General features: G+C 43.2%; 2 protein-coding genes, 1 long non-coding RNA gene and 1 pseudogene across 7 annotated transcripts; 2 read left to right on the top strand and 2 right to left on the bottom strand.

Moving 5' to 3' along the window:
• Positions 1-16,637: 16,637 nt before the first annotated feature.
• Positions 16,638-57,072, top strand: Il31ra (interleukin 31 receptor A). 4 transcript variants are annotated; one of them, XM_050152751.1, is made up of 18 exons: positions 16,638-16,697; positions 16,803-16,884; positions 20,748-20,878; positions 21,457-21,690; positions 24,000-24,151; positions 25,892-26,009; positions 28,459-28,622; positions 33,296-33,438; positions 34,134-34,287; positions 36,623-36,702; positions 39,246-39,462; positions 45,421-45,606; positions 47,066-47,167; positions 48,341-48,487; positions 49,846-49,986; positions 52,640-52,733; positions 54,428-54,509; positions 55,646-57,072. In XM_050152751.1, exons 5-18 carry the CDS (start codon positions 24,097-24,099, stop codon positions 56,111-56,113), a joined length of 2,151 nt encoding a protein of 716 aa, XP_050008708.1. In that variant the 5' UTR covers positions 16,638-16,697; positions 16,803-16,884; positions 20,748-20,878; positions 21,457-21,690; positions 24,000-24,096; the 3' UTR covers positions 56,114-57,072. The 4 variants fall into 4 exon arrangements, with proteins under 4 accessions (XP_050008708.1, XP_050008709.1, XP_050008707.1 ...); XM_050152752.1 differs by lacking the exon at positions 20,748-20,878; XM_050152750.1 differs by lacking the exon at positions 16,638-16,697 and having other exon boundaries at positions 16,763-16,884.
• Positions 57,073-66,743: 9,671 nt separating this feature from the next.
• On the top strand, positions 66,744-71,856 carry LOC126507926 (uncharacterized). The gene is made up of 2 exons (XR_007593663.1): positions 66,744-67,163; positions 67,217-71,856. It is a non-coding gene; the product is annotated as an uncharacterized lncRNA (long non-coding RNA).
• Positions 71,466-106,196, bottom strand: Il6st (interleukin 6 cytokine family signal transducer). Of its 2 annotated transcripts, XM_050152777.1 has the most exons (17): positions 106,033-106,196; positions 98,319-98,405; positions 95,183-95,261; positions 92,318-92,623; positions 91,264-91,384; positions 88,860-89,020; positions 88,071-88,225; positions 85,989-86,148; positions 84,524-84,606; positions 83,425-83,635; positions 82,830-83,012; positions 81,120-81,221; positions 80,805-80,951; positions 79,953-80,093; positions 77,086-77,182; positions 75,225-75,306; positions 71,466-74,530 (listed from the first exon to the last, which is right to left on the bottom strand). In XM_050152777.1, exons 3-17 carry the CDS (start codon positions 95,244-95,246, stop codon positions 73,793-73,795), a joined length of 2,751 nt encoding a protein of 916 aa, XP_050008734.1. In that variant the 5' UTR covers positions 95,247-95,261; positions 98,319-98,405; positions 106,033-106,196; the 3' UTR covers positions 71,466-73,792. The 2 variants fall into 2 exon arrangements, with proteins under 2 accessions (XP_050008734.1, XP_050008735.1); XM_050152778.1 differs by lacking the exons at positions 84,524-84,606; positions 88,071-88,225; positions 88,860-89,020; ... (3 more) ...; positions 98,319-98,405; positions 106,033-106,196 and having other exon boundaries at positions 85,989-86,048.
• A 10,195-nt stretch (positions 106,197-116,391) lies between these two features.
• LOC126507948 (elongation factor 1-beta-like) lies at positions 116,392-118,278 on the bottom strand (annotated as a pseudogene).
• Positions 118,279-137,747: the final 19,469 nt, after the last annotated feature.

Raw genomic sequence — 137,747 nt, 5'->3', positions numbered from 1 at the left:
GTGCTCCAGTGTGGGTCTCTGTCTCTATCTCCATCCATCTCCAGATGAAGGTTCTATGGTGATATGCAAGATATTCATCAGTATGGCTATAGGATAGGGTCATTTCAGGTTCTCTGTCCTCAGCTGCCCCAGGAACTAACTGGGGACATCGCCCTGGGCACCTGGGAGCACCAAATCTCTTGCCAATAGAACTATTCTTAACATAATTTTGGGTGTGGGGTTCCCTGCAGACTCCCCAGGGTGATGGTTCCTGTAATGATTTTTAGGGGGGAAATGGCTCCTCACAATTCAGTGCTCTGTTTGTTCCTATGTTTTGGTAGTTTGTTTTTTTCTATAGCAGTTGTTTTAATATCCAGGGATTTCTTTAATACCTTCCCCAAATTGTTGCTTGATCAAGTTTTCTGTTTCATTAATAGTACTTTCTTAGAATTTAACTTACGAAATCAGTTTTACATTGACTATCTGTTGTTCTGCAGCTCGATATCAGAAATCTTAAGCTGCTGTCACTTTGTAAATTGTATATTTTATTAAAACTAAAATTCAGTATTTTTTTTTATGTATCACACCCCGCCCAGAGTTTCATGCTCCTTTATGCCTACTGATCAAAGTCTTCTCTAAGAGAAGGCAGAGGTGATGGTATGTCTAATAAGGGTTAGTTTTTCTTCCTGGGATCCTTCGTATTTTAACTAGCATTGAATAGCTGTCCCAAGACAGCTCAACTGTTGGATAACAAGCAGCTGCACATGTCAGGGGTTGGGAGGAATGGAGACATAGTTGGGGACAAAAGTGAGGGGTGCTCTTAGCATTGGTAACCACCCATGGAGCGGAAATGGTTTTTCTGATAAGCACTGAAAAGACCTGGGTTGAGAGGGACTGGTATGAGGTGAGCTTACAGAACCTCCGTTCTCAGGTCCATATTTGAATGTTTTCTGCAGCTATTATTCTGTTGCCTCTTACTGAAAGTATATTTCTTATTTTGCTTTGTTTATTGGTGTATATTTCTTTGCTGAGGATCTAATCAGAGCCTGAAAAATGCCAGGTAAGTACCACTAAACTACACACTCAGAGTTACCTTGATAAATTTTTACATACATTCATTGAAAATCGGGGTTCCACATTTAGTGTATAGAGAAGCATTGCCCAGGGACTGTATTTAAAACTTTAGCAGTCTGTCCCATAGTAATACCTTTCTCTTCACTCCTTAAAGGCTGATATTGTTCTTTTTATCTGATTGTGTTAAATGTACACTTAAGACATACACTGAGAATTTTGCAACATGACTAGGAAGACTTAATTTTCTTTCTTGAGCCCTTTAGCTTCTCCCATCCTACACTGAATCACTTTCTTGGTTTGTATTTTGCAAAAATAAATTCCATGTTTCCTGGGGCTTTGGCTGTGAGCCTCCAGCCAGGAAAGTCTAGCCCTGGCGCCTGGCAGCTGGCTACCTGTGCTGGAGTCATTGCAGAGACATAGCTGGTCCTGACAAGCTGCTGCTGTTCTGATTCTGAGAACACAGCACTCAGAGCTACGGCTGGTCCCAAGGCAGCCCTGTTCCGGGTCTCCTTCCACTCTGTACCTGGTGGCCCTGGCCTTCTTGGAACGAGAGGCTGGCCAGGTGGGACTGCGGTAGCAAGCCAGAAGGGGTCCTGCAGCTGGGAGCCAAGGGTAGCCATATACAGGTGAGAGTCGCTGTGAATCCTACAGTTATGTGGATTATAGACGAATGCCTTATCTAAAATGTCAGGCAATTTATCAACTTCACAAACACAATCTGTTGGAAGAGTTGAGAGCTGCGAATTAAGACATCTGTTGTTGAGATAATGATGCCCAAGAAGTAAACCTGGTAAGAGGACATGGTATAACAACAGGCTTTGCCTATGGAGATATTATGAATGCTGGCAATTTAAGGGAGCAAATGAGATCCTCACTATGGTAAATTCCTTAGTCCTTTGCATAAGAGATTATTTTGCTATGATGTAGAGAGTGACTATCAAATCATTCAAGCAGGGCACCAGTAAATTATGATTTCTTTAATTGGGGGATTCCATGAAGAATTTTTGTTTCCACAGTTTTTTCTATATTTCCGTGAAATTCCTTTTTAGTGTTCAGGAATGAAACCTTTATCTTTATGAACATACACATTTACCTTACAATCTTGGGCTTTTACCTATTTCAACTTGATTTCCATGTAGGAGGCTGAAAAAGTCAACAGATAGCACAGAACATAGTTTTTGTTTGGTTTGGTTTTTTTGAGATACGGTTTCTCTGTAGCTTTGGAGCCTGTCGTGAAAACTAAAACTCTCTTTGTAGACCAGGCTCACCTCAAACTCACAGAGATCTGCCTGCCTCTACCTCCCTTGTGCTGGGATTAAAGGCAAGCACCACCACAGCCCAGCAGAACATAGTTTTTAACATTAAGAACTTTTAAGAATAACAAAAGATGCCAAACAATGAGGTGAGCATGAAGCTTCATAAGTAGCTAGTTGGAGTAATCTTAACATTGACTTTATCGTGTGTGTGTGTGTGTGTGTGTGTGTGTGTGTGTGTGTGTGTGTCAGAGAGAGAGCACATCCAGTTACCACCTTTGGACCTCAGTTAACTTTTGAAAAAGGAAGATAGTAAATTAAATCAGACAATCCATGTAATCTCATAAAAGTTTTGAGAGGCAGACTTGTGTAGGAATGAAGACCATCATAGCTGAGTGCTGATACACTTGTGTCATGTTCAGATCTTATTCTGCTAATGTATTAACTGTCTATCAGTTGGCTCTTGAGAAGTCAGGGACCACATTTCCAACTGTATTGTTTGTATTATAAGTGTAAATTGTCCTTGTGCTATCACACAACTTGTTCAATTGGCTATCTTGGTGTCCTACTACATACCTAATCGATTGTTCATCAGTGTTCCATCATTGGCGATTTGTTCATGATAATTCAGGAGTTCTAATATGTTCAGGCTATTCATTATTGTGTTCTTGCCAGCAAATGTTTTATGTCAGCTCTGATACCTAACATACTCTTCTGCTGAGTTATTGGGTTGGGTTAGCAGTCATCTGAAAAGGAAAATTTGGTTCTGGCAATTGGCTTTAAATTTATAAACAGAGTTAGTTACCTGTGTAATGCTCTAAAGTTAATGTTCCTGTTTGTAATTTAGAGTGTTTCTTCCTTGGTGAGTGCAGTTTATCATAGGATAGTATGAATAAAACATGTTGAGTGATGCTATCATTTTTGACTAGTTACAGATTTCAGTTGTCTCATCCGTGTGTAGAATTCAGTAGGAAAAGAACCCTATAGCAAGAAAATAACTCCCATTGACCATTTCTAATTACATGATCCTCTGTCATTAATTTATTGTTAATTTTATATTTTGTTCTTTGTGTGTACATGTCTTCTAAAGTCTTTATGCTTTTCTTTTGCCAGAAAAAGTGAAGGAGTAGGAATAGGGCTCATTGATGTGAGTGTAAGATTGTTATGACTTAGACATCTTATAACATTCCATGTTGAGAACTCAGCCTTATCTGGATTTCCAGGAAGTTGAGATTTAACTGGAAATCTCAGCCAATAATGATTAAATAGAATGTGTTCTAGGACAGTCAATAAATTTCTGTACTAAATTGAGTCAGAACTAAGATGCATGACATGTCCCATCACTTTTGCTGTGTTCTCTTTGTTAAATGTGAGCCAATAGTTCAACTATAGTAAAGAGAGATTGAGGACACAGTAAGGCAAATTCACTGGGAGACATTTTAGGAGCTTCCCAGGTTATTTTATTCCTTATCTCTTTAGGGTAACACTATAATAACTTTAAACATCTAACAGTTGTCTTACTGAGATATCTAGAAGTTTAATCACAACTTATTGCTTGTATTATAATTGATAAGGTCTGTCTTAGCTTCTTGCTTATAATAGGGAAGAGTAGAAAAAAATAAAACACTAATTAAGCACTCAGAATTACTTCAGTGGACAAGGTATCAAGAGGAAAACATCTTAAAACATCATTTAAAAATGATTATTGTGCCAAGCTATTAATAATATCTTTAAAATTTTTGTTTTCTTTGGCATTCAGACTTTATGAAGGGTTGATTTATCAGCATATTCTGTCTTCTGCCCAGACTTGTCAGTCTTTATTGTCAGCTTGCATTGCTCTTAATTATTACTCCGTGTTCCTGAGGTAATGCTCTTCAAGCAAAGGATAGTCTGCCCTGCAGAGCTTCAAATTCTTGGCTGTAGTTTATAAAAACATTCAGTTACTAGCAGCTTGCTTTAGTGACACGGCAGTGTTTATCATCAAGAACTAGAAAAACTTAGTTGCCCATTTCCCACTTTATTTTTCTTTCTGAGAAATCCAAATTTTAATGGGTGATGTTTATAGTAACATGTTTTTATGAAATGCATTTATTATAGGTAAATAAGAGTTGAAATAGTTATAAATTTAAAATGTAAACAATCTAAAGCATTATGTGATTGAAGCAATTTTTGTAACTAGTGAGATGACAAAAATTTTTGCTTTTGCTCATTTTTGAAACACTGGTCTCTGTCAGATTTTATTTTGTGAGCTGGAATGGTTTCCTTCATATATGTTAACTGGTGATAGGAAGTTTCTTTTTACATTTGATTGTATTTGGTACAGAGTTATGGAACACAGTTCCAATGGATACATATACCAAGCATTACTACACCTAAGGCTCAGGGAACATTTTGGGCGGGTGTAGAAAGATTGTAAGAGCCAGGAAATCAAGGAGTTTGCTGTGAGATTGTGTCACCTAGTAGTGTCAGAAGCTATACCTACAAAGTCTCACCAGCATGACTGCCTAAACATGAGCTGAACAAGGGCAACATCTATAGACAGAGAAAGCTGGCGAGGCCTCCAACCTACACAGAGAACTACAAGCAACTAAGGAATAGTAGTACAAATAATCTCCAGGAAGGAGCACACCAAGAAGTTACCTAGTACTGAATGATCACCCCTAACAGCATACATATAGACTCTGAGCAGGCAGTAGGTAGGAATATCTATATCTATATCTATATCTATATCTATATCTATATCTATATCTATATCTATATCTATATCTATATCTATATCTATATCATCTATATCTATATCATCTATATCTATATCCATCCATCCATCCATACATACATACATGCATATGCATATAGCAACAATAAAAAGATGCCATAAATTTGAAAGAGCAAGAAGGGGTAGGTATATGGGAGGGTTTGGAGGAAGAAAAGGAGGAAGAGGGAATTGATATAATTACATTATCTCAAAATTAAAAGAAAAAAATGAGTGTATTTGCTGTTGTGTGCCTATAAATTTGCTCTATGGAAATTGAGGCAGTAGGTCGAGAATTTGAGACCAGAGGTTGAAAAGATGGCTCAGTGGTTGGGAATACTTGGCTGCTCCATTTGGTTTCTAGCACCTATGTGGAGTCTCACAACCATCTGTTAACTCCATTCCCATGGGTTCTGATGCTGTTTTCTGGCCTCTGTAGGTACTGCATATACATGGTGCATGTACATAAATGCAGGCAAATAAAAGCACTGATATATGTAAGATTAAATTTAAAAACCAGCAACCCTTGAGATCAACTTGGACTACATTTCAAGTTTCAGGCCAGTCTGACATACACAATGAGACCCTGTCACAGATGAAAAAGTTTAGCTTCATTTTTATCTTTAAAGATGCAAGCTATGCACCGTGGCCTATACCTGAAATCCCAGTACTTAGGGATCTTAAACTGAAAGATCATGGATTTAAGACTAGCCTTAGCTACTTATTAGACTTTTTCTCAAAGAAAGTGAAAAACTAGAGCTGGGGCTATAGCTCAGTAGGTAGAGCATCTGTCTTGCAATTAGCACTTTGAAGGTGGAGGTTGGAGGATCAAAAGTTCACGATCACTTTCAGCTCCAGAGAAAGTTTAAGGTCAGTCTGGGCTACATTAGATACTGTCCCATGCCTCCCTCCCCACCAAAAACCAAAATAAAGTTATCATCACCCAAAATATCTACATGTAACTCATTGGAAGAGTCATAGTTTGAGATTTGTTAACACAAAACGTTACCGCACTAATGCTAATCCAGGGGGCTAGGGAGGTGATTTGGTTGGTAAAGAGCTTGCTGCGCTAGCATGAGGACCTGAGGGAGTGGATGCAGGATCCCTGAGGCTTGCTGGCTAGCCAGTGTAGCTGGATTGGAGAGTTGCAGCAAGAGACCTTTTATCTTAATAAGGTGGAGCGCAGAGGAGGAAGATAACACCATCCACCTTTGTCTCTGCATGCACACGTGTATGCATATGCGTATCCTCCCACTTCTGCAGTTGTCTGGGTCAGCTTTCCATCACTGCAATATCTGAGGCACTAACAAAAGGAAAAGTTTATTAGCACACATGCTTTTGGAGGCTTTGGTTCATTATCAGTTGGCATTTTTACTTTTAGGCTTGTGGTGAGACAGTGCATTGTGGCATTATGTGGCAAAACAAAGCAATTCACCTCATGGGTGGTGAGAGAGAGGGAGCCAGAATCCCAAAATCAGCTTCAAGGACATGCCTGAAATCATCCCATACTTTTCTAGCCCCATCTCCTAAAAACCAGGCCTTTATCACAGGCACCTTTGTGGGAGATACTGTGGCACTTGTTTTAGAGCCAGTACTCTGTGAAGGGTCCCCTACCACCCAATAAGATCAGACCATGGATACATATTACATCTGCTGAGACTGTGAGCCTTTGATAAGAAGGGCTGGGTAGTGCTACTGCACAAATTTAATGCATGCACGCACAGTAAATAGTTGTGGGTTGATTCTGCCCAAATTGCAAAAGGAATTTTAAGTAAAAATGGCAAGTGTATTTGGGGGAAGAACTTAAGATGTTTCTAATTGTCTTCAATAAGAACCAGAACTGTGGATGGGAACTTCATGCAAAATGAAAATATGGGGCCTTTTGTCCAGAAAAATAAAGAAGATTAAGAATTTCAAGGCAGCTGGGTTTAGTGGTGCTTGCCTTTAATCTCAGTACTTCTGGAGCAAGGGCAGGATCTCTGTGGATTCTAGGCTAACCTGATCATAATACTGAGACTCTGTCTCAAAAAACTAAACCAATATCAGATTTTCAAGGCAGTAATATCAAGAATTTAAAATAAAGACCTAAAAAAGCTAGATGACAATTCCAAGAGTCAAATCATGCAGCCTGTGTGAAGAGAATTAATAAGGAGGAACGGAAGGTTGGAAAGTCACTTGAAGCATTTTAATATTCTATTATTAATAAAAATAATATTCCATTATTAATAAAAACTTGAGAGTCAGAGGTTAGGTGGACTGCTTAATGGTATGCTATGTGAACTGGATATGCAGAACCCACAGAATAGTGACCGCTGAACATTCCAAAAGACAGGAGGTCCTTCAGGGTTTCTGCTTCACAGAAGAAGCTGCCAGACATTCTGCAGAATACAGAAGAAAGTGAATGACAAACTGCCAAGATAGGCGGAACAGCCTTTCAAATTTCCTGCTATATAGAAAATTCCATTCAAAAATAAGAGCCCTTGAGAATAAAAAATGATCAGGCCATAAAAGAAAAAAATGGCTTTTAAAAGTTGAGAAACACAGCTATACAAATGCATAAATTTGAATATGAAAGAGTGCCATGCAGTTTGCTGGGATACAACTGAGCCAATTCAATGTGTTTGCTGAGAACCTGAAAGATGCGGTAGACCCCCACTTCAAGGTGGGAATTACTTGTGCTTGCTTTACCTTAGGACATAGCATGCTTATTAGTGCCTGTGAGGCAGGGGGGGGGGGCACGGGGGGGGGTAGACAGCAGAACTGACAGGTCAACAGCCTGAGAAGCAGAACTGAGAGGCAGGTCCAGCAAAGTCCAAGAATCATTGGTAGGCAAGCTCCTAATGACTCTGTGCTGACCGTGACTCATACTAGGAATAAAACCTGAAAGACAGGAGGGGCACAGAGTTAGCTGCTCTTTTTCTCCATAGTTCCTTTCCAGTCATAATAATGTGGGAAAAAACATTTTGTATTAGTGAGATATGCATAATTATGAAAAAGAGCCGATAACCCTGCCGCTCACTATTTTTAAGGAAACATGTTTTAGAATAATTAACGAGTCAAAGGCGTAAAAAGCCTGAAGAGTTTCCAGGAAATTGTGATAATACATAATAGTTGGCGTGAAGAGGTAATGATCCATTTGTACTTCCTGGCAAGGGGGTATGTCTATGTCATTTGTTTTACTTAAGAAAAGGAAGTTTCAGAAACCCTACAAAGTGCATGATTTCCATTGTTTTTGAGTGGAATTGCATCTTGCTGAAGCTTTCCTGTTCTGAGGTAGTGGAGCCACAATTGCAATCAGCCTGATAAGCTCCTGAGGCCAGCAATGGGATAGTTGCCTCTTGATAGTATACAGTTGGAGGTCATAGCTAGAGGAGGCATACTTAGGTAGGTTAAAGATTTATGTTTGGAAACAGATCAATATTTATTGAGCTAAGGAAATATTGACCATCAAATGTCATGAGATTGCAAATATATTCCCAGAGTATAACTGTTCAACATTTAGTTCCAAAACCCTTTATGGATAATTCTTCAGCTGACTTTTCTAGAATGTTATTAGTGAGAAATTAGTTTTTCGAGAATTCTCCACATTGACTTCTATAGTGGCTGCACGGGGATGCAGTCCTTCTCACAGTGAACGAGGGCTCTCTTTCCCCCAGGCCTCTCCTACATTTGTTGTCGGTTATCTTGTGGATCATTGCCATGCTGACTGGGGTAAAACAAAATCTCAAAATTGTTTTGGTTTACATTTCCTAATTTCTAGGAATGAATTATTTCTTAGCCTTTCCCCCGCCCCCCTTTTGAGAACTATTGGTTCAGTTCCCAGGCTCTTTTTTCTCTCTCTCTCTCTTTTCATTACTGTATAAATGATACCAATCAAAATTCTCACTTCCTCCCCTCCTCCCACTTCCTTCCCGTTCCCCCTTCCTTTCCCCCACCCCCTCCAGTTTTAAGAGAGGGCAAGGCACCCTGCCCTGTGGGAAGTCCAGGGTCCTAACCCCTACATCCAGGCTTAGAAAGGTATGCATCTAAAGAGACTAGGATCCCAAAAAGCCAGTACATGCAGTAAAGACAAATCCCAGTGCCATTATCATTGGTCCCTCAGTCTGCCCCAGTTGTCAACCACATTCAGAGGGTCCAGTTTGATCCCATGCTCATTCATTCCCAGTCCAGCTGGAGTTGGTGAGCTCCCATTAGCTCTGGCACACTGTCTCAGTGGGTGAACCAACGCCTCGTAGTCCTGACTTCCTTGCTCATATTCTCCCTCCTTCTGCTCTTCAACTGGACCTTGGGAGCTCAGTCCAGTGCCCTGATGCGAGCGTCTCTGTCTCTGTCTCCATCTGTCACTGGACGAAGTTTTATGCTTATATTCAAGATAGTCATCAGTATAACTATGGGAGAAGGCCAGTCCCATCACCCTCTTCTACATTGCCTAGCTGGGGTCATCCCCGTGGACTCCTAAAAACACCAATGATAGCTTATGCTGGAGAGAATGTGGAGAAGGGGAACACTCATCCATTACTGGTGGGAATGCAAACTTGTGCAGCCACTTTGGAAATCAGTGTGGTGATTTCTCAGAAAATTAGGAGTCAACCTACCTCGGAATCCAGCAATACTACCACTCTTGGGAGCAGAGGGAAGGGGAGAGGGAGAGAGAGAGAAGGGGAGGGTTGGGGAGAGCTTGGGGGAGTGGGATAGTTGAGATGGAGGAAGGACGGATATGGGAGTAGGGAAAAAGATATCTTAACTGAGGGACCCAGGCTCTTTTTTAAATGGGTCATTTTTTTTTACTCTTTGGGCATTTTTTATTTATTATTTTAGTTTATTGTTTTGTTTTGCTTTTGTATTTTGAGACAAGATTTTTCTGTTGTCCTAGAAGTCTCTCACTGTGGACCAGACTGGCCTTGCATTCAGAGATCTGTCTTTCTCTGCCTCCTAAGCACTGAGGCATATTTATACATTATGTATATGAATCTGACATGTCTAGCGGGAAACATAATCTCCCATTCTGTAGACTTCCTTTTCACCCAATTCTTCTTTAGCTGGGCAGAAGCCTTTTCAGTTTTATGAAGTCCTATTTGTTAATCATTGGCCTTACTTCTTGGGCAAATCAAACCCTGTTCAGAAAGTCCTCTCCTGCACCCGCATCAGGCAGGGCACCACCTACACTTGTCCCGGCAGTGCCACACCTAGGGCAAAGTGAGAGCTACAAGTCTGATGTTTTCTCTTCCTGTAGGCATCCAGTTTTCCCAGCACCATTGGTCGAGGATGTTTTCTTTTTACCAGTGTGTTGGATTTTAGCATCCTGTCGAATATTATAAATGGCTGAAGTTATGAGTCCTCATGTTTGGGTCTTCAATTTTGTTCCATTGGTCTGCATATCTGTTTTGTGCTAGTATCATGTTTTTATTACTCTGACTTTGTAATATATCTTAAGATCTGGAGTGGCAATTTCTCCAGCATTGTTCTTTTTTTTTTTTATCAGTATTGTTTTTGCTAAGTGGGGTCTTTTGTGATTTTGTTTTAATTTTAGGGCATTTTTTTTCTCTTTCTGGGATGGGATGGTGATTTTGATTGGAACTGCATTAAATCAGTAAATGGCTTTTAGTGAAACGGTTATTTTCACAATATTCTGACAATCCATTAGCATGGGATGTCTTTCCATTGTCTGATGTCTTTATCTCTCTCTTCGGAGGTTTAGAGTTTTCATTGTAGCAGTTCTTCACTGCCTTGGCTGGATTTATTCCTGGGTATTTTATTTTCTTTGAGGCTATTGCAAATGGGAGTGTGTCTATGATCTCTTTTCCTTCTCTTGCCTTATTATTCCGACTAGTATGTCACGCACAATATTGAAAAGAAGGGAGAATAGGGGAAACTCTTGTCTTGTTGCTGATTTCAGTGGAACTGCTTCCGGCTTTTCTCAATTGAGATGATGGTAGGCTGTGGGTTTCTCATATATAGCTTTTATTATGTTGAGGTATATTCTCAGGATTTTTTTTATCATGAAGTCATGTTGGATTTTGTCACTGGCTTTTTAATTTTTGCTTCTGTTGAAATGATTATGTGTTTGTTTTTCTTAAGTCCATTTATGTGGTTTATTACATTTATTGACCTGTGTATGTTGAAACAACCCTACATTTCATGGATAAGGCTAACTTGGTAATAGAGGATAATGTTGTGGATGTAGGCCAGTATTCTGTTGGCAAGTGTCTTATTGAGCATATTTGAATCTATGTTAATCGGTGATGTTGGCCTATGGTTTTCTTTTTTGTCCTGTCTTAACCTGGTGTTGGTAGTAGAAGGATACTGTCCTCATAGGAGTTTTGGAGTGTTCCTTTGTTCTTTTAAATTTTGTTAAGTTAGGTTTTTTAATAGTTTAAAAAGTGTTTACTGTAGGTCTTCTTTGAAACAGAAAGTAGAATTCTGCTGATCCATCAGGGCCTGGGTCATTTGTAGCTAGAAGTCTTTTTATTACTATTTTAAACTCATTTATTTTGTGTCTATTTAGGCTGTTGACTTCTTTTTGGTTTTGATGGTTTGAATCTCAAAATTCATCTATTTATTTTAGGTTTTTCAACTTAATAGAGTAAAGCTTTTCAATTATTTGCTTAAAATATCCTGAATTTATTTGGGATCTGTGTATTATTTTATTGTCCATTTCTGGTTCTGTTAATTTGGCTCCTATTCTTTTTGGTTAGTTGGGATCTGTCAGTCCTACTCATCTTCTCAAAGAACCAGGCTCTTTGCTTTGCTGATTCTTTCTATTGTTTCTATTTCATCAATTTATGCTCTTATTTTTCTTATTTCTTGATTTCTGTGGATTTGATTTGTTCTTGCCTTTGTAAAATTTTGGGTCATATCATTAAGTCTTTTATTTGTGCTTTCTGATTTTTTAATGTAGTCACTTAGGACTATTAATTTTTCTTGTAGAACTGTGTTTGGTGTGTCCTAGAAGTTTTGTTGTAGTGTGTTTTCATTTTCATGTAGTTCTAGGAAATTTTTTGTTTCTTGATTATTTTTTGATCCATTCAGTAATGAGCTGCTTAGTTTCTGTAAGTTTGTGTATTTACTAGAGATTTATTTTGCTATTGATCTAAAGTTTTATTGCATTGCAGTCAAAAAGGATGCGCAGTTATTTTAGTCCTTTTGAATCTGTAATGATTTGTTTTGTATCCCAGGATGTGGTGTTGTTTAGAGAAGCTTCAGTGTGTTGCTGAGTAGTCTTTGGGTGGAATATCTGTAGATATCTGTTAAATACATTTTATGTATGATGTCAATGAATTCTGATGCTTATTTTTTGTCCTGATAGACTTTATATTGGTGAAGGTGGGGTATTAATCTGTTTCTTTAAATCCATAATAAATTTTATTTATTTATTTATTTATTTATTATTTATTTTGGATTTTCGAGACAGCTCCGTAGCTTTTGGTTCCTGTCCTGGAACTAGCTCTTATAGACCAGGCTGGCCTCGAACTCACAGAGATCCGCCTGCCTCTGCCTCCCGAGTGCTGGGATTAAAGGCGTGCGCCACCACCGCCCGGCTTCCAGTAGTACATTTTAAATGAAATTGGTTGTACCGGAGTTTGGTGCATGTGTATTTAAGACAGTGATCTCTTCTTAGTTAACTGTTCCCTTGTTCAGGATGAAATGTCCCTCTTATTTCTGCTGATGAGTTTTTGTTTACTTTGTCATGTATTCAGATAGGTATGACTGCTTGCTTTCTGATCCCATTTGGTTGGAGTGCTTTTGTCTTTTCTTTTACTACAAGGCAATGCCTATCTTTAGAGTTAAAATTGTGGCTGTAGATATTAAAGTTATTGTTGAAATATTTGTGTGTTAATTGCAGTAATCATGTTGCTGATTTGGGGTGGTATTGTTTGTGCATTCAGTCTCTTGGCTGTGATCCTTCCTCTCTTCAGTCCAAAATTTTGCTTCCTATATATCCTTTGGGTTTGATTTGTTGGATGTAATTCTTATTTAAGGCTGTTTATATAATGGAAAATTTTTCTTTCTCCTTCAATTATGGCAAATAGTTTTGCTGGATGTATTAGTCTAGGCTGGTCTTCATGGTCTTTTAGGACTTAGAATGCATTGCTCCAGGCTCTTCTGGCTCTCACAGTTTTCACTGAGAGATCAGCTGTTATTCTGATGGATTTTCTTTTATATGAGACTTGTGCTTTTTCTCTTGCAGCTTTCAATGCGCTTTCTTTGTTTTATATATTCCGTGTTTTAACTCTGGTATGCTGTGGAGATTTTTCTTTTCTGATCTCGCCTATTTAGTGCTTTGTACACATCTTGTTTCTGTATGTGTTTCCTTAGTTTGGGGAGGTTTTCTTCTGTGATTTTGTTTAAAATCTTGGAATTCTTCTCTCTCATCTATATACCTATAATTAGAAAGTTTGGCCTTTTCATAGAGTCCCACATTTCCTGAATGTCCCTTTCTTGTATTTTTAAAATTTATTATTTTCTAGTTTATTTGGTCTTTATACTCTGTCTTTGAGTTGTGGTATTCTGTCTTTTGCTTGATACATGCTACTTGTAAGGGTTCTCTTTGAGTTTTCTAGTTGAGTCATTGGGCTTTTCAATTCCATTTTCATTTCGGTGTAAGTCCTTTTCAGTGTTCTATCTCCTATTGAATTTTATTAGAAAGTTCTGGATTCTCTTCATCATGTCCATCAGTCTATCTTTTGTGTTTTCTTGTGTATCACATGGGTGCTTATTCTTCTTAAATTCCTTATTTCATTGAGCTGTTTCTTTGTGTCTTCTTTAAATTATTTGTATTCCTGGATGAAGTTTGTGTTCTTTTAAATTCTGTATCCTGGGGTTCGCCCAGTAATTGTCATTTGCAAACATTTCCACAGGACTGGTAGATTATGGAGAGGAGAGGTTGGTTTGTTTTTTCATATTGTTTGTATTTTTTTAATGATCTCTGGGCCTATGGACTTCTTTTGTTCTGTGTCTGATGTGGATGTTGGGGCGGAAGAGAGGTTGTATGGGCAGGTTGGGCCTAGAAGATGGGAATGGCTTAGGTGGCTTGAAGTCTGATAGACAGAGGAGACTGGGTTGGTATGCAGGATGTACATGCTGGTCCAAGCCTGCAGTATAGGGGCAGCTCCAGCGGATTAGACCCTAGAGAAGAATGTACAGGATCTGGCTGATTGGTTTTTTGTTTTGTTTTGTTTTGTTTTGTTTTTTTGTTTTTTTTTTTGTTATTTTTTTAGGTGACCTAACAGAGTTTGGGGTCTGTCATAGTATCTTCATACATATGTGTCTTTAGACCTTTTTCTCATTTGCTCCCCCTCACCACCACCCTTCTATCTAGAAACAAGTGCTCTTCAATTAAAGGAATTCTATCAATTCTCATGCTATTTCCATCACCTAAATAATGCATAACCTAGTTTTGAGTGTGTTTCCCTTAAAAAAATACCTTGTTTGTAGTGTACTGTTAATTCATCAATATTGAACTTAAGGCTAAACACTAATTTATGCCTCGATGAAGCTTTGTCTAACTTTTATTTGCTTCATAAGGCACTCAAAACTATATATGTGGCCATTGATATATACTTTGCATTCTCATCAGAAGTCCTGTTTGACTTCAATTGGAAATTGCAGCATCAAGTAACTTATTTTTTCTGATACTAGATGCACATTTACAAATAACCAAAATACTATACTAATTAGAGAGTTTACAAATAAATGTTAATAAGTAGGCAAATTTAGAAATAAAAGCCATGAAAAATGAAGGTCAGTTGTGTCTACTGGTGTCTTAAATTTCTGAACCATATGTGATTCTTTTTCTTTGTTCTGTTTGTTTGTTTATTTGTTTTTGAGACAGGTTTTCTCTGTGTAGCTCTGGCTCTCTGGTTGTTCTAGAACTAACTCTGTAGACCAGGCCGGCCTCAAACTCACTGCCTCTCTGAGTGCAGGGATTAAAGGCGTACTCCACTGCTACCAAGAGAGACCGTCTCTCACAGCAATCAGTAGTTGCCTATAGTTCTTGGTCTGGGGGCAGGTCCTGTGGAATTTTCTCCTTCCCTGTTAATATGTCCATTGATATTATCATTTTTTTCAGGCCTTATTTCATCAACCATAATGTTAATGTATCATGGGAGTAGCTTCCCTGTCGTTTCTAGGAGACAAAAATCTCAATACAAACTCCCTGGTTTTCTGGCTCTTATGATCTTTCTGCCTTCAACCCTCTCCCATGGTCCCAATTTTCTCAGGACATCTTGTCTTTTTCTACTTCCCATGCAGATTAGATCCATGTATGTTTCTGTTAGGACCCTCATTGTTGTCTAGGTTCTCTGGGATTGTGATTTGTGGACTTGTTTTCTTTGCTTTATGTCTAAAAATCACTTATGAGTGAGTACATGTGATAATTGTCTTTCTGGGTCTGGATTACCTCACTCAATATGATGTTTTTTAGCTCCATCCATTTGCTTGCAAATTTCAAGATGCCATTAATTTTTTTTTCTGCTGAGTACCTTATCTTAAAACATAGGCTGTGTTTCTCCCTTGTTACGGCACAACCTCATCTCTGGCTTTCATTTCTCCATGTTGACTTTATCAGCCAAAAGGCTGCAGGATTGTGGTACTCAAAGAGATCCCCCAAATCATCTAAGGTGACCTTGGTGTCTAGGAGACAACGTCCGCTGGCCTTGGTTTAGTTCTTGGCTCCTATATTAGTTACTTTTCTACTGCTGTGGTTGAACACTGTGACCAGAAGCAATTTGTAGAAGAAACGTTTTATTTGTTTTACATATCCTGAATCACAGTCCATTGAAGGAAGTCAGGGCAGGAGCTCAAGCAGGTCAGGAACCTGGAGGCAGGGGCCGATGCATAGGCCATCAAACTGTGCAGCCTACTGGCTTGTTCCTCCACATGGCTCGGTCAGCCTGCTTTCTTACTGAATCTGGGACCACCAGCCCAGGAATGGCACCACTCACAATAGGCTGGGCCTTCTCCTGTCAATCACTAATTAAGAAAATGCCCGCCAGTCTTGCCTCCAGCCGGATCTTACAGAGGCGTCTTCTCAACCGAGGTTCCCTCTGCTCAGATCGTTACAGCTTGTGTCAACTGGACAGAAAAGGAACCAACACAGCTCCCCATTTTGTCCAGTTTCTCAACTAATTTGAATTTCTTCACCTGTGCCGTAGGATTTCTGTTCATCTCACAGGATTGTTGTGAGGATCAGTTTAGAAGACCAAAGCTCTTAGCACTGATCCCAGCACATAGCAAGGGATTCATATACTGTTAGGATTCAGCATTAATGTTGGTAACAAAGCCGGGTTTCTGCTCGAGTCAAATGTAGAGACACAGCTCAGTTTGGACAGGAGCAAGAATTATAAACCTCTCTTCAGAGTTATCTACCGTCATCTCTTCCTTCTAGCTCCTTCCCGGTTGACACATGTCATGATTGCAAATTGCTTTCTTCAAGTGGAGAACAAGCAAAACGTTTCATACCCGCTGCCACATTTGTCGAGACTTCCCGAATCCAAACTTGAAAGTTGAGTAATTTCCTTGAGTTGTTTATGGCGTCTTAGAGGACACTTCCTTTTAAGTTGAGTGGTCTAACAGAAGCCTACAATTATTCATTTAACTGTGCAGTTACAGTAATGCAACCCATTTCCCAGCACAAGTGGGTAAGTGCCACCCTGGGCTGGGCTGGATTTAAAAGCAAAAGGGAAGCCCTCGGCGAAACAGGAAGCACACATCTCCCCGAGGATAAAGTGCACATCACCTTCTAGGTCCTGGGTTGTTCATTGCATTGACTTCCACAAGGATCCTTGGGACCAGTCGGACAAGATGGGGTACCACCTAATCGTGAAGGTGAGCGTGAGGACTCAGCTGTTGATAATCAGACTCCCTTCTTCCTACTATATACGAATTTGCTCGCTTAAAATGATGGGTCAGAGCCCATTCATGGGTCACTCCTGAGACAGCTGTTGGTAGACTTTTTTATAGTCATGTTCTCAAAAGCTGCGGTGAGGAGTCATGGGGGTCGGGAATGAGAGGCTAGGAAAATTTTCTTAACGAAAGGGAGGATGGGAGGAGGAGTGGGAGGGAGAACTGTGGTCAGAATGTAAAATGAAATTTTAAATAATTAAATTGTTAAAAAAATGTAAAAAAATTAAAAACAGAATTAAACTGCAGAGTAACGAAAATTACAGCTAGGTGAGTTGGAGCCAGAGCCTTGTGGCCAGTACAGTTCTGGAGCAGGAGAGCCAGGGGAGAATAAAGCACTGAGTGGTATCATACAGTTTAGTTGAGGGCTATACTGAAGAGCTTGGGTTTATGTTTGTCCTTCACAAACTGTATTTTTCTTCTGTAAACATTAGTGAAATGTTTACAGACTCTCTGATGTCCAATTTGCTTGTCTATGAAGTGGAGACAGCGCCAGGTCTACAGGAGTTTGTGGATGAGGGTCTAATTGATACAATGTAATTAACACCTAGTGGGCTCTAATGTGGTTGTGGTCTTGTTAGGCTAATTGCTGGCCATTTCGAGCATTCTCCCTTGGAACAGCTACTTCCCAAATGGGCTTCCTGACTTTAGGACTGGAGGCAGACATCTGACGTCTCTTCATTTCATCCTGGGAAAACACTTAATGCCCTCATATAGAAGTAAGGGGACCATCACTTCTTACATTTAAATTGCTAATATTTGGCTGAGTTTGACTTATGAAAAAATAGCAATCTTATATAACTTATAAAATGTAATAGATAAAATATATTTCACACAATTTTAAATAATGTAAATAAATATGAAACGTAAGTTATCTACCTTATTTACTTCAGGGACCTAAGTAAAAACACCCGTGTAAGTGCTGTAGAAAGCTGAGATCATTATCATTTTAGGATCCAAATCAGCATTTTAGAGAATGAGGGGCTAGAGAGGGCTTGCAACACAAGCATAAGGACCCGCGTTCAATCCCCTGGAGCCCACGTTAGAGCTGCGCACAACAGTACACAGCCTGTAATCCCACAGACAGGAGGGTCGCAGCCGAGGCTCAGCCATCTCTGATCTAGCACTCAGTCCCAGAGACCCTTCTGTCTGCGGGATTACAGGCTGTGTGGGACTGAGTTCTAGACCAGAGAGAGATGGCTGAGCCTCGGCTGTTCTTCCAGAGGGCATGCGTTTGGTTCCAGTTCCCAGCACCCACAAGGCCACGCACAGCTGTCTGTAACTCCAGGGCACCTGATGCCACTTGCGGCCTCTGCAGGCAGCAGGCACATAGGTGATGTATAGACATACATTTAGGCAAAATACTCAAACTTACACATTCTTTAAAAGGTGGAGATGTCTGTTGAGCTCTGACCTCTGTGTACACGTTGAGCTCTGACCTCTGTGTACATGTTGAGCTCTGACCTCTGCATACATGTTGAGCTCTGACCTCTGCATACATGTTGAGCTCTGACCTGTGCATACATGTTGAGCTCTGACCTGTGCATACATGTTGAGCTCTGACCTGTGCATACATGTTGAGTTCTGACCTCTGCGTACATGTTGAGCTCTGACCTCGGCATACATGCTCACACATTAACCCGCATACAGCACAGCAACAAGAGAATGAGAAGATAGGACCCTTCTATTTCAACAAAAGAAGAAAAACTATACAGATTCTGTGGGGAACCCCGAGGTACTGAACTCAGTACTGTGACTCAGTACCCTCCTGGCAGGGCAGCTTGGTGTTTGTAAAGACTGGGAAAACAACTGGGAGTGGCCATAAGGTCCAGTACCTTAGACTTAACACTGGGGGGTGCCGACATTGTCAAGCAAGCTGCCCTGCCTCACTCAGCCCCTCAGAATTTCCCAGACTAATAAGACTTGGTTGACAGTTTTACTCCACTGTGCCCGGCCCAGGACGGTTGTCAACAAATAGTTGAAAGGATTATAAATGACTGACTGAATGAAAGGAAGTTAAAAAAAAAAATGGAATCAGACAAAGTTGAAGATCTAAGAGCCCACCTTGAGAGACAACTGAAATGGCAAGGGTGTCACGTGGTGTGAAGGATTGCTGGGGGTGGGACGGCCACCTCTCTCGCTCCTTAGTGCTGTAGCGTGTGATAGGATGTGAGGGATAGAGACAACATTCTCAGAGGCAGGAGACTCCCACTTCCCCTCTCCCTCCTGGCAGCTGCTTGTGGCCAGCAGTAACTGCTTGGGGGGTTTCCTCATCCCTGACGGCAGCTGCCCTGGTGTTGTGACTGGTAAGTGTAAGATGGAGAAACGGCATCACTGAGGGCAGTAAGAGTCCAGGGTGGCATGTTTGTTGTACTGTTCAGGAATTCTGGGGCTTTACCAACTTCTCCGTTCAAATGCATTTCCTCTGAGCAGGCCAGTTCCTAGAAAGGGGTCTCTCTTTGAAGAGCAGTTACCCATCGCATAGTGCTCCATTTCAAGTAAAGACTGACGAGGCCGGATCGGGAGGAAGTGGTTGTAGCTCTCCGTGGGAGCACAGAAGAATGCTTGTGAATCCCCTAGTATTCCTTTACAGAGAATGAGCCACCTCACCCCTCTAAGAGACAGTTGAGGGATGGCAGGGGTATTGTCTTTCTAACACAGGAAGTCCTACAACCCTTCCCTTGGGCTTCCCCTTCTGCTAACCCTGTAATCAGAAAAGCCTTTCCTGGTTCTGGGCAACCTGGAAAGGAAACTTTTGGGTTTTGAGGTATCTTTCACAAGGCTGTGGTCTTGTGGCTGCCCTGTTAAAATCTGTCACTCTGGTTGCAGAATGTTTTATTATTTCCCTCAATAAATAGTACTGGATAAAAACCGTTGTGTGCCCGTCGTGTGTGTGTGTGTGTACACATACAAGTGTTCCTGCCCGTTGTGTGTCCGGTGTGTGTGTGTATGCACACATACAAGTGTTCCTGTCCACAAGTGCATGTGAAGTCCAGAGGAGGACCTTGGCATCCCATTCTAATGCTGGCTGCCTCATTCCCTTGAGAAATGGTTTCTCATTTAACCTGGAGCTGGGCTGGCAGCCCCAAACCTTAGTAATCATCCGGCTAGGACAGAGCTGGGGTTACAGGCATGGGTGTGACTAGGTGTGTTTTTTTCCCATGGGTTCTGGGGATTTGAATTGAGGCGCTGGTGCTTGTGCAGCAAGTACTCTTACTCAGTGAGTCACTTCTGTCTTTTCAATCATCAATGAAGCCTCCCTGCCGGGGATGGGGGTGGGCAGCAGGGATGATCCAGAGAGCGCGAAGGCTGAAACGAGACAGTGCCATCTCTGCCAGCAATGGGTCGGGGTCTTCCAGAGACTGGCCTCGTGCTTTACTTTTCTTCCACACTTAAACTTGTGACCTGGTGACCTTTACAATAAGAATCAATTCTATCAGCTGAGAAAGAGGGTCCAGGGCCAGGGCCTAGAGGAAGGGTTTGTGATGAGCAGAAGGACAGAGTCTATTAGTGAAGGACATGGGGCCGCTTTCGTAGGGATCTGTTCTGTTCGCTGCAGGACTAGGGCCCAAATGGTGCTCAGGGCAGTAGGGGGATTCAGATGGAGGCTGGTTCTTAATAGAATAACACGTGCTTTTCCTAGGCCTTAGTCTGAACTTGGTCAGCTGCCTAGAGGACTCAGTATGCTCTCTGTTGACTTAAAAAAGCATGGTGATCCATAACTTTCTTATGTGGGTTGTCTCACCTGCAATCCAACTATGAAGATTCTCCATTTCTCCTTCTCGCAGATGAGATACAGGTCCTTGACTGAAGTTCTTCAATTGTACAGGGACCTACCACCCATACTACACAGATTTTACTGACTGAAGTCCCTAAGTCTGTTTTTGAACTAGTGGGAGAGCCTGCTCATCTATCAACGGTTAGAGCCAACAGGCAATTCTTTCTTTTTTTTTAATTTATTTATTTTTTTATTAATTAATTAAAGATTTCTGTCTCTTCCCCACCGCCGCCTCCCCTTTCCCTCTCCCTCCCCCAATCAAGTCCCCCTCCCTCATCAGCTCCTACTGCACCTATTGGTTTTGTGGGAGCCTAGGCAGTTTGGATGCTCACCTTACTAGACCTGGACGGAGGTGGGTGGTCCTTGGACTTCCCACAGGGCAGGCAATTCTTTCAATTGTGGTGCTTTACGGTAAAAAAAGACAAGCAGAAAAGTCCCTGTGACAAACGCACATTAGAATGAGGGCCCTCGTCCTGAGGGCTATGCTGGTTGCTTAGTTACTCTGAGTCTTCCTTGTATAATTATGATCGACATGGAATATTTAGATCACAGTCGTTCTCCAACTCTAGAAGGAAACCCAAGCCTTTATCTGCTTTGTGCTCAAAGTCCCCGGAGGAATTACAGCACCACAGCCCTCAGTGAGAGCAGCTCACTCTGGCGTTGGTAGCTTGAAAAAGTAACTACTCTGGCTGTCCTCTCTGTCTCTGCCCCTTGTGAAGAAGCCACGACCCAGCTCTTGGAAGTGAGAGCTGAGCTCTTCTCCCTGTGTGCAACGCTGAAGGAATCCAAGAAATTCAACTGCCAGCGCTGAATCCAAGAAATTCAACTGCCAGCGCGTCTCTAGTTTCTAGAAAGTCACACTTTCTTCAGATGCAAGTTCTCCAGCTTTGTCCCTGGCTGTCATAGCGCTGTGAGCTGTTTAAAGCTTCTTTCTAAACTCTCAGAGATAACAGGTAAGTGTTCTCATGATAAAGGGATGAAGTGATGATTGATATTAATTAAAAAACATCATATGTTACATTGTATTTGGCATGAAACAGTCATAGATTTAAAAATGAAAAATAATTTATTGGTAACAGTTTTAGCTTTATTATAGAGATAATTATACATTAATTCAATTATTGAGCTGGTAGCGTGTGTTTTTATGGAATTTCCACATTGGGAACTCCCTCCCTTTCTAATAATATTTTTGAGCACATAAACAAAGTAGGAGCGAAGACTAAAAGACAGGTTTTCTCCTAAAACTAGAAACAGATTAACATAAATTTCAATAATGAGAAACAGAAGGATGTTATTGTACAATGATAAATTTTTGTTTCTTTTTAAGTTTTTTATTTTTATCTTGATAAAAATTTTTATCACATTTGTGTGTGTGCAAAGGAGGTGAGAGGAGAGCGTGCAGGGTTTAATTCTCTTCTACTATGTGAAGTCTGGGGATTGAACTTGCAGAGCTGTGCTAGGCCCAGATATCTTTACCCGCCAAGCCATCTTGCCAGTCCACATGATAAAATTTTTCAAAACTTATCTGTTCTTCATTGGGAAATGAAAAGTTTGCTTGGTGTCCTATACTCACTTGTATCCAAGCAGCCACCTCCTGAGTGAAGACATTCTCTGGAGTAGCGTCAGGCATTGGCCGCGGCTGCCCGACAACCAGCAGTCCACCCTTTCACTGATGACAGTTTTATTTACTTCCTACTGTGTTCTCGGTTTTATGAATGGAGCTTATTTGTGTCTTAAGCTGTCCTCAGACTTGCTAAGGCGAGTACGATGGTGTGGAACTCACAATTGAACCTGGGCCTCGGCCTCCTGAGGTCTAAGCTCACGTTCTGATTGGTGAAGTATTTTCACTTAGTAGGCATTGAGGTTGTTGTATGCATAAGAGACTCTGATCCCTGTAGCTTTCTCCAGAAGTTTGCTTGTTTGTTTTCTTTAGCACCGTCCCCATGCCAACGTCCCATCATCAGTCACAGGAAAATGTAGCATCCCTCATTTCTCCCTGGGATGAGTTATGCTCTCACATTTGCTTCATCTTTAGATTTTCCTGGCCCTGAGCTGGTTCTTATTTTATTCCTTACTATCAACTACATGAGGAGTACCGAGTGTCTACCACACACCATATGCTGCATAGCAGGCTTTGAGCTCACAAAACTACCAGCGGTTAAGTCAGAAAGTCTGTTGCTGAGAACCATCCATGCAGCTAGCTCAGTGGGCGAGGCTCAAAGGAAGGTTCCGGGTGTTCAGGGATGCGTCCTAGCATAGATTGGCCTTTATGTAAGTCTAGGGAAGTGGTTAAATCGCCAGGAATGAGGAGTGGTAGGGGAAACAGAACGTCTTGATTTCTTCTGCTGCTGCCGTGCAATCGCCACAGAAAGTTCTACCAGCAGACGGGTGGGGACTTTTCACATAGCAAACAATTGATTCTGTGGCACCCGGTGCCAGAGAAATGTCCTCCAATCTGATTCAGTTCTGATATCATCTTCCCGGAGATAACATCAGACCCCCCAGGTTGGAGACACCAACTCCCCGAAAATGCAGCTCCTACTTCCAAGCCTTGGGCGGTTTTGCTTGTGCTTTTGGACCAACTGACTATAAATCATCGTTGCTAGGACTTCCTCCTTGAATTCAGCTGATCTGTCTGAACGACTCACTGAACTCAGAGGAGCAGGCTTACCAGGTTATTATGAAAGAGAAAGGGAAGAAAGGGGAAATTAGATTTTCTGTTTCTATGATTCATCTCAGGAAAGAGAAATTTTAGTTTCTATAGTCTGCCTTGAGGAAGGAGTTCTAAGCTAAGAACCAGGTACAAAACCAAGTATACTTCATAATCTTACAAGGGGAAAGGCCAGCACGCACAGTTGGGAGGCAAGAAATAGAGTTTCTGGGAAGCTCCCGGTTGTTTTGTTTGGTCCAGAGCTCAGTAACTGAGACAAAGGCTAGAAGTGGCCTTAATCTGTACAGAGTCATGGTGCCTTCTGTCTGCCTCAGTCCTGTTCTCGGTGGTCGTTTGCTTTGGGTCTTGCAGAGCAGTGTGCATTGTGGACCAAAGGAAAACCTGCTGCCAGTACACATCTTTAAAATGGAGACTGGGGTTGATGTAGTAATTATGACAAGATCTGTGTTGTGACAGACAGCTGATGGGATAGGATGGGGGATGGATGGAGGATGGATGGATGGGGTGGGGAATGGAATGGGGGACGGGATGGAGGATGGATGAGATAGGGTGGTGTGGAAATAAAACTCTCCTTCCTGCTCAAATGCCTAGAATCTGTCACTGGAATAGAGAGACAGAGAAGCAACCTCTCACTTGACTGATGAGATTTTGAGCTCTGGCCAAGCCTCTGGGTGTGAATTCCGGAACAATGTGGACCTTGGCACTGTGGGTGTTCCCTCTACTTTGCAAATTCAGCCTGGCAGGTAGGTCAGCTTTCGTGGGTCATGCAGTTCATATGTTTTTGGATGAGAAATTTTAACTTCAGAACAAAGAAATTATGAACATTTGCAGATGAGCAACATAGAATCTGTGAGATTTTGAGTGAGTGTGTGTGTGCGTGTGCATGCAAGCTTGCATGCGTGTGCTGACAACAGAAAGTGCATGTTCTTACATTAAGTTTGGAGAGATGATTTGTCATGTTCTTAAATGAAGAGATGCCCTTAAGATCAAGATCATTTAGACATGTAGTCCACAGGCTACATAGCAGGTTAGCTGTGAATGAGACCCAACACATTTATTGATCACAACATCTTGCCACAGTATCAGAGGGCTAGACAACCTAAGGGATAGCTATAAGTATAGTCCAGCATAAAATTGCAAGCTTACTTTATGAGAAAGCTTTTGCAATCTTTGCTTGTAACTCAGTTTCATGGTTCTCAAGACTGAAGCTTATAGATGAGTTTCTCAAGCCGATGTCAAAAGTTTGATCACACCTAGACCATGCTAACCTAAGAGGCGATTCATTTTATCACAACTTACTTTTAAAAAATTAAGATAGAAAGAATCACCCAGGTCTGGATATTAAAAGGCAAGGGAAGTGCCATTTACTAGCAATTGTATGTTTCTTGCATGTCAGATGGTCAAGGCATTGCCCCATGACCATTTCTAATCTTAAAGGGCCAAGGGTAAAGTTCTCTGGTGTGTTCAAGAAGAGATAATGATACTGAAGAACATTTACTCTTCCTTAGGTTTCTTCTGTGATATCCATATCAAATGTCTTGGTTTCTCTTGTATGGCAAGCAGAAAGCTCTGAACAAAGGCAGCCTGATGTGGGATTCCCCTCTGTATGCTGTGAAAACCATTGGTTACTAAAGAAGCTGTTTTGGGCCTGAAATAGGGTGGAGCAGAGCTAGGCAGGGAAAACTAAACTGAATGCTGGGAGAAAGAAGGAAGAGTTGAGGAGAAGCCATGTAGCCCCACAAGAGACATACTGGGGGTGGAACTTTACTGGGTAAGCCACAGCCACATGGCAATACACAGATTAATGGAGATGGGCTAGTTTAAGATGTAAACACACTTCCATGAAAGAACAATTCCATGTCTTGAAGAAACTGAGGTCATAAGACTCTTGTCTTGTTTTCTTAGAGTTATCTCACAAGCACTCGGAATTCTCCTCACACAACTCTGTTCTTGGATTATGTTCTGACACTGTAATTTATTCTCAATACTGTTTATGAATATGTAAATTGTACTACTTAGGGACGCCTTATGGCTCTAGACCCCCGTTCTGAATTAAACACTGCATCCGTTTTCTGTTCAATAGGAACATCGGCTCTAAGATGTGTTTTCTTTAGGGAAAAATGGTTGGTGCATAAAGGTATAGCATAAACCAGCATTTTTGAGCTTTTCTTAAGTCCATATCATAATCACTTATTCGGAGGCATTCATTTGATGCCTGGCTTAGTAATTCACCTGCAGTTAATATTCACTTACAGTAGGTTTTGCTTCTAAGTATTTTTATTAGGAATGAATGTAAAAGTTTGTTATAATTTTTTTAAGTAGAAATCAGTTCTTCAAAGGGAATAACTGAAATGACAAATATTTCCTGAGTCTGATTAGGAGACTGCACCTAGCAAATGCCACTTGGACAGTGTTGATTAAACTATGGTGTGCCAGCAATGGTTTCTGTGCACTGATGCTATGTTTCTCTGACTTTTCCCTAGTTCTGCCAGCTAAGCCCGAGAACATTTCCTGCATTTTCTACTTTGACAGAAGTATGAATTGTACTTGGAGTCCAGAGGAAGAAATTGGTGACACCAATTATACCGTGAGGCTGACTTAGTAAGTGTGGGGAACTGTGTGTGCTCTCAGCAGGAGGCAGAGACGTGTGTGGTGTGTGTGTGTGTGTGCTCTCAGAGGGAGGCAGAGACGTGTGGTGTGTGTGTGTGTGTGTGTGTGTGTGCGCTCTCAGAGGGAGGCAGAGACTGTGTATGTGTTTGTGTGTGTGTGTGTGTGTACTCTCAGCAGGAGGCAGAGGTTCACCCAGGAGTCAAGTCACTTAGAAGGAAGACGTTTCTCAGTGACAACTTGTGTGACAGCTATCTCTATAGAGTGGCTAGGTGGCATCTCAGTTCCTTACTGATATGCTGACAGGATTGAAGCTGCAGAGGGACGACTGTAGATCACATGGTGATCTGCCCTTAGAGGTGCCAGAGTGGCCAAGAGTGGTCCCCAGTTTGGAGCAGAGTGGGAAGGTCTTGGTCATACTCCTTTCTAGAAGGAGCTGTTTTTCTGCATGGATCCAGATACGGTGTAATGGCAGCCTAGAGCTAAGAGGATTCGCCTCAGTCCGCCACTGCTTTTTAAGGTCCTGCTGTCCGTTCAGTGGCCACTGCTTTTTCTTCACTGCCTCAAGCATCCATTTTGATTTCATTTCCATAAGAATAGAAATTTTTATCATTTAAAATTGCAATTCTAGCAAATAGTCAAGTGTTTTAGTATTGCAAGTGTTTGTTTGCTTGTTTATTGTAAAAAAGCTAATAAAACTATTATTTCTTGTTCCCTTAAAAACAAAAGTATTCAGGTTGGAGATTATTGTGAGATGGATTGCTTTTTCTGTTTCAAATAGAGAACCAGTTGTTGCAAGTCTGTTTGTGTGTGTGTGTGCTCTCAGCAGGAGGCAGAGACTCTGTGTATGTGTGTGTGTATTCACAAGTATGTGCACTGAAAGAGAAGTCTACTTAATGTTCCCAATAGAAGAAACAAGAAAGGAAGAAAAACAGAATAAATCCTCCCCCTAGGGAAGAGAGAGGGCACAGGGACATCCCCATGGCTGGTAGTTTTTAATCAGGACTTTAAAGAGATCTGGAAGTGTGCAAAAGGAAAGAAAGGGTGCCCGCCACTCAAAGTTATGACCTGCAAACCTTAGCTATAGAACTAGCAACCATCACAGTCCACACTTGGGATTTACTCCGTTCGTAGAGTACTGTCTGTGGCTTCACCTTGTTCACCCTATACAGACCCCTATGTGGTACAAACATCACCTCCCTCGCTTTACAGAAAACCTAAGGAACTGGCTCGAAGGCAAAGCTAGGATCAAACCCAGCTCTTCCTAGAGCCTGTGCCGGTGACACAACACTACCCCAACCTCCAGGTTCTCTCTGATCCTCAGATTCCACATGTCTAAGCTCTGTTCCTCCCCAGTACACACTCACAACTTGCAAACTGAGCCTCTTATTCAGTTCTGCTCCATCTCTGCTCCATCTGATCAACCTCAGGACCACGTAGGTTATGTTCATGCCCACCTGTCACCACTCTGGAGGCGTTGGCACCTCTTAATCCTTTCTAAATAGTTCATCAACTAAGCATGTAAATATCTGATCTTACAGGGGCCATTTTCATTCAAATCACCACGTCTACCTGTCCTCTATCTATTATCTATGTGTTTATTATCTCTTTATCAATCTTTTATTTATCTGTATGTAGAGCTATCTATCTTAATGACTTTTTAAAGAACAATATACAAATGATAAAAATTCAGCATGAAACACAGAAATGTTTTCAATTGCATCCTCGAAAGAGTAATTTAAACATCTTTATGAAGAGCTTTCCAAGCGTCTCTGACAAATCACATAAATGTATGTTTTTATAAAACTGATCAATCTGTACATGTATGTATCCTATTAGAAGGTGGTGTATCTTTCCACATAAGTAACCCTGAGTATAATAATAGCTATAATTTTAAATATTATTTATATTTATAATAATTTATTTAGCAAACCATCTGATGGTTTCCCTATGTCGCCCTAGCTATCCTGGAACTCACTCTGTAGACCAGGCTAGCCTCGAACTCAGAGATTCATCTGCCTCTACGTCCTGAGTGCTGGGATTGAAGTCATGCACCACCACTGCCTGGCTTGAAAGGATAAATTCTTAAGGCTCTAGCTTTAATATTCTAATTCTAGTCTGCATTTGAACAATCTGTTCTTTATTTCTTAAAGTAGGGATGCATTATCACACAGTCTATGGGGTTGATTGTAATCTGTTTGTTGTTTCTGATGGTAAGAATACACAGTCATATACAAAGTCTGCTTGTCTCCAGGTCTGTGTGGCTCATGGCATCTCAGGCAGGCAGGATGCAGGGACCCTTGGCAGAGAGATACAAATCCTGGACCAGACACTTCTGAGAAACCCATTGCAAAATTAACAAATACTATTTAGAACCTTTAAGTGTGATTTTGTTTTCAGCAGTCTGTACTGAACTCATGGTGAATTTCCTTTTCTCTCGAAGCTCCTTTGGGAAAAAGAGTTGCATCAAGCAGGTCACAAATGCTTCGTGTTCCTTTCCCAGTTCGTATATAATATACCCAGATATCTGCACTGTTGAAGTAGAAGCTCAGAACGGAGACGGGAGCACGAAATCTGACATCACAAGCTGGAACCTCGACCACATACGTGAGTGGCTGATGACATCAGTGTCGTTACATTGATAATTACTCTCCCGCTTCCTTCTCAAAATAGACTCGGAGTTTGAGGGAGTAATAGGTATGTGCTGTGAGCCTAGAAAAGATGCCTATTGAAGAAGGAAGGGGAGGAGAGGGAAGGAGAAGATGGAAGAAATTAATTAAATGAGGAAAAAGAGTGATAAACAGGAGGGTTCTGGCTGACCATTGATCTCTTTTGCAGTATGAGACATGAATGGCTCTCAGAGAAATAACCAGGGTCTCCCCAGCATGTCATCGTTGCTCGTGAAGGAAAAGAGGAACTCTTATTTTTAAAAAAACTGTCTCCAATTGTTGTCTTTCAAACTTTAAAAATTTTTTTAACCATAAATTTAAAGTGACTGCTTTATTTAAATATAATTAATATACTATAGATTCAAAGTGTTAAAGTATACAATTCAGTGGATTTATTATGTGCATAAAATTCTTTAAATATTGCCACTAATTCAATAATAGGATTAAGTTCAATATAATTAAAAAAAAACTTCATACTTAACAGTAGCAAGTTCCTAATCATTTATTTGCCTTTTCCTCCAACTTCTAGCAACTTCAAGCATGTTTTTTTATCCCTATAGATTTACCTACTAGGACCATTTCATATGAATAGAATTGTATAATATGTGGCTTTTTTATCTGGCTTCTGTAATGACTTCAAGGTCTGTCATTTGTTAAGACTCTGCTCCATTTTGATGGTTGACTTGCATTCCATGAAATGGGTGTGTCATCTTACGGCGATCCATTTGTCAGCTGGGGTACATTTAGGTTGTTTCTATTTTCTGGTTAGTATGAATAGTGCTTCTGTGAGCATCGGTATAAACGTTTGCTTGAAAAATCTCTTAAATGATCTTAGATCTATACCTACTGCAATTGCTGTGCCCCATGGCAACTCAGTTTAACTTCTTGAGGATTTGCCAAACTTGGTCAAAGTAGCTGTAGCAGTTACCATTCTCATTGACTGTGTATGAAGGCTCCGGTTTCTTCACAGTCGTCCTGGTGGGTCAGTGTGACTTGTACCCCACTGGGGTCCTGATTCATATTTGTGGCATCTGCAGTGACTGTTTCATTTAAAAATTTTGCCCATTTTTACTTTCTTTGAAAAGTATTTCATAGCCGGGCAGTGGTGGCGCACGCCTTTAATCCCAGCAGAGACAGGCAGATCTCTGTGAGTTCGAGGCCAGCCTGGTCTACAAGAGCGAGTTCCAGGACAGGAACCAAAAGCTACAGAGAAACCCTGTCTCAAAAATAAAAAAAAGAAAAAAAGAAAAAAAAAAAAGAAAAGGATTTCATTGGCTATACTAATACCAGCAATGGCTTTCATCATGGCCTTTCCACACACATATAAAACATATTTTGATAATATTCCTCCCATGACTTTTCTTGTCCCGCTCCTACCCCACTGATCCCTCCCCAGCTCTGTTGTGTCTTAATGTTTCTTTCTATTTGGAATAGGCGATTAACAAATATTTTCTCCCTTTGTTTGGATGATCTTTAACATTATTTTGATCTTTTAAATTTTTTGATAGTGTCTTTTTTAGACAGCAAAATAAATTTGATGAACTCAGTGCACCGGTTTCTCTTTTATTGCTTGTGCTTCAGAGATTGTCTCTAAGAAAGAAATCATCACCAACTTTAATTAATTTTTTGCTGTGTTTTCTTCTAAGGTTTTTAAATGACTGCACTTTGCGCATTTGTTCCAAGTAATTTTGATTGTTTGACTTTAGTGTTTGGGGGCAGGTTTGCCTCACATTATACAGCTAAGATGAAATTTGATTCTCATGTCCTCGGCCTCTCAGGTGCTAGGGTTATAAGCGTGGACTACCATGCCTGGTCCATTGAGCTCACTTTTTAAAAGGTGTCTTTTTATTTAATTTTAATTTTGTGTGTGGGTGTGGGTGCATGCACATACATGGGCCCAGGACCTTATAAAGGCCAAGGGAGTCGAACCTCCTGGAGCTGGACCTGAAAGGTGATTGTGAGCTACCTGACGTGGGTGCTGGGACCTGAACTTGGGTCCTCTGTGGTAGCACTACACACTCTGAGCCATGTCTCTAGCCTCCTGGAGTAGTTTTTAAACATAGTGCTAACAGCATTGGTCAGCTTTTTGTTGCTATACCACGTATCTAGACTGTTTATTAAAGAGAAAAGACTTATTTTAGAGGGTTCAGTCTGTGCCGGTCAGCCCCATTGTTGCAAAGCCCTTTACTTCCTGGCTGGAGAAGAAAACAGAAGAGAGAAAGTCATCACGCTCCATTGTCCTCTTCAAAAGTAAACGCCTAGTGCCCCCCCAAAACTGCCTACTAGGCTCCACCCCTTAAAAGTGCCATGACCTTCCAGTAGCCACAGGTGAGAACCAGACTTCTAATACAGGGACCTAAAGATTAACAGTGTGACATTCTTTTTAGAAACTAAACATTTTTTTTAACTTTAGGTTGTTTCTGTTGAGCTATATATTTTTCTCCACTCCTCTCCCTTCAGATGTTCATAGGTGTGTGGAATGATATCCGGGTCTTAGATTCGGTTCTGTTGGTCCTCCTGTCTGTTTTTATGCCAATACCAGGCTGTTTTCAGTACTGTAACTCTGTAGTAGAGTTTGAAGTCAGAGAAGTATTTAAAGTTCCTTTATTGTACAGGATTGTCTTGGCTATCCTGGGTTTTTTGCTTTTCCATATGAAGTTGAGTATTTTTCTTTTGAGGTCTGTGAAGAATTTTGCTGGGATTTTGATGGGCATTGTATTGAATCTGTAGATTGCTTTTGGTAAGATTGACATTTTTATTATGTTAATTCTACCTATTCAAGAGCATGGGAGCTCTTTCCACTTTTTGGTTTCTTCTTCAATTTCTTTCTTCAAAGATTTAAAGTTCTTATCATACACTTGTTTGGTTAGAGTTACTCTGAGTTATTTTATGCTATTTGTGGCTATTGTGAAGGGTGATGTTTCTCTGATTTCTTCCTCAGCCCATTTATCATCTGTGTACAGGAGAGCTTTTTTGAGTTAATCTTGCTACATTACTGAAGGTGTCTATGAGTTGTAGTAGTTCCTTGGTAGAATTTTTGTGGTCACTTATGTAAACTATCATATATCATCAGCACATAGTGAGAGTTTGACTTCTTCTTTTCTGAGTCATAGCCCCTTGACCTCCTTTTGTGGTCTTTATTGCGTTAGCTAGGACCTCAAGTATGATATTGAATAGATATGGAGAGAGTGGACAACTTTGTCTTGTTCCTGATTTCAGTGAGATTGTTTTGAGTTTCTCTCCATTTAGTTTGATGTTGGCTGTTGGCTTGCTGTATGTTGCCATTATTATGTTTAGATATGTTCCTGCTCTCTCCAACACCTTTATCATGAAGGAATGTTGTATTTTGTTGAAAGCTTTTTCGGCATCTAACGAGATGATTATGTGGATTTTTTTTTATTTTTCAGTTTGTTTATATGATGGATTACATTGACAGATTTTTATATGTTGAACCATCCCTGTATCTCTGGGATGAAGCTGACTTGGTCATGGTGGATGATTTTTCTAATATGTTCTTGAGTTTAGTTTGCCAGTATTTTATTGAGTATTTTTGTGTCAATGTTCATGAGTGAGATTGGTCTGTAATTCTCTTTCTTAGTAATATCTTCCTATGGTTTTGGTATCAGGGTAATTGTAGCCTCATAAAAAGAGTTTGGCATTGTTCCTTCTGTTTTTATTGTGTGAAACAATTTGAGGAGTATTGGTATTAGTTCTTCTTTGAAAATCTTGTAGAATTCTGTGCTGAAACCATCTGGTCCTGGGCTTTTTTTGGTTGGGAGACTTTCGATGACTGTTTCTATTTCCTTAGCAGTTATAAGTCTATTTAATTTGCTTAGTTGGTCTTTATTTAATTTTGGTGATATTTATCCAGAAAATTGTCCATTTCCTTTAAGTTTTCCAATTTTGTGGAGCACAGATTTTCAAAGTATGACCTGATGATTCTCTGGGTTTCCTTCATGTCTGTTGTTATGTCCCCCTACTTCAGGATTTTTCAAGAAAATTGTTTTTATTTCTTTAAGCCAGGGCTTTGGTCTGTATCAACCAGCCTTACTCGTTCTAGGACTATAAATGTGAGTCACCATGCTTGACTGAAATACATATTTTCAAGAAAGGAAATTGGGGCCCATGATGTTGGCAGTGTGCAAGGAAAATGAGTGGCATTTTCTGGTGGCCATTCTCTGTCATGGGGGCCAAGGACACAGGCCTGCTAGATGCTCCTGCCAACTCTTCATAAATAATTCAGTTGTAGGTTATTCCATGAGCCATATTTTGCCTATGACTGCATTCTTGTCATCACTGAATATATTCTTTTGTTTTGCCATCATTTTGCCTGGTGTTGAGTAAAGGACTTATTTGCGCAGGACTCATGGGAGCAATCCTCTTCTGCCTGGGCATGCTCTTTCCTTTGGTACAGGGCTTTGGGAGAGTGATGTTCTCTTCCCACTGCCCTGCTGGTGGATCTGCGTATAGCAAGCCACAGATTATGGGCTGTAATTGGCTCTCTGGGATGTCTGTGCACTCAACTCTAGATTGATGTTGTTAGTATCTTCTGTCAGTCTGTAATTATGAGGGTTTATTTATTTATTTATTTATTTATTTATTTATTTTTAGTGAAAACTGAACCACCTATAATTTTAAGCGTGAATCCAGTTTCGCGTCAGATGTTCCAGATATGGTGGAAACCCCGTGAGAATATTCTTATCGATCCTCTAAGGTGCACCCTTCGGTTCAGGGCTGTGAACAGTACCCACTGGGTAAGTTCCGCCATTACGGTATTTCTGCTAGAGCCCCAAGGAAAGACTTCACTGACAGCTTTGCTCATCTGGAATTGTGTTTTTTTTTCTTTTTACATGGAAAGCAGGAAAAAAATAATAGTGACTATTGTACTATTCTACTTCTCCATCTTCCGTTTGTGATTTTAGCTTGGAAGCATATTCTACCATATGCATTTTGTATTCTGAGCACAGTAACACCCTAAATACTTAGAAATTTGCTTTTATAGTATACCCTGGTTTGTGTACGGCAGTGTTGGCCACCAGAAATTTAACGAAATTTCAAGTGTTTTTTAATTACCATTGGATTTCTTCATGGAAGTCTCATCCATCATTTCAGCCTATTTAGACTCTTTATTCTGCTACCCCAAACTTACCATTAACATTTTGCTTTCTGATGTTTAAGACCTTCAGATTTGATAACTTCTATAGCTTTATCATTCATAAAAGTGGTGACTGATTCAGAGCCCTGTGGCAAACCAGCAGACCCTCAGGGACAGTGACTCTTATTTCTTTGGTTGTCATTTATTTTCCAGACCTTTGTGATTATATCTAGTCACATGACATTCAGCCTATGTTTTAAACATGTCTAGACAGCTGTCATGGGCCTTTTCCCACCCACAGTAAAATAGTCCATGCTGTCTCTGTTTCTGCTTAGCGTCCATTCTGTCTTTCAGAAAGAGGTCAGTTTCGAGGATCATAACAAGGTCTACAACCTCACGGGGCTTCAGGTTTTCACGGAATATGTCATAGCTCTACGATTCAAGACCAATGAGTCAAGATTTTGGAGCAACTGGAGCCAAGAAATAAATGGAGTGACTATGGAGGAAGGCAAGCCACTCTCTGCTATTCCTCGTCTGCTTATCCTGGCTCTAGTCTTGCTGGCTTTTGACACATGCCATGCTTGGGATTCATCTTGAGAAAAGCAAGTCCTAGCCTATCTGTGGGCCCCCTCTTCATAAGCACTAATAGTATCTGCTGAGCCCCTGGGAGAGAGCCGTGTTCCTCAGATGACTAGTTACTATAGCAATCTATGTTCCCAGAGAAATAGGATCTTATCTGTCATACTCTTTAGGAGATTTTTTTTAAAAAAATATTTATTTGCTTGCTTTATGTATATGCATGCTTACCTTTATGCCAGAAGAGGACATCAGATCCCACTATAGATGATTGTGAACCACCATGTAGTTGCTGGGAATTGAACTCAAGACCTCTGGAAGCAGCCAATGCTCTTAACCACTGAGCCATCTCTCCAACCCCCTCTTAGGAGATTCTTACACACTAGAAGTGATATGATTTCCTATGAAGACATCCTATGATAAGTTGAAGCTATACATCTTAAACCTTTAAAATAGTCACTAAGTATATGACTGTAGTGATAATACAAGAAAATAGGCCACATTTTTAATGACAGCAAGAGAAAGAGTCAGTTCACACACTGGCCGCTGGAACAACTTCTGTACTCGTGACCCAGGATTTGTTTTTCTTCCCGAGCCTGCTTAAATTTCTGTGAGACCAGCTTGGAGCTATCACATATTTGCCATATTCAGCCTTTTGGTTGGATTCTGGAACCCACACGATACCTTCTGAATTTGCATTCCTCATGGGAGGGGTTCAGGCTTAGTCTGTAACCTTCTCTTCATGGATGTAGCTTCAGGCATGGGGAACTGTGCCTGTCTCGTCTGAGATTCAGTTCTTGCATGCCATGCTCTGGTAATGTGGGAAAGGTACCACAGAAAATTCAAAACCACATGCTTGGGTGATAGGACCAGGTCTAGCACATAAATTTTTTGATTAAAATTGTATGCGTTTGTCATATATTTTATAGACATCATCTCTGAATGCCCAAGCAATACAAATAACTATAGGTATAAAACATCACATAAAATGCATGCTAAAAAACAGCCAGGTGTGCTGAATAGTCAGGGCTGAGCTGCGCTCTTCCTGTGAAAACATCAGAATAAACCTCACGTTCATGGCCCAAACTGTCCTCTTCCCAGCTACACCCTTCACCGGGCAGTTCGGTGATGAAATAGCACCTGGAGTGTGGTTGTGGCTTGTCCAAATCTCCTTGCTGTTGCCATCATTTTTCTTTCATGGTGCTATCATGGCTCATTCTAACAATTTAAAAAAAAAAAAAAGCCGAGCCTGCTTCTCGGTCCAGTATGTCCTCATGTCATGTCCTCAACTTATTCTGCTGTCAGCATGACAAGTTATTATTTCTTCTGTTTATTAGTTCAGCTGGGTGTCATTTGCTGACTAACCCAGATCAGCACTTACAAACCGCCCCCAGAGAACTCTGGCTCTGAGAAGAGCATTTTTTTTTTTGGCTTTTGTTTTTCTTCATTCTTTTTCAGGATGAGAGGGCTAGATGATTGTATGACCTAAACTCCAGAAGTTCCTAAGTTCTTGTTTTCCAATTTATAAATCATCTATTCCCTATTTCATAATAGAATTCTAGTTGTCTAATTCATATCTCCTCAAACCCTATAATTATTTGAAAAGTTCTAAGCCAAATTGAGGTGCTACCTTTTTCTTTTAACCTATTCATTATTAGGACTATCTGTCTATTGATCTGAAAAGTTCTGTTTAAATATCTATTCATATGGTGCATAGCCAGGATTTAAATCCTGGCTGTGTTACATAAAAGCTTGTATAAGTTGGCAATTCCTTCATTTCTCTATGAGGATGGTAATGTCAAGTCCCCACAGTGATGGGCTGTAGGGATTATATGTGCTCATCCAGATAAGACACTTAGTGCAGTGGTACTTGCTAGAAGTTAGCCACTGTCATTGTTGGTCATTGGTAGGTCTACTAGTATGTGATTGATTGCAGATGGAAGGGCTAGTGTATTAATGTACACAGGTGTCAAGTTTCAGAGGACAAAGTGCGTTTCCGCCCAGCTTTAGGGGACCAGGTGAATCCCAATGGAGCATATTTTACTCTTCTTCCTTTACATTGTTATTAAGTTATCAGACGAAGAGCAGATTTATTTGGAGATGTGTTTGATTCCAGCCCTTCAGCCCCAGAATAAAGACCTTGTTGGGCATTACAAGGCTGACTCCCTTCTCTCTGCCTTGTTTGTCCCCTCCTTGCCAAGGGCAGGGTGCCCGGTGGTCCGGGGAATATCTACTGTCAGTTACGCAGTCCTTCTTGTTCTTTCCAGTTCCGCACATCCTGGACCTGTGGAGAATTGTGGGCCCAGCCGGCATGGACGGAGTGAGGAAGGTGGTGCTGCTGTGGAAGGTGATCTTTTTTTGCCGTACTTAACTCCCTGGTTAGAAGCCTTTGGTGGCAGTGCACACCTTTAACCCCAGCACTCAGGAGGCAGAGGCAGGTGGATCTCTGTGAGTTCAAGGCCAACCTGGTCTACAAAGCAAGTTCCAGGATAGTCAGGGCTACAAAGAGAAACACTTTCTCAAAAAACCTGAAAACAAAACAAAAAGCCTTTAGTCTCCTCCCCTTAAAACCCCGTGATGCTCGATGTTTTACCCTAACATCCTGTTCTATAGGTCCTTGTGCTGCCTCAGAGCTCACAGCTGTGCAGGTCAGAAGCTCCCCATCAGCTACCCTGTAGAGAGCCCAAGTACACATCACAGACATGGGATACTTTCTCCGATCTGAATCATTATAATTGGGGCAATTACAAAGTGCAACTTCAGGATGCACTGTGGTCTTCCTGAGGAAGCTACCCCGGGGCTGCCATCCCCTAGAATATAGTGCAGGGTTTTGCAACCTCATCCTTACACCCAAGAAGAGCATCGACGGGGGTCAGGTCATCTGATATTGCCGACATATTTGAGACGTGTGTTCTTGTAAGTACTAAAGTAGTGTGGTGTGCAAAGGCAGAAGAGCGGTCACATGATCCTTTCTAGGATGAAAACCTGGACCTGAGGGGAAAAAGATGGTGGGTGATACAGGGAAGATGGGGAGGGAGGAACTAAGAAGAAAAGAGGAGGGGAAGGGACAGAAAGGAAAACAAAGAGGGAAACAGGAAAGGAAGGGGCAGGTAGAAGACAAGCGGCAGGAAGCAGGAAAGAAAGAAAGGAGAGGTTGAAGGGAAGAAGAGATGGTGAAGAGGGAAAATCTGTTAGAGCTCGATCTCACATGTCTCCAGGGCCACTAGGAAGTGATCCATTTGCTGAAGCTTGGCAGCTTAGAGCTTTTTAAATGGAGACATCACCCTAGCTGGCTGAGTGACATCCAAAACCAATTGCTGCAGGCTTGACAGTGCTTTTGTCTATGCCCTTGGGACACCCTTAGGTGGCAGAGGCAGGGGCATAGGAGAGCACAGCCAAAGTTGGGAAGTCATTGCTATGAACCCCAGATGCGGTGAGGTGTGGAAAGAGATGGCTCTGTTCACACTCTTGTCTTTGGGCAGGAAAGTGAAGGATGAACCTTGCGAGGTCTTAGCTATACTGTGGAAGGTAGGAGGCAAGAGGCCAGCCTGGGAAGTAAGTGACCAGACTTTCCCACCCGCCTCCTCCTCCTTGCAAGGGGACTGTATTCTTTATGCCTCAGTAGGAGAGGGTTTTCTAAGAATTCAACTTACTTAGCAAGGCATTCACTAAAAGACTCGAAAGTCTGATAGTGGTATAGGTGGTGAGATTCTAGGATTGTCCTGAAAATCGCTGATCTGGACACACTAAAAGTAGTGACTAAGATGGGCTCAGTGGTGGGGTGTTTGGCTAGTGTGGGTAAGACTGAAAATGAACAGAAAATAAAACCCAGCAAAATTTATAAGATATGAGTGCCATATCGGCAAAGGCTAAAGGGGAAAGAAAAATAAGGCATTGTCTTGGGAGACAGGGGGACCCTCGTCCTTAGAGGTTCTAGCTGATCTTTCATTGCTGTGGTCAATGAAAGGGAATTCCTGGGCTGTGATGATGCTGGGTTAAAGTGAATTAAAACTCTGTCTGACCGCAGGTCCTCTCATTTTGCTCCATGATGTTTGCAATCAGTAGCGATTACCGGAAAACTTGGAATCCCTATAATTCCCGGGAAATATTCCATATGTTTACTCGCAGTCAAAACATCTGTTCAAGCCGGGCAGTGGTGGCACACGCCTTTAATCCCAGCACTCGGGAGGCAGAGGCAGGCGGATCTCTGTGAGTTCGAGACCAGCCTGGTCTACAAGAGCTAGTTCCAGGACAGGCTTCAAAACCACTGAGAAACCCTGTCTCGAAAAACAAAACAAAACAAACAAACAAACAAACAAACAAAAACAAACATCTGGTCAGTGGCTCCAAGTTTAAGACTACAAATAGGAATCTGAGTCACAGTTTATGGGCTTGCACTTCAGGCTTCCTGCTGAGGGGACTGGCAGGGAAGCCCTGAGTGTTTTGGCGGGATTACCTAGCTGGATGTCTGGTCCAGGACAGCTGTCTTCCCTCTTTAGAGCAGGGAGCTGTGGGAGTAAAAGATAAAGACACAGCTACCCACCCACCTTTGATGACTTCTGAACTTGATTTTGGCCCAGAAGGGAGAGCCTTGACTTTTTAGCTTTTATACCTCTGCCTGCGCATGACAGAATAAAGGACGCATAAGGAAGTGGACGTGGCTTGCTAGTCCCAGTTTGAACTCATGAAACTGGACTCCTGTTGAGAGTTTATATGCAGGTACCATTTGGTAAATCATCTCTTCTGGCCCTTGAGGGGTTAACATCACCACAGGGCAAATGTTACAACTTAGCATCTGATGGCTAACAAGACATTGCTCCATTTTATCACTGTTCCCGTGCCTTTCTCTTTCTGGTTTCCGACAATCTTCTTTCTTTTCTTTGGATACAGAAGGCAAAAGGAGCCCCAGTCCAGGAGAGAACACTTGGCTACAACATACAGTACTTTGCAGAAAACAGCACCAACCTCACAGAGATAAACAATGTTACCAGCCAGCAGTATGAACTGCTTCTGACTGGCCAGACACACCACGTGTCTGTGATTTCTTTTAATTTTCTTGGGCAGTCTCAAGAGGCTGTCCTGAGGATCCCAGCTGCTCATGAGGAGAGTAAGTACCCCTTCCTCGAGCATCTAGTTCCATCTGGTTGAAGAAAGAGCAGTCCGTGTCCTCGGGATAGTTGTTCCTCCTGAATCAAATAGAAAGGTCGGAACAAGGGCTCTTTAAGTTGTTGTGGGGGAACAGAACCTGCTGATACCCAATAAGACCTTCCACCCCAAGATACAGTTCCTTCAGAGCAAAGCCTGGGCTACATATTTAGAGCCTGAATCACATCACAGTCAGCGCCTGGAAGCTCTGCACGCTACTTTTGTTGGTTCTGTTTCAAGTGGCTGGGTGATGGGTTGAGCCACAGAAAAGAAAACAGTCGTGTTTGAGGCCTATGTCCTCAATGACTGTGTGCTCTCCTGAACCCTCTTCTTCCCAGATGGCTCTGCCCCAGCTGTGGTTTAGTGCTCACTGTCCTGTTTTTTCTCCTTCCCCTTCTATTTGATGGCCCAGCTAGGAAAACTGCTTATATGTGTATGTAAACTTGCCAGTTAGTTGTTGGTTAAATTCTTTTGAGACAAGACCTCACTCTGTAGCTGGCCTCTAACTTACAGACCATTCTGCTTCAGCCTCATGAGGGATGGTATTGCTGACACTAGCCACCATGTCTGGCAGTTACACTGTTGCTGAAGTAGTTCTGATCATTTTACCAAACCCAGGCAAAGCAGCAAAGCCTTATTTTCTATGTCTTGGAATAAAAAGCCTAGGTGGATTGTGTGTGAGGAAGTGAGCGCTGAACTGCACGTTTGCATGGGTGCGTGTGTGTACGTGTGCACCAGCGAGCGTGAGTGAACAAGCACACACCACTGTGGAGGCCAGGGGTCGATACCTTCCTCCACTCTCCCCGATACTGTTTGGAACATGATCCCTCACCTAGTGACCTGACAGGAAACTCCCTCCTGGCTTCCTCCCATGCTGCGACTGCAGACATGCTCTGCCATGCCTGGCTTTTAAGTGGGTACTCAGGGCCCAAACCCAGCCCCTCATGCTTGTCTAGAAAACACCTACTGAGCTTTCTCCTCAGCCTCCTCATTTTGGGATTGGTATTTCAACCTTTCCCTCCTCCTCAGGTTTCTAAGTACAATCTCTTTCTATCTTCCTCTCTATCTCTTTCCCTCCCTCTTTTCTTCCCTCCCTCCCTCCCTCCCTCCCTCTCTCCCTCCCTCCCTCCCAACATTTTCTCTTTCAAGAGAATACATACTCCACGAGGGCAGTAAATCTTTTAAAATAATATTTTTATTAATTCTTGAGAATGTCATATATGTATTTTGACCACATTCGTCTCCTTCTCCTACCTCCTCCTAGATCCACCCTCTTCCCTCAGCCTCCTCACCTCCCCCATTAGAGTTTTCTTCTTCTGTTTCTCCCTCCCCCCATGAGTCCAATTTGTGTTGCCCCACTACTCTTGAGAGTGGACCCGGAGGGCAGGGTTTTGTCTGTTCATTTGCCAGGTTTTGTTTGTTTGTTTGTTTTTTAAAAATATAATTTCTGACCACCAAACAACATAGCAGCTGACATTTGTACAACTCAGCCTGGCTCAGACATTTGTACAACTAGCTCTAGACTTCTCTGCCTTCCCTTCCCCCTTCTCTTCTTAAACCCTCTTCTGCCTTCACTTCAGGATTCTGGGAAACTCATACTTTTGTGTTTTGAGTCAATGTTTATGGTATTGAGGCAGGGTTTCTCTGTGTAACAGCACTGGCTATCCTGGAACTCCCTCTGTAGACCAGGCTGGTCTTGAACTCCGAGATCCCTCAGCCTCTGTTTGCTGAGTGCTGGGATTAAAGATCTGCACCACCATGCCCAGCTGGTCCTTAACACCTTTGTTCCAGTGTCTGGGATTCTAGTGGTATTTTCAACAAATGATACGTGATTGGAATATGTGTTTTTTATTAAATGGCGGTACTGGCGGTTCCCACCATGGCTCCGCCATGGGAAGCAATAGAGAACAGGGGATGGATACATTGTCCTTGGAGTCCAGCAGCTCTGGGATTTTTGGTCTTCCACAAGGCACCATTCCATTGGGAAAGCTAGCTAACCTCTTTAGGATGGGTGTAACCTGGAACGCTTTCATAATACAACCACATCACAAACTTTTGCGAGGAGGGAGTGAGATCCTCTCTGGAAATGTCCCACGCAGATCACTACCATCTTTGTTTTGAGGCAGGGTCTCATGTAACTGGGTTTTCCTCAGTCCACAAAACAGCAGATGACCTTGAGTTTGTGACTCCCATGTTCCTTCTTCCCAAGTGTACTACCAAGCCAGGTACATGCTGTGCCGAGGATTGAACCAGGGTCTCAAGCACGCTACCAGTTGAGTTTATCTCTGGTCTCATTGTCGTCGTTCTCTCTTGTCTCCGTGTCTCTGTCTCATTTCCTCCCTCTGCAGCACTGGGGGTGCAATACAGCGAAGCTGTCTACCACTGATATCCCTACCCACTACCATCGTTCTTAAGAAATGCATTTCTGCTAGATATGGGTTGCAACTTAAAAATACTATAAAATGCACTTTAGCTAAAGTTATGCTAAATTCACCGAGGGCTTTTTAAAAATTTTTGTATTGAAACTATTGCCTACAATGGTCCTAGACAAAGTATTGGCAATCTGGCCTGGTACATTTTTATTTTCTGCAAATGAAGTTTTTGAAATATTGCCATATGCGTCTTTACATGTGCTCTGTGGCCTCTTTGTACAACCGTTGTGTACTAGGTGGCTGTGTTATGTAGCCTGTGAACACTAAAATGTTTGCTGTCTGGCTCTTACAGAGGAAGTTTGCAGAACGTTGTCATAGACAACTAGGAAAGCATAAGTCATCCTTTTCCAGTATCGGTGACCACTGACAACAGCAGCTATTTGGTGCGGCGCCCATGTGTGTCAAAGGCTTTATCCGTGTCCGTGCATGTTAATGGAGACACAGGAAAAGATAATGTCCGTTATGCCTCTGACTGCTCTTTCAGTGTTTATCATAATTTACCACAGAAAACTAAGACTCTACAAAATTCTGTTTAATAAAATAAAATCAGCTGGGAAGAGTCAGGTAATAATATTTTTGATGCTTAACTACCACTGCATTAATATGATCAGTTGTGTATTAGGCTGTGTCAGGTGTTGTGGTAAGATGGCACAGGCTATCTCAGCCGTGAAATGCCCCACGATGCAGATGCTGTTAGATCTGTCTTCCACATGATGAAAAGATCCGGGACAGTTTTGCAGTTTGTGCACGATTTTCCCAGTGCAATTCCAGCCTGTCTCCATGAACTAAACCGCTGAAATTCGTGTTCATAAGGTGACTTTGGGATTCTGGTCACAGATGCTGTACAAGCCAAGATGGTTATGTGCCTCTGTGGGCCTCATGTTCTCATCTTTAGAATAAAGGTTTGGCAGAGATAACCCTTCAGGGTCCCTCTACTTGAACTTCCTGGATTTTGTGTGTCTTTGGTCACGGGCAGCAGTGGTCTGGTACAGGATATGGGAAAGATAAGCCACTTGTGGTGAGTCAGCCTGCGGGACAGTGGGGACAGCATCAGGGAGAGTTGGTGATGAGTCTCAGCTGGCAAAGGGGACGTGGTCCTGAGAATGGTATTTGCTAGATCCAGGGTGATCTCTCATAAGACACCAATGATGCTCGCAGTCCAACCTCTTCCCTGCTTTCAGGGCTAATCTTGTTTTCCTCTTACTCTTGAGAATGTTTTATATCGGGAGCGGGTTCCTCTTGAGGAACGGATGGAGCCAGCAATTAGTCTTTATTCTGTAGGGTGATTTAGTAACTTGTCTCTTAGTGCTCCTTAACGAGGCCAGGCCTCCCCTCTTGCATGACTGACTCATAGTTTCTGGACTCCTTTCCAACCTCCTCATGATCTTTTCCTAGCCTCATACCTGGCACGGTAGACCTAGCTCTCCGGCTCTTTCTGAGCTCCAGGATTGGTGGGCAGGAAGAGTGTGAGGTTTGGAAGCCACGCTCACTCATCTGCAGGGCAGGATTCCTTGCCAAGGCATTTGTTACCAAAGTGCCTCCAGGAGACCAGAGGAGGAAGTGGAAGACATAGGCAGGCAGGGAGGAGGCTAATTAAGCCAAGGTACCACCTTATTGTCCTACTGCCAACTGGGCAGCTTAAAATAACAGGAACACATTGGTTAGCGAGGCTAGAGGTATAAAAGCAAGCTGTGGACTGGACCATGCTCCCCGCCCCCTCCCCCAGAGTCCCTAAATGAGGACCCTCCTTAATCTTTCCATGCTTCTTGGGGCCGTAGGCTCTGCTTGGGGCAGCTCCAATAGCTCCTATTTCCCTTCCTCCTTCTCTTTCTTTTCCTTCTTTCCTTCCTTTCCTTTTCTATTGAATGTGCTTCTGTGCATATTAATTTGTAGACATGTGTGGAGGCTAGAGGCAGACATCAATTGTCTTCTTTAATAGCTCTCCACTTTATTTTTTATTTTCTAACTTTTTAGTCTAATTGGTGTTTGACTTGCATGTCTTTGTGAGGGAATCAGATCTACTGGAACTTGAGTACAGACAGTTGTGAGCTGCCAGATGGGTGCTGGGAATTGAACCCAGGTCCTCTGGAAGAACAGCCATTGCTCTTAACCACTGAGCCATCTCTCCAGCCCCAATATCTCCACTTTATTTTTTAAGATCCCGTGTGTGTGTGTGTGTGTGTGTGTGTGTGTGTGTGTGTGTAGACAGGATCTCTCTGTGTCACCCTAGCTATATTGAAGCTTGTTATGTAGGCAAACTGGCCTTGAAGAAGATCCTCATGCCTCTGGCTCCAAAGTGCTGGGATTAAAGTCATGCACCACCACCTCCTCCTAGATGTACTATTTTTAATCACGTGTATATGTGTGTGCCTGTATGTAGGTGTGTGCATGTGAGTGTAGATGCCCTGGGAGACCATAGGCATTGGATCCCCCTGACCTGACAGCGCTTGTGAACATCCAATGTGGGTGCTGGGAACCCAGTTCTAGCCTTCTGCAAGAAAAAGTTCTCTTTACTGCTAGGTCATCCCAGCAATGAAGAGACACGGTTCAATCACCGATTCCGGAGGTCACCAGTTTAGGTAGACTGAGTAGTTTCAGGGATTCTCCTGTCTCTCTCTCCCCAGTCTACTGAACTCAGTGTTTTATGTGGGTGTTGGAGATCAAATTCAGTTCCTCATGCTTGTGTCTTAAGCACTTTACTGACTGAGCCATCTTCCTGGCCTTGCCCTCCCTAATCATCCCTTTCTCATAAGGACATCAGTTACATTGAACGCAGGGCCCCATCCGCACCACATCTATGGTGGTCCCATCTTCTCATAAGGTCATTTTCTGTAGCACTGGGGATATTATTTTGGAGGATATTCATCGACTCATAAGAGATGTGCGCAGGGGGAGGAAGGGGTGGCAGGTGGAGGCGGGGGAAGTAGAGGGAGGCAGGGAGAGGCAAGAGGGGGCAGAGGAGAAGAGTCAGGAATCCTGAGGAAGAGGGGGCAATGATGTCCGGGCGTTGCGCTTCTCTCCCAGGCTCTGCCCCTGCCTCATCTTAACATCTTCAATCCTTACTTTTCTCAGTGCCACCTTTTCAAGTGGACAAATTACCTGGCTTACGTGCAGGAGTAGCCATTGGAATCTCAAGTCCAGAGCCAGTTTGGGAACCCATGAGCTTTTAGAGATGAGACTAGGTTCCCACTCCTGCTGGGAGACGTTTTGACTGGCAGAGAAGGCATGGAACATATGTCCCTTCAGGTTCTAGCTCACTAGTGAGGTCTGTTTCTGGAAAGCAGTTAGTTTGAGGGGAGAGAAGAGCAGATCAAGAAGTCATTTCATCATCAGAGATATTGGGTAAAGAAAGGGGCAAAGGATGAGAATAAAGTGGCAAGAGATGATACAGTGGAGATCTTACCGTCTGGCAGTGAGGGATGCCGGTGGGGCTGGTACGTTTGGGCCGAGTGTGGCAGCTGGGAATTTGCCCTTTCCTCTCTCTTCAGCCATCCGGTGCATCAGAGACATGCACGCCCGCCTTGCTGAGCCTCTGCTGGTGGTGGAGTGGGAGAGCTCCACTCCCGAGGTGGACTCTTGGATGGTGGAGTGGCTCCCAGAAACGGCGGAGTCGGAGTTCTCTGCCCTTTCCTGGGAGTCCGTGTCTCACGTCACAAACTGGACCATCGAGCAAGGTAGCTGGCACAGACCCTGCAGGCTCCCTTGATATGGGATTCGGTTTCACTGAAATCAACTTTTGAATTCTCTTTAAAGCTGTAATGTGAGGGACAGCACTGGAGAAGTTTAGCAATTGTCATAGTTTTCAGCATGTCCCTGGCGAAGCTGGCACAGAAAGCCTGTCCCCAGGTGGGAAGTAAACACAACCTTCTCCATACATGTCAATAGAGACACCGGGAATAATGGTCTTTACTAGATACCCTGTCAGGGCTAATCATAATTTAACACAGAAAAGGGAGTCTTTTAAAATAATGTGAACTCACAATGCATTTTGCCCATATCTATGCTAACTCCTCCCCCTGACTTCTCCCAGATCCACTCCCCATTTTCTCCATACCCCTCACAACTTTCTGTTCCTCCCTTTTTTCCTTTTGTTTTTTAATGACCCACTGAATCTAATTAGTGCTGCCCATATAGGCATAGGCGTGTGGCCATCCACTGGAGAGTGGTTGACCTACCGCAGAGTGGGGTACACACACTTAAGAGAGCTGACTCTCCCCCCACTATCCATCATCAACTGTCCATAATCGTGCCTCAGCTGGGGTGGGGCTCATGAGCTCCTGCCCACTTCATGCTGGAATGTTGACTGGTTTGAACACTTGCACAGTGACCACAGCCGCTGTGAGCTCAACAATGTTGTGCACCTGCCATGCCCAAAAACCCCACAATCTTCACCTTTACCTGAGGAGAGTCCCAGTTATCCTGGGGTGAAACCAGACTTTGGGTACCATTTGTCCTACCTCAGAAGCTCCTTTCTGTCTCAGTGGCCCATTTAAGAGTTAGGCCCCTTCCTCAGCGTCAGACAGAATAAACAGACTTTATTTAAAGAAAGTCCATTCCTCATGTGAGACTTAAGTTAGCTTCACCTGGGATGTCTCAGCACTCTGGCTGTGTCCAGGTACTTCATGGCATCTATATTAAGAACACGCTAGCCAGGCATGGTGGCATGTATTTATAGCCCCGGCCCTCTGGAGGAGGCTGGGTAGAGTGGAGAATCTTGAGTTTAAGACTATCCTGGGCTATATCATGAGACTTTGTCTCCAAAAACAAACCAAAAGCCATATAAAGTAACACTAGCAGATAGAGGAGCTAGAATTCAAGGTATTTTCGTATATACTGTTGTCAGAAGGGTTATATTTTATTCAGCAAGTGCCCAAATCATATGATACAATCAGCAATGGAGGAGGAAGGACTGGCTTCTCTCCCTGTTCATGATGGGGCTGTAAATTTTATTAGAACTGTCCTCAGTTTAGTTCTGGGAGTTAGACCATTTTAGAACAGAAGAGATGGTAGAGACCATCTTACCTAGAAACAGAATGTCTTCTGCGGGGCGTAGTCCTTCGTTTCCTCTGTTCTCCATTATGTGTACTTATGCAGTTTTTTTTCTCTCTCTCTCCATCCCCCTCTTACCTCAAGATAAATTAAAGCCTTTTTTGTGCTATAATATATCAGTGTATCCAGTGCTGGGACAAGAAGTGGGCCAGCCATATACCATCCAAGCTTACGCCAAAGAAGGAGGTACGTGTTGCTCAACCTTGGCGGAAGCCCACTTTTGTGAATTCAGATGCTGGGTTGTCATCAGGTCCAATTCTACCACAGCTTAATCTTCCCTTTCAAACGTGTTTGGCACACCTGGACCCAGTTACAGCATCATTAGATTTCAAAGGTGGGCAGATATAAATAAAGAGTTCAACAGACCTGGTCACTTCCCCCTTTACAAAGGGGAAATCGAGGTTCACAGAGGCGAAACTCCTTGCCTGACGGCACAACACAGCAGCAACTAGCGCTGGAACCAAAGTTAGCGTTAATGAAGATCAATCCAGGAAGCCCATCAAGTTCATCAGATACTCGTTGAAAGTGATTCTCTGTGAGTGTGTGCATGCTGGCCGTGTGTGTTTTGGTGCACATGTGTGGAGGCCAGATGTCAAATCTCGCTTGTCATTTCTTGGGAGCCATCCACCTTCTTGATTTTTTGAGACTGTCTCCCTGGGACCTGGGGCTTCCCCACCAGTCTAGGCTGGTTTGCCAGCAATCCCCAGAGATCTGCCTGTCTCTATCGCTTCAGCTCTGATATTACAAGCCAAGTCACCATGGCCAGCTTAACTGGACCTCAGGATTGCATGGCAAACGCTTTAGCCACTGGGCTGATGTCTTGCAGCCTCCGGGATATCTTTTAAGTGCTGGGTGGTGGTGGCACACGCCTTTAATCCCAGCACTCGGGAGGCAGAGACAGGTGGATCTCTGTGAGTTCGAGACCAGCCTGGTCTACAAGAGCTAGTTCCTGCACATTGCTCAGATTGTTTTTCATCTTTTTGAAAGTTAGCATCTTCTAGCTTCAACGCTGGCAACTGTCTCCTGATGTATACAGTTCGGCCAGGGAGGTTAGCCTTCAGCTGATCATAGCTGTGCTTTACATATAGAAATGAAAGCTGGGTGATCATTGGAATGGGGGACCTATAAGAAAGCACATTTTCTTGGTGCTTTGAAATTCCTTGTGGTCATATATGATAGGCCTGACTGAAAACAAAAGAAACAACCTGTACAAACTAGTTGATGCATCCACCTTATTTCACCCCCAGCATTTCAGGTCTTACTTGAACAATGGTAGCAACTCTGGGGTAGGTGCGGATCTTCCTGGGTGGGATTCAATCTTTGTGGTTTTTTTTTTTTTCATCTCCCTGTCCTCTGAAGCTCCATCCGAAGGTCCTAGGACCAGGGTGGAGAACATCGGTCTGAAGACAGCCACAGTCGTATGGGAAGAGATTCCCAAGAATAGAAGAATGGGATTTATCAATAACTACACCATATTTTGCCAAGCTGAAGGTGAAAAAGAATTCTGTAAGTGTTCTCAAGCTGAGCAAACTCAATCGGCCCCTCTCCCCAGATGATGTGACTTAGACCTGACACAGGAGGGGACTTCCAGGGCTATGATCTGTACCTTACACACATACCTAGCCTCTTTGTACCTCTCTGCATGTAGAGTCAAGAGCACCACCTCATGAAATAGTTGAAAGAGTTTAAAGAAGAATGTAGGCAAGCCCCCTAAAGAGGAATGGGGGTCGCTGAAGTGATTTCTCCTGCTCAGTCACGGAATGGTTTGACCCACCCCCTCAGACTCCCACGACCATTATTCCTAGCGGGATCCACCCAGCTTAAGGAGTGGGTTCATGTGCGGGGACAGACTTTGTCTGGTGGCACTGCCTGGCTGCAGAGCTCTACCACCCACTACCCTGGGTGCTTCATTTTAAGTCCACAGTATCTCCTGGCACCGTAAACTCTGGGCTATGTTTGGATTCTCATTTAGGTTAAATTTGATTTTGTTATGGTAGGGTATACATAATGTAAAAATTAGCACTAAACATTTTTAGATCTTAAGAACGTTTATCGTATTGCGTAGCCATCACCTTTCTCTGTTTCTTCTCCCTATGAGAGCTCTGTATTCTTTAATCAGTGGCTCCCATTTCCCTCCCCCCACAGCCTCTGGAAACTACCAGACTGTCTACTCATTGCGTGCTCAGATTATTTCAAAGACATAATCGGGGCTGCGGGGGCAGCTCAGAGTCCAAGCACTTACCCAACATGCACGAGGCTCTGAGTTCACTGCAAAATAAGATAAATAAATCTTACAGTGTATATCTCATTTAGAAAACTATTTTTCTCTAGTCACTAAGGATATGAAGCAGCCCTCTGTATAGTCATTAGCCGCTTGTCCATCTTCTTCAGAGAAATATCCTCTTAACTTCTTCACCCATTTTAACATTGGGTTGTCTTTGTGGTTTTGAGTTATGAGTTCTTTATATTGTGGGTACAAGCTCCTTATTAAATATATAACTTACAAATATTTTCTTAATTTTGTAGATAGTTGTTCCAGTCTTACACTGTCTTTTGATGGACAAAGGCATTTTAATTTTAATGAAGTTCAGATTACTATTGTTTTATATAGTTGCTCATGCTTGGGTATCATATTTTTAAAAACCATTCACAATTTAAAGTTGTGACTTATTTATTTTGGCTTTTGAAGAGTTTTATACTTTTAGCTCTTATATTTAGGTCTTTGTTCCATCTCGATGGACTTGAATTAAGCAAAAGTTGAGAGAGGGCTGGCTAGAATTTCAGGCCAGGGCTCTGAGGGTCAGCACTAATGCGCACTTTCAGTTTGGCTTGCTGAACTGTTCAGCTTCTGTCTCTCCCTCCAGCCAAGACAGTTAACTCACAAGTCCTGCAGTATGACCTGGAGTCTTTGACACGAAGGACCTCTTATACCGTATGGGTTGTGGCCAACACTGGAGCTGGGGGGACCAATGGGGAAACTATAAACTTCAGGACCTCGTCAATCAGTGAGTACCAGCTTCAGGCCTCCGCGTGGAGTTTCCCTTGGGTGGGAGATGCCATTTGGCAAGAGCCGGAAAGCCAGCAGAATGCAGCAGAGCATGAAGCCTTGTGCTCTCTCTGGGTCGGCCACCTCCCTGAAAGAGGAACACCAAGGAGCTGCAGAGGAGCAGGCGCACTGAGGGCTGAGTAAGACAGACTGCTCACTTTGCTTCTCCTTCCTGATAGGCAGCCCCCCAATAGCCTTTGGGAAAGCAATCAACTTCAGCCTCAGCCATGAATAGTTCCAGGGCAGGCTGTCATCCCCTCACGCTCGCTAGTTCCTAAATGTCAGGGGTTGTGCAACAGAACCTCGGAAGAAAAAACTGGCCGATCAGAGGTCACCGGTGAACAGGAAGAGAGACTCAGTGTCACCATCGGTGGGGTTTTTGAGCAAAAAGATGTGTGTGTGTGTGTGTGTGTGTGTGTGTGTGTGTGTGTGTGTATTCAGCTTACCAGCTTTTACTTTGAAAACACGGAGAGCAAGAAGACCTTGATAGATTAACAAGCATGTAAAATGTAGTGGTTCATATGGTTGTTGGCTAAGGGAGATAGGTAGTAGGAAGGCAGTGGATGTGTTCTAGATGAAGGAAAAAGAAGGGAAAAGCCTGCTCTACAGAGCGTGTTCCAGGATGGCAGGGGCTACCCAGGAGGACCCTGTTTCAGAAAACTGGAAAAACAAAACACACGGAACACGGTTAGGTTTTGCAATAACGAGTACAAGCCAAGAAAAGAGTCTTCTTGTGCGTCTCAAAATCCTTTTGTGATTCATACTCCCCAAAAGCATAAAACAGACGGTGCCTCTGGGAACCACGAGCAGAGCATCTGCCTTTGCACAGAAAGCATGTTCTCCTCCATGGACGAGCAATGTCATCTTGGCATTCTCTTTGATGCTGCCTTTGAAAAATTCTTTTAAAAAAAATCATGCTGTGTTTTCAGAGCACTGGATACAAGTTGGGCAGATCATGGTATTTTCTCTCAGGATCAAGCTGAGAACAAGATCCTGTGTCGGAGCCTAGGATTTCCCTCTTTGGTTTGTAGATTAGATTACAGACCACTCAACTTCCGTTCACCCCACCTTTTTTTTTTTTCTTTTGAAAATGTGTGTAGCTGAGTGAACTTACGTGGACCACATACAGAAGAGGGTTCGCATCACCGGGAACTGGAGTTATAGGCAGTTGTGAGCAGCCATGTGGGTGTTGAGAGCTGGACCTGGGTCTTCTGCAAGAGCAGCTAGTGTTCTTACCTGTCTCTCAGCCCTCTACAAGACACTCAGACACAGAGGTCACAGTTTCAAGTTCTACATTCCCTGTAGAAAACCCACCGGTCACTGCCCGCCCCTTGCCTCCTTTCACTCCCTGCCTCTGTTTCTCTCACTTGCTCCTTCTCCAAGGCTTGTGCATCTCCTGGAGTGCTTTTCTCTGTAGTGGTGCAGGGCAGCTCTTTCTCGTGAGCATACCTAACCATGGTGCTATATGCCAGCCTCGGCACGCAAGAGGTAGAGGCAGGAACATGGGAGGTGTAAGGCTAGATCAGTCTACATGGTGAGTTCAGGCCAGTGTGGGCTACACAATGAGGCAGACCCTATCTAAAAAATTAAATAAATGATACATAAATGCAAAATTAAGTTGTTAACCTCCCTCCACCTTACCCTCTATTCTGTTTTAGATTCTGTAGAAGAACAAAATGGATATGGTTTATGTAGGTGGAGTCTAGGTTTTCCAACAGTGGTCATCAGCATGCTGTCCAAACAGAGACCCTGGGAGCCACTCAGTTTTAGAATAAGATCTGGGTTAATTATACAGTCCCTGTCTAAAGCTGGAGGCCTGGAAGCTCTCTGGAGAGTTGTTAGAGTGAGTCCATGTCCAAAGCCTAGCTAAGCTGAAGTCTGAAATCCATGGGTAATGCCTCTAGCAATCAACATTCAGGCTTAGGAAGAAGGGAACTTGCCCTTGCTGACTGGCTTTCTCTTTTTCCACTTTTATCCTATTCGGGTCCCTGAATGTTGGTACTGCTGACATTCATGGTGGGTCTTCCCCTAAGCTGCTCTCCAGTTCAGTCTCTCTGAACACACCCTCACAGAGACACAGAAGCACACTTTTACTGTTCTGTAGGCATCCCTCCATCCAGGCAAATCAATAGTTAGATTAAGTGTCAGAGTTTTACTGTGTGTGTCTTTCTACCCCAGCATATAAGAACCAGTGAGTAAGGATCTGGTATTTCTTGCTTTCTTATTTGTTTTATTTCTCAGAATGATGTCTGGCCAATAGCTATGCTCAGTAAGTCCTGACTGAATGAATGAAGTTGAAAGATGACCCTGGTGAACACATCTATCAGTATATAATGTGTAATGCTTGAAGATGTCATGACGAAGCCCGTTGTTCTGTATAAGTGATATATACTTATACAAAAGAAAAATATCAACATTTATCATATCACATGGGGGAAAGACAGCTAGATGGGGAACCAAAATTCCAATGGTTTTAATAGAAAGAAATTGAATTCAAGTAGAAGAAAACTAATGAGAGATGTTGCTGAGGCTAAAAGAAAACGTTATTTGATTTTTGTCAATGAATCGGGGAAGTATATTGACAATGGTATTTTGTTCTCTTTGTTGCAAAGGTGTCTTTGAAATTATCCTCCTGACATCTCTGGTTGGAGGAGGCCTTCTCCTCCTTAGCATCTTCACGGTGACGTCTGGTCTCAAAAAGCCAAAGTGAGTTTCTAATCGAAAGTGATTATCTTTAAAATGAGCAGCAGAGGGGCTGGCGAGATGGCTCAGCGGTTAAGAGCACTGACTGCTCTTCCAGAGGACCTGGGTTCAATTCCCAGCACCCACAAGGCAGCTCACAACTGTCTGAAAATGCAGTTCCACGAGATCTGACACCTTCACACCAATGCACATAAAATAAAGTTAAATCAATCATTAAAGAATTTAAAATAAAATAAAATAAAATGAGCAGCAGAAAGCAGTGGAAGGCGCCGTGGCCCTGGTATCAGAGGGCGTTCCTTCCTGAGGGGGTGGCATTCATTCATTCCTTTGGCTCATCTTTGTGGAAATGATTACAGGGCACACCCTCGGACTCATCAGAACTCTAACAAACAAGAAGACGTATTTGTTCAGGTCTGTACACCAAGTCTAGATTCCTCTGAGACCAGGGAGTACCAGCTGCCCCATAGGCTCTTTCTGTCAGTGTCTGTTTATTACCTGACGCTGGTGTGGAGAGGAGACTGAGCCCTGGGATCAGGGCGTTAGCCAGCTGGGTGGGAACAGAGACCTGTTCTTTGTGGTGCAGAGTTGGAAGGCTGGCTGCAGGCACATTTGTCCTGCTTGCTCTTGCCAGTGTGGGGGAAATGTTTGTCTTTAGCATCTTGTATTACTCCCTGCAGTGAGCCTTATGCTGCCCCAGTTTCTCCCTGGTAGAGCACTCTAGAGTGGCCCTTGAGCTTCCTCTGCCCAGCAGCTGTGATTCATTCGTGATTAAGCACACGTCAACGTCAACACATCAATTACCAACAGTGTGGTGAGGCCAAGTCACAGCCCAGGTTTTTGTACACCGTGCTCTTGAGTAACCAGCTTTAATCTTGGCACATGTCAAAATCAGGTCCTGCCCCAAGGGCGTCTGACTCAGAGTTCTGGGATAAGACTAGGGATCTGGATTTTGATTACTTGGTGATACTGGTGCTGAAGTTGGGAACATGCTTTGGGGACCACTATGTAGAAGCGTGGGTGGTTAGTATATTAACTGCTCCCAAGAATATATTTGCCAAGAGTGGCTGTAATTCAGTTTCCATCATCAGGACAGGGGTAGGGATGCAGGGGTGATGGAAAAAGGAAGGTAAGGACATAATTACATGGGGGAAGCATGCATCTCCTGTGGTATCCCATAGACAACTGCTTCATATTTCCTGCCAGGCTAGAGTGTGGAAGTTTACACTTATTGAATAGGGAGCTATGCAGTTACCTTCTGTCATTCCTTTTCTATTGCTAAGATAAGACACTGTGCCAAGGCAGCTTATAAACGTTTTATTTGAGACTTCCAGTTTCAGAGGGTTAGAGTCCATGATGGTTACAGCAGGGAGCGTGCCAGGAGGCTGAATGGGCTCTGGAGCAGGATCTGAGCGCTCACATCTCGAGGCACAGCCGTATGAGACCGATATGGGTGGGCTTCTGAAACCTCAAGGCCTGCCCCCAGTGACACACCTCTTCTTACAAGGTCACAGTTCTACCAACTGGGGTCCAGGTATTCGAACATATGAGCCTGTGGGGGACATTCTAATTCAAATAACCATGCTCTTCTTGAACAGGGAGTCACACAGTTGCCTTTAGAAAGCCTTGCCCTTAGCTCAGCCACACACTACACATGGACTCGAGCTTACCTCCTTTTCTAAAATCTCATCTTTTAATAGCTGGTTGACTCGTCTGTGTTGTCCTGATGTTCCCAACCCTGCTGAAAGTAGTTTAGCCACATGGATCGGAGATGATTTCAAGGTACACGCTGCTGGGTTTTGTCTAGGAAACTGTAGGCTGGCTGGGGGAGGTGGAGCGGGTGGATGGGCATGGGAGAGGCTTTCCTCGGGGTTCATCGAGAAAGAACTGAAGTCTGAAAGGCCCAAGAAACAGCTGAAAGGGCAACTGGAATCAGCCTTCCTGCCATGACTTTCACCCTTCCCTCGGGGCTAGAGGAAAGAGCATCATCAGGGCCTGAGGTGTTCCCAACATAAAACCAGTCCTGAAGGTTTAACAGACTTGGCTCTGTGATGGGGAACATGAGGGCCTGACTGTCAATTCTGTGGTCATTCAGAGACACAGGGTGCTGGGGAAAGTGGTAACCCAAGGGCATCTTTCCGATGGAGAGAGTTAGAGTCAAAAATTATTTAATTGGCAGTAGCGTTTCCTTATATATTTTTCCAAGTAGAAATCCTCCTTTTAAGTATGTTTTTAAATAGGAAACTTGAAAAATGCCTAAGTTATGATTTCCCCCTTAAAAGTAAATCAGCTCAGTGGACCATAGCTCTTAAATCCTTATTATTGAATGCCCTTTCATAGGTTTTCCTTGATGCAAGAATTTAAAATGTTAGTCTTTTTTTTTTCAACTCAGAATTTATTTTTCTAAAGGGGCATTTTTGTAATGAACTGTTTCTGTTCCCTCCTTTTCTTGTGTTCTATGTTGGCCCCTTTGTTCTCCTGTTTATTAAGTCAATGAAATGTACTCTGCAGAGTGTGCAGGTCAGGCCTCTGCAGCATGCACTGGCTAATTCTCAACTGCCTGCCGGGCGCGGGCCAGCAGGAGACAAAGATGGCAGAGCCCTGCCCTGTTGTCGGGTGGCCTTGGATTTCCTGATGGTGTCTACCTTTATGGTTTCCCCCTAAGGGTTCTCATCTCACCTGGAGCTTTGCAGATACGCTGTGGAAGAGAGACTTGAACTCTCTAGAGGGAGTGTGGGCCCTGGGGTGCTGCTCCTCAGCTCCTGAGGAAGTGGGGGGGGTCACCATCTGGACCAGTGAGAGATGTGGGGGGCTGTACATGGGGGCAGGGAGTCTGTGTCCCAAATCTAATGATTCAGCTCTGCCGTTTGCACTCCTCACGTGACTCCCGGGGTGTTTGCCCCCTTTTCTTTCTGTAGAGAAAGTCCAGTCCGAAGGAGTCTGACAACCCTGGGAGCACAGAAGACAGGATCCTAAAACCATGCTCTATCCCCGCTGACCTCATTGACAAGTTGGTGGTAAACTTCGAAAACTTTCTGGAAGTCCTTTCCGCAGAGGAAGCTAGGAAAGGTCAGGAGAGCATTCTGGGAGGAGAGGCCAATGAGTATGTGACCTCTCCGTCGAGGCCTGACTGTCCCCCAGGGGGAAGCTTTAAGAGGCCCCCTGCAACCGAGGTTATTCCTGGAGACACCCATAACCAGGGTTTGGGAACAACTGAAGAGACATACACAGAATTCGATGAGCAACTTCTGTCTTCCCGTCGGAGTCCAGGACCAGAGCCTCTCAGTGAGGAGCGACCTCCGAATCCGTATCTGAAAAATTCAGTGACCACCAGGGAGTTTCTTGTGCATGGAAATATCCCAGAGCACACCAAGAGAGAAATCTAAGCGCCGCTGAGGAGTGAGCCCTCGCAGACTGCGTGGGTCCCTTCCCTAGCAAAGACACCGCGAGACTTCCAGAAGTCTTCTTTGGCCCCTCCCCATTCGTTTTGCTGCTAAGTCTCTAGGAACATGGTGACACAGATGTCAACTTGTTCTAGGAAGAAGGAAGTGCTTTACAAAGAAAATCAAGTCACTTTCTTCCAAGTACTCTCGCCCAGCCCCTTTGAGACAATGACTTCGAGAGAAGGACCCAGTTTCAGATCCTAAAGGACGAAGTTACCCAGCCACTGCTGAAGCTGCCCTGAGGGTTCCAGGACGGTTGTTTGGTTGGTACTTGATTCCTGTGGGAATCTGATCTCTACCCTTCCTCACCCTGTTCCTGAACAAGATTTCTCCCTTTGGTGCAGAGGCCAGGAAGTGGAGTGGCTTCCTAATGGTTTGCCAGGCTCCTTAGCCCTTGCTCCATCTCAAGGGTCTTCCTCATGCCCTTCCTAGGACTCTTCACCACCAATTTATATTTAGTTTTTTATTTTTGCAACACTCGGGGATGAACCCAGCAGGGTCTTGTTTATGTTAGGCAAGTGTTCTCCACATCCCATCCGCCCCAGGTTTATTACACACCGACAGCTAGTAAATCAGGAAATGGGAGACGCTCCAGAAAGGCACTGGTCTGGACCGTGGGCTAGGCAGCAGGTATGCCTGCTCTGTTGGCCATTTCTCTTCTGGCTTGCGCCGTATCTGGTAGTAGAAGGCACCAAACATTGCAGTGGCTGTTGTTCAGAGACACTGCCTCTCACGCTGGCGTGGAGCCCAGGAATGCTTACTGAGCAGACTGGAAAAGGTCTCTCCCAGCCACACACAATCAGGGCCTGGGAGCACACAGTGCTCAGCAACTTCACTGCTGTGTCCTGAGACCTCTGCCCCTTTGCTATAGCCAAGCACAGAGCTCGTGACCAGAGGGAGTGTGTGTGTGTGTGGGGGGGGGGGGGGTATTTGCTTGGGCCTGTGCAGCTGTGCACAGTAGTGGGCCGATCCCTGGGAACCTGATGAGATCACAGTGGGCGGGACAGTGGCTGAGTGACAGGAGGTGATGGGCAGCCAGGAAGCAAGAAGAGTTTGAGTAGGCGGTGCTTGGGTTACAGACATACATTTCACAAACCACCATTCAGTTGTGCAAATGCGTCGCTTTCCTTTCCTCTCAGTAGAATTCATCTCTAGCCCAAGACCCTGACATTTCGAGATAATGACAGACCAATGTTGCTGTCAAGACTTGACCTCCCCAGTCCTCCCTGGGACGGATTCTGAGGATGTTTGAGAGCCTGGTGTCTGCAGGGCTGCATTTGAAGTCTTCTAGAGTCATGTGTTTGTCCAGACATGGTTTGATAGTGGATTCACGCATTTGTCCTTTTGGGTCATCAGTCACTTGGCTGCAATCTTACTGTGGGCACAGGAAGTTGAGGCTGCTTCCCAAAGCCTCCCTCCCTCCATAGGCCATTTAAAAATTGTGTCTCAGTGGCTGCAGTCTTCCCCAGCCCCGCCCTTTGTCCCTAGTGAAGGTTTATAGGTCAGGGAACCAGGGAGGGACCTGAGGGGACCCGACTCTCATTTTGGAGATCACCCTCCTATCCCTTGTCTTGCCCTCAAGCCTAGAAAGTGATTTAACCAAAGGGCCATTTGATCCTAGGCCACCCTGAACCCGTTCCCTTCCTGCTGTGTAGCTCAGCACAGCTCCTCAGAGCCTCTCCCCCAGGAATCCCTGACTGGAGAGGCTCAACTCAGCCTTCCAGCTTGACCTGGGGAGGGATAATGAAGGGCCCTCCTACACCTCTTCTCTCTGACCCTTCAGCCTCTAGCTGGGGATCATGGGAGGTTAGTGGAGCTGGTGAAGTCTCAAGAGGGTCACAGAAAAAAAAAGGCATGATGATGCTTTTGAATCTTAAGCCCACGAACAGTGGAGAGAGAGAAAAAGAGAGGTGGAGAGAACACACATGTGTGCAAACACACACACACACACACACAAAATGCCCTCTGCCTACCTCTGCTACCCTGGCATCACAGATGCCAGCGGCATCCTGGGTTGTCTTTTGCACCAGCTGTTCTGCCCCCTTCTGTTTCATTTCAGCCTCCCTGGTCTGCCCTCCCCTTTTTTCAGGTGCTATCTCCACTTCTTTTCAGTTTTTTCTCTCCCTCTCGGCCTCCTTGTGCCACACCCCTGATTTACCTTCGTTGCCCTTGGTGGGTAGGATTGTTGAAGGCCCTGTGTTGTCCCAGGTGGGCTTTGGGGTGGTCCCAGCAGAGCCAGCTCTAGGGACAGTTGGTTTTCTTTTCACATTGCATTCTCCAGGCGGAATCACAGGATGCAGGCTCAGAGGCCATGACGGATTCCTCTCCTGAATCCACTCACCATAGACATCCACTCTTAGCATCCAGGGGTTTGCTCCCTGGGTAAAGAAGGCCATCTGTGTTTTCTCTCTTTTCTGTCAAAGAAAAAGGATGAGCCAGCCAATGTAGGAGCCAGCCATGATAAGCTAAATAGAAACAGACCACCCAAAGGAAGTTCTTTACTTCCAACCATTATCACCTGCCAGTGTAGGACTCAGCCATCCTTAAGTTTAATGGAGGCCTGCGGCTCAGTAGTTTACCCTGAAACAACACCGGGTTGCAGGAAGAACCACAGACTGAGATTACCTGAGCACCACCCAAGAGCAGACCATCCAAAGGAAATGCCTAACGTTCTAATCTGAAATTAAAATTTCAGGGCTTGCAAATGAAGCTTACTGGAGGAGGGGCTAACCATGCCTCATTTACCTATTATCTGTGGCTGCTCCCCTTTCTGCCCATTTGCAACTTCAGTAACTGGCAGAGACTTAGGATGATGGCAGAGCCTGTGGTGTATCCCATTTGCCCCTTTGTCAAAGCTCCGGGGGACTTCTGCTCCTGTGTAGGGCTCAGACATCATTAACTCTGAACTAGCTGCTAAATAAAAAAAAAAAAAAAAAAAAAAAAAAAAAAAAAAAAAAAAAGCAAGGCACTGGGAGGCGGCTTAGCTGATAATTGTGTTTGTCAAACAAATGTGAGTACCTGAGCACAAATTCCCCAGGACCCACATAAAAATCTGGGTGTCACCATGGATGTTTATAACGTCAGGACTGCAGGGTGGAGACGGGAGCGTTCCTGGGGTGCGCTAGCCTCCAGCCTGGCTTTTCATTCAGCGACAGACCCTGTCTCAAGGGAACAAGACAGAGAGTGATGAAGGAAGACACCCAGCCTCCCTTTCTGACCTCTGGGCACATGCATGGGCACACATCATACACATATGTAGGCACACAACCCACAACAAAACCAGGATATCTTTCTGGTTTTCTAGTTGAGCACCTGGCTCCTGTAGAAGGGCACACACTGGGGGCCCAGCCCTTATCAGTCCCTATCCTCTACCCAGCCCTGTGGAGAGCTGGCATCTATTTGTCATCTGTTTGTCGTTTGTACTGGTTGTTCTCAGTCAGGGTGAGTTTGCCCTCCCGCCTACAACGTCAGAGGAGCCATGCCTGGAGATGCTCTGACTGCCGTGGCTGAGATGGGTGCTACTGGCATCTAGTGGGCAGCAGCCAGCAGGGCTGAAATCTTGCCTACAGGGCACGACCAGCCTCATCCTCGTGGCTAAGGAACTGGTCTCCAGATGCCAGCAATGCTGGGGTGGAATGCTTAGAACAGCCGCCCTAACGTCCATGTGTTTGCACGCTGTGGCTTCTGAGGCAGTCCTTAGTCAACACTGTTGTGCTGAACATCTTTTTAGTCCAGGGAGTGACTATGATAAACATCTTTGTTCAGGGGAGCTTTTCTTACTTTTGTCCTGTCTACTTGGAGCTGTTTACAAAGCTGAATTTGCTGAAGGTTTTATGATCACATCTTTCCTGATATGACTTCTTAAGGCTACAGTGATTTTTGGTGCTATCAGAGATGCCTGAGGGGTAGTTGGTACTTTTCCATTGACAGCCTGCTCTTTCACTGCTGTGAGCTTGATTTTGCTTTTGTTAATTGTTTTTTGAGAACGTTAACTATGATAAGTGTCCCTTTAAGAGACAAGCCCCGTCCATTCCCTCCCCCACCCTCCTCCGAGGCAAGGGGATCTTCTCTCCATCCAGCTTGAGTTTCTTTGTTCCCATCTCTCTCCCAAAGAGGAAGCTTCTCCTCTCCTCTCCTCCTCCACTCCCCCTCCTGTTTCTCTTTCTTTCTCTGCCTCTCTTTGACTTCCCCCTTCCCCTTTTCCCTTTCCCCTCCATAACCCACTAAATAAATACCCACTTCCTCTGCATGGTGTACCCATCTATCTCTGTCTCTCGCCCGTAGGTGGCTCCCTACCTGGGACCTGCTGGCCCTCGTGGCCTGCTGCTGCATCCCTCGGGGAACTGCAGTGTTTTATCTAAACCATAACAATAAGTCCTATCTATAATCAGTTATGTGGTGTTGGTGTCTTGCCCTCTTATTATGGGGGTCTGGGAGAATGGAGCCTAGAGAGGACACTACAGGTCCTCATTCCCTCTGCACATTGGGGTCAGTGGAGAGTTTTTACACAAGCACAAACAGCGCCAGCCCATGGTGCAGGAGCCCAGAGGTCACAACTGCCCCTCTGTATTGAGTTCTGTGTGCAGAGTCCTGAGCAAGGGACGTGCCCTGAGCTGCCACGAAGGATCTAGAGGAAGCTGAGTCAGCAGGGGCTTCCAGAGCTCTTCAGAGAAGGTGGGATACATATATTGCCAACTTCACTCATAGACATGGGGTCTTTTATCCTTCTCAACTATTATGAATGGGGCAAGATGGGAGAGAACTGTCTTGAGGCCTAGACTTGAAATGAAAATAAAATAAAAATACGCAAACCAGAAAAATTACAGAGTCCGATGATTGCAGCAGAAATCATTCTGCATCCCTGGAGGTTGGGCATGTCTGCTTCTCCACAGATTTATTATGTGTCTGGGTAATGTATGACTCTGTGGTGCAGCGTGGGGAGGAAGACATGCGGACTGCTACAGGGGGGAACATTCCAGGTACTTCATTGTCAACATGTTTGTATTTGACCATCCGTGTAATAAAGACATAAGACCGCCTTTGTAATTTTCTATACGTCTAAGGTTTCACCTCCTTCATTCTGTCATCCGTTAACCTGGCCAGGTGTGATGGTGCAGAGGGGGAGGCAGCGGCAGGAGGATTGCTGCAGGTTTGAAGCCAGTCTTGTCTACACAGAAAGACAGCCATGATTGCAGAGAGCAAGGGCAGCCCACAGTGAACAGAGATCAGGGCGTGTGGTGGTGGAGGGATGAACCCCAGGTGACCAGGACTCCCCAGGTCGTCACGTCGCTGTTCCTCCTCCCAGGAATCCCGTCTTCCACGAAGTCTCCTGTCAGCTGAGCCCCTTCATTACTATTGCACATCATCATCATCAATTTAATTAAGCAAACATAATTATTTTAGAGTCGTATCGGTTGGAAGTCCAATCGGGTCTCTCTGGGCCCTAGTCACAGCTGCGCCACGTTCTGGAGAAGCATGTTGACCCTTCCTAGCTTCTAGAATGTGCCCTCCTCTGCCAGGGCCCACAGATGTGAGTCTGTTCCACCTTTACCAGAGGTCAGAGAGTGCGAGCTTGTTTTGCTCTTTCAAAGTTGTTGACAAGTGGCTACAAAACAGGAGGTCCTGACCTCGAGTGGCTAAGTAGTATTTTGAGTGCAGAGGTGTATGAGCTCCAGCTTGACCAAAGGCCAGAGATGCTCTTGAATGAAGTCTGTTGCTCCCCCTCCCATTTTGGAGTGGGGTATGAAAAGACGTGGAAAATAAAGGGGCGGCTCAGTGTTCACTGAATTTCCCTCCCGATGCTGTTCTGTGTTCTGTCTCTTATTTTTCTCTTATCTCTGTTCACTTTTAATAATTCTAATCTTCATTCTGCTACATTGGAACTTGTGAATCCAGTTGAGGCTGGTCCTTGACACTCCTCCTGTGGCTGTGGCCTCTCCCTCCCTCTACTAAGTCATCAGGGCTGTATTCCTCTGCTTTCCCGCAGTCATGCCTCTCTCCACCTGGTGGGGCGGCAGGCAGTTTGAGGCTTGGACTTCATCTTATTGTCGACACCCTGCCTAGAAACCCTACACCTAGAACTGGGCCTCTGACACTCCCTAGCTCCCATCAGGCCACGGGCCCAGCTGCACTTCTGCCCTTCGGCTTTGCAGAGATAGCAAGTCTTTCTTGGGGGGGGGGGGCGGGGCACAGAGCAAACACGTGCGCAACACCATCTGCAGGCAGGCTCCGAGAAATAGAGGAGTCTGGGAGGGGCACAGGAAGGGCGGGGTTAAGCACTTCCGTCTCAGTTCAGAATCCCAGGTGGCCCACGGGACGCACAGGTGCACAGCAACTAACGAAATGTTCAGAGCCCTAGGAGGGCTGAGACCAGAAGTGGGTCGGGTGTGGCCATGTACACCAGTAATCCCAGCATAGTACACGGGAGACAGGTAGGGAAGGAGCATTGGAAGTCACCCTAGAGTATGTCGTGGACCCTGTCTCAAAACAACAAAAACCAACCGATGATCCATCCGTCCATCGATCCATCCGTCTGTACGTCTGTCTGTCCATTCATCCATCCATGTAGCTATCCAACCAGCCAACCCAACAACCACAGCTAGACATGGGGACATCCCTGGTCTCTGTGCCTCACAGCAGCTCTAAAAAGCACACCTGCAGCAGTGAGGCTGGAGCGCACCCAGAGTAGTGTAGCTAGCCTTTCCACAACCAAGAGTTTACTTAGACACTAGGCTGTCCATTTTTAGTGCGTTATCGATATGCACTAAGGGGTCTGCCCAGCCCCTCCCCCCTCCCCAGATATGTTTATCTACCCGGCTGTGCTGCCCTCCAGGAAATCAATAGGAGTTCCAGGAAAAAGGACAACTTGCTGGCTGTTGGTTTCTGCACAAGCCTGGCAACAGCCTCCTAGTTGATGGAGTCAGGGCATCTTATGGGTTAGCTCCAGGGAACATCCTTTTATCATCAGGCGGCAGGCTCCGCCCAAAGGCAATTGCTCTCAGGCCTACGATATTTCCCTCCCCTTTTCTAGAATGGAGAGCCTCAGCATCCTCCCCAATCCAAATTAAAACCAGAAACAGCAACGACAACAAAACCCAATACAAAAAACTTCTACACGAACTAGAAGACAGGAATGCATGCCTCACGAGTGTTTTCTGGAACCCCCTGAAGGTCCTGGCTGGGAAAACTGAGGGGATGAGCCCAGGACAGTCCCTTGAGCAAGGTCTATGGTATGAGGCCCGTTGCCACATAGCACTATGGATGCTTAAGATCAGGCAAGACGTGGCTAACTTGGTGTGTGGGAAGAAAGGCAGACTTGTGGGCCTAGCAGCTGGTGCATGTTTAATTCAGAGTGCAGTACCTAAGTTTGGGACCAGACCTCAGAAAGGGACAGAGGGAAGGGAGTGAGAGTTGGGAGAGCCCTGGGGACATTTACTCTTTGGTCATTATAATCCCAGGCCATGCTACCGTTTAATTATGGGCTCAATGACACAGAATTATCTGACTCAGTCTCTGCTGGTAACACTCTTTATAACGCAAGTCACAAAGCCTTCCTGGGTAGCCCCGGCTTCTACTCCCCTGGCCAACTTCTTTTCTTTCCTCTTTCTGTGGGGGCGCTGCATCTCCTGAGGGCAGTCATCAGCCACAAGCCAGCCAAAGGCTGGGAGCTCTGGCTACTCACACCCAGCTTTTGTAGGTCGAAGTCTGTGCCTCTGTGGAACTGGGAGGAGTCAGGATCAGAGGGAACCGAATTGATAGGTAAACTCACACCTTCTCCTATGCCTAGGACACTGGTGTTTGGGCACTGAAGTCCCACACCCTGATGAACCCTCGGATGCACACAACCAGTGGCTACACCCGTAGCCAAGTTCATAGCTGATCTCAGAAATGGTGTGGTGTTTTGTAGTTTGGCTTAGCCCCATGGCGGTTTGTGAGTTTTACAAGTGTTGGAGGGTCCAGAGTGGCTTAGACTAGCAGGCAAACAGCAAGCTTAGAAGGGACTTGCAACAGTTCTCAACCTGTGGGTCACAAGGTCACGACCCTATCACAGGAGTCAGTCACACAGCAGCTATCCCGTGTATCTGATATTTATTTACATCATGATTCATACCAGTAGCAAAACTACAGTTATGGAATCATGATGAAAATCATTTTATGGTCAGAGGGCACCGCAGCATGAGGAACTGTCTTAAAGGGTCGCAGCATTAGGAAGGTTGAGAAGCACTGTACTAGAACAAACAATGGGGAATGAGAAACGGTAATACGGGAGCCTGTCAGGGTCACCCGGAGGCACACGTGGCAAGATTTGTGTCTAGCTGGAGTCCCCAGGGCAAAAGTCACAAAAGTGATTCTGTGTTCCTGCAGGATTGACAGCTACAGCTACACAGGCCATCGAAGGGTGGGAGAGGTTCCATTGTTTTGGAGGAAGGGAGACCTCATGGGCTTGGAATGGTTCTAGTAGCTTCTCTAGAGGATGGCCAAGGCTGCTTACAGGTGAAGACCAGGCAGGGTGACTGGTGACCACCTCATACTGCATTGCGGACCTGTTGGTCTCTTATGAGGTACAGAATATTTGGACTTGGGTGGATCCGGGGCCAAGTATGCCTTGGCTTCTGGAGCATCAAGAACAGTGGGCGCTGGACAGATGCAGAGATAGAGCGGTTTAAGGGACGAAGCGTGACTCAGGGGTGGGCAAGTGTGTTCATTTCTCACTGAAGAGAAGCGTTTTGAGGCAGAGATTGTTCCTTCTACTTAGGGTCCTTGTTTCAGCTAGGTGTAACCAATGGAGAGACAGGCCTGTGGCATCAGCCCCGAACCTTTCGAGCCACACCCCCCACCACCACACACACCCTGGCTGCCATTAGCAGTGAGGGAAGATGAGCTGCAGGCTTCTGGAGAGCAATGGCTGCAGATGGTCCTACCTGGCTGAGGCAAAGCATGGTACTCTGTCAGCATGCCAGGCAAAATGTGCCCATGGCTATAATCACGGCGTGACTAGCATGGGTGCAACCAGCCACTTTCAGATTAAATTGAAACCCACCCTCAAGAGGTACCACGTTTGGTACTGTCAGCCCAGGCAAAACCCTTGGCTGGGGAAATGGTAGGCCCCATGGGGCAAGGAAGGTGAAGCTCTGTGGGGGCTGTGGCGCTCTTGCAATCAGAGCGCTGGGGTTACCCACACGTGACCCGCACAACTGCTGAGAAGGGAGGGAACTGGCGGTATTGCTGCTGCCTGTACGAAAGCTGCCTGTGCTTCTGTAAGGAACTCCTCCCCATGCTGCTGTGAGTCACAAACCCATCACTTCTTCACACTGGACTGGGGTGGGGTCGTCCCTTTGATCTCTCATTGCCCTCTCTCTTTGGGGTGACTATAAATAGACTCCCTAGGAAAGTTCATAAAACATGTAGTCACGTCATAGAGAGTCAGTCTCAGAGACACGGCGTGCCTTCCTCACAGCGGGAAGATTGCTTCACTGTGGGACCGACACCCATTTTAACTTGTTCTCACCAGCGAGACAGTGAACTTGGGGCCCGAGTTGAAGGTTTGCCTTGTCTCGTCCCCTAAGATGATAGGCACAGTAGCACAAGGAAGCCACCCTCGATGGATGACAACAGGACAAGTCATCGGTGCGCCGGCAGCATCTATCGTTGTCCTCTTTTGAGAGCGCAACCGTCTTCTCAGAGGTCCCATGAACGACCCTTCTATAACCCACTGGAGAATGCAGTAAATTCTGATTGCCTGCTGGCCTGTCCACCAGGGTTTTGAGTGATTGAGTTATAGCCTGCTGATTAGTGAAAGTGGGTGAATCTGGCTTAGCATGTTTTAAAGGTGGGAGAGCTGTCCTGCACCCCAGGGGTCCACATACTACCAAAATTCTGAGTTCATTGGGCTTGGTGAGGCACGCCTTTAATCCCAGCACTTAGGAGGCAGAGGCAGGGAGGTCTCTGTGAGTTTGAGGTCAGCCTGGTCTGCATAGTGAGTTCCAGGACAGCCAGGGCTTTGAAGATAGACCCTGTCTCAAAAAAAAATGAAACACTTAACTCACTTCATGTTAACTATGTATCTTTCAGCTATAACTTTTTTTTTAAAAAAAAGTCAATGAACAACATGTATTAATAAAAAGAGTAAGTATATGTTATGTTTTAAAACATGGATCTTCTCATAAAATTACTGAGATCAATTTTCCATTTTACCTTTGATTTTTTATGAGCTGTTTTTCAATGTAAATAAAATTCATCTGAAGTGATAGTGATGATCCTACCACTTAAACTATTTGTAAGAAATTGTTCCTACTTGCAATATTCTCAGAAGAACTTTAGTATATTAAAAAGTGTATTACATCTTCTAATATCATAGCAAGGACCATCCAAGTTCTAACCAAGAAAGACAGATAACACTTGTTAAAGGTTCTAATGTGTCATTTCTTTTGAAAGTATTGGGTGGGTCTCTAACTAGGAAGGGTTGGAAGTATTTATGACTTCTTAGGAATCACTTTAACATTTTTTTTTTTGGAGATAATATGCTGCTGAACTCGCCATGGTGAGTTCTTGCTATCCTCTGATGTTTGTGTCCCACATCCTGTGATTATATATACATATATTACACCACCAAAGTGGCCAATTAAAATAGGCATCAATTCTAGCCACACTTGTAAGTGTTCTACAAATGAATAACAGTTTTATAAATTCCAAGAGAATGATGCTGACATGTTTTATTACACATTTAATGAGACATTCTTTTATTTCAATTTCACAATTTTTTTTCTTGGCTTGCTGGCAATAGCTCTTTATTTAGGTTAAGTGTATTGCTTTGTAGGTTCCTGAAGAACTCAGCAGCCTTAGCTCTCCCTCATGCCAGATGTACAGATGGATGCTGTGTGTTAAAATGGACACACCCAACTAACGTTTACCCAGGAATCCCTTTGGGGACCACCGTCACTTAGACATGGCCCATGACACAAAGGTGAGATTGCTCTTCCCTTGAAGGCAGGTAGTTTCCAGCCCATGACACAAAGGTGAGATTGCTCTTCCCTTGAAGGCAGGTAGTTTCCAGGCGGAAGGCATGGGTCAGCTAAAGCTGCATCAGGTGTAGAAGCAGGAAGGGAGCGTCTAGGCTGACAGGATCTGGCCAGTTTTCCAAATGGAGCCAGTGGCCCGCTAGGTGTTAAAAGTGACATGAAAGCAGGCACTCGCGCGAGCCCAGGAAGTCTGGTGAACTGGGGTTCAAGGAGTCTGTCACTTTGGACAATTCCACAACTAACCATCTCCCCCCCCCCCTGCTCACCTGGCCACTGTCACCCCTCAGAGGACTGTCACAAATGAGAATGTTACTTTTGTACAGAAGTGAGGACAGAGACGGGAGGTATCAAAGTTCCCCAGACATAAAAGAGACACATCCAGGTGCGGTGACTTAAGGACCCACTCCCAGGTGGAAATGGTAAGGAAGCAAGAGAAACCCGATAGGATGGGGAGACCCCTGAACAGGGGAAGCTCCTGCCCTATCCACGGAAGACCCTGAGGGTAAGCGATGCTCCTCTGAGCACGTCCACCTAGGCGATGGGATGGATGTTCACACTGCCAATTGTTCAGCCACTGCTGAGACCACCCCCATGGGACGGTCAGCGCCAGTCAGCATGGCAACCCCGCTCTAGAGAAGCTGAGCAAGAGCGCTGGGCAGGCCTGCCAGACTCAGCTGAGCGCACCACACAGTGCCTTCTCGGAGGTTATTTTACCAGTCCTGGCCCCGGTTCTGGACGGGTGCTCCCCAGTGTTTAAGGCAGAACACAGTTATTTAGAGCAAGAGGGTTGTGATTTCGGCCATTTTTGAGTCTCAAAGTTGCTGCCTCCTCACCCATGGCTTCATGACTTCCCAAGCCCCGTTTTTTGTAACCTGTAGAGGGGGGAAAGGGCATCACCCTCGTGTCTGGGAGATTTAATCCAGTGCTCACAGGACTGTGTGGGGTCTGGCATGCACCGGGTGTTCTGTGAACAACGGTGGTGGTTCTTGTTGTCACCCCAAGGAAGAGTGTCTAAGAGGCTGCACCAAGTCCTCCAAAGCCCCAACTTTTCCTAAGTATGGCTTTGCACCTTTTTTCTTTTTCTCTTTCTTTCTTTCTCTCTCTCTCTCTTCTTTCTTTCTTTCTTTCTTTCTTTCTTTCTTTCTTTCTTTTCTTTCTTCTTTCTTTCACTTCAGGATGGGTCTCTGACTAGAAAGGGTTGAACTCAGGAGGGTGTGGACCAGTTGTTACTAGGAATACATGTTCTTGTCCCCTCTTGGGTGTGTAATTGTAATTTCCCTGAAAGGATGCAGACTGTTTCCCAGCTCCTGTTTTCCAGTGTAGTTGAGTGAAGACACCCTGCCCAGGCTGCATATTGTGGTCTTCGCTGTCGGCTCTTCTCTTGAGCTCTTATAGACAGCCTTGTTGGGCCTGGCATGGGTCCCTGACACCAAGATCTCCCTGGGTGCTGCCCTGGGGAGGAGGCTGGATTTCCTGGACCCAGAGCCTGGGGCCTCCTTACCAGCCATGAGAGAGCTGTTTAGATGTGTTCAGAGCTTCAGAAATGGGGTGCATCTTATTTGCCCAGTGGCTGCCTTTCCTTTTTCCCAGGACCCTTGGTCTGTCAGTTACGCTGCCTCTTGTCTTTGCTGTCCCCTTTCCTGTTGCTCTCGGCCCACTTCAGACTTCACCCAATGGTTCCCAATCTCCGGCTTTATCCCCTTTGGTCTATTTATCCCTCAAATGCTGGGTGCCCTCCTCAGAGTCAATCACTTGGAGAACTAGAAGATCTCCCACTCTCCTGCGGAGACAGGAAGCCCAGCCTAAATGCTTACACCCATCCCGAGCCCTCTGCGTGGAACAGCACACATGTAGTTGGTGGAAGGATTTGTATATATTCCTCTAAGAAAAATCAAACCAATAGACAGGTAAGACAAGCATTTTCCTTTAGGAAAACAATGACTCTTCGGAAAGCAGGAAGGACTTCTACCCACAGATAGCACATTAGAAGGCAGGCTGTGTCTCTAGGAACTGTAGTGGATATGGGATTTAAACAAATACTCCAAAGTGAAGGTTTTTGTATAAATTTCAATATAGATTAGGAGGGAAGTCTACTCCTTGGCTAGTTTGTAGGATTTGATCCACTGTGTTTCTAGATGAAACCTAAGTAGTTGGGACCTTTATCCTTGCTGGTTTAGCTTCTTGTAGAGGCAAAAGTGGAGATTGCAGCATCATGAACCAGCCACAAGGTGGCGCAGCACTCCTATATTTGGTTCCTGAGCAAATAAATGCATTAGGGGACCATGCATTGGGAGGGAAGATGTTGGAATTCCAGAATTTGTGGAGAAAATCTGAAAACTGTAACTGTCATGTCTTCTGTTCTTGAGGCCAACACGGTGTATCAGCTTATTCTAACTCCTATTCCATTATGCCAAAATAGCATTAAAAAGCCACAGAACCCTCATAAAACATCATCTATACTAAGACCCACATTAACGAACACCAAATTAACGAATACCAAAACATTATATGCACGACAGAGAGTGATGACCATGCACAGAAAACCCAACAATTTCTGTCTTAAACTTACAGGATAAGAGCTGATGTAGCGAAACACTGATGGTAAAGTCAACATAAAACTGGCAGCCTTGGCTACGCTCAGCACCTGCAACTCACTAGAGCTTTCCAAAAGAAGCTACATGGGTGACGGCAGGTGCTAAACGGTAGGCAAACCTGTGCTCAAATGAAGCACAGCTAAGAGCAAAGCCATGAAAAGGAGCCATACCTCAGGCCTATGGCCGCACTGGGCGGGCCAAGTATATTCCAACTCGGCTACGGTCTTCAAATCCTCACCTCCGTAGCATCCCTGTTTCTGACACTATTCATGAACAGCATTTGTATCTGTCATTACCCGACCACGCTGGTGGTAACAGGGCTAAATCCTCTACGGAACCAAGCCTAGTGCATTCTCATCCCAACCCATTAACAGTACTGACAACTGGTTAATTAAAAACCTAACCAGTGCTTGGGGCTTATGGGGGGGGGGGGCAAGAAGCCCTGTAAAAGTGTAAGATAAATGAGTAACGCGGTTCACCTGGAGCTGTCTTTGTATCTTGGACGCAGTGAGCAAACGCCCATCTACATGTGACAGAAAAAACAAACCACGAAGCCAAGAGATTGCACATCTAGCTGGATAAAATTCTGTCTTGACATATGAACTGATTATGAATAACTTGAAAATGGTGCCCAGCCCCAGATTAGCCAGATTGGTCTGCTGTTTTACACCTTTGAAGTCTGCAGTGCCCCATTTTACGCTAGCCCTAAACAGTTTGTCATTTGATGGCTGTGTGTTTTCCAATTTATAGGACGGCACATTTTAAAAGTAATCTTATCCAGGTCAAATAATCCTAACACCTGCAGTAGAGTGAGCCTAAGGGGTTATTGTTAATAGCTGACCTTTACAGTTTCTGCAGCTTATGGATTTCACACTTCTCCCTAAAATCCTTACAATGGAGATGGGTTAAGAACTTATTTTTAGGGGCTGGTGAGATGGCTCAGTGGTTAAGAGCACTGATTGCTCGTCCAGAGGACCTGGGTTCAATTCCCAGCACCCACGTGGCAACTTGCAGCTGTCTGTAACCCCTGTTCCAGAGAATCTGACATCGTTATATCAATGTACATGAAATAAAGTTAAGTAAATTAAAAAAAAAAGAACTTTTTAAAGCAAACTCAGTAACATGAAAAAGAAGAGTGAACTTCTAGCAAACTCCTGTTATTATTAGGTCTAGATTTATGTCACAGTTTTACTAATTATGTGGGTAGAAAAAAGAGCTTTAAAAATGGTATTTAATGTCCGAAGGTCCTCGGGCTGTCCTGCTTTAAGCCTGAGCTTTAATAAACACTTCTACTTCATTAACCTTTAGCGTCACTACAGAACTACGGTCCCCAGATGAGCTGACAAGCGTGTACCCCGGAATTCTGCAGACTGAATAAGCGAGAACCAGGTGGGGTGTGAGCTTTTCTCCCTCCCTGCTTCTGCTCCCTTGTGTCCCCGAATACCGACTGGGGGTTTGAAGAGGATTAACTTTTTTGCTTGAGTACAAAAATTCTACAGTTTCGTAATAGTGATTTAGCATTAAACCTGCACGAGACCATGGCAGGATGTGTAACCTGTGTTGACTGCTTCTTCTCTGAGGTAACTGCATTAGAAGCAAAGAACTAGCTGAGGCCAAATGAGAGGCTGTTTTCCAATGTGCCTTATTTTCAACTACGCTTCTACACATGAAAGAGTCAAGCAGTAACTACACAACTAGCTTTATTAGACTGGTTTTACATAAAGAAGCCAGATTAGTTTGCCTATCTAAAGTACAAGGTACATGCACTCAGATTATTCTAAAACATGCTGTAGCGAAGTCTCCATTTAAATCGAGTTTTATGACTGGTTCTCTCTCGGGGCAAAGCTGATCCATTAGACATTTCCCGAATGAGTTCTCATGCAGTAGCCACACAACCGTCTCTGTTGGTGAGGGCACTGGCTCACTGGGACATTTCCTGGTTGGGAGTCAACATGCAAACTTGCTTTATTGAGGCTCGTCCTTCAATGATCTCTCATGCTCACTCATGAACTTACGTTGGATAATCACCCCCAACTCCCGTGTAGACTTCAAGCTCCAATGTTCATAGCACCACTACTAGACAGGAGGAAGGCTGCAGCGAAACACGAATACAGCAATATGACTAGGCTACCTTCGGTGAGAAAATGGAAAACACAGCAAGTGTTCATTTCTTGGCATATACACATAGAAAGTTCAGTCCTGCCCCAGACCAGACATTGATGTCCAGCTTGAATGGTGATGATGCCACTGCCCTGTAGTGTGAATTCTGGTCTTGGACCCCACCTGACCTCTCTGAGCCTGACTCTGATTATCTACCTTCAGTTCTGCCATTTTCCCAGTATCAGGTTGGTTTTGCCAAGTGGGCAACTGAATATTATGAGAAGAGAAGTGTCTACTGTCTCACGATGGTTATACATGTGAAGAAAATCAGAAAAGTATCAGCTATTATAAAAATATAGATGGTAATATATATCAGCAAGTCTAATATAAACAACATTCTGAGAGTAAAAAGTAAATCTGCATCCAACCTAATGAGTTCACTCTTCATAGCCTTTTGTTTGGCAACCTCCATGAACTATTAAAATGTGCCATGCTCTCAAACTCTAAAACTTTCCCGTGAGCACACCTGGTGGTAATCAGTCACTAATGGAGAAGCCCCTGCCTCCATGTCACACTGGAAAGTTAGGCACAAACACATTAATGGCTTTAGTGCTAAGCCCTGGATACCTGGATTGTTCAATAACAAAGCAACCAGGAGGACCAAGTTTAAGATACTCCCAAGCTGCATGTAAAACTCTACCTCAGAAATGGCAGATATGAACAACACCATCTTCTGTTGGGTGTGCCTGCACACACCCAAAGTCCCAGACAGTCAGGCCGCTGGGACAGGAGGATCACTTGAGCCTAAACAACATAATGAGATGTGTGGATGGGTAGCTCAGTGGCAGAGTGAGTATCCAGCAAGTACAAGGCCATGGGTTCAATCCCCACCCAGTAAACTTTACAAGACCCTGCGGCTCCTTCAGCTCCATACAAGACCCTCTACCGCTGTGGCTGACACTGAAATCAGTGGGTGTTCTGGGATTCTGCCTGTGGCCATGGTGAAGGCAGCCTTTCAGTGAACGCCTCCTTGCTGGCCTTGAAAACAAAGCAAGGTGGAGTCAACTGGAATAATTTTATGCTGAACAAACAGTGTATAAAGTGTCTCCTCAAGCAAACGTTGGAGCCTTCTGTCCTGGTGTTTGTCTGTGTCCAGAAAAGTGTCCCTAACTTAAACAGTGATATTTAAATGCTTGAGAGAGTTTATGGTGTTCATTGCCAGCCCGATCGGTGCCTTCTACAGGGCTGCTGAAACTGGCTTGGAAAGAAGTTACCAGCCCTATGGGTGCCGTCTGCAGGGCTGCTGAAACTGGCTTGGAAAGAAGTTATCAATAAGCAGATTTTTGTGAGGTTTTGGGTGATATTAAGAAAATGGGTACTTTTACATAGTTCATTTTAAAAGTTCATTCTTTTCCTCAGTAACAACTGGTAACATTGGTAAAAACAGCAGGGCGCAAGCCAGTATTTTCTAATTGGTAGAAACAGAAATGAATCTGCCCTAACCATCTCTTTGGCCAGATGACAAAATCTGGACAGGAGGCCCTATGGCACTGCTGGCTGAGGAGGGTCTAGACCCTTGCTCCTGCGGTTTGGGTTTGGACGGTTAGTCTCATTAGAGCAGCTCAGCCGCACGGCACCGTGGCTCATTTGAATTCCCCACTCTCTATGCAGCTAAACAAAGAGCTTTACAAATCTCAGTGCAAACGTCCTGAAACAGCACAGAGTCCTTCAGCTATTCAGAGGATTAAGTCAGTTCATGTAGTGCTTGAAGGAGGATCCCAGATAACCTGGAATAGAGACGGCCCAGTTGTGACTCTGTCCTTGAGGGCGATGATTATGTCATCTGAAGTCACGGCCAGTGTTCTAGCTTTCCCTTACAGGTCCACTGAAGCTGGGCAGGAGCCAGTCTTTCACTGCGGCATGTAACCACCTTGTCTCACAGTCTGTGGCAAGTAGCTTTTAGGGATCTCATCATCCACTGCTGTCTCCATTCCAGCTGATTCAAATCCCTCTACCTGCCCCCCAGTCCCTGCGCCAAGAACATCTGCAGGGCCTTCCTGAAACAGCCCCCGCTGCACAGACCCACAGGGCTGTGAGATGTGCTCTGAAACCCGCTGCTGTTTCAGTCTGAGAAAATCCTCCTCACTGCCCGACGAGGCTTGGTTTGACCTTTCAAAATGTGAAATATCTGGACTGGCCTCAGGCTGACCGCAGTTCTGTTTGAAATACTGTTGTCTGGGCAAAATCTCATCACTGCTGTCGACATTATCTGCCAACTGCAGGTCCTCTGGCCGCTCCTCGGAGTCTAACAGGGGCTGGGTGGACTCGGACCTGGAGAAGACCTGCACTGAGGGAACCTGGTGCCTGTAGCCACTGTGCACCACAGTGGAGTACTGGACAGTGCTCGCGGTGTTCTGAGAAGACTCATTTTCCTCACTGCTAGAGATGCTGGGCCTGGAAGACGACATGCATGAAGACCCCCCAATGCCACTGCTGTGACCTTCTGTACTTATTTTTTCCTTCTTGAATAGGTCCAATGACTTCAGATCATCTGGACAAGGCTTTTTATTGTTTGCTTCTATTTCCACAACGCTCACATCAGTGAAATTGCCATCTGAATACATATGATCTTTGGAGCTAAAATTGTGCTGGAAAGAAAGAAAAATGAACAATTACTCTGGGCATATTCCAACTGTTTTAGCCATCTAAGCAAGTTCTATAACCAGCTGCAGTGCAGATAAATGAAATAAAGAAGTTTGAATCAGTGCAATTTCCAGTTTCCAAATTAACATTGTTATAAGCTATAAACAGGCTCTAAATAGTATTGAATATTTCATACTTACAGTAGGCCTAGAATTAAATAGACAAAAGAAATGCCTTGGAAACATTAAAAGTGCAAACTTGAATAAGTGAGATTTTGTAAACTATAAAATTTTACAGGTATGATTTATTAAGTTTTAGGATTTCTAGGGCTAGGAAGGGCTGCCCCTCTAGGGGGTGGTGTGTGTGACGAGTCTAGTGCAGTTCCCAGGACTCATCTGCTCAGGGTGAAGACAGCAGGATGCCACCAGCACTTAACACCCAGCCCAGATCCCTGTAACAGGCTCTTAGTTTCCATGTTCAACAAAGTCTTTGTTGTGTATACTGAACGGCATGAGGAATGCACAAACGACCCATGACAAACGATGTGCTAGAATGGATCGAGATTACTTACGGTGTGACAACTGCTATTTAAGAACTGATCTATTTTTACCAGGTCTGAATATCTTTTGGTTAAACTCTATAAACATACACTAATAAATACGCCTGTATACTATAAACAATAAGAAGATATTATCTTACCCTTGGAGGTGTGTGAGGTGACCACTGAGCAATATGACTCTTTGAAGGATCTGGAACATTTGGCCAGATATGTTTTTTAATTCTGAAGAGAAAAGAAGGGCATTTGTAGAACCATAAAACAATGAGAAGCCTTTGTCATCCAAGCATCTTAAGTACCAAACCAACAAAAATAATCTGTTATCCTAAAGTCAAACAAATTATTACTTGCTACCAAGAAAAAGATATTAGTAAAAACACATAGACTGTATTCCTAATGGAAAATGGTTAACAATACTAATGCTAATTATCAGTATTCAATTCCATTAATAAAATCAATTAAGAACTTTAGATCATAACAGGTTGTGATCAGAAACAAATGCAAAGACATTTAACTTTCAATTAAAAGTATTCAGTCAGAGAATTAAATAAAAATGGCTTACTAATATCAAGTAAAATATGATAAACTTGTTTTTTTCCCAAAAAAGATAAGACATTATGGAGCAGAAAGACAAGGTAGCAGTGGTGGCACACTCAAGTTATAAACCCAACACTCAGAAGGCAGAAACAGCACAGACAGGAGTTCAAGACTGGTCTGGGTTATATAAAACCAATCTCAAAACATAAAAATTAAAAAGAATAAACATAGTTTGGGGGAACAGAAATGAGAGTCTATAAGTATATATGGACTTACAGAAACAACTGATTTTTGGCACAGGAACAAATACATTTACTTGAAAAGATCTGTTTCAAAATTCATACAACTAGATAGGGAGGGAGAAACCTGACCCTGACCCAAACCATGCCCCAAATTAATTCAGAGTGGATTACAGATGATAGAGCTAAAACCAGTGAACTTCTAGAAGAAAACAGATGACCCCGGGGTAGACATATTTCTTAAAAAGGTTACAAAATGCAAGAACCAGAGGGAAAAGCCTGGGAAAGGACAGTTCAAAATTAAAAACTTCTGCTTTCCCAAAGTCATAGTTTAAAAAGCAAAACAAAACAAAAAACAAAGAAAACAAAAAAAAACCCCGAAAAAACAAAACACACAAACTGAAACAAAATTTGCAAAACATTTGAAAACATTTTTCGTTCTCAAGCAAAAAGAACATTTACAACTCAATATTTGCAAAACAACCCAATTTAAAAGTGGACAAAGACTGCACCAGCTACAGCATTAACAGCGAGGCGATGCATGAGAAGAGCCCCCGGGGTCAGGAAGGTGGGCATGAGACACAGGAGTGCTTGGCCACACCCACTTTCAGGAACACCTGGTACCAGGTGCCAGTAACAGTGGGATGCCTGCAAGATGGCAGCACTGGGAAAACTTGGGGCTGTTTCTTTACTCTTTCGTTGTGCTGGAGCTGGACCTAGAGGCTCACACGTGTGATATGAACGCTCTGCCATGGAGGTGCATGCCTGGCTCCAGCGGCCTCTCATAAAGTGATTATCTGAGGCCCATGAAAACATGCACCCATGCAGTTTGGAATGTGAATATTCATAGAGTATTATAAACAATAGGCAAGAATTAGCAACCTCTAAACTCCCTTATATACACTACAGACCGTATTGCAGCAGCATAAAAGAAAAAACCTCACCTGAGCAATACAATAGCATGAATGAGCTCACAAGCAGCTAAGAGTGAGACTCACAGAGACTGCAAGCACAGCAAATTCCAGCTAAGACAAAGCTACAAGGGAAACGGGCTAGTCCGTGTGGGGCAGGGGCTGAGAGAGCAGGCTAGGAGTGAGCGAGGAGGCTTTGAGAAGTGGGGACACATGGCGGTGATGCATCTGTACACAGTCAGTTCAACGGTAAACTTCAAACAGTTAAATACTATTACATAACAAACTGCAGCTCCAATGTGAGAACTGGCACTTACAGGTCTCGTTTATTAAAGCAGAACAGGACTCCCAGAAGAGTTGTCAAGAGGAACGCTAAGCACACAGGCACCACTATGGCTTCTATTTCTCCTTGAGCTAAAAGACAAAAAGTAAATGAGAAGTAACAGTTAGCACATACAAAAAGAGGAAAAAAAGCATAAGGTCCTCACTGCACACTGCCTGACAATCTGTTTATGCAGACAGTGTCTCACAACATACCCAGGCTGACCTGGCCTCACTAAGGAGCCCACCCAGGCTGTCTTGTCTGTCTTCCAAGTACCTGCACTGCAGATTATCAACCAAGTATACATTCCTTTTGCCCGCCCTGCTGGTTTTCAGTTTTGAGGTAGTCTTTCTTCTCTCTGTCCTTACTTACAAACCTGGCTATGTAGTAAGCATAAAACACACATTGGCTGGGAGGATAAAATGAGTTTAGCTCACTGGGTCATGATCATCAGAATGATAATATATCTGCTCTAAGACCAAGAATTTAAGGAGGGATGCTCACGAGGCATGAGGGTGGACAAGTAGACAACTCATTCAAGAGCAGCAAAGCGGGCCCGGTACACTGGTGCTTGCCTATAGTCTCAAGTATGCAGAAGGTGGAGGGCGGGGGAGGACTGGGAATTGGAGGCCAGACTTGAGCCTGGGCTATATCACTAGAAATACTGTCTCAAAAACAAATAAAATATTTAAAGATGCAAATAAATCTGAAATTCTTAAATGCCACACCAATCATATAGTCTATATGCTTTTAAAAGAGGACTTAACAAAGGACTCATGAGGGAGAGATGCTGGAGACATCTTAACCGATCTCCCTTGTGGCAGCACCTGGTTACCTCCTCCAGCTCTCTCCGCCTGCCTTCCCCCTGGTGCTGAGGCCTCAAGTCGGCCTGCCACATGCTAAGCTTGCGCTCTGTCATCACGGAGCTAATGCCTTTTCCTTACTCTTTATAGGAAGAAAACAGGAGCGTAACCCTTCAGAAATACAGCTTACTTATTTTTAGTTTCCTATTACATATATTCCCTTGTAAGTAACCTACATTCCATGAGAACCAACAGAAATTAAAAAAAAAAATCAGATGAATGCTAGGAATAAACTAGTAGTTGGCTTTTGTTTTTGCTTTTGAGGCAGACTTAACTTGGGACCCTCCTGTCTCCACCCCTTCCCCAGAACTGGTGGGCATACACCACGATTCTCACTCAGATGTGAATCCTGAGTGCTAGGATCCCGTGCACAGACCGACTACCTAACTTAGGGGCAGCTGCTCTCATAACTGCTGCTAAGCCAAGCTCTGCGTTTCTTGTGCCTGTCCTGGGCCCTGTGCCTGCTGTCCTCAAGATGCTTCTTTGTCCTATTTTCCACATCATATCTGCAGCTTTGCCTCCTCCAAGAACCTTCTTGAAAGGTGAAACACCCCCTGCTGATGGCTTTAGACTTGCATTGTTTGTGGATTAAATTTCCCAACTATCTGTTTTAATTACTTTTGGCAGTATCTCTCTTTTGGGGCAAGACTCCCATGCCATTTGAGGACATTGTAATGGATGCTGCAGACAGGTAACTACCACCACAACAAAATCGAATTATAAAGTAGTTTTAGTATTACTGACCCATTTTTAAAAAATGTAAATAGAGAAGAGGCATTGATAGATTACTTTAGAGACTCCTCTAAAGTAAAGAGAATTCATAATCCTCTTTTACAATGTATTGCAAAAATTTCCTATAGTGACTATGGCTTTTGCAACTAGGGAAATACTTTTAAAGTTTACTATATGTTTCAAGTATTAGCTGGTATGGATCTACGAACATGTCATCACATGGGATCTCATTCCAGAAACTACATTAATTTTCCCTTGTAGAAAAGACCAGGATTTTATGTAATCATACTCATATATTATTTTTACATTCAACCCACAATGAACATGGACATTACTATAGACCACTCCCCTAGCAGCATTTGGGAAATTACAAACAGTTTCAATAAAATAAGAGAAAGTCTACAATGATTCAAAAAAGAATGTGTTGTAAGTCTTCAGGAAAACAACAGAGCAGCCACACCAGAGGGTAAGGATGTAAACAAGGAAGGAGCGTTCACTTGCAAAGACAAGATGAGGTAAAGTAATGGACCTCTGGTCACAGGGGCAGCTGATTCCAACAGGGAATGGAGCACAAGCCACCCAGCTTCCTTCCATTATGTGAGGGACAAATACAAAGAGATCTATTACAATTACTACGAAATCTGTGGGTTTTGCAAACAGCTGGATGGCCGTGGCAGGGAGGAGAAGGTAGCTGCAGCTGTGTGTGGAGTCTATATGGGCATATGAGGAAACTGGACCAGTGACAGAGCGCTGCAGAATACAGAACCTGGAAAAGTGCAGTGCCGTCAGGTAGCCTCTCCCCAGGAGTGGCAGGGCTGGAAACTGACTTCAGTAGGGCAGCGAAGGAGCCAGACTAGGTTCTCAAGCAATCTGTCTCAAGCAGAGGGACCAAATGTAGGAAAGATGCAGACTCGACACAAACCACCCTCTGAATAGAAGAACCTACAAAGAATGGTCAGTAAGCCCTTGGGATTTCAGTACAGGTAGGCTCTGCCACCAGTTAAGCAGGTTCCAAAGGGGGAGGAATTCCTATAAAACAACAACCTAAACCAAATGAACAACATAAGCGTCCTAATGTACACACACCATTCTCTGACTCTTACCCACTCCCATCCCCACACACGCACAGCCAGGGCTCTGATGCTGTTAAGCACTTAACCACTACGCTGCATCTTCATTCGCCAACAGTGTACTTTTAAACAACGTTTCAGCAGAGTAAATCCGTTTCTAGTCAAACTTCAAATAGATAAACTTCAGGACTTCTTACCAAACTTTGGTGTTGTAAAAGTGAATTCTGGACCGTCTTTCCCGCCTTCATCTGTGTACGCTGCCATTCGTACCATGTACAATGTATCACTACTCAAAGAGGACAGTGTATATTCCGTGTGGGAAGAATCCACATTCACAACTGCAAGGAAAAATTATGTTTCTTTTATCCAGTGTATTTGATATATCTGTCATATATTTGGCTTTGTAAAGTATTAAAAAGGAATAAAAATACTTTTCCAGCAAACTTTTACAACTAACTTTAAAAAAAAAAAAAGATTTATTTATTTATTATGTATACAGTAGTCTGTGTGTATGCCTGCAGGCCAGAAGAGGGCACCAGATCTCATGACAGATGGTTGTGAGCCACCATGTGGTTGTTGGGAATTGAACTCTGAACCTTTGGAAGAGTAAGCAGTGCTCTTAACCCCTGAGCCATCTCTTCAGCCAAACTAAAAATTCTTTAAGGACAAAAAAAATATTTAAAGTTTGAAATCATCACAAAATCACATTTACTTACTACTCTGTGCATGTGTGTGAGAGAGAGACTGTGTGTGTGAGGGTCAGAGGATCACTTTTGAGAATCAGTTCTCAATTCGCTCCCCTCAAGCTCCACCATGTTGAGCTGCGGGCATTAGTCTCGATGGGCAATGCCCGGGCCTGCTGAGACACACTACCAGCTTACAATAGAGTGTTTTAGAAAACAGATTCATAAACACAACTGTAGAGACATCTGCAGGAGTCTGCTAAGGATGCTATATACTGTAAGACACATTATGTGAGAAACCAGTATTTAAGAGCTGAAGAAAAAGTTCTAGTAACAAATCCTTAGTAATTGCCACAATCTTATTACCAATTTCATTTCCAACAATGGTTCTGTAAGATATCGAGTAGTTTCTAATAAATCCATTCTGGTCATCAACAGGAAGCTGGTCCCATTCTAAGACAGCTTCATTTTTCCCCACTTTCTTCGTCCGGACAATAGGCCCTCTAGCAGGCGCTAGAAGACAGTAAATGCATCTGGTAAGTTTAGGAAGTAACACACGCCAGTAAAGAGTCATGTAATAAAGTTATTCGAACATAATAAGGATTCTTACTTAAAAGTGATTGAAGGTTTTAGGGAATGTTAAAGGCATTTCTCAAAGCAAGCGAGGAGGGGTGCACTCACCAGCTTGTTTGAGGTAGGCCTTTACTGACTCGGCGCTTCCAGGGCCACTGGAAAACACCGGAGTCACGGTGATGAGATAGCATTTGCTCTCCAGAAGGCTTCCTACAGGAACAGAAAGTAATTTCCCCCCAAATGAGAAATTTAATTTAAATTCCATGTTTACCTTATCATTTCATGACTACTTAATTTTCCTATCTTCTAGAAACTGCAGTTTTATATATAAAGTTGCCCTTCGTACACCAAATGCAAACTTAATATAGTAAGACGCTAGCTGTGTGATTCTGGCATGCGGATGGCTGAAGTGGGAGGAAGCGACCCTGGGCTACACTCTGAGTTCAGGGCTATGAGAGCTACCTAGCTGACAAACACAAAAACCAAAAGGCCACTTTTATTGACAAGAGAATGAACCAAGAAATATAAAAAGTATTAATATTGTTAACAGAAGTAGACTGCCTTTATGTTTAGGACGATTAAGTAAAACACTTCAAATTATTATGCGACGGTTTAGTGTTTTGGCTAATTTTGAGACCTGTCAATTGCCAGCAGCAAAATCGTGAGATGAACACAAGCATAGCTGCGGTTGGCCAGGTGCTGGGAGAATGACAGCTAAGGCTGCTTCCCTCAATTTTAAAAGAAAAAACTTGAATATAGTACTTTGTTTATTTCTAGTCCTTTCAAATGGTCAAAGTAGTTGTAGCAGGCAACTAAGGTATGGTTTAGCAGGCAACAGTTAAAATGGTCTTTTATAAAATATGTTTCAATCATACCTGAAAAGTAAGGTGGTTATTACAGTTATACCTTTAACATGAATTATATTTCCCTCACTAACATCCATAAAATTATACAAGCCTTTCATCTTCCTAAAAGAGAAATTTTACCTTTTCTTGACACCTATTACCAAAAAGTTAGCCATTTCTAAAGATTGCTCTAACAATGCTGCTTCCAGGGTAGTGGGCCTTGAATCCTTCTCTCTAGATGAGCTCTTTAAGCTCCACGGTTTTTATAGGGTAAGCTGACAAAGGGGACACCCAAGCTTATTAACACTGGCCAGCAGGTTGGTCAGAGCCAAACAGGGCACTTTACAGTAAAGCACAAGTGGTTTGCAGCAGCCACCCCTGCTTAGAGCGCCCTCTGGAGCACCGACTCTGGGGACTGCCCTTCTGTATTAGTAAAGGGCATACACGGAGAGCGCTGTCTTTTCCTTTTAAAGCTGTTATATGATTTCAGTCATGTGGTAGTGGGTAGCAGCTACAATCATACAGAAGAGTGCTGTTTGAACCCTGTAATATCATTACCGCTCTATGATAGAACTTGAATGCATATGGAAGCCCCTGTTTGGCTCCCTGTACTCAAGGGCCCTCAAAGTTCAACTAGGGAACTGTTCTACATCTGGAGGGAGTACTACATCATAGGGAGTTAGCTGAGTTGAGCACATAACAACCAACAGGCAGTAAAGGCTGTACTTGATTCTCTATTAGTTTTGTGAGTGTCTAGAAAAGCATTGGGCCTTCTCTCCAGAGAGACCCTACGGTTCAGAGGCTAGGTGTTAAGTGTAATTCTCCAAGAGCACATTATTTAGTCCGTAGTGAGGCTATATGTCTTTTCAGTGGCTCACAACACCAAGTAAACAGGAAACAAGAAAAGCATACAAAGGAAACTGTCTCAAGGAGTCAGACAAGTGAATCTACTTAAGTGGTTGGGGAGGTATACCTCTTAGGTAGGTTTGCGTCACGTTGCCAAGTTCTTGCTGCCAATCTGGGACACAGGGTGAGTTTTCTGACAACACACACCACTCGATTATGTATTTCTTCACAAGTTTAGGTGGAGGAGTCCATTCTACCCAGAGATTACTATCTTTGGGGAATGCTTTAAGATCCACTACAGGGTGAGATGCTTTAAAACAAAGTTTAATGAAGATAGAATCAGTTAACACTCATAGATCTGATATTTCAATATTTTATCATCATATCCAAACCATGTGGCTCATAAAGCTCCAAAATAAAATACACTTACACAGGTAGTCAATTTATTTTTTAAACTCAAATTCTCTCTTTCTTAAAATCCCCAGAGGTTTTTATGTATTTAAGTTATTACTGTGTCTCTGTCCTTTTAATAAGCTAGCCGTAAAGTTTAAGTGAGCCACACAGGGCTGGAGGTACTTCCTAAGCCCTGATGGCAGAGCCTCCTGATTTCAGTCTGTGGCCACTGCTGCCGAGCACAAAGAGCAGCTGCTGTGCCGTGCTTTTTGGGACCCTGTCCACATTTAACCCCGACACCCGCAAGTGAGGCTTTGCCTTATACGCACCTTTGAAGTGGGAGCTGGGGATGGTGAGGACAGCTGCACTTGATTTGCCAACCATATTTCTCGCTGTTAGAGATGCTATATAGCGATTATTTGTGAGATTTACTATCAATTCTGTACCATTAACTGTGTAATTCTGTGAAAATGATTTCCACTGTGTAAGAATCACTTCATAATCCAAGATTTTTCCATTGGCTTCTGAAAGAGGTAATTCCTATAATAAAATTTTACCAAAAATTATTTTATGAGTCTTGAATAATCATTTTTCACATTCACAAATTCTGTATGTCAAACCTATAAATATTTAATTGGAAGGAAAAGACAAACTCATTTTAAAAAAAGATTTATTTATGTTTATGTATATTAGTGTTTTGCCTGCATGTCTGTATGGATACTGTGTTCATGACTGCACCCATGGAGGCCAGAAGACAGAGTCTAGATTCCCTGACAGGGGCGCAGGTAGTTGTAAGCTACCATATGGGTACAGGAACCAAACCTGGATCCTTTAGAAGAGCAACCAGTGCTCATAACTACTGAGCTGTCTCTTCAGTCTGAGCTCATGTTGAATTTAGTACTACAAGAAAGAATATAAACAAAATCAGGAAAAAAGCCCTTAAACTGAAGCAGGGCTGTAGCATGGTCTAGCTCCTGGTTCTGCACGGTTGTGTGCAGCTGATGCTGGTCTACATTATTTACCCTTCGGGATTTTTCTCTCTACCTTTTAAAGTATGATGGGTTGAATCAGCACATGTGTGGCCTCATCAGCCCACATTCTGCTGTCTCTAAGCCTTTCTCAGTTTCTCTCTAGGAGGCTCCCCTAGTGAGTCCAGGGAAGTTCATAACACCGGTCTTGTTCTCACAGAAGTTACCCTTTTATGAACTGTGCGGAACTCCCAAATGAGGGATCAGCTAAGTTCAGAAATTTGGTTGGCTTCTTCATTAGCTGTATAAGGCTTTGTGGTTCTTTACATTAACATTACAAAATGCCTGAAGAAAATTAAGATGCATAGAATAAAAATCTATGTATTAAAAAACTTAAAATAACATTTACATGCATTTATGTGGGATGAGTATAAATCTTTTTGTAGTTTTTTTTTTTTACCTTCCATATGAGCCGTGCAGATCTAGGTTCCTGGGTATGCGATGAATTTATCTTATACCAGAAACTTGGTGGTTTGGATGGTCCTAAAAGAAAACACAAACTTCATAAAATAAAATGTTTTTTATCTTAACGATACAGTAAAATTCTGAAGTGATTCTTTTTGTTCTTGATGGTCTTGCCCTTCAATCACACAGTGTTTCTCTTTCCAGCAGCAGGCCCACTGCAGTACAGTGTACTGGGTCTTTTACTAGCCAGGCAACAGCTGATCATTTAGAACACCACCATCTTTCAATTTCTTTTTTTGAGATGGGGTTTTGCCTTGTTAGCTAGGGCTGGTCAGAACTTCTAGACTCAAATGATTCTCCTGCTTCGGCCTCCTGAACAGCTGTGCCATGGTGCCTGGCTGTGGATTACAATGGAAAGCTTTTCTAATCTTAATGTTAAGTATATTCTAACAAACAGACAAAGAGGCATCACTATTTGTTTCTTGTGTTGCAATGCTTCCTCCTGCATGGAGCCTCACTGTATTTACAGGCTGCTCTGTAAAGAGTCTCATTTCTTCAGGTGTATTTGTTTAGACTTTGAGTGTTTCACCTGCATGTATATCTATGCACTATAGCATAGCATGCAGTGCCCGTGGAGGACAGAGAGAGTGGGATCCTCTGAACTGAAGTTACAGACTATGAGCTGCCATGGGGATGTTAGAAACTGAACTCCGGGCCTCTAAAAGAACAAGTGCTTGTACTCACTAAGCCACCTCACTAGACCCAAGAAGACCATTTTTAGACCCTAGACCTTTTTGTGCTTTTATATTCTCTACAGTACTTGTAATTATAATTTAATCAATGATGAAAAAAGGAAAATTAAAGCAAACCAACCCAAAGCCAAAATCATTCCTTTTCCAAAGGCTTATCAAATGCTGGTAGGGAAAATAAAAATGTGTCACACATATTTTTGACAGTGTTTTATTTTGTTTTTGAAATAGGGTCTCACTATGTAGCTCTGGCTGGCTTGGAACTCAAATTCACTGAGAGCTTTCATCTCTGCCTCCCCAATGCTGGGATTAAAGGCATGCTTCCACCACACCCAGCTTTGACAATGTGATTTTTAATGAATTAGGAAACGATTCTCTAGTTAGGGGTATCTTGAGACCACCTTCTTTGAATGGAGTTAAGTGAATGATTTTTTAATAACAACTAAAATACTCTTTCATAAAAGTGTAACCTAAGCAGGTATCAAAAAGATTTACACTATCAATAATACATATCAAGTTTTACTTTGTGATGCCCTTACAATGAAAGAATAAAACACTACAGTTTGGCTAAAATGATCATATCTAAGGAGCAGAGAGGTCTGTATCTTTAAAATGTGGCAACACAATTCATAGCCAGAATTCCACTGGTGTGTTCTCCTCATCCAGCTGTCGACTTACTATCTGCATACATGATCCCAGCTGTCTACTTACTGTCTTCAGATGTGATCCCACTTGACTCCTCACTCCAGTCACTCCAGTAGCCTTTGCCATCTTCCTTTATGCAGCGAATCCTAAACACATACTCTGTGAAAGGTTTAAGGTCCTGGAGAGTGAACGATGTTCGGGGAGATGCTGTATCCTCAAGAGGGACCTGGAAATAAAGCAAATTGAGTAACATCATCACCAACACTCACAATATATAAGGTTTCCTAAACTGAATAGGATTTTAGAAATCAATTTAATGTAAGATTAATAAATTCAACCTCTGGAAAGAATGAAGGTAAAAATATGATAATCTATAGCTTACATACATCTGTTCTTTCTTTTCTTTCTTTTTTCAACATGAGAGAGATGACATGTGCTTGTGACATCAAACAGGAGGACTGTGCTAGTGAAGACAGACTACACTACTGAAGTGAGATCCTGCCTCAAAGAACCAAACCAACTAAACGCAACTAACAAAGAACAAGAACAAAACACTTCAAGGAGACTTAGTAAAAAGATATGGGCAAGTATACACACACACACACACACACACACACACACACGAATCCGAGTGATTAGTACATTAGGAACTGTACTGTTACTGACTAACTCCATGTCCAAAGGGACAAAGAGCCTGGATGAAGAGTCCGAGAGGAAAGCGTTGATAGGCACAGCCTTAGAGACAGCTTACTCCACAGAAGGAAGAAATGAACATGTTGTTCTCAAGCCTATTCCTTCTCCTTCCCATCAAGACTCTGCCATGCATTAGCCCATGGGAAGGCAGATGGAATGGGAACCCACAGTGAGATCATCCAGGCCAGCATACCAGACAGGAGTCACGAGGAGAAGGAAGGACGTGCCTCTGTCAGGGAAAAGGAGGCTATCCAAGCCCATCAAGGAAATAAAAGCTAGGGCTGTTGAGATGATCAGATGGTAAAGGCACCTGCCACTAGCATGACAATATGAGTCCTGGGGTCTATATAGTGAAAAGATAAAATGCCTTCTGCAAGTTGTTGTGACTTCCACATCTATGTTGTGATATGTACTCATACACATATGCACACACACGCACACACACACACAATAAATAAATAAATGAATGTTGGAAAAAAAAAAGAAAACCAGAAGCTAGCTTAGTAAATAAACTTATCTTTTATTTGGGCATGGGGAGATCAAATATACAAAATTACTATTTTTTCTTTCGCTCTAAGATTTCGATACTGGATATAAAAATTGATGTTAAGTTGGGTGGGGGTTTTGTACTGCTGAATTAAGAATCTAAGGTATTACAACACACTCTAAAGAACTTTAGGTACACGTCCTCTGTATACAGTATGACTCACGAACCCAAACTGAGCCCCAAGTGAAAATGGAGCAGCAGAAAGTAGTACCAAGGTTTTGGGCTCAATATCCTTCTAAGTTCATAATGCAACCAGGGTAGTAAAATAAATGAATGGACCAATCAATCAATTAAGGCAAAAGTAGGCTATTAGTGATAAATAGAATTGCAGCAAAAAATAACCCAGGCAGTCAATGAAGTGCTGGCCTTGAGACAGGAGCAAGCACTTCCATTGCTGAGAGCCACCCCTTCCCTTCCAATTCTGAAATTCCCATTAATCCTTCCCTGTACTTTAGAAGTTGGCAAACCCTCTACTAAGGGCTAGAGAGTAAGTATAGTGGGCTGTGGGCCAGAAAAAATCTGTTACAACTCTTCAATTTTTCCAATCTAACCCCCAAAATAAAGACAACAAATGTGTCCCAGTAAAATCCATTTATAAATCCAGTGGCAGGTTTTAGCCCACTGTAGCAAGGATGGTCTGAACTACATATGCCAAGCCCTGCTCTATTTCATCGTTAAAATCTATATCAACCTGCACTGCGTACTTTCATTTCTATTAGTTATGCTTTTCCTAAGACCCTGCATTACTTCCTTAAAGTCACTGCGTGGTTCTATTAGCATGTCTGTCAAAAGAAATGTTTCACATAATCAGAAACTTAAGACACTGAGAAAAGAGTTAAGACTTTTCATAAGTGTTAAAACAAAACAAAACAAAAACCTATTAGGATAAATAGCAACTTTCAATTTACCTGGATCCAAGTTGAGGAATCTTTGGTCCTATATTGAATGTCGGATTTTAGCCTTAACGAACTGCTAAAACCTGAATTGATCCATGTTAACTTTAATATACTGGATAATTCCTCTGAGTTGCTCACTGATAAATTATGTGGTGGGCTGGGTTTCACTGAAGAATAAAACAAGTCCTAATGTTAGTCATGTTTTACTTTTATAATTTCATATACAAAGTCAAACCAACTATGACCTTCTTGATAAGATTATCTTTACCAAATGAACTCTCTAGAAACGATGCTCTGTCATACAATGGAAAAGGATGCTAAGGAAACTTCTTGTCTGCTCAATATATTTGCTAATTTTCAGATGCTGGTTTAAAAAACAGTGATTTTTTTTAAACAAATCACATTTTAAAAAGAAAATAAAAATAGAACAAGAAAGTCACTGTGATTGCAACGGTATGAGATGTTGGAAAACTGGATGAGTACCAAAAGGTAACATTGGGAAGACCAGTTCAACGTCAGCCTCAGACATACAGTCAGTTTAAAACCAGCCTGGGCTACATGAGACCTAGTCTCAAAAACAAAACAACACAGAACAAACAGCTATGATTAAACATTACAAAAGCACACTAAAAATGGCCATGAGTGTGGTCAGACTACAGCTATTTTTCTGTTTCCAAACTACATTTAATAATATTATAAAAAGACTACACTAAGAAGTATTTCTATATTAATTGAAGTCTGAAAGGCAATCTACAAACCACGTGTAGTCTGATAAACTCTCAAATTCAGGCTTATAGGTACCTTTATCCACGGGATCAAAATTGATAGCCTCCGACGAGACCTTTCCGAGGGCATTTTCTGCTTCTACCCAGACTTCAATGTTGACAAAATAGATAGGAATATAGCTAACCATGCATGAGGAACCATGTTTTGTTTGACAATCAGGAAACTTCTCTGTTGCCCTAAAAATAAAATTGGAAGAATCAGCCATTAAAAATAAATTTGAAATACAAAGGTGTAAAAAGTCACTGGAAAAGAGTTAGATAGGACCCGAACTGTTACAGCAAAGCTCCCAATAAATGTTGGTCACCAATGACAGATCACATATTTTTAAAACTGCACTTGATCTACAGCTATGGTCTTATTTCCACATTGTTCATCTAAGAGAACTTCATTTTAGAATTTTGTGCTATGTCTTAAATATTCACTAAATATTATCTGTTTCCTGTGATCTCAGAATAGCAGACCTACCTCATCCATAAAGACGTGTCGGGCAACACCAAATCCTAGGTATACACACTCCACGTGCTTCACTTTGACGGTATGTGAGCTCTAAATTGAGTATGGTATATCAACATCTCTAACAGCACTTCCTAAATACCGTATTGTACTCACTTTTCTTGTCACGCTGTAAGGCAACACTCTGCATGTAAGATGATTTGAATTGAGGTGAATGACATCAGTCCCGAGAGACACTACTGGTCTGACAATAATTCAGAAAGAGGACTGTGGTAGTTTGAGTAAGGGTCCTCTGGAAGAGTAGTCAGTGTTCTTCACCACTGAGTCATCTCTTCAGGCCCAAGCTTGTTCAATCTTAGTAGCTACCTCATAGACTGGGGTTGGGGCTAGAATTAACTGAGGAGAAACACAATAAAAGTTCAGGGATCATCTGAGTTCTACAGGTGTATGCACTTGTCAAAACTTACTGCATTAGAGGTAGATCTGTGCGCGTACTATATGCAAAGTCTAGTACACTCAAATATTGATCTAATCATGTGAACTCTGAAGTGTTCAACTGTAAATCACACTAATGCCCACTACTCACTGTGAAATTCATTACAGAAATAAACTGACTGCTGGGGAGAATGATGCAGATACATGCGGTAAGCAGACCTAGTAAGATGTAACTGGAAAATCAGGTGACAGGGGTGTACAGGTTACCATTCTTTTAGCTTTGGTGCGCATCAAAAAACCAGATTTTTAATTTGCATAAGGCTGGCATCACTAGAAAATGCTCAGTGTGTGTGCATGCGTACACAGGCCAGTGGCTGCTGGTCGGTGTCTTCCTCAATCCCACTGCACTGTACTTCTAAGACAGTGTCACACTGAAGCTGCAGCTCAGCGGCTCGGCTGGTTGGCCAGCAAGCTCCAGTCTCTCTCTCTATCACCCAGAGCTGGACCACTGCATCTGGCTTGATGTGCAGGTGCTAGGCAACCAAGCTCAGAGCCTCCTGCCTGTGCAGTAAGCACTGTACTGACTGAGCGATCTCCCCAGCCCTCAGCTTAATGCTAGGAAAACAATGTGGTGAGTGAAATTTCTGGGGAAAGAAATCCAACCCAAATTTGGCCAAATATATAGACCTGACAACAATTTTTAGGAAATAAAGGGAGAAGAAAATATGTTACACAATATCCAACAAGTAACTCCACTGCATGGAAAGGAAACAGAAGCAGGTAGAACCTGCTGTTTAGGAGAAGAATTTATCAACTTAAAAGATAGGAAAGGGTTTTTTCTGTTGTTTTTAAAATATTTTTATAAGAAAACATTTTATGGAAGATAGGAAATAGTAGCTGAAAGTTTGATATTAAAATATTTCAAATTTTGGGATAGAACAATAGTGTGACTCATATATTTGAGTGCTTGGTGTTGGGGAGGTGTGTCTTTGTTGAGGAAGTGTGTGACTGGGGTGGGCTTTGGGGTTTCAAAGGCTCAAGTCAGGCACAGTGTCTCTCTCTCTTACTGCGGCCTGCTGATCTGGATGGAGAACTCTCCGCTACCTCCCGGCATCACGTCTGCCTGCATGCTGCCATGCTACCCACCATGCCGATAGTGGGATAAACCTCTGCATGTGAGCCAGCCCCAATGAAATGGTTTCTTTCACCAGAGTTAGCATGCTCATGGTGTCTCTTCGCAGAAAAAGAACACTGACAAAGACACATGGTCTGTGAATGTGTCTGAAAGCCATTATTTAGAGCTGTGCACTGCAATCTCTAGGAAGAGAACATGGCTGGGTTTCTCCTGAAGGCAGCATGGGGCAGAATCCACGCTGCTCGCTGGTGACCGGTGCACAGGAAGAGCACGTTAATTCTGCTGCAGAGGATGTGAGATGTCAGAAAATCCTCACCCAGTGTCACTACTGCCAAAACGAAAGCCCCAGCACCAGCGTCTGGTAATTCAACAGAGGCCTATCTGGCGTTAACTCACCACTCGGATTTCAGCGTGTAGTTTGTTTCCAGGTGTGTCTCCCTCCCTGGGTCCCACTGGCACAGCATATTCTTCCCCTCGTTCACAATGCAACTCAAGTTTGTAGGAATATCTGGGGGAACTGAGAGGATATAAGCATTTTTTATTATCCAAAATAAATCCTTTATACACAGATGTTGTTCAATTTATATAACACCTACGACCCACCTCAATTAGATAAACAAACCCAAGATAAAGATATGGGAGTAATGAGAACCAGATGTTAATTATCTTTTCTTCAAACTTCTAAATTCTTTCTAGGTCATTACATACATATGTCATTAATTTATTGCTTTCACATTAGTTTTCTATATAATTTTTTTATTTATAATCAGATAAATTATCAGTAATGTCTCTATTAAGTGTTTTTAAAACAAATAATAAAGGCAGTTATAGGAGCAAAGATGACTGATTCATCTATTCTTTATTTTGCTTTTGTACTTGAGGATAGGGTCCTACTATGTAGCCCAGGCTGGCCCAAACTCTCAATCCTCTTGTTCCACACCCCAGGTGCTGGGATTTCTGGCATGCACTACCACACCTTGCTGCTAAATTTTTGTCTTTATTGTTTTATGACACTGGAGCCGAAGAAAAGTAAATGCTGGTTCCACTCTTCTTAAAAAATGCATTTTTAAGATTATAATTACATCACTTCCCCTTTCCTTTCCTCCTCTAAGGCCTCCCATATGCACCGCACGCTCTCCCCAAAGCCATGGCCTCTTTTTTCAAATGTTTCTCCATTTTCTTTATTCAGGGACCTGTTTCTCAGTAATGAGGAGACACAGAAAGTTGCTATCAACTTTGCAGAAGCTCTGCAAATCGGTAAAAAATACTCTTGGGGATACCAAGAAGTCTCTGGTCAAAGCATTTTCCAAGAGCCTGACAATATGTTCGTGTATAGCAGTGAAAACATGCAGAGTATTTCCAACATTTTTATAATAAGACTGTTCTTGGGACACTAACAGAAATCACTAAAAATGAGTCTGGCAAAGTGGAAACAAGACAAGAACCTTACAGCCTGAAAGTACAGTGGTTCCATACACGTTCTGCTCGATCTGTCCAAATGACAGGACATTGCAGGTGAGCTGGACCGCCTGGAGGTTCATGTCTGTGAAGGTGACACTAGATGTGGTTCTGTTGATGACGGTGACCTGCTCCTTGGGAACAGCAACATGGTTTGTCTTCCACACGATGAAACTGGCATTTGCATAGTACTGCTGAAGACACTTTTCCTTCAGCACACAGATGGCAGTGAAGTTAGAGCCACGCTGAACAACCGGAAACTCGGGGTAGATATAACCACATGGCTCCACAATCTGACCTGAAAAAGAACAACAGGCTGTACTAAGTGGCCTGACTTTGCCTAGCACATGTGATGCCTTGCGTTCAAGGCCTGGCACTGGGACAGGAACAAGGTAAAAAATAGTTCCCAATACAAAATGGTATCCGGATAGCAGCACTCAATGTAGACTCCACAAATTTATTATAATCATTCTCTGAAGGAAAAAAATTGTAGTCTGAATTCAATACCTAAATTTGTAAAGAAATACACAAATGATAATGTACAAAATATAAAAAAAAAAATCACTGAGCCCATGGTTCAATATTCTGATTTTCTTAGAAACCAGATGTGCAAAGTGCATCCCCCACACAACCCCTGATTCAGAAAGCCTAAACTAAACTCCAGAAAGCAGGTGGTCAGTCTCTCTCTCCAGCCCTGGATGCCGGTGGAGGCGAGGCTGCAGGAACAAGGAGACAGACATAATGTCCATATACCAAAATTCAGACTGCAGCAAGAGAGCAACCCAAACCAGAAAGACTAGAAAACATGGGCAAGTATTTGTGTTTTCACAAGGTGTAGAGGACAGGCTTTTCTGAGAAAACAACTGAACTAGTTTTAGCAATAAATGTGTTTTATCCATCAAAGCATGGAATAAAATTTTCTATTTAAAGAAGAGGAAAAGAAGAAAATCAGATACAATCAAAAACTAAAACCCAATTATACAGTTGAACTGTCTTGCCCTGACTGCTGAGGGCAGTGGCAGACTACCTCTCCTTTTGCCTGTTTTCAATATCCCAGATACACATCTTTGCAGTTGGAATTGTTTTGGGAATACACAGTATACTATCACTATTACAGTTACAGAGCTTATTTCCTGTATTTAAGTATAACTTAGTACCAGTGAGCAACTTTCCCCTCCCCTCATCTCCTGAGCTGCTAATAACTACCATTTTACACTCCACTCTTTATGAGACCAATGTTAGATTTCCTGTGGTATTTGTCTTCCAGTGTCTGGCTTATTTCACTTAACATGTTTTCGGTTCAACTTATGTTGTCCCAAATGACAGCATTTCACCATTTCACCATAATGGAATACTATTACACCAAGATGTAATAGTATTCCATTATGAATATACACACTCATTTCCATGATTCACTTATGTATTTCTTGGCCATTGTAAATAGTGCTGCAATAAAAACACAGGTCTCATTTTGACATATGATTTAATTTCTTTTTTATTGTTTACCCAATAGTGAGAATGCAGGATCATGACTGTTAATTAGACAGGATTCAGACTTGCCTAGGAGATAAACTTCTAGGTCTATCCATGAGGGGGTTTTTAGATTAAGTTAACTGAAGCAGGAAGACACAATCTAAACATGCACGCTAGCATCAGTGTATTGGTGTATAGCTTGTATATTTGTGTGTTGCCTGGTTTTAGTATCAGACAATGTTGGTATGGTAAGCATTTTCAAAGTAATGATATAGGGCCCAGACTGGCCTTGAACTTGAAGTCCTCCTGCCTCAGTATTCTGAATGCTAAGACCACAGACACATGTCAGCATGCTTAGCTCACACTCAGTACTTCTTATGCTTACGCCTCTACCGTCTACCCACTTATCCAGGTCAGATGCCTTGGAGCCGCCTTCCCCATCTCTGTAGTTTCAGCAACTGTGAGTTTAAGGCTGCCCCCGCCCCAACCAAGGCTTGGTAGTGGGTTTCTAGGCTGTTACCCATCCTATCTGGGCTTCCATGTAAGGTAACACTTTCTCTCAAAGGGAAGCTGACCTGTGCAGTGTGAAGAGAGCTGACCTACAGCGGTGCTTTGCAAACTATCTCCCACAGAGGTCAGGGGTTTCCTTTCAACCTGCACAGATCTGTATTTCTGTTTGCCGACTCCACTGACCAATGCTTGGTTGTCAAAGCTATGTCAAACCGTTTTCTAGGGGCTGGGGAGAGGGCTCAATGGTTAAGAGCACTTGCTGATCTGACAGAGGACTGGCGTTCACTTCCCAGCACCCACACAGCGACTCATAATCTATAACTCCAGTCCCAGGGGATCTGACATACTTATTTGGCCCCTCCAGCACCAGGAATATGTGTGGTGCATGAAAAGACATAAATGCAGGCAAAACACCCATACAGGTAAAATTTCCTTAAAGTTTTCTAAATATATATTCTTAATTTCTTCATTCATCTGTTCTCAGGTGGCCATCAGGTTAGTATCAACTGTGCTGCTCCTAGCTTCCTGTTCTGGTATGCAACCACACTGCTTGATGACTTCTGGGTAACTGGGGAGAAGAAAAGTGCTAAAAAGTAACATATTTTTCTCTTATTCCTTTATTTAAAAACATTTTTGCATGCCCCCAACCTTACCACTATTTAAATATAGCTAATGAGTTTCATTCAGTATTTAAGACTCAAATAAATGATATAAAACATATTATCAGGCATAATTGTACTAGTGACATTTCTCCTAATAATGACCCTAGAAAGAATATATAAGCACAATTATTTAACCATTAAACATGAGCCTAATTATAGTATATAAAATATAAAGTCGAATTTGTAGAGTTGGGACAGTTCATGAACCTTACCTATAGATTCAGCGGTGAGGAAAATAAACAAAGCTTGTGTTAGCCAAATCCTCAGTGCTGACATCTTGCATCGATGTTCCTGTAAAAGACACACTGTGAAATTTAAAAACCCGTTCTCTTATACACAAGCTAAACAAAGGCTTATTTCTACTGTGCAGCTATTTTCTGAAAGGTGGTAGAATGTCTATGTGAACGCAGAAAGGGAATATTTTTCTATTCACTAAAGTTATGGCTTCACAAAACCACTTGATGACATCAATATTGAAGGACCGATCCCACTTTTTTATGTGTGAAATCATACATACAAGTGCATGCATGATATGTATGATGTGAGATGGAGGACTTCAGAAATGTCTGGATGGCAAGGTCCCCTCTAAAGAACCTCAGAAGGCCCAGACAAATGGGAAATTCAGCTCAGTGTGACCAAAACTGTCTGAGACAGGAGGATGATGCCTACAAAGTACTCAAGATTATAACACCTCATAGAAAAACAAGCATGTTTTTTGAGTAGATGGTTTATAGAAAAATAAACACATGTAACTAAAATGTGAAAAGACATTTTTAAACTACTCACAAAGAGATGCAAGTTAAAAAAGCGACAGGAACAAAAATGATACAAACACTCTGGAAAATAGTGGGGCAGGCAAGGCTTTATTAAGTTAAAGAACACCCTCTAAGGCCTGGCATTACACACCTAACAACGTTATCTAAGGAAAATAAGAACAACGTATGTCTGAACAAAGACATACTCAAATGTTTATAGAAAATTTATTCAGAAAAATCTCAAGCAGGAAACAACCTAATTGTCTATTGATTGGTGAATGGATAAAGCAAATTAGCTCAGGGCATATCTACAAAGCAGAATAAATAGTACACAGCAATAAATGGAACAAACTAATGATACATCAAGCACACACAGAAGTGTGTGGAGTGAAAGGCGCCAACCACAACAGGTTGCATGAGCAAACGAAGGAGACACACAGCAGATCAGGGATCACTAAGCTGAGGTAGAGGGGAGAAGGACAGAGTCTTTTGCGATGATGAGATATTCAGTAACTTGATTTCATTTTGGTGGTGACTTTACCAAGGCTCTAAGTATTTGTGAGGCGTCACTGAATTGTGCCAACATGACAAAGGCTCTGATCTGAGACTACTCTACTTGGAAACTGATAATTAGCTTGCTGTAGTCTCATGAACACCTGCAAAACATTGTAAGATCTTGAGTTAGGAACAAAAGACAAAATTCTTAGCAGCAACGAAGTTTCTTTTGCTAACTACTAGCTCATTCCGCAGACTTCTGTAAAGTCAGGTGACACCTGCAGATAGCAATTGTCTTACAAGACAAAAAGATGTGGCTTAGGAAACCACACAGTAAAGTGAGTAGGAGACAGTCTGGCCTTTTACTCTAGAGGGGGCCATTACAGCTGTCTTTTAAACTGCAAGCATGCCTTCCTAAGAGAAACAGTATTTCAACATCCTTGAAATGATAGTAAGGGTGGGGCAGTCAGGGCTTTTGCAACTAAGAAATATAGGATGCAAAAATAATGAGCCACTCTTTTTAGTGTTTACACATTGAATCTTAATTATAACCAAATAACACTGTACAGACAAGGTCTACATACATCGAAAGAAACACGTGCTAATGTCTTCCAAAGGGTATACGTATAGAAATGGCTCATGGATGCCCAAGGAGGTGCAGCTCCACAGATCAGGTTCACAGTATACACGGGGCATAGGTTCGACCCCCAGCAATAAGAAAAACCAAAACACATCCAAAAGCTGCTAAGAAGCAGCCAGACAAACTGGCCGAGTCAAGTAACGGAGCCATAGCAATCAGTAAGTATGTGCAAGTCTGGACAGCCTGGTGAACTCTCGCACGCACTACAGAACTAGAGCGGGGTGGGCTTGTGACTGCGCAGTGCCATGAGGAAATGGAAAAGCTTTCACTGTGGTGACTAGAAGTATTACTTCCTAATTTTAAAACTCTCACCGAGATGTGAGGAAACAGCGTCTATTAAAGTGCCTGACATCAAAGTACAGATGGGTTCTGTGTGGTATCCTGTACAACCAACTTCGCTTGTGGCTTATTTTGTTTAAAATGGACAGTATTCTGCTGAATTTTTCTTTTGATTCCATTGAGAGTAAACATTCAAATTAGAGGTGGATTACATGTTCCTCTTACTCCATAGTTCTTGCAGAATATGCACATATTGCAAAAATACTGCATATAATTACTTCCTTGAATTTGTAAAGGCTTTCTAGGAAGCTTTTACAAAGTGAAAACATGACTGGTAACTGCAGATCAAGAAAGGTCCATTTCAGAACCGAGTGGCTCTTCTACATTGGTGATTCTTCGACTCTGGTGAGCGGCCGGTGGTGCGCTAAAAGGTGTGTCAGCAGTGACTTCCTCGAGTAATGCTGGGCACACAGATATGGACGGTTTGCTGGAGAACTCAGAACAAATACGTAGTAACTGCTTCGCTACTTGTTCTTTCATTCCACGGATTTCTCAAGTGGGAAAAAAGCAGTGTAATTATAACTGATGAATATTTAATAACTGTGCCACTTTAAGTATTTTTGCCTACACTGACTTTTATATTTATTTCCATTTATAAAAAGCTAACAAGGGCAGGATAAAGACTGAGTAAGGACTGCATTCACTGAGCAGGATCAGTATCAGCTGTTACTATAACAAGGGTACAGCCAGGACCGCAGACCTTACATGAAGCCCAGCTGGGTTCCCTGGTGAGTTGGGGAGAGATCAGGTGATCTTTACAGAATGTGTTACTCAGACTCCATCTGCAAAATACTAGCCAGAACTACATTAAATTGAGCTAAATTATTTTACTATCACCCACCCTTCACTCCTTTCCAGTTTATGCTAAGACACTGAACTGTTTTGTTGCACAGAATGCTATCATAACTAGTCATTTTTCCTTTTTTTCCCTAAGGTTTTTCAAGACAGGGTTTCTCTGCAGCTTGGGAGCCTGTCCAGGAACTAGACTGGCCTTGAACTCAGCACAGAGACCCACCTGCCTCTGCCAGGAGTGCAGGGATTAAAGGCCTACACCACCACCGCCCAGCTATTTATTGGACTTTTACAAAAGAAAAGCAAAAATTCAGACAAACTACTTACCCAACTCACAGAATTAGCATATGAAAAGGCATGGATCTGAAGCAAGTCCTCTGCCTTCAAATGTCTTGTTCCTTCCTCTGGGTCTCCCTGTGAAGACAGAGAGCCTTGTTCAGAAAGCTGACTTTGGTAAGCATTGTACTAGCGTCTTTGAGAATTTCTATTTTGCTCATATTCAGCCCTACTCCTTCTCTAACTCCTGGATCCATCTGCACATGTGTTATTTAAAATCCTTCATGTTTTCGAGTAGCACACGTGAGAGAACTTCAGAATAATCCCACAAACACTTGGGTGAGAATATTCAATAACTCAGTGGTTATTAGTATGTCTTTTTCCCCCTTCAAGAAAAGGTTTTGCTATGTTGTCCTGGTTGACCATTAACTAGAATTCAAGTAATCTTCCTGCCTCAAAGCGTTTGGAACCACTAGGACCCAATAATGTCAAACAGTGGTTCCCAATCTGTGGGCTGTGACCTCTTAGGGTCAAATGACCCTTTCATGGGGGTCACTTAAGACCATAACAAAACAAAGATATTTACATTATGGCTCATAACAGTAGCAGAATTACAGTTATAAAGTAGCAATGAAAATAATTTTATGGTTGGAGGTCACCATAACATTAACTGTAATATTAAAGGTTTACAGTGTTAGGAAGGCTGAGAACCACTGGTTTAATACACAGTCGCAACTATTAAAGTCACCTTCATCTAACTCAACGCCCTTGATGCCTTGTAATGTCACAAGAACATTTTGTTGAAGGTAATAATAGCTGGTCCTTGGCCTTAGAAGGATGACACCTTTCGTCTTCTACCTGCACCGAGTTAAAACTGCTGACTCCTCAACTGTCCAGCCATGCCTGGTACTTGGTTAAATTGAGCAGTGCCAGCTATTTTTTGAGATAACTTAAAACTTAGGCAAAGAATTGAATCTTGTATTGCTGCTTTCTGCATGTTACACCTTTGATATGACACAATAACAAGGAATTAAATATTAAACATTTTTAAATTTTCAAATGAAAAATGGTTTTGGGGGGTGGTGAAGTCTCTATAATTTTACCAAGAAAAATAGCTAGTGAAAATGTTGCTGGATAGTTTCACCAAATTCTACAAGTTTCTGTTTATACAGTCAGGCTCACACCCGTGCTGAGTGGTCTGACACTACGGACTGGACCTCTATGCGCACTGCACAGGTTAAGTCTGCAGCCTTTGCTCTCCCACAGAGCTCTTTCTCGGCCTCTCCGAACTGCTCCCACTGCCCAGCGCTCCTGGTGTCTGTTTTCTCCTTCATAATATCTGAGACATTTGAAACAGACTAGCAAATATTTTATGTGCTGAACCAGATAAATGCTTAGACCTGCCTTACAGAAGACTGCAAGTCAGATGTGGTCTGTAGGCCACTGTTTGTCAAGCCCTACTCTAGATTGCCACAGAATTTTCTTAGTTTGCTTACTGTTTGTTCAAGGTTGAACTGTGTCCCCTACAAAAGATGGACTCAAGTCTTAACTCCTTTGGAAACAGGACCACTGCTGATGTGATTAGCAACAAAGCCCTAGAATTTGAAACATTAGAAAAATATTTTTCATAAGAGAGACACAGAAAAATGCCGTATGACAGACGGCAGAGCCTGGAGCGACACAGCTACAAGCTCAAGTAATACTGGAGGCCAGGGGAGCCAAGGCAGGCTTTCCAGTCTCAGGACTGATGGCTTCTGGAGAAAATAACATACTCTAATTTTATCTGTTTGTCAACCTGTAAATTTACCTATTTGTTTGGTTAGTTCGTTTTTCCAGACAGGCTTTCTCTATGTGGCTCTGGCTACACTGGACTGCTCTGTGGATTCACCTGCCTCTGCCTCCCGAGTGCTGGGATTAAAAGCGTGCGCCACCACCGCCCAGCTAAAATACTGCAACTTAACTAGTGCTGAGTCCGTGTGCAGACACATGCCATAGCTTTAAGAGATGAATACCAGGGTTAGAATGGCTGGGCCATGTGGCAGCTGTTATGTTTAGCTATAGAGCTTTCTGGATGGTTTGAACATTTAAATATTTGCTAACTTTTAATTAGACTTGCTTCATTATTATTAGGTTTGACAGTTTTGAATATATATTCTGGATATAAAGCCTTTGTTAGACATTTGATTTGTATATAATTGTTCTGCAGCCAGTCTGTGGCCTGTCGTTTTATTGAAAACTTTTAAAAACCTTTTTAGTGTGCATGCACTATGTTCTTGTAACACTTTATAAAACAAACAACAACAAGAACAACAAGACAAAAGGTTTGCCTTTTCCCACCTATCTGCTTATTCTTATGCACCTTTTCCACTGTTGTGGTAGTTTCACCAGTTTTGAAATATGTGGCTGCTACAATGTCAAACAAAGATAAAATGCTAAGCTAGTAGGACTCCTAGATCTTTAATATAGTGTTTGAATAAACAATTATTTAAAAAAAATAACACTCCTGCAATCAGTAATAACCAACTAAGAAATATAATAGAAAAAAAAATACTACTCATACAAGCACCAAAAGCAACACTAGAATAGGAAAAATCTAGTCAGAACTATACAAGCATTTCACAATATAAAAACGTAAGACTACTTTGACCCAACAGCAAAACAGTTTATTATAGAACTTTACACATTAATTAAAATTTCACATTAAAAATTAGAGACTAAGGGCCAATATTCAGACAACAAAAAGAGGATTTGGTGTATCATTCAGACACATAAATAACAAAACATGCATGGGCACATAAGAACAGACAAGTCAACAGCATGAAATAAAAGAAGTTCAAGTGTATATAATCACTTTTACGACTGGGATGTCGCTCAGTGGTTCACAGCACATCTTCATGTGTATGACTTTGCTTTGATCCCTTTGTTTGACCACAAAACAAACAAAAATTCCAGATAAATAATAAAAAAATTATAAGCTGGGCATGCACACACCTATAAGTCTCAGCTGGGGGGCCGATGAAGGAAAATCAATTAAGCCTAAGACTTGGAGGCTAGCGTGGGCAATATAGGGACAATATACAAAACAAAATTTGATTTTACATATATATATGTGTGTGTGCGTAAAATATATAAGATATATACACATATATGTGTGGATGTATGTACGTATATATGTATGCATATATGTATATATTGTATATATCTTATATATATTGCCTCTCATGTCATTATTCAAAGATATACTTTACAACAAGTCCTATGAGGAAAAGTACAAAAGAATATTTTTATTATACAAACACATTTCAAAGTTAATAAAAAATAAGCACAAAAGTCAGATTTTATAAACATATTGGAAAACACAAATTTATGACCTTTGAGAACAAATCTTTTACAAGTTATCCTGCCTATGTTAGTCAATGAGAGTTTCATGAGTACTTTGATAAAGAGCCATGTTCTCACCATCACTCAAGACCTAAAACACTGCAAATACAATTGATGACAAACAGTTCTCAACTACAGGAAGCTGAATGCTAACAGGTAAAATATGTGCCAAGTGATTTGGGAACAGGGCTCAGGGCACCCAGCTATAAAACAAGGTTACAGTTTTGAGAACAAGAAAGCTGTGTAGGGTTGAAGACCACCAATGGGAAGGTCTACCAACAAGAACTGTGCTATCTGAAACAGAGCTCTGAGGAAATCAGCTTGCACTAGGGGGTGCAATTGCAGGGCATGTATGTAAGACAGGACCTCCACACAAGAAAGGACTGCACAGGAGCCAGCACCCCACTATTTACAAGTAATAATTAACCCACCCTTCCTTAGCAAAGGATGAGAGTGGCTACTAAAGAGCCTCTGGAATTTTGGAAGCAGGACATTCAACTTTTAACAGGCAGCTCACCTGCTTTACTGAAGGCATGTATTCAGGTGCTTGTCTGGAGAGCAGTCCAGGCAGCTTGAGAGCATCAGTCTAGTTAGTCTCAGCACACACTAACAGACACAGTGCTCTGATCCGGGATTGGAGAAACTCACAAAATCACTCTAAACAAAAAGTCCTGGCAGCCCCGTGACAGCACAAGTGTTTCCGAGGTCTTCTGTTTACCCCCTCAGAGCTAGCTTCTGGTTCAAAATGCAACCACGCAGTGCAGCTGGTTCCTTCCTTTATTCACTTTTTTGTCTCTGCTAGCTTTTATCTCCTGGCCATGAATGAACCCAAAGGTAAAGTACTCAGGATCTACTTTTCTTTTAAAATATTTACTTTGAAGACATGTAACTTCAACGATTACCTTACCTTCAAAACAAATTTCAAGAATTCTGGCTTGAATCTTCAATTCTAGTTATATATCATCTTAGATATTTTGCATCTGATACAAATCAATTTAATAAACCTCGCCCTCAAAAGTACCTACAAACGTATATGCTCATGTACACATACAACATAATGGACCAAGACACAGAAACTTCCCCCCACACACACACATCAATAAACAACTCTTCATTTTCGGTTGCCTAGGTTCTCTGATCTACCCTTTAACTTGACTTCTGTTACAATCCTTACCCAGACTTCTTCCACAGCCCTCTCACCTGCCTGTCTTTGTTGCTGACTGGACCTGACCACAGCACTTAACGATGGTACCGCAGCTCCTCTCCCACCACCTCCTCTTCCTCTGATCACAGCACTTAGAAGATTTCGTCTATCAGAGAACTGGTTTCATCTCTCTGCACCGCCCAACTCATCTCCAATAGCCAGTTTGATTTAAAAACAATGGTAATAGAGGAGGCTGGGGTACAGTTCATAGTAGGGCACTTGCTTCCAGTGTGGGAAGGCCCTGGTTCAACTCCCAGCCCACTACATAAGACAGACCCTTTCCTTAGATGTCTCTCAAACGATTCTGCTAATAATCCCAGAGAGAATTACAAGCAATCTGGCTTTTTTACTCCAATTATGCTGAAATTATTCTTCTAGTTTTCCAACTGCAGAGTAAACATTTAAGCTCCCGTTTTTCATGGCCTCAGCAAACTAGTCTAGCTTTCATCGTTTCCATGGTAGCCACACCTAGATGGTAAGCTCCAGTGACAAGAGACTTCTAGACTTCCTTAAAACACCTTCTTGAACGTGTGCCTGCCAGGCCTTCCAGTTTGATTCTACAAGGCCAGTGCCCTGGTGATTCCGCCCTGTTCCATTGTTTATAACCCAAATGAACATCTCTGTGGAATTTCCCCCACAAGCACAAACATCTGTGTTCCCACTGCACTTTCAGAGGTCCCTGAAAGGATCCAAACTCGAGCACAGTAATTACACAGCTTCATAAGCTGAGAATCCTGAAGCCCTTAGCCAACAACTGAAGGAGAGGTTAGTTTATGTATGTATGCACATGTGGAAGTGGTACTGACGGAGAATTATGCATGTATGCAGTGCTGAGGACTGAACCGGGACGGGCACATGCTGAGCAAGCACTCTCCTATTGGGCACGTTCCCAGCCTAATAATGAGCTTTAAAGGACCTGGTAGAGCCATTTTACCCTGTCACTCATGTAGACAATATGAAAAAGTAGCATGTACTACAGTTAAGAGTTCAGCCTAAACTCAGATTATCTAAGTATAAATATGGAATCTGACGATAATGTCTGTGTTTGGGGCCTTGCTATTGTGTACCAGAGGCTACTAAGGCCTACTTCTCTGTAAGGCTATGTTCAGAGACCGACATACAACACTGCACAAGTTACTGGTTACTAAAAATCCTGTAAGTAACAGCTCACGGCAGTCCTTGACGAAGTTCTACTGTCTCCGTTCTGTTTGAACAGGATCTCTCTAGCTTCCCCTTTATCCAAACCTTATCCGGGTCTCAAGGCTGACCTCTAGGAAACATACTGGCTACTTCAATTCCAATCTTTCCATCACTCATTATTTACTTGAAACGCCTCTGTATCCAGGTAATTAATTTTTCACACACCAGTTTGTCAATCCAATTTTGCAAACTTTCAAGAACCTCGATGCTATCTCAGGAATCTTTATGAATTCCACAGAAGGCTGAGTGCTTAGTAAAATAATCTCAATAGAAACCTCACCTATGATCAAACCACTCAGCAATCAAAGACACAGAGAAAGCTGTGATAATTTCCATGTTCCTTTTAGCAACACGTATCAGGCCAGGTGATATGCGGCAAAATGAAGTCTGAAATCATGCCTAGGGAAAACCCCTTTCTGCTACTGCAGGGCTGTGGGCAACACTCAAACTATACTAATGAATTTTCTATAAGAAATCTGCCAACAGGGAAGTTTGTGAACACAGGATTGGGAGTCCTATCATTTTTGAGCCTGTTTCCATTTCTAAAAAGGAGACATTGTAACAACTACATCACAGGTATATAATAATCAGCATCCATCCTAGTATTTAACTGAAATGTAACATTCTCTTAGGAAAAGTATTTTTAAATGAAAACTGTCATGAATAAAATAGAACAAAATGTCCAGTTATATAACAATGTTGTATTAAATTAGCAGGTAGCAGTGTTTATGATATTCTAGATCATCTATGTCAATAATACAAATAAGAGTGAAAAATTCTACTATAAAGTTTATCCTTATCTGACATTTGCCCCTTGCAAATTTTTTCTTTCATCTGTGAGTGGAATCCAATGGGCATAGCTATTCCCTAAAAGTAACCTGTGGAAAACACAATTTAACCTACAATCAGATTAATTCTTTTAATACAGTATTCCAGCTTAAGAGTTCAAAAATAATTCAAAATGTCCAATATGAACATCAACTTAAGGCGATGGCGATCACCCCCTCTAGTAATGAGTCAGTAATTTCAAATTAAGAGTTGTTCCAACGAGAAGCTGGCAGTCACACACGATCTAGAAGGGTTTGTTTACAGCACTGACCAGACCAAACAGCTTAATCTTGCGGAGGATTCACCCTGACGTTCCAGTATCAACTGACGGCTTTTGAAGCAGTACAGCTGCTGGAACGTCCAATAACTATACAAATTAAGCCCAAATGAGTTTCCTTTTGATGGGAAAATGACAAAAAGAGCAGTGGGCTAGGCCTTTGACAATGTCTTGTTTGGCGTTCTGAATTACAACGTCAATGTCATCCATCAAGGAAAGAAGAGAGCCCCCGCTACTTGGAAAAACAAAAAAAGAACAAAAAAACGTTTGCCCTTAGGAGAGGAGGTGAAAATTTACAGGAGGTGAAAATTTACAGACAGATGGGATAGCTCTCGGGCTGTTAGGGCAAGTGGGATTTATTAGGTAGGGTGCGTAGAAGGGACGTGAGGGAGCGTTCATATTCATAATCACTGAACTTTCACCAACGCCAAAACGTTGCGATTTCTGGGTGAAAAGTTCACTTTGGGAAAGAGAAATCAAGAGCAGGGAGTGAAGTCAAGTCTGGGCGGGTGGCATTTCGGGGGACACAGAAGACTACACTTTTTGGAGCCATGTCCATAGCTGGTTCAGGGGACAAGGCACGGGAACTGGGAGAACGCGGGAGGCGGTCACCCAGGACGCGCGATCCCGAGGGAACTTTGGGGTGGGGGGCTCCGGAACTGTGCGTCAGGAACGCGGCTGGAGAAGACGAGTGACAACGCCAGGGAAGTGGGAGCCAGGCGTGGGGACGGGAGGAATGCGGGGATTCCCAAGCCGGCCTGACGGGCTCCGGGTGTGCGCGCCGCTCCAGCCCGGCCCCGCTGGGCCCCGGGTGCCAGGTGGCGGCCGCGCCAGGCAGCCCGCCCCCTCCCGCGCCGGGGCCCTGCTCTCCTCACCTCAGACCGCGAGCCTCGCCGCTCCCGCGCGTCCCGCAGCCTCGCGGATCGGAGCCCACTCCGCCTGCCCCTCGGCTGAGCCGCAGCCCGGCGGGCTCGAAACTCTGGCCTCCCGACGGCACACGCCGCCCTCCGCCCGCGGCCGACCTAGGCTCTCCTAGCCCCGCCCCTTAGGGGCCCGCCCCCTAGAGTCGGACCCCTGGAGCTGATTGGCTCGGATCAGTCCCGGAGCGCGCGGCCATTGGTCCGGGGTCGCCGGAGACGAAGGGGCGGGGCTGCGTGCAGCTGCGATTCCCGTAATGCGGCTCCCGGCATCCCGGATTCCCGTGGCTGAGCCCGGTCTTCTCTCCTAGACGAGATCGAAGGCTTCCCCGCTGCCGCTCCTCCGCGGGTGGCCGGGCGGAAGGTTCCATTTTCCCGAGGGTAATGGGGTCGCGGACCGCAGCCCGCGATCCCTCTCGCCCGGCCTCGCCTGCCTCCCTGGGCGGTCTTCCCCGAGGGCCTGCTAGCCTCGGGAGAGCGCCCGGAGGCCCCTGGGGCTCTGGAGGCGAGGGAGCTCCCTGGGGATAGGGCAGGGCTTGGTGGCTGTAAATGCACACGCCAGTGGTGACCGCTTCAATCCTAGGCTTAAGTAAACGAACCCTGCTACGTTTTGTTGTTAGTAAATGAGTTTGGGTGTGATTGATTTGATCAGAGAGTCCCAGAACTGGTGACTTGCCGTGAAACTCATTTTTTTTTTTTTTTTTGTGGTTTGCGTCTCCTGATCTGTGATTAGAAGTACTGCGGAAAAACCAATTTCATTGTAATTCACCACCTTTTCCTCGACTGAAAAAAATGAACCTAAAGGCTCTCGTGTGTGTGTGTGTGTGTGTGTGTGTGTGTGTGTGTGTACCCCCCCACACACACACACAAAGCAAGATAAGAAGCTTAAAGATAAGGAATGTGTATCTGTAAAGTAATACTTCAGTTCAAGTTGGTTAGCTGAGCATGGGGCCTGCCCTGGAGTGTGGTTGATATCAGTGTAACTCCATTGGAGAAAACTGATTCTCTCTTTCCCAACATCTATCTTTTTGTTTGTTTTGTTCTAAAGGAGTGAAAGGACAGGAAATTGGATGGATGGATGGACGGGTGTGTGGGAAGAGTTGGGGGACAGCAAAGAATGTGATAAAAGTATACTCTATAAAATTCTCAATAAGAATTTTTAAAAAGATTAAAAGTGAAAAAAATGATTCAAAAAGAGAGAGACTGCAGGCAAGGGACTTTTGGAAGAAAGGTAGGCTACAGTAATGGAGCAAATGATACCCATAAATTAGTCATTTTAAAGTTCTTTGTTATGTTGAAGATTCAGCTGGAATAAAATGGATCAAGTGCAACCTCTCTCCCTCCTCCCCTTTCCTTCTCTCTCTGCTGCAGATCTCTATACCCCAGCTCTAAATCATTAGCTGTTGGTGAGATGCTTTGCAAAGCCACTGTTAAAGGAGTTCCAGACAGACATGCTTAAGGTTGATGCTTCAACCAAAGATGTGTTCACCTCTTGCCGCTGCTGTCTGCTAACTTCAGAGTGTGGCTAGATAGGGGTAGAAAGACTTGAAGAGACGTTGTTCAATTGAAACACTTACAAAGGTGCAGCTAAGGTGGCTTTGGGACAACACATATCGGTTCATGGTGCCTCTGCTTCCAGACTGTCGAAGTGCAGGTCCTGGCACTGCTCCTTTCCAATGCCCTGGCCCTGGAAAAGTCCGGAGTTTCTTTGTCTGCAACATGATAATGGTTCTGGCCTGCTATGATGCAAGAATGAAATTCTTTAAAAGGCAGAAAGGGTTTGACACATGGTTATAACATTCGGTTATCCTTGAATGTCTCTTTTGCTGTTGCTTCTCAGACCTTCCTGCATTACAGCATTCATTTAAAGTTCGGTTTCTCTGAGGTCGTCATGAGTAGAATGAGGTTAGTTTCTTGAAGCACATTCACCTCCTAGACCCATCGGTGGAGAATATGAAGGTCTATGCTGCCCTTACACATACGTACCTTATCATTTATTTATGGCTGTCAGTATTGGCCTTCTTGGCACTAAGAAATTCACATTTTATGAGAGTAATTAAAATCCTAAGCAAAAGGCCCGGAGAGATGGTTCAGCAGTTAAAATGCTTGATGCTCTATAGCAGAGGATCCAAGCTCAATTCCCATCACTCATATCAGGTGGCTCACAGTTCCAGGGACTCCAGTACCCTCTTCTGACCTCCAAGGACGCCTGTATACACATGGTGCACATAAACTCAAAAGGACACACACTCATTACAAGAAAAATAAGTTTGACAAACAATCCTGAACAGAAAAGATGAATCAGTGTTGGACAAAGAAGTTCCAGAACCATAAGACAATAGGAAATACCCACTCTGTGGAGGCTGCTGGATTTTTCCAGACCTCTCTGCAGAATGTCGATCCTGAAATGAGCACTTTCTGGTTAAGAATTTGTCACTAGACAGCCCTGTCAAACATCGCAACACGCACCTTTTTTTCGTAACATCTTGTTTCTAAATGTGGTTGATAGTAAGTACTAGTTTGTGAAATAAAGAACAGGAAGAAGAATGGGCAGAGGAGTGGCATATGACCCCCTCCCCCCCAACTGTGATTGGGACCTGCAAACAAAGCAATGACACAGGCTACAGGATGAAGGTGACAAGAGCTGGAGACAACCTTTACCTGCTTCTGCTGACCTACGCCTGCACCCCGTGATGTTTCTGAAACTCTGTGTCACACCTACAGTTGATCACACACCCTACTATCTAACGATTGCAGCATGTGTCTCGATGATTCAGTGACTGCTCCGAGTTCTCAGTTTCTCATCCTTTCCCCGTGATCATCGCCTTCATCTTATATGCAAGCAGCCTGCAGGTAAAGCCACACCTTCATCCTAGTCAGTTTATGACGGAAGTTGCTCCCTCTCCCAAACTTGGGGCTGTGTTTCATTCTCAGTCCTTAGCCACCTACCTCTGCACCTCCCTTTTGTTCTCACTCCACGGAATCTGCAGCCTGTCCTCAGTGTGACCTCTAGACCTTGTTCTCACAGCTCGTCAGTTATTTCCTACCTGTTCTCATCTTCCTAAGCACTGAGAACTTTTTGATCAGTCATTTAAACCATACTGTCGTTTGTTTCTTCAGCCATATTTGCCTTACCGGCCTAGTTGCTAACAATTTTCCCTTTCCTTGGGCTGTATCCAATGCTTATCTTAGTATAGAGATGTATCTCATATTCTCAGGAAAATCAAGTCTACCATTTGTGAGCATTTTTGATTTTGTTTTCAGTTTAGGATTCATCTACTGTAGACATGTATCCATTTCCTCTTTATCCTTCTGTCTCCCAAAAAGGAAGGTCCTTCACAAAAATGTTCATAAGGAATAGTATTTTACTTTCAATCAAACGTTGCTTAAGATATTTATCTGAAGAATAAAATTATATCAAACAATGGGCTGTTTGGGGGTCCTGAATCCATGAATTAAGGAGGTACTGTTAGGAATATGGCATGAGTTGAGACCTTGGGGTGAGGGTGCCTAGAGGCTAACAGGTATGAATTATTCCAGTTGTTCAGTGTGTTTCCTCACTAAACATTCACTACTAATTGCATGCCAGCACTGAGATATAGCTCTAAAGAGATGTATATTTTCCTTGAGGGGCAAAAACTGTAATGCCATAGATAAATTAGCAAATAAGGATGATCTCGATGTTACCCTGCAACCGATAAGGTAAAAAGAGTATTTTGGGAGAACTTATTCTTTTTTATTTATTAAAGATTTCTGTCTCTTCCCCACCGCCGCCTCCCCTTTCCCTCCCCCTCCCCCAATCAAGTCCCCCTCCCTTGTCAGCCCAAAGAGCAATCAGGGTTCCCTGCCCTGTGGGAAGTCCAAGGACCACCCACCTCCATCCAGGTCTAGTAAGGTGAGCATCCAAACTGCCTAGACTCCCAGAAAGCCAATAGGTGCAGTAGGATCAAAAACCCATTGCCATTGTTCTTGAGGTCTCAGTAGTCCTCATTGTCCGCTATGGAGAACTTATTCTTGAATATTTCAAGAGCGTGGTTCTCTCTGGCTCATTCATGTACCCACTTATCCCTGGGTGGACTAGAAACAGCCACAATCCCTTAACACTCTGTGGTAAAATTAGAACTAGTTCCCTTCTTGAATTTGAAGTTGAGTCTGCACTGATGGAAGGAATACAGACAAGCGAACCTGAGTGAGCTGGGGGCTCCCTCTGTGGCCTCTGGGAGGGCTGAGACACCATGTACGAAGTCCATGCACCTTAGCAGACCACCTCAAGAGAGCTGAGAGCATCACCTCAAGAGCTCTGAGAAATGAAGGTGGCCCTGCTGACGTCTGCCTTGCTGCTACCCCTGCCTCTGCACCAAGCATGCGAGTGAGACTCGTCTTGGAACTTTAGATCAACTTAGCCATGAGATGAATCTGTGGCCCCCATCAATGAACCCCGTCCAAATCTCCAGCTCAGAAATTATAGTATGATAAAAATGTAACAGTAAATCACTGTTTTGTTAAGAGCAGTAAATAAAAGCCCTCAAACTGATCATACAACACACTGAAAATCTGGCCATTTTGCTGCCCTGCAGCTATCGGCAGTTCCTATTGTCAAAGCCTTTTTATAAAGTCCTCTACAGCCTGGCCTTTCCCCCAACATGACCTCCCGCTGTAGGTGCTCTAGTGGCTCATATTACCTATTTGTTAATGGTTCCTGGGCCAAGATCCAATATGCTGTATTCAGCGTCCACGCCAAGAAGACAGCTTATGTTGTTCCCATGGCCTGTTGTGGCCTAACTTGCTTGCCAGTTTTTGGCGTTCATCTAAGGACTGTTCCGACCCAGAAGTTGACTCTTGGCCATGAGAAACTCACAGCAAAAATTCAGATCATTTCAAATGAATGAGCTTTCATCCAAGAAAAGGAATTGGGGAGGTTGGAAACTTCTGACCACAGGGAGAAAAAGGAGTTGGAGCAAAAAGAGAGAGCCGGATTTGGGTGTGACATTGATTGGAGTGTGTCTCCCCCAAGGTTTGGCTGTCTGTGTGGTGATGTGGAGATGGGACCTTTAAAAGTCGGTGCCTAGTGGCAGGTAGCCATGGTACAGGGGCAGCACCTCGGAATGAATTACTGTTGATCTCATTAGAGGAGGTTGTTATGGAGCTAGCCCCACATGTGTGGCCTCGTCGACACATGGCGTTTCCTTCTGCTGTCATGCCATCTTGTGACGCAGCCAGGATACCTTTACCAGAAGCCAAATAGAAGGAGTCACTCCATCTTGGATTTTTAGCCTTCAAGAACGAGCTTTTCTTTATAAGACAAAAACAAAACAACCAGCATCTGGTATTGAGTTATAGCAACATAGATGAATGAATATACCTTGTTACATGGTAGACTAGAAAATTTTCTTGTTCCTCACCTTAGTCTCTGGCAACACATACAGTATTATGAATCAGCCGTGTGTGTTTGTGTGTGTGTGTGTGTTTGTGTGTGGTTGGTTGGATGCATGTGGTAGTGGCTGTGTGTATATGGAGACCAGAGACCAGAAGACTACATTGTATATCTTTCTCTATTGCTTCTCACCTTAATTTTGAGACTGGGACTCTTTTTTTTCTAATTAAAATACTACTTGGCCTATTAGCTTATGCATATTTCTGCATATTTCTAGCTAGTTCTTACATCTTAAATTAAGCAATCTCTATTAATCTGTGCATCACCATGAGGTTATGACCTCCTGGCAAAGTTCTGGAGGGCTCCAGCGGGCATCTTTCTCCTTCAGCAGCTATATGACAATATAAAACTTTAGACTTGCAAAGATATGATAAATTATAGAGTATTTTCTTTAATTTGCCAAATGTAAATGGACTAAATAGTCTAACTGTAATTCTTGTTTGATAACTGTTTTGTTGTATGTAATGTGTTAAAGTTAGGACCATTTTTATTTGGACAGAAAATGGGAGATAATGTGGAAAGTTCTTCTGTCTATGTGTTGCTTTTATTAGTTAATGAATAAAGAACTGCTTGGGCCAGAACCTGGCTCAAAAAGTCAATTCTCTAGCACTGTGGAGGGTGAGTTTGAGGAGCAAAAAAAAAAAATGGAGGTGACAGGTGACATCAGGACATGCACTTGAGGGCTTGACCTAGGGCAGTGCCTCCTTTTGTGGGGGAAGGAAGGTGGCCATTCTGGGTGATTTCAGTAAGATGGACTAGATAGGGCCGAGCAGGAGGTATGGTGAGGAACGTGTGGAGAGCTCTCTGTTGAGAGTGTGACCAGCAGTTCCTAGGTAATTTGCAACATCTTAGAATGTAAGAGTCCTTATCTGCGTCGGTGGTTACAGCGCGTGCTTTTGAGATTTCTTGAAGGCTGACAAAATGTGGAAAGGTAAGTAGCATGGCACCGAGAGAGTGGTCTCACACTGTTGATGTGTAGTCTTAATTCCCTTTAGTCATCGTCGGAAGCAGGTAGTGAAGCCAGGGAGCCAATAGGGATGGATACAGTGGTTATGCCTTGGGTGAAATGTGGGTGGTGCTAAAGAGTGAAGCCCCCTTGTCAAGGAAGAAGTTACAGTGTTATATTCTGAGACACAGCCTCCGAAACAGTGCTGTGTAAATGCAGAGTCTCAGAACTGAGTGTGGGGATCACACAAAGGTTAGCCAGAGTAAAAGGCTTCTGAACTTATAATGACCAACAAGTCATTCAAAACCAAAGACGACACAGTGCGAGGGGTTTCTGGTGGCAGTCACCTGTGTTGCCTTGGTGACCTCACCACACACAGCCAGCATGCCCTGAGCATTCCATATGCCACCAGACTACACAATGCCCACAAATGCTGTCCAAATCATGACTGTTGTGTAGTATGAATTGCATTGCTCTGACTGAAAACACAGTTTCTTGCTTTTATAGAAACAATGGCTTTTAATCCCAGCCCTTGGGAGGCAGACACAGTTGGATCTCTGGGTTCGAGGCCAGACTGGTCTACAAGAGCTAGTTCCAGGACAGGCTCCAAAAGCTACAGAGAAACCCTGTCTTGAAAAACAAAAACAAACAAGCAAACAAACAAACAATGGCCTAATTAGGAAAACAAAGGCAGTATTTTTCCCATTGTTATTACGCAGCATGTGTTAAATTACTTTATCTTTGGATTGGCTTAAAATGTCTGCTGGCTGTTGGACTTACTAACTTGAGTTTCATTTAAAAATTGATGAATAAATTTTGGCTTTGATTTATAAAATAAGCCTGAATGTACTTCTGCCATTTTTTCATTACCTATTTATATGAGTACTGAAGACTATAAAACCCAAAGATCCATCAGCTGGATAATATTGGAGATGCTCTCTGTCCCAAAGAATCCAATCTTCCGAATCAGGGCTGGGGAGAGGGCTCAGTGAGCCTGCTCTGCAAGCATGATTACCCAGCAACCATGCAAAAAGCTGGGCGTGCTGTGTACTAAACTGTAACTCCAGTGCGGTAGACGGCAGAGGCAGGAGGATTGCTAGGGCTGACTGGTTGCCAGGCCAGCTCCTGGCTCAGTGAGTGGGAACTCGTCTCAAGGGCATAAGGTAGAGGGTGGTAGAGAAGGATATCTCTTGCTTCTGTGTGTGTGTAAGGGCATGTATATACACCTATACACAGTTGCACACATACATAAGCATGCACACACATAGCACACATGTGACTTCTGTAAGATGCAAGAGACAGCATGCCTGGCTTTCTACATTTAAAAACACTGTTTTAAAAAAAAAAAACCTAAAAAATGTACCAACATGGTAATACCCCAAAGTCATAAGATGTTTATATTATAAACAAATGATATAAACACATACACAATCATAATACAATTTAAAAAGGAAATCAGGATGGCAATAATAATGTTCACTTCTGAGCTAGTTCGAGGTAGCTAACTCTTTCAGCGGTGAAATAGCTAGTATTTCATTGTTGGTATAGCACACAAAGAAGCCATTGTCAGAGTAGGAAGGCAGAATCTGCAGACACTGGGATTTGACTCTCATTCTCTTAAACACTGTGGAAATAGTATTCACAGCTTACAGAGTAGACAGTTACTTTCACGATTTAGAATTCATCTTCAGAGAGAGTTATGTATCAGTGGACTCTCCTTAACATTCCTGAGAAGTGCACAGGCCTCAGGCAAGCTTTGATCCACACTACAGAAAGGGTCCAGCCTTCTCTCCATTCCTCCATTCAGCCTTGACAATATGGCTGTAGTCTTGCTTTCTCCTCTGTGGTTGCCTGAGTCATTTTCATGTCTTCCGTCTGTGGTAGCTAAATGACTCCAGCAGTTTCAAGCCTCCCACTGGCACACCATTCCAGCAGATGCATGAACTCTCGTCTTTCCTCGAAGCTCTAGGAAACTTCTCCCTGTGTCTCATCAGATCACGCGTCCATACCCAGAGGAGCTACAGATGATGATTGCTTGCAGTTCATTGGATCCCCTTTTTGTCAGTCATCCCAGCCCTACCTCGAGGAATAGAAGGGGGCATTTTCCCATAGCAAGTACTGTCTTCTTGGAGAAAATGTACACTGGCTGGAAGAGGCAGCTGTCCACTATGCTCTCATGACTTCAAGTTCTCATGACTGCCATCCTGACTTCCTTTTTAAATTGTATTTACTGTGATGGTGTGTCTGTTGTGTGTATGTGTATGTTTATATCATTTGTTTATAATAGAAACATCTTATGACTTTGGGTTATTACCACGTTAGTGCATTTTTTTAGTTTTTTTTTCTAACAGTGTTTTTACATGGATTTACTTTGTTTCTTTTGTTGCCCCATATCCTAAATCATCCCCTATGCTGTTTGTAAACTCATTTTACTGACTACACTCATGACATTTTTATCATCCCAGTGAAATCTCTCAGTGAAACCTGCACAGATATCAGCAGTAACATAGCTGGCCGCTATATTTTCTTCAGACTGGCCTGAGTTAACATCCTAGAAGGAAGAGCTGCCCAGTTGCTCCCCCATTAGTCTTGCCTTTGTCATAGCCAAGCCTTGAGAGTTCTTTCTCCGCAAGACTTCTGAGGCTTGGCTGGGGAGGGGAGAAGAGGGAGAGATGGCCAGTTCAAACATCAGGTCCGCACTGTGGTTCCTTTGCCCATCCCTACCATTTCCTACTAACAAATACACTAGACACTAGTTCACATTTCCTTGTAGCTTAAGACACCTCCCATTTTGTGTGGAAAAAAAAAAAACCAGCCAAAAGTGGGAGAAATCACCACTAGGGTCCTGGAGATGAAGCTAGCATCAAACAACCCTGAAAACCAGCAGCACTCCCTGGCATTGGTCTCTTAAGAAACACAGGAGCACCTCTATGAAAGGTGGTGTTCATGGGGGTTGTGCTTTTCATGGGTAAGAAGGCCAATTCCTTTAGGCTTTTCCCAGAATGTTTCAGATCCTAAATTTGTGAGCCCAAACTAATGAGTTCATAGTCTAAGCAAAATAGTCAAGTTGAACTTGGGAATTAATAGTTGACAGCGTGCCAACCAAAATATTTATCTTCTTTGATATAACAGGCAAGTTCCAGGATTTTTCATGAGCCTTTCTTATATAAGGAAACAGGGCATTTCATTAAAACTGCCCTGGAGGAAATTATATGATAGCCTTTGTAAAAATAGTATTCTAGAAAGGAGGGATGGGACCATTCCAATATTGGGAGAATGATGGGCTGCATTTTGTGACCTCGGGTGGCTGGATGCTGTCTGTGCTGCTAGAGCTCATGGTGACCACAGTGTAAGCAAAGGGGAAGGTTCTGGCTAAGGGGTTAGAGGCGGTTGGCTTTCCTTTCCACTCTGCTGGGGCTGTGCCGTCTCTTGCATCTGACAGAAGTCCTAATCTTTACTATGTCTGATGAGGAATCAAGAGGAATGTCTAGATGTAGAGGTAGGAGGTTCGGAGGCTCTGTTATGGAGACACGGAAGCTTGGTTTCCTTATCTGTGAAATGGGAATACAGTCTCATCCACCGAGGGATTGTGAGATAGAATGTCATCTATGTGAAAATTACTTCTTTTTCTACAATTTTCATCTATATTGTTGTCATCATTTTTACTTTAATGCTTGCTTGTGATGACTTACAATTTGTCTGTAATATTTTACAATTTGGCTGCGATAGCTTAAGTTGGAATTTGTGGCTTAAGTTCTCAAAGTTCTCAAAGTAACAATGAAAACATGAATGGCAGATCCTTCACACACCCAGACACGCACACGCACACAATTAGTGTAACTAGGGCTAACCTTTTTTTTTTTTAACATGGCCGCTGAAGCCTTCCCTTTAATGAAAGCATATACCATTTCTCATAACAGAATCAAGAGCCCAGGGTTTTTTCTAGCTTTTATTCAAGTGCACTGACTTGACAATGATTTTAGATTTTGTTAAAAGCAGCCACATCCATGGATTGTACGTAGTCCTCAAAAGCAGTAATCTGCTCCTCTAGCATATCTGTTCCAACCTTATCGTCTTCAACTACACACTGTATTTGAAGCTTTTTTAATTCCATATCCCATTAGAACCAATTTGGAAGAGCCCCACACCGAGCCGTCTGCCTGAATGCTTCTGACACACTCCTCTAACTTGGCCATGTCTGTCTCATCGTCCCAGGGCTTCACATCCAGTAAGACGGAAGACTTGGCAACAACCGCAGGCTTTTTAGCTTTCTTTGATTCGTACTGTGCTAGGCGCTCTTCTCGGAGCCTCTTTGCTTCTTCACTTTCCTCCTCGTCATCTGACCCAAAGAGATCAATGTCGTCGTCGTCATCTTTGACATCCGCAGCTGCACTTCCTGTGGTGTCTTCCACACTGGCAGGGCCATACTTGCCCAAAGATTTCTTCACTCCTGGCAGACTGGCTTTCTCTTTCTCGTAAGACTTGATGTGATTATACCAGCGCAGGGCATGGAACAGGTCAGCGGGCGGTGGGCCAGAGACTGCTTCAAAGACCGCCACATCGGCTTGTGATGGCACATACCTGGAGGCCAGCGGCGGTTCTGAGGTCTCCGAAGCCCATGGCGTAGGCTGTAACCGGAGGCCCGCAGCGGTGGAGGGACAGAGCGCCAGGAGCCCGCGGCCAGCACTGAGGGAGAAAAGGGCTAGGGCTAACCTTGAACTCACAATCCTCCTGCCACATCCAGCCGAGTGCTGGAGCTGCAGACCTGTGTTCCCATGCCTGGCTGCAGCATCTTTTGTCGATAGATATCTGAAATTCTCTTGAGCAATGGTGGAGGCTGAAGAACATGCATTGGATTTGGGTTGTTTTCTTATGTTACTTTATTGTATTATCTGTGCGGGTGTAGCTTAGAGAGCATTGCTTACTCATGGTGTAGGATTAGAAATGATACCCACCATATGCCAATCAAGACTGGTAGGCTACTCAGATAACAAGCTAAGCAGACAGCGTAAACCTTTTGCTTTTGTGAATATTAGTATTACTCTCCCCTATTAGAGATGAAACCAAAGATCTGGGAGGCAAGTGCCCTGGTTTGTGTATGTGTGTGTTTTGTTGTTTGTTTTGGTTTGTTTTTTGGCAACTAGACACAGGTAGGAAGTTATCTGAGAAGAGGGGACCACAGCTGAGAAAAATGCCCTCATAAGTTTGGCCTGTGAGGCACTTTCTTAATTAATGTGGGAAGGCCCAGCCTGCTATGGCAGTACCATACCTGGACAGGTGGCCCTGGAGTGTGTAGGAAACAGGCCAGTAAGCAATGGATGACAGTAAAGATAGCCAATTCACTGAAAAGTCTATTCCTCTTTATGTGGGGCACCATATACAGTGGGTCCCAAGGAGTCCCTCCCAGCTCTATTATAAGGCTGAATGAATTTTGTACATTGAACACACACGTGTTTCATTGGGAAATCCCATTGCCTGTACAGGGCACAAGGCCATGAGGGGGTGGGAATGACTAAGTCTGGCCTAGATCATCTGGGGCTGAGCCCTGACTGCAGCTTCCTGACCCTACCGTCTTTGGCAAACTGCAGTCACCGGACTTTGCATTTATAATAGGTAAAGGGAGGCTTAATAAAGATTGTCCTTAGCTGTTACACAAGGCTGCTGTGAGGGCCACATGAAAGGACAGACAGAAAGGGACTGTGAGCACTAGAGAGTGCTGGGTGGATGGACCGGGCAGTGCCTACCGCAGGGTTAGAGAGGTGGTACTGGGAGTTAGGGGATGTTCCGAGAGCGAGGATGGTGGCGATATTTTACATCTCGCCATTAGTTAACGCACAGCAGCTGAGCAGGCAGGATGCCAGGACGATCTGCACTCCGGGTCCTGGCTCCCTTAGCATCCCTGATGAAGAACAGCTGCTATAGTTTGAGTCTTGACTGTCCCCAGAAGGCTCATGTAATGAAAGGTTTGCCTCATTAACCATTGGTGGTGGGAGATTCTTTAGGAGGCAAAGATGGGAAGAAAGTTAAGGCATCGGAGCTGCTTCCGAAGGGGATGTAGCACCTGGGCCCTTTTTGGTTTTCTCTTTGCTTCTCAGTAACTTTGCAGTGAGCAAGCCTCTTCCACCACGCATTCCTGCCATTGTGTGTTTTGCCACTACCAGCACAAAACAACACAGGCAAGCAACCGTGAATTGAAACTTCTGATACAAAACAAACCTTTCATAATGATCTGTCAAGGACCAACCGTGACAAAAATACTTCTTACCAGGGTAAGGGCATGGGAATTGAAGAAATATAAGTAAAGAATATGAAGACGCATAAAAATAATAAGACAGAAAACATAGAACATGTCGGGAGGGCATTCAGTGATTAAAATCCTGAAGTTCACAGGATTTCAGGATTTATTTTTTCACTTCTTTTAAACCCAACATAAACAGGGAGAGAAGGCAACAGAAGACTTTATTAACCTGCTACAAAAGGGTAACTTACACAGTCAATGGCCTTATCACTCTGAGACATCAAATCATTAGCATTCTGTTGTCTAGGTAGCTGAGGTGCTCTAGGTCAAGTACGTACACTGAAGAGGGCCCTACCCCAGGTGACCTCCTAGTTACTAAAGAAGGAGCAGAAGTACATTTGCATATCCTGACCTCCTGTCAGGAGGGCAGCAACTTACTAGAGTGAGCTATCTTAATTTAAAAGAACCAAGCAATCACCTCCTGAGTTAGGATCTGCGACTTAAGCTCCTCAAATCTCCAAACTCTCTGAATGGGCCTGCGTTGTTTGGTCTCCTCTGATCTTTTACCACAGTGGCAGAAGACAGAGTAACCCAACAGGAGGCTGTGTAGAGGCCTTCACCTCCCGTCCTCACAGATGAATGGGAAGCCAGCACCGAGCCACAGAAAGGTTGGGCCCCTAACAATGACTACTATTTATTTGTTGAGCACTCACTGTGTGCCAGACAGGATGCTATGTAGTCTATGAACATGACCTTTTAAAAGAATTTCTCATGTCCTATAATGAGGCCAAGATGATTAGAATTCCCATTTTACAGACAAGGGAACAGAGGGTCAGAGAAGTCAACTGACTTGCCCCGAGGTTGTAATTAGACAACAGCTTCCTTCTAGAGAGAACCTTCTAGAGTTCAGGTGTGGTGACCACATCCTCAAACACTAAGCTACACTGTAACCCCCAGTTCTTGTACAGTCTTCACGCTCTCTGCTTCCTGCCACAAAGCACAGACCTGCCGGTGCTATCTAGCTTCCGAAGAGAGCAGACACAGAAGGAGGCCTGGGTGCTGATGCGGGGTTTCTTCTGTTTCTTCCTCACTGAACAGGTGTCCCCCTCCCCCCTTATCTGACTCCAGACAGATCATGATAGGATGACAGTCGCAATTATAGTGGGATTTGATGAGGTGGTCACAGCTAGAGAATATTCATGGCTTAATGATGGGGTCAGCATCTGGTACTCCAACATTTCCTTCTCCAAAGAGCAGGGCAAGTCATCATTCACATGTCTACTTAGTCATGTCCAGTGACAGGGGCCAATGTACAGGAGAGAAAACAGAAGGCCATATGTGACGGAAACACACTGGAACTTTCCAGAGTAAGTGAAATTGAAGCCCGAGGAGGGCAGGCAGATTGGACAGACCGATCAAGGCACCTTGATTGACCCATGAAAGACTTGGGAGAGTGGGTGGGATTTGACTCAATAAAAAGGGGAGGAGACTGATGGGAGAGCACTTAGAGAAGGTGACAGTTGTGAGAAACAGAGGCTAGAGCAACAATAGGTTGCAAATGAGTTGACGTGAGTCTTGGGATTCCTTCAGCTACTTCAAATGGAAATGCTTTAAACCGCCAATCCTGGCGGTTTATACCTGTAGCTTTGTGCTCTTCAGGGGACGAAGGGAGGAAAGGTAAGAAAAGGAAAATACAAGAAAATGAAGAGTTGACTTAAATGAGTTAGTTGTTTACAGTCTAGAGGTAGAGTGGGTTTCTGAATGGATTGAATTAACCGTCACAGAACGCCATTAAAGAGCCAGCACTTAGTTCGTGGCATCACAGCAATCAGGCAACATGCTCCATCTTGTGCATCCAACAAGAGAGATTCATTGTCTTCCCAAGATGTCACAAGAAGGCCCTTCTTTGTATTTCATTGGCTCACTCTGGCTTTACCGCTGCCTGTTCTTATATAAAACCGTGATGAAGGGAGTGGACTATGACTGGCTTCTATTAGCAGATTGCAAGCATCAGCCTGGAATAGAAGCAGCTTTGTGCCAGGGTTTCTGATGCCATAGGTCTGGGACTATTTTGCATTCAAAAATAGCTGCCATGTCACAATTGCGTTGCTGTTCCAGGGCCACACTTTGAAGACCGGTATAAAATATGCCAGGGTGACAAATGACGATGTACCGGCCACGGTGTCCCCTAAAGTCAGGGCAGCCCAGTGTCCTGCTTTGCCTGCCTCCTGTTGCTATTTTTCTTTTGTTTTTCTTGGTTCCAAGAAAGATAACAGAATGGAATTTAGAGGTGCGGTGCACATAAGCAGAGATTCCACCAAGTTCTACCCAGGGCAAACGTGACCCAGCATCACTTGTCCTTACTTCTCAGATGTGTATATAGAACAAATCCACCAATGACAGAGTCTGCATCCACTGCTGAGAGTGACAACTGGTGCAGCTAATATGGAAATTAGATGGAGGTTCCTCAAAAACCTAGGATCATATTTTCCATAGGCCCTGATCCACCACCCCTGAACACGCATCCAAAGGACAGCCATAGAATACTGTTGTTGAGACACGTTGTCTTCCACCTTTGTGCTGCTCTCTTCACAATAGTTAGGAACTGGAACCAGTCTACATGTTTGTCAACTAATGAGTGGATTAGAAAAATGTGGTCTATTATATTCAGCATGTGTCGCACTAATACGCAAATACACATATGAGTGTAACTCTGGGGGATCCTCACAGCTCCAGAGGGCGAAAGTTGAAAGCGCAACTGCCAGATGGGTTGGTTGCTACTCTGAAAAGAAGATTCTGCCTCCTCCCCTTCATTCTGCTGGTCACTGGCAGTCTTTGGGGATACCCTGGTTGTAGAAGCATCACTTTAATAACTTCCTGTATCTTCATATAGACCTCTCTCTCTCTCTCTCTCTCTCTCTCTCTCTCTCTCTCTCTCTCTCACACACACACACACACACACACACACACTCTCTCTCTCTCTCTCTCTCTCTCTCTCTCTCTCTCTCTCTTTTAATCTAAGGATTCGTATTGGATCAAGAGGCCCACTTTTCCTAGAGAAGTCTCTAAGAAACTGTTGAAGAATTCAAACCTGGCAAGGAGAATGAGAAGGAACACACCGCAAGTCTTTTCTGCTGTCTGATGAGCTCTCTCTAAATTGGAGATGCTTTGACGGGAGTTGGTGAAACTTCTCTGAGACAGAGCTATTTTACAGTCTAAGATTGTTCATGGTTAAAGCTGCTCCGTCGAAGATTAGCAACAAGAAGGAAAATGAAAGAAAGAACAGCATGCCTTTTATTTTTCCCATGATAGCTATCAGTAATTAGATAATATACAATGAAGATTTTTTACCTCCTTTATAAAACCCTGGTATTATTAGCAAGAAGTTTTAGTCACCAGACAATCTCATATATTTCTTTTATAGGTAAAAACAGATTTTGGGCTTCTTTGAGCCATTTATACTTGTGTTTTAAATTGCTACTGTGTGTGTGTGTGTGTTGTATGTACATGTGGTATGTATATGTGTATGCATGTGTGTATATGGGAAGGCAGAGGCCACAGGATGAATCTTAGACCTTCCTTCATTATGCTGTTTTATTAAAATAGGGCCTACCTAGACTACAGAATGAGTTCATGGTCACTCTGTGTGTGTGTATATGTATGTGTGTGTGATAGATATGGGATTCCCCTCTGTATACTATGGATATGTTTTATTACCATTGGTTATTAAAGAAGCTCTTTTGGTCAATGGCTTAGTAGAGGAAAGCCAGGCGGGAAACCAAACAGAGATAAAGAGAGAAAGTAGGCGGAGTTAAGGAGATGCCATGTAGCTGCTGAAGGAGAAAGACACAAGCAGCAAGCCAGAACTTTACTGTTAGGCTACAACCTTGTGTTGATACATAGATTAATAAAGATGGGTTAATTTAAGATGTAAGAGTTAGCTAGGAATACACTAGAATCATTGGCCAAGCAGTGCTGTAATTAATATAGTTTCTGTGTTATTATCTGGGTCTGAGTGACCTGGAGACGAACAGTCTCCTCCTGTGTGTGTGTATATGTGTGTGTGTGTGTGTGTGTATCTTGATATCTTTTTACTTAACATTCTCAATAGCATGATTCATTTTACCAAATAGTGGGGCACCAACTGCAACTAACTTGTTTTTATTGTCTTATGTTCAATGACCTTTACTAATATTTTGTATTAAACTTAAATAAAATACATATACACATGTGTGTGTGTGTGTGTGTGTGTATATATATATATATATATATATATATATAAAATGTGGGATGCCCTTCTGTATATGTGTTGCCTTTATTGGCCAATGAATAAAGCTGCTTTGACCTTATGGCAGGGCAGAATATAGCCAGGCTGGAAGAGATATAAATCGAGAGTAGGAGGAATCAAAGAGACGCCATGATGTAGCTGCCAAAGGAGGACACATTGGAACCTTACCAGTAGGCCACAGCCTCATGGTGATACACAGATGAATAGAAATGGATTAATTTAAGATGGAAGAGTTAGTTAATAAGAAACCTGAGCTAGAAGGTCAAACAGTGCTGTAATTAATATAGTTTCTGTGTGATTATTTGGGACTGGATGGCCAGGAATGAACGAGCAGTCTCTGATTACACACATAAACTGGCCATAGCTCAATTCACAGTAAAACAGAGCTCAGAATTAATAAATAGGGCTGGCTGCCAAGTATTTATGGGTGAGCCATAATTCCAAATTTGGTCTGGTAGACTTAACTACATCTGTAGACTTACTGGGAGATCATGGAGTGTGTAGGAGAAAAACAATGAACGAATAATCTTGCTTTTTCTCCCTAACCTAGTTTCTTTTTCTGGGCTTTTCCTACCTAGTAGTTACCAAGCACTATGCTTGAAATGAGTTTACCTATTAGACACTTCTAATCGCATTCATGGAATCAGACTTAACCTCTTGAAGGTTCTTCTTAAGAAACTGATAAGAAGAAGTGTTGAGAATGATGTTCAAGAACTGACTAAACCACACCTCTGAGCTCTCACAAAATTACAAACCCATGCACAGTCCAGATTACAATCAGACCTCAGAGCTCACAGCAAATTCAAGAACTGTGACATTTTAGGTCATCATACACTGTCTGAATGTTGTTTTAAGCCTTCTATTAGACTTCCTCTGCATGATGAAATAACCATCTTTCAGTCTTTCAGAAGAAGGGTGTTTATGGTGAGCGTACTGAAATAGCAGTGTCAAAAAGTTCAAGTATTGCAACTTTGAGCGAGAGGGATGCGAAGTGCTTTCTCTTCCACACTTCATTCACCCTAGGAATGCATTTCTCGTCATCCTGGAGGGACGCAAAGCCACAGCTTCAGAAAGTGAGCAACTGGTTTCACTGTTGAGTAGCTTTAACTACGATGCCTTCATAGAATGAGTCACATTGTGTGGCTGACCACATTTACTTCAGGGGACTATAGACAACACACTGCCTTGTGTTCTCCTGAAATCTATTTGCTGGAGCGCTAACCCATAGTGTAAACTGTATTTAGAGTTAGGGCTTGGGGAAGGTCCTAAAGGCAGCTAAAGTTGTAGAGATGGGATCGAATGATTGGTGGCCCTATAAGACAAGGGAGAAAGAGGGAAATATCTCTAAGGAAAGCCCATATCAGAGCACATCAAGAAAGGGTGGTTAACTGTAAACTACAGAAAGCCCATCCGAAACCAAGCTACCATCACCTTGCTGTTCAATTTCACTGTCTCCAGAACTGTCAGAAATCAATCTCTTTTCTTTTTGTTTGTGGAAGTCACCTAGACTATGGTATTTTGTTACCATTCAGCCTGAGCTGAATGAGACACTGTGTACATGTATCCTTTTCTATGTCTATTCTATTCCTTAAAGTTGATCATGCCTTTCATTATTCTCTTCCTGTTTCTGTTTCTCCTTATCATTATCATCATCATCATTACTAATATTAGTGTATGCATGTGTGTGTGTGTTAACATGGGAGCGTATATGTCACAGAGTGCCTGTGAAGGTCAGAGAATAACTTTTAAGAATCAGTTCTTTCTTTACCACATTTCAGGGACCCTCTTGTACAACAAGCACTTCTACCTGCTGGGTCATCTCACCGGATATAGCTTCCAGCCATTCTTTAAAATTGAAGTTCACAGTGGATTTCTTTGTTTATCTTATACTATAGCTAGGTCGCTGTCCAGATTGAATCCTATCTTTGAAGTCACTGCTGCTTGTGTTGAACTCATCAAAACCATCTTGTTAGAACTCTCCGTGGTGTTCTGAGTGCATTACGATTTCATGTCTTCTTGTGGACCATACATAAAAGCATGCTGACTTTGCTCTTTCAAACACACACACACACACACACACACACACACACACACACACACACGGTGTAGCTCAAGGAAAGAACACCTGACTAGCATGCACGAAGTGCTGAGTTTCATATCCAATACTTAAAAACAAAAACTACCATAGCCATCAACACCACCGAAGCCAGAAAGCAAGAATAAATCTGACTTGATCCACCTACATGAAATGAAAACCCACCAGGAAATACATTATACACAGGTTAAATCTGTGGTTGCCTACAATCCTCAGAGTTTTAGTTGAGCTTCTTCCTGGAACTGGCAATCCAGCAGTCTCTCAAATTACCAAGAACAAAAATCATAGTTTGAAAATGTGAAGGTTTTAAAGAATGCTATTTCAAAATACCAATGTGAGCTCCATGAGTCAGCTGGTTTTGTACTTGTAATTTCTGTACTCAAAATCTAGGCCCATGCAAAAGATTTCCTATTTAAAAGTTGATGCTATGCTGGGTGTGGTAGCGTATACTTTTAATCCCAGCACTCAGGAGTCAGAGGCAGGTGGATCTCTGTGAGTTTCAGGCCAGCCTGGTCTACAGGATGAATTTCAGGACAATCAGGCCTATTACACGGAGAAACCCCGTCTTGAAAAACAAATCAAAACAAAAATTGATGTAGACTGTGGGCTGGATATGCAGCTCTGTGTTAGACAGTATGCATACTTAGCATGTGTTAGGTCAATTTTGAGTACCAAAACCCAAAGCCCAGCCAAGATAAAAAAGACTTCAAACAACACAAAAGCCAAAATGAAATTTGGACTTGGGGTTAGAAGAGTTGAATTCAACTATCACTTGCCAAGTGATCAGGTAAGGAGCACTGGTAGTTTCTATCTCCGAGTTTCCTTACTTTGAGCCAAATAAATGGCTCTCTAAAAAAAAAAATAATAATTGTTATTGTATGTGTGCGGATGTTTTGTCCCAATATGTGTTTGGTCACTGTGTGCATGCCTGGTGTCCATGGAGGATAGCAGTTGTCAGGTCTCTTGGCACTGGAGTTACAGACAGCTGTGGTCTACCGTGCAGGTGCTGGGGAGTGAACTCTGGTCCTCTGGAAGGGCAGCCAGACCCAGCTTTCCAGCTCAAATCAGTGGCTCTTTGGGTGTGAAACTTTCAGTCCACACAAAAACATAAATCCAACTTAAGGTAAAGGACGTGTGTGCAAATGTGCATGGGCACACACACACATACACACACACACACACACACACACCTAATTACCAGCTGCTGCCACTACTGTTTACAAATAGAAGAACATCTTAAGGCCAGAAAAGGAAAAGCAACATACAACAACTTTCCCACCAAAGACTGATAAAGCGTCACTTACTGACTGAACTTTTAGAACCATTGATCTTAAATAATCTTTAAGATCTTGTTCATACCCCAAGGCAGGCATGAGACATATAAGCATTGAACAGTGGTGGGATGATACATCAGGAACTATATGCTATTAACTAATAAACTTGCTTATGAATTTAACAAGTATTTATTGAGTAACTACCATGAGTCAAATTGTTCAATATAGCTGGTATAGGTCAATGAAAAATCTTAAACTTTGCAATACTTTTAGCCTAGAGTGAGGGGGCCAAAAGTAAAAAAAAACAAACATAATATAGAAGTCAGTTGCATATTATTTTTGGAAAATGTTAACTGCTATGGGAAAAATGGAGCAGGCTAGGGGCTTGAGGCATATGCTCATATGCTCTTTCTCATCGCGGCATAGATCCCACAGCAGATCCCACTATGTGATTATTGCCCTTTCTGCTTCTGCTTATTGCCTCTAACCCAACTGTGAGTAAAGTGATTAATTTGGAAATTTATTACTGATTTCACATATGCCTAATGCAAGGTTGTTGTTGAGTGTGGTCGTTAATTCAGCTTGGGAAATGGTCCCTGAGTTATTTATTTAGACTAACGGCTTGTGATTTTATTGAGTATCAGTATATTTGATTTTGAAAATGCCTTCATTCAATCAATTGATGGGTCACCCATCCTTTAGTTGACATGTATTTATGAACTGCTGATTGCTTAGAAGACTGGATTATACATACATATATTAGCACAGTTGCCACAGAGTTATACTTGAGAATTCTTGGGTTTCGTTAGTGTGTGGTTAGGTATCTAGACATATGAAGTTAAAAATGACAGTGTATGCCAAACCAGCGACTATATTTGCATTACGAGCATTTGATTGTTTTATTTAAGCAAGAACACCCTAGTTGGCCATACAATTGCTCACTAGTAGATGTGTTAACATGCTTTCCCCACCTCATCTGTAGGGAAATGTGAGAGTCTAGGAAGCCAAATGCCTTTCCTGTAGTCACTTAGGAAGTGTTAGCCCTGCAGTGACGACTTCAGGCTTCAGTGTCACCCACCTTTTGCTTCATATATCTTTGGATATATCTTACCTACCTCCGGGTATTGTGTCTACATTTGATGGAAAAGGGCCCAGATAATTCAAAGCTACAGAGCCCTCCAGAGTCAGCTAGTGGAATTTGGGATTCTCTCTGGTCCAGGTATTCGTAAGTGTAGAAGAAGACCAGAAAGGTAAGAGGTGGGACAGTGTAACGTGAGGGCTGGGCTCATTGGGGTTTCTGTCCCACCCAGTCCCCCAGCCGTTTAGTCCCAGAGAAAAATCACACAAAGAATCTGCATTAGGTTATAAACTGATTGGCCCATTAGCTCTGTCTTTTTATTAGCTCTTGTAACTTATATTAACCCATTATTCTTATCTATGTTAGCCACATTGCTCGGTACCTTTCAGCTGGGCAGGTTACATCTTCTTGGTGGTCTGGGCAGGAATGTGAGCGGGAGCTTCCTGCTTCCCAGAATACTCCTGTTCTCTTATTTCCACCTCTACTTCCTGTCTGGTTTTCCCGCCTATACTTCCTGCCTGGCCAATCAGCGTTTTATTAAAATACATGATTAACAGAATACAGAAAATTCTCTGGCACCAAAAAAAAAAGTGCCAAGTAAGAATTTACCACACTTTTTATTTTAATTATCTTTCCAGCCTGCTGTCTACTCTTCTCTATATGGACCTTGAGAGATGGAGTGGTGTCTTCAATGGCCATCTTGCAAATCCTCATCTTTCCAACTTTCAGCCAAACAAATATTTCCCCCTTACAAGTGGCTTTGTTTTGAAAAAAAGAATCCTTCCCATGGAAACCACCACACTACTTGAACAGCTATCTTTCCCCATGAGCTAAAGCTCTTTTTGTATCGACTTTAAGTTTATATTTTAACCTACTCAAGGGAGGCTCATCCCTATAATCAAGGAATATTTACAAACACAGGAAATATCATAAAGCAAAGTCCTGCACTAGACAAAAAGACAAGTAAACACTCTAAGCAATGATGAGCCAAGGTGTCCCAAGGGAATGCATCAACAACTCCACCACGTATTCTTACTGTTGGCATTATGGCAAACTGCTCATGGGTACCAGAAGAGGGACAGAAGGTGAGGGTTTTCGGTATGTTTTGTCCCTCCGTGACTCTCTGATGGAACTTTTAGATATGAATCTTTGTATATGGCTAGTATATTTTCTATAGTCACCTTCCCAACTTTCAACTGCATCCATGGAGATCGGGGTAACATCTTAGTTACAGAGAAGCTGTGTTATCACAGGAAAAGCTTCCCACTTGACAACTTCCATACAATCTTTCATGACTGAATATTGCCTGAGACTTGGGGTCATGTTGGATTAAAAGGACACAGAGCCAAGAGTGTGGTGGATTTCGAGCTTTCCAGTTTCGAGGAGTTCATAAATTCTTGAGAGGTCAGTCACCCTTGCTGGTGACTTCAGATTCACCATGCTTCGGTTCAGAGTGCACTGCTAATCATTCACACTGGGATTTCGTTTCAAGCCACAGGAACTAAAAATGCAAGTGCGTTTCCCAGTGTGAAGCACAGCCAGCAATCTCCCATTTAACTTCCTCAAATTGCCAAGTTACTCAAAACAGCCAACCTTTTCACGAAACATATTTGCGTGTCCTTGGTGGCCCACGTCACCATCTTCCCCACAGAGATGCACAGGTTTTCCTCACCACACACATGTCCTCCTTTAGGGAAAGCCTGTGATGAAGCCAAAATGATCTACTTAACAGCATGTGCTGTGTTGAGCTTGGGATGCAGAATGCTTGCCTCAGACTCACAAAGGCCCGGCTTGGATCTCTAGCACTTCATAAACAGGATCTCATGGCACTTATCTCTAATTCCAGTACTCGGGAGGTAGAGGCAGGGGGATCATCCTCATCCACATAGTAAGTTATAGGTCAGTTTGAGTTACATTTTACCTTGACTAAAACAAACAAAAACAAAACAAAACAGAACAATAAAACTCATGTGCTTTGGGAGTAGAGGTCTTGAGTTCAAGGCACTAACCTGGCTTGCTAGGAGAAGACCTCTGGGTAGGTTTCTGAGCCTTCCTAAAATATAGCTTTATGCCTTTAAAAGGGACAAACAATAGAAGCAACACCATAGAGACAGCAAATAGTCTGATATAGCAAGTGTTCTGTAAATATTAACTTCTTTTTCGGGATGTAACACCGTAGCAGTTGAGAGCAGGATTTTAAAGGCACACTGCCGTATTAAAACCTCAGTGCTATCAGCTGTTAGCCAAGTGACAATAAACAAGCTAGCTAGTCTGTTACTATTTCCCCATGTCTTTGTGTATAATATTATAACTCCACGGGTCAACATAAGAATCAAAGGAATTAATATGCGAAAGGTGGTTAGAACCAATAATGGGTATACATCAAACTTGGACTTAATGTTAGGTGAGAATATTACATAGGGATCATGATGAAGGATTCCTGTCGGGGTATAGTGATGGGTCAAAACTTTGGTCTCAGGTAGAAGGGAATTGATATTCCTTTCAACTTCATGACCGAGTTAGTATTGGCGGGTTTATGAGAAATGCACTAGAGAAAGTAGAGAGGGAGCTGGGCCAATAAGCCACCAGATCTGCTCACAAATGTCGGGCATGAAAGAGATCTGCAGGACTATGAGAGGGTTCAGAGAGTAGGGGTACTTGTTGCCAAGGACGGGCAGAGTTTGACCCCTATGTGGAAGGAGAGAACCAGCCCTGCAAATTGTCCTCTGACCTCCACACCCATGCCAGGGGAACTGTTGGAATTTATGTCAAGGGCCCAAGTGAACCCTGACAGGTTTGGTCACTTAATGTTTAGCTACAAATATCTTAGGTGTTATGTAATGATAGGCAATACTACAAATTATTAGGTTTTATGTAGCCCTTGTTTTAAGTTGGAGAAACAGAGACCGCGGACTTCCTAAAAGTTCCATAGACCCTCATTAGGATCTTAGTTCTTGAAAATCTTAGGTATTTTCTCTTTTGTTAAATTACGAAGGTCCAACAATTTATGGATCAACTTCAGGAGGACTATTGATTTTAGTAGGAAAAAATGTTGGTGGATTTTCTAAGAATTCTGGCCTTACTTCAGGCCAGGGCTACTCATGTTTGTCCTACCTGATAAAAACAAAAGCATGGTTTAAAATTCACACAGAGTTTGGGGTTGGCAAGTTGGCTCAGCTGGTAAAGGCACCTGTTACCAAGTTTGATGACCCGAGTTCCATTCTTGGGGCATACACAGTAGCAAGAGAGAACCAGTTTCTGTAGGTTGTTCTGTGGATCTCTCTACACACACATGTGACGTGCATGCATATCCTACCTTCTCCTACCAAATAATTAAATGTGCAAAATTTTTTTAGTGATTTTATTTTATGTGTACAAGTATTTTGTCTGCATGTATGCCTATGCACCACTGTGTATGTAGTGCCCAGGGAGGCCAGAAGAGAGCATCAGAGCTCCTGCAACTGTAATTACCTACAGTTGCAAACCACCATGTGGGTGCTAGGAACCAAACCCAAGTCGTCTCCAAGAGCAACAGATGCTCTTAACTGCTGAGCCACGTCTCCAGACTCTATAAAATTTTTTAAGCATGTATAGCTACCTAAGAAACTATTTCTGTTTCTCTTAAGATTTGTTAACTGAAACAAAAGTAAATAACATCCTTTTTACTGTGTGAAGCTTTGGAGATTTATAGAATTTTTTTCTATAAATAGATAAACATATGACTAATAAAATACACTCTTATGAGGTTCAAATGCAATGCTTGTTTACGTTAACAGTCTCTGTGGATCACATGAAGGAAGCAGCTTATTAAATTGTAAAGAACAGGCTAAGCAATGGAACTCATCGACAGAGCCCAGACATGGCTGCTATGTCCTGTGGATGTGCACTTTTCTCCTTTCTTGAAAAGTGATGAATGTGGTGATATGAAGATTCAGAGAGATCAAATGATTAGAGAGATTTTATGCTAAAGTCATAAAGCAAGCATTGAGATCTATAGTGTAGCTCTGTGGTTAAGTACTTATCTAGCATATGAAAGGCCCTGGGTTTCATTCACAATAACATATACATACCACCACCACCACAATCACGATCACCACCACCGTCACCACCACCATCACTACCACTGCCACCACAATCACCACCACCACAATCACCACCATCACCACCACCACTATCACTACCACCATTACCATCACCACAACCACCATCACTACCACCACCCCTACTTCCACCCCTACCATTATTAACACCACTGCTACCACCACCACCACCACAACAACAACAACAATCACCATCACCACCACCGTCACCACCACCATCTCTACCACCACCATCACTACCACCACCACAATCACCACTAACCATTACTATCACCACCATCACTACCACCACTACAATTACCACCACCACCGCCGCCACAATCACCACCACCACCATCACCACCACAATCACCATCATCACATGGCCACCATCACTATCACCACCACCACCACCACCAACAACAACAACACAACAAACTTGGGTGTTGCATTTACCTCACTTCACTGCCTCAGCTTCAAAAATAAACCTATTAAAGCTATTACAAATGTATCTTATTCACACGTTGGCTGTGTTTATCACATCAAAATCACAGGAAGTGATTCTGAGAACAGAAGATTCATCTCTTTCACTCACAGCTCAACTCATTCACAGGGATTCCAGATTTGTCATTTCCGTTTCTGGGAGGTTTGTGGGAGAAGAGGTAGGATGTGGTTTGGGTACTGAGGGTTCTCTTAAAAGCTCACGTATTAAAGGTTTACTGAGAGACAGTGGGAGCACTGGAGAGGGGCTCGGTGTGTGGGCCCCCGGGGAAGATTTTGAGACTCCAGGCCCTTTTCCCTTCCCTTTGGGTTCTGTGGATGAGGTGAGTGGCTTTGCCCTACCGTGCACTCCGGATGGATACACCGCTTCTTATAGCCCCCAGACGGAGGGGCTGTCAGATCTCCAGACGCAGTCAACAGAAATGTGAGCCAAGCAGTTTTCCCACTTCGTAAATCACTTCAGGTCATTTGCTGTGGAAACACTGGTCCAGGAAAGTCTGACCCATGCCCAACTCACCCCCCCATGAAAGTGAAAGTCGTTCAAAATTGCATTCGCAGCATTATCCTAAGTGCATTGCCAGTTTCCTGATTAGAAAAGAATTTCACACATGTCTTTTCGGAAAATTTAGAATGTGCAGAGTATAACGAGGAACTAAATTCCATCCCCCAATATAATCTCTGTTATTCCCCTTGATATGTTTCAAGACTCTTTCCTTTGCTTAAAAAAAAAAAAATCCAGGTGCAAAACTTATAGTGGTTTTGCAGGTTGTGTCTCGGCCTGCTGAGCAGCTGTGGCTGCGGGCTGCGAGCATGCCTGAACACTTCCAGCCTACACCCCCCCCCCCCGCAGTGTTTTCTATCTCACCAGTTCCCTTAGAAATATCTGTTAGTATATCTTCCTGCACTGGGAGAACAATTCTTAAAAATTTGTATGTTTATTTAATGAATGTATTACAGGTTATTTAAATGCTTTCCTATTGGATGTTAAGTTTGGTACCTATGTTTTGCATAGTGTTTATTTTATTTTTCTATTATTTTATGGCTTGTTTATTTGGGATTTTTGAGATAGGGTCTCACTGTACACCTCTGGCTGACGTGTAACTTGGCACACAGCTGTGGCTGGTGTCAAATTCACTGTGTTCTTCCTGCCTCAGCCTCCTGTGTGCTGGAACTACAGGTGTGTGCCGTTACGCCTGGCTTTGCAGCCAAGCTTTCTGTTTTAGAAATAATTCTATCATAAAACATCTTGAGGGGCTGGAGAGATGGCTCAGAGGTTAAGAGCATTGCCTGCTCTTCCAAAGGTCCTGAGTTCAATTCCCAGCAACCACATGGTGGCTCACAACCATCTGGAATGGGATCTGGTGCCCTCTTCTGGCCTGCAGTCATACACACAGAATATTGTATACATAATAAATAAATAAATATTTTAAAAATAAAAAAAAAAAAACCATCTTGACACGATTCTTGATTTCCCTAACTGTCTTAGTTGAGGTTTCTGTTGCAGCAACAAAACAAACACCATGATCAAAAAAAAAAAAAAAAAAAAAGTCAGGGGGAGAAAAGGGTTTGTTTGGCTTACACTTCCATATCACTGTTTATCACTAAAGGAAGTCAGGACAGAAACTCAAACAGGGCAGGAACCTGGAGGCAGGAGTTGACATAGAGGTCATGGAGGGTGCTGCTTACTGCTTGCTTCACATGACTTGCTCAGCCTGCTTTCTTTCTTTTTTTTTTTTTGTTCTTTATTTATTTTTATTAATTAATTTATTTATTAAAGATTTCTGTCTCTTCCCCACCGCCTCCCATTTCCCTCCCCCTTCCCCAATCAAGTCCCCCTCCCTCCTCAGCCCAAAGAGCAATCAGGGTCCCTGCCCTGTGGGAAGTCCAAGGACCACCCACTTCCATCCATGTCTAGTAAGGTGAGCATCCAAACTGCCTAGGCTCCCACAAAGCCAGTACGTGCAGTAGGATCAAAAACCCATTGCCATTGTTCTTGAGTTCTCAGTAGTCCTCATTGTCCGCTATGTTCAGCGAGTCCAGGTTTATCCCAGGCTTTTTCAGACCCAGGCCAGCTGGCCTTGGTGAGATCCCAATAGAACATCCCCATTGTCTCAGTGTGTGGGTGCACCCCTCGCGGTCCTGAGTTCCTTGCTCGTGCTCTCTCTCCATCTGCTCCTGATTTGGACCTTGAGATTTCTGTCCGGTTCAGCCTGCTTTCTTATAGAACTCAGGACCACCAGCTCAGGGATGGCACCACCCACCACGGGCTGGGCCCTTCCTCATTAATCACAAATTGAGAAAATGCCCTACAGCTGGATGTCATGGAGGCATTTCCTAAACTGAGGGTCCTTCCTCTTTGATGACTCTACCTTGTGTCAAGTTGACACACAAAACAGTCAATACACTAGGTAATATCTTTGCAATCCAATCTTAGAACTCGAATTGTCGGCTCAGTAATTGGAACAGTGGTTTGTGCCGTTTACACTATCACCCAGAAGTTGGGTTGTTGCATCATCTGTAGTCTGTTTTGAGGTTTTCTAAGAGATTCGGTTTTTTGCCTCAAACCAACGCTGTTTTAATTATTTTAGCTTTTTGTCTGGCCAGCTTTTCTCTTTCAATATGTCTCTGCTATCCCTGAATGCTTTTTTTTTGTTTATTTTGTCATTATTATTACAAGTTCATAAAACCATCTTTTAAATTAGATTTGGATCAAACATATAGACTAATTGCGCTTTAGGAGCATAAAATATTTCTTCAGTTATTGTAATTACATTGTTAGTTTTTTGTTTTGTTTTGTTTTACAAATTTGCTGTTGTTTATGTGCCTTTTCTCATGCACACCTACCAATTTCTTGCATAGGTAATTTTTATGATTTTTTAATACTTTCGAATTGCAAATGGGTGTTTCTCCTTCTCCATCATATCGCATGAAGATAACATAGAGCTTGCTGGATACTTTGTATACTAGGACTTTGGATGACTAAAATCTTTATAATTGGAGCAGCTGGATTTTTTTTTAAATGTGTAACCAGATTACCTGGAAGCGATATTAATCTCTTCCAAATCATCCTATCTCGTATTTCTGTTTTGGGGATAATGAGGATTACTGAAAATGCATGAGAAATCTTTCTTTCCGTTCACTCCTACAACAAAAAGAGAGAGCCAACCAAAGATGAGGTTGGGGCAAGGGAGGGTAGGGTGGAGGGGAGTTGATGCCTATTTGGGAAGGGCGGAAGGAAGACGCTTGCATTGCAGGCCCCACTGTTTCTTCAGTCCTGGGTACTGGCCAGGGGCTTGCCCAAGACAGCTGTGGGCTGAACTGATTTCTGTGGTCAGGGAGCTGCCACCTTTGTCCACCCAGTTTCCCTTCCCTCTGCCTAAGCCTTGGGCCTTTCTCTTCCTCCTCACAGCCTCTACACTGAGGAAAGAAGTTGCAAAGATAATCTCAACCCAGTGGGAGCTTTTTCATCTCTCTGTCAGAGATCAGACCAGGGTTGGGTGGCAAAGGCCCCAGAGTGCACCTGTCTCTATCCTCCCTGTTATCACCAGCAACCCTAATACGACTCTTCTAATAGCTTCCTAAATTGCCTCCTCTTCCTCTATTATTTTTGCAGATTAATATCTAAGAGCTGTAAACCAGGATGCATTTCCTAAACGAGGGCTTTCCCTAGCACTTAGAATGAAACACAAACTCAGCCTGGCCCCTGAGTCATCTGTCCCTTCCTCTCCCTCGTCTACTTGTCCTCTGCATTTCTTCCTCTCTGACACTTTCCTTGCCTACGGTGCAGCAAGAGCCTTTCAACCCCAAGGCCTCTGCATTTGCTATGTCCTCTTGGCATCTCTCTTGGCATGGGTTTGGATCTGCTTCCATCCAGGCTTCCTGTTTGCTTTCTGTATCTTGGTCCTGCCTGTTCTCAGAGCATCCTGTTTCTGCTCTTCACGGTGTTTACAATAATCTGTTACCATCTTGGCTGTTTGCTCACTGAGTATCTTTGCCTTCTGGAATGGAGGCTCTGTAGTGACAGGAAGTGTGTTGCTTCCTTCTGAATCCCTGAACTCTAGTACCACAGCACATGGAAGTCACCCTAAAATGGCTGTTTTAGGCTGGTGCTCTAGTTTTCTATCAGTTGCTATGATACAACATTCTGGTCCAAAGCAAGGGGAGGAAAGAGCACATTTCAGCTTACAGGTTACAGCCGGTCATTGAGGGGAGTCAGGGAGAGAGCGCGAGTAGAGACTTGAAGCAGAAACCACGGAGAAACACTGCTTACGGGCTGCCTCTTCCAGGTGCATGCTTAGCTAGCTTTCTTATACAGCCTATGACCACCTGCCCATGGAAGATGGGGGGCTGGGCCCTCCTAGCAATTAACGAGCTGGCAAGCGTCTTTGTGACATACAATGGTTGGACAGGCTGACCTGGAGAACCCAGGAGGATTGACAGGAAGTTTGGGCTCAGTCAAGGCGATCATTCCGGTCATCTCGTGTCATCTCTAGCATGACGGTGTCAGGGGAGTCGTATTTCTTATCTGGTAGCTCGGGGCTCTTAGGGAGAAAGTCCAAAGAAACCCAGAAAACAGCTTCTTGGGGGAAAATATCTGATTTATTTTTGGGATAACTGAGAACTATCTAGAAGACCAAGCTTGAGTAAACGTTTGGAGTGTAAGGAAGATAATATATGATGGTTGTCAAGACGCCAGGTTCGGCACTAAACAAATCGAGAGCCAAGTCCTAACTCAACTCTGACCAACTATAAGATCTTGTGAAGAAAGCTGTGTGTGTGTGCGTGCGTGTGTGCGTGTGTGCGTGTGTGTGTGTGTGTGTGTGTGTGAATATTGTTCCTTACTCACGAAAGAAGGTGCTATAGTTTGTTCATCCCAAGTCTTGATCCCTTACTGTGCCAGTGTCAGGAGGCAGGACATTTTCTAGGTGTAACGGGACCTTACTCTTACAAGCAAGTTACTGTCTTTCACAAGAGACGGAATTATGGCCTTTCTGGGGGAAATTATACTTCTGCGGGCGAGCAAGTCTCAAGGGACTAGATCAGCCACCACAAGAATGAATTACTTGCCGTGAAGCAAACTTGTCCCTGTTAAACTGGCTCCTTTCTTCATGTCCACTCAGGACTTCCCTCATGTCACAGAGTACCTTTCCAATTGCGGTTGCCTGATCTCAAATTTCCTTGCAGGCAGAAGTTCGGGCAGAGCCTATCTTCTCTCCCTATAGGTTGTGACCTCATTTGGGGGGGTCACATGATCAAATGTGAGTTGTTACAAAAATTTTGGCAACAATACAAGGTTTTTGAATACGCAGCCACCGGAAACTAACTCAAAATCAAACACGTGATGTGTTCAAGGTGTTCTTGGTGGTATTTAACTGTGCCGTATCACGTGACTTCGCTGCCACCTTGGCTCTGAAGATGTAGCCTGTGTATTTTGTTCTGTGCATGTTGCCACTCCACACAGTGTCAAAAGACACTGCTTAAGACACCTCTGTTCGGACTTGAGAGAGTAGGAGAAACCACGAGAGGTATCAAGAATTTATTAGGATACACTCACAGGTACACAACAAGGCAAATAGCCATTGTGGTTCTCCATTTGCCCAGCGGTCCAATCTCCAACCACCACATGAGAGAGTGAGTGGCCACCCCCCTCTTTCCTTTTAAGAGGTCAGATCGTCAGACAAGAAGCAGCACTTCTATTAGGTCAGATAGCCCAAAGTCATGGGGAGTGAGTACCCACTAT

The sequence above is a fragment of the Alexandromys fortis genome, unplaced genomic scaffold (assembly GCF_014885135.2).
Source record: "Alexandromys fortis isolate MF-2015 unplaced genomic scaffold, M_Fortis_MF-2015_v1.1 scaffold_73, whole genome shotgun sequence".
Lineage (NCBI taxonomy): Eukaryota > Metazoa > Chordata > Mammalia > Rodentia > Cricetidae > Alexandromys > Alexandromys fortis.
This window is presented reverse-complemented; position numbering and strand designations above follow the sequence as displayed.

Bases quoted from the DNA above. Each gene is read 5' to 3' on its own strand.
- Il31ra (XM_050152752.1), top strand. From the start codon at position 24,097: ATGTGGACCTTGGCACTGTGGGTGTTCCCTCTACTTTGCAAATTCAGC. The intron at 26,010-28,458 runs GTAAGTGTGGGG...TTTCTCTCGAAG, and splicing joins TATACCGTGAGGCTGACTTA to CTCCTTTGGGAAAAAGAGTT. The intron at 47,168-48,340 runs GTACGTGTTGCT...TGTCCTCTGAAG, and splicing joins AGCTTACGCCAAAGAAGGAG to CTCCATCCGAAGGTCCTAGG.
- Il6st (XM_050152777.1), bottom strand. From the start codon at position 95,246: ATGTCAGCACTGAGGATTTGGCTAACACAAGCTTTGTTTATTTTCCTC. The intron at 81,222-82,829 runs GTATACCTCCCC...CTGTTCCTGTAG, and splicing joins GACGCAAACCTACCTAAGAG to GAAGCCTTCTGGAGAGCAAA. The intron at 75,307-77,085 runs GTAAGTGCCAGT...TTTTCTCTTCAG, and splicing joins TGCTTTAATAAACGAGACCT to AATTAAAAAACATATCTGGC.